Genomic DNA, 144,179 nt, shown 5'->3' with positions numbered 1-144,179 from the left:
TCTGTATAAACATGGAAATATCTGCACCGCTATCTGTATAAACATGGAAATACCTACACTGCTGTCTCTATAAACATGGAAATATGTACACCGCTATCTGTATAAACATGGAAATATCTCCACTGCTGTCTGTATAAACATTGAAGTATCTCCACCGTTATCTGTATAAACATGGAAATATCTACAGTGCCATCTCTATAAACATTGAAATATCTGCACTGCCATGTGTAAAAACATGGAAATATCTACACAGTCATCTGAATAAACATGTAAATATCTACACCACCATCTGTATAAACAAGGATATATCTACGCTGCCATCTGAATAAACATGGTAATAGCCACACCGCTATCTGTATAAACATGGAAATATCTACACCACCATCTGAATATACATACAAATATCTACACCGCTATCTTTATAAATATGGAAGTATCTTCACCACTATCTCTGTAAACATGGAAATATCTACACCGCTACCTGCATAAACTTCGAAATATCTACACCACCATCTCTAGAAACATGGAAATATCTCCACCGCTATCTGTATAAACATGGAAATATCTCCACCACTCTCTGTATAAACATGGAAATATCTACACCGCTATCTGTATAAACATGGAAATATCTACACCGCTATCTGTATAAACATGGAAATATCTACACCGCTATCTGTATAAACGTGCAAATATCTACAGCGCTATGTGTATAAACATGAAAATATCTCCACCGCTATCTGTATAAAGATGGAAATATCTACACCGCTATCTTTATAAACATGGAAATATCTAAACCGCAATCTCTATAAACATGGAAATACCTACAACACTATCTGTGTAAACATGGAAATATCTACACAGCTGTCTGTGTAAACATGGAAATATGTACACCGCAATCTGTGTGAGGATGGAAATATCCACACCGCAATCTGTGCAAATATGGAAATATCTACACCTCTATCTCTGTAAACATGGAAATATCTACACCACTATCTCTATAAACATGGAAATATCTACACCGCTATCTGTATAAACATGGAAAGATCTACACCACAATCTGTATAAACATGGAAATATCTACACCACTATCTGTATAAACATGGAAGTATCTACTTCGCTATCTGTATAAATATGGAAATATCTACAACGCTATCTCTATAAACATGGAAATGTCTACACCGCGTTCTGTATAAACATGAAAATATCAACACTGCCATCTGTATAAACTTGGAAATAGCTACACCGCTATCTCTATAAATATGGAAATATCTACACTGCCATCTGTATACACATGGAAATAGCTACACAGTCATCTGTATAAACATGGAAACATCTACACTACTCTCTGTATAAACGTTTAAATATCTACACTGCCATCTGTATAAACATGGAAATATCTACACAGCCATCTCTATAAACATGGAAATATCTACAACGCTACCTCTATAAACATGGAAATAGCCACACCGCTATCTGCATAAACATGGAAATAACTACAATGCCATCTGTATACACATGGAAATATCTACACAGTCATCTGTATAAAGATGGAAATATCTATACTGTTATCTGTATAAACATGGAAATGTCTACAATGGTTTCTGTATAAAGGTGGAAATATCTACACAGCAATTTGTGCAAATATGAAAATATCTACACATCTATCTCTGTAAATATGGAAATATCAACTCCGATATCTATATAAACATGGAAATATCTACACCGCTGTCTGCATAAACATGGAAATACCTACACCACGATCTGTATAAACATTGATATACCTACACCGCTATCTGTATAAACATGGAAACACCTACAACGCTATCTGTATAAACATGGAAATATCTACACCGCTATCTGTATAAATATGGAAATATCTACACGGCTATCTCTATAAACATGGAAATGTCTACACCGCTATCTGTATATACATGGAAATATCTACATGGCTATTTCTATAAATATGGAAATATCTAAACCGACTTCTGTATATATATGGAAATACGTACACAGTCATCTGTATAAACATAGAAATATCCACACCACTATCTGTATAAACACGGAAATATCTACACTGCCATCTGTATAAACATGGAAATATCTACACCGCCATCTGAATACACATGGAAATATCTCCACCGCTATCTGTATAAACATGGAAATAGCTACACCGCTATCTGTATAAACATGGAAATATCCACACCAAAATCTGTATAAACATGGAATTATCTACAAAATAATCTGTATAAACATGGAAATATCTACAACGCCATCTGTAAAAATATGGAAATATCTACACAGCCATCTGTAGAAACATGGAAATATCTACACCCCCATCTGTATACACATAGAAATATCTCCACCGCTATCTGTATAAACATGGAAATTTATACACCGCTATCTGTATAAACATGGAAATTTCTACACCGCAATTTGTATAGACATGGAAATATCTACACCGCAATCTGTATAAACATGGAAATATCTACACGGCTATCTGTATAAACATGGAAATATCTACACTGCTATCTGTATAAACGTGGAAATATCTACACTGCCATCTGTATAAACATGGAAATAGCCACACCGCTATCTGTATAAATATGGAAACATCTACACCGCCATCTGAATAAACATGGAAATATCTACACGGCTATCTGTATAAATATGGAAACATCTACACTGCTACCTCTATAAACATGGAAATATCTACACAGCTATCTGTATAAACATGGATATATCTACACCGCTATCTCTATAAACATGGAAATATCTCCACCGCCATCTGTATAATCATGGAAATATGTACAAAGTCATCTGTACAAACATGGAAATAAGTACACCGCTATCTGTATAAACATGGAAATATCTACACCGCTATCCATATAAACATGGAAATATTTACACCGCTATCTGTATAAATATGGAAATATCCACACCGATATCCCTATAAACATGGAAATGTCTTCACCACTATCTGTATAAACATGGAAATATCTACATGGCTATCTCTATAACCATGGAAATATCTTCACCGCTATCTGCATAAACACGGAAATATCTACACCGCTATCTGAATAGACATGGAAATATCTACATCGTTATCTGTACAAACATGGAAATATCTCCATCGCTATCTCTATGAACATGGAAATATCTCCACCGCTATCTCTATAAACTTGGAAATAGCTTCACCGCTATCTTTATAAACATGGAAATATCTACTCCACTATCTGTATAAACATGGATATATCTACACTGCCATCTGTATAAACATGGTAATAGCCACACCGCTATCTGTAAAAACATGAAAATATCTACACCATCATCTGAATAAACATAAAAATATCTAAACCGCTATCTGTATAAATACGGAAATATCTACACCGATATCTCTGTAAACATGGAAATATCTACACCGCTACCTGTATAAACATGGACATATCTACACCGCCATCTATATAAACATGGAAATATCTGCACCGCTACCTGCATAAACTTAGAAATATCTACACCACCATCTCTAGAAACATGGAAATATCTCCACCGCTATCTTTATAAACATGGAAATATCTCCTCCACTCTCTGTAAAAACATGGAAATATCTATACCGCTATCTGTATAAACATGGAAATATCTACACCGCTATCTGTATAAACATGGAAATATCTACAACGCAATCTCTATAAACATGGAAATATCTACAACACTATCTGTGTAAACATGGAAATATCTACACCGCTGTCTGTGTAAACATGGAAATATGTACACCGCAATCTCTGCGAAGATGGAAATATCTACACCGCAATTTGTGCAAATATGGAAATATCTACACCTCTATCTCTGTAAACATGGACATATCTACACCACTCTCTGTATGAGCATGGAAATATCGACACCGCTATCTGTATAAACATGGAAATATATCCTCCACTCTCTGTATAAACATGGAAGTATCTACACTGCTATTTGTATAGACATGGAAATATCTACACCGCAATCTGTAGAAACATGGAAATATCTACACTGCTATCCGTATACACATGGAAATATCTACACCGCTATCTGTATAAACATGGAAATATCTACACTGCCATCTGTATAAACATGGAAATAGCCACACCGCTATCTGTATAAATATGGAAATATCAACACGGCTATTTCTATAAATATGGAAATATCTACACTGCCATCTGTATAAACATGGAAATATCTACACAGCTATCTCTATAAACATGGAAATATCTACAACGCTATCTATATAAACAAGGAAATATCCACACCACAATCTGTATAAACATGGAAATATCGACACCGCTATCTGTATAAACATGGAAAAATATCCTCCACTCTCTGTATAAACATGGAAATATCTACACCGCTATCTGTATAAACATGGAAATATCTACACCACTATCTGTATAAACATGGAAATATCTCCTCCGTTATCTGTATATACATGGAAATATCTCCTCCGTTATCTGTATAAATATGGAAATATCTACACCGCTGTCTCTATAAACATGGAAATGTCTACACCGCTCTCTGTATAAACATGGAAATATCTACACCGCCATCTGAATAAACATACAATATCTACACTGCTATCTCTACAAATATGGAAGTATCTACACCGCTATCTCTGTAAACACGGAAATATCTACACCACTACCAGTATAAACATGGAAATATCTACACCACTATCTCTATAAACATGGAAATATCTACCCTGCAATCACTATAAACATGGAAATATCTTCAACACTATCTGTGTAAAATTGGAAATATCTACACAGCTGTCTTTGTAAACATGGAAATATGTACACCGCAATCTGTGTGAGGATGTAAATATCTACACCGCAATCTGTGCAAATATGGAAATATCTACACCTCTATCTCTGTAAACATGGAAATATCTACACCACTATCTGTATAAACTTGGAAATAGCTAAACCGCTATCTGTATAAACATGGAAATATCTACACTGCCCTCTGTAAAAATATGGAAATATCTACACAGTCATCTGTAGAAACATGGAAATATCTCCACCGCTATCTGTATAAACATGGAATTATCTAAACCGCTATCTGTATAAACATGGAAATATCTACACTGCTATTTGTATAGACATGGAAATATCTACACCGCTATCTGTATAAACATGGAAATATCTACACTGCCATCTGTATAAACATGGAAATACCCACACCGCTATCTGTATAAATCTGGAAATATCTACACGGCTATTTCTATAAATATGGAAATATCTACACTGCCATCTGTATAAACCTGGAAATATCCAAGAAGCCATCTCTATAAACACGGAAATATCTACATCGATATCTGTATAAACATGGAAATATCTGCACCGCTATCTGTATAAACATGGAAATATCTACACCGCAATCTCTGTAAACATGGAAATATCTACACCGCTATCTGCATAAACTTGGAAATAACTACACCGCCATCTCTATAAACATGGAAATATCTCCACCGCCATCTGTATAAACATGGAAATATCTACACGGCTATCTGTATAAATATGGAAATATCTACACCGCTACCTCTACAAACATGGATATATCTACAAAGCTATCTGTATAAACATGGATATATCTACACTGCTATCTCTATAAACATGGAAATATCTACACCGCCATCTGTGTAAACATGGAAATATGTACACAGTCATCTGTATAAACATGGAAATAACTACACCGCTATCTGTATAAACATGGAAATACCTACACCGCTATCCGTATAAACATGGAAATATCTACATCGCTATCTGTATAAATATGGAAATATCGACACCGCTATCCCTATAAACATGGAAATGTCTACACCGCTATCTGTTTAAAAATGGAAATATCTACATGGCTATTTCTATAAATATGGAAATATCTACACTGCCATCTGTATAAACATGGAAATATCTACACAGACATCAGTATAAACATGGAAATATCTACATCGCTATCTGTATAAACATGGAAATATCTCCACCGCTATCTGTATAAACATGGAAATATCTACACCGCAATCTATAAACATGGAAATATCTACACCGCTATCTGCATAAACTTGGAAATATCTACACCGCCATCTCTATAAACATGGAAATATCTCCACCGCCATCTGTATAAACATGGAAATATCTCCACCAATCTCTGTATAAACATGGAAATATCTACATCGCTATCTGTATAAACATGGAAATACCTACACCGCTATCTGTATATACATGGACATATCTACACCGCTATCTGTATAAACATGGAAATATCTACAGCGCTATCTGTATAAACATGGAAATATCTCCACCGCTATCTCTATATACATGGAAATATCTACACCGCTATCTTTATAAACATGGAAATATCTACACCGCTATCTGTATAAACATGGAAATATCTCCACTGCTATCTGTATAAACATCGAAATATCTACACCGCCATCTGTATAAACATGGAAATATTTACAAAGTAATCTGTAAAAACATGGAAATATCTACACCGCCATCTGTATAAACATGGAAATATCTACACAGCCATGTGTATATACATGGAAATATCTACACTGCTATCTATATAAACATGGAAATAAGTACACCGCCATCTGTACAAACATGGAAATATCTACACCGCTATCTGTATAAACATAGAAATACCTATACTGCAGTCTGTATAAACATGGAAATATCTACACCGGTATCTGTATAAACATGGAAATATCTACACCACGATCAGTATAAACATGGAAATATTTACACCGCTATCTGTATGAACCTGGAAATATCTACACTGCTATCTCTATAAATATGGAAATATCTACACCGCCATCTGTATAAACATGGAAATAACTACACAGTCATGTGTAGGAACATGGAAATATCTACACCACCGTTTGTATAAAGATGGAAATGTCTACAACGTTATCTGTATAAACATGGAAATATCTACACAGAGATTTGTATAAACATGGAAATATGTACAGAACTCTCTGAATAAAGATGGAAATATCTACAACGCTATCTGTAAAAACATGGAAATATCTACACCACTATCTGTATAAATATGGAAATATTTACACCGCTATCTCAATAAACATGGAAATATCTACACCGCTATCTCTATAAACATGGAAATATCTACACCGCCATCTGTATTAACTTGGAAATATCTACACAGTCATCTGTATAAACCTGGAAATATCTACACTGTCATCTATATAAACATGGAAATATGTACAGAGAACTCTGTATAAACATGGAAATATCGACACAGCCATCTGTATAAACATGGAAATATCTACACCGCTATCTGTATAAACATGGAAATATCTACACTGCGGTCTGTATAAACATGGAAATATCTACACCGGTATCTGTATAAACATGGAAATATCTACACCTCGATCTGTATAAACATGGAAATATATACACCGCTATCTGTATAAACATGGAAATATCTGCACCGCTATCTCTATAGACATGGAAATATCTACAAAGCCATCTGTATAAACATGGAAATACCTACACAGTCATGTGTAGGAACATGGAAATATCTACACTGCCATCTGTATAAACATAGAAATATCTACACAGCCCTCTGTATAAATATGGAGATATCTGCATGGGCATCTGTATAAACATGGAAATATCTGCACCGCTATCTGTATAAACATGGAAATACCAACACCGCTGTCTCTATAAACATGGAAATATGTACACCGCTATGTGTATAAACATGGAAATATCTCCACTGCTGTCTGGATAAACATGGAAATATCTCCACCGTTATCTGTATAAACATGGACATATCTACAGCGCCATCTCTATAAACATTGAAATATCTACACTGCCATCTGTAAAAACATGGAAATATCTACACAGTCATCTGAATAAACATGGAAATATCTACACCACCATCTGTATAAACATGGAAATACCTACAATACCATCTGTATACACATGGAAATATCTACACAGACATCTGTATAAATATGGAAATGTCTACACCGCCATCTCTATAAACGTTGAAATGTCTACACTGACATCTGTAAAAACATGGAAATATCTACACAGTCATCCGAATAAACATGGAAATATCTACACCACCATCTGTATAAACATGGAAATACCTACAATACCATCTGTATACACATGTAAATATCTACACAGCCATCTGTATAAATATGGAAATATCTACACCGCCATCTGTATAAACATGGAAATATCTACACCGTGATCAGTATAAACATGGAAATATCTACACCGCTATCTGTATAAACATGGAAATATCTCCACTGCTACCTGTATAAACATCGAAATATCTACACCGCCATCTGCATAAACATGGAAATATTTACAAAGTTATCTGCAAACACATGGAAATATCTACACCGCCATCTGTATAAACACGGAAATATCTACACAGCCATGTGTATATACATGGAAATATCTACACCGCTATCTATATAAACATGGAAATAACTACACCGCCATCTGTACAAACATGGAAATATCTACACCGCTATCTGTATAAACATAGAAATACCTATACTGCAGTCTGTATAAACATGGAAATATCTACACCGGTATCTGTATAAACATGGAAATATCTACACCACGATCTGTATAAACATGGAAATATTTACACCGCTATCTGTATAAACCTGGAAATATCTACACTGCTATCTCTATAAATATGGAAATATCTACACCGCCATCTGTATAAACATGGAAATACCTACACAGTCATGTGTAGGAACATGGAAATATCTACACTGCCATCTGTATAAACATAGAAATATCTACACAGCCCTCTGTATAAATATGGAGATATCTGCATGGGCATCTGTATAAACATGGAAATATCTGCACCGCTATCTGTATAAACATGGAAATACCTACACCGCTGTCTCTATAAACATGGAAATATGTACACCGCTATGTGTATAAACATGGAAATATCTCCACTGCTGTCTGCATAAACATGGAAATATCTCCACCGTTATCTGTATAAACATGGAAATATCTACAGCGCCATCTCTATAAACATTGAAATATCAACACTGCCATCTGTAAAAACATGGAAATATCTACACAGTCATCTGAATAAACATGGAAATATCTACACCACCATCTGTATAAACATGGAAATACCTACAATACCATCTGTATAAACATGGAAATATCTGCACTGCCATCTGTATAAACATTGAAATATCTACACCGCCATCTGTATAAACATGGAAATATTTACAAAGTTATCTGTAAAAACATGGAAATATCTACACCGCCATCTGTATAAACATGGAAATATCTACACAGCCATGTGTATATACATGGAAATATCTACACCGCTATCTATATAAACATGGAAATAACTACACCGCCATCTGTACAAACATGGAAATATCTACACCGCTATCTGTATAAACATAGAAATACCTATACTGCAGTCTGTATAAACATGGAAATATCTACACCGGTATCTGTATAAACATGGAAATATCTACACCACGATCTGTATAAACATGGAAATATTTACACCGCTATCTGTATAAACCTGGAAATATCTACACTGCTATCTCTATAAATATGGAAATATCTACACCGCCATCTGTATAAACATGGAAATAACTACACAGTCATGTGTAGGAACATGGAAATATCTACACCACCGTTTGTATAAAGATGGAAATGTCTACAACGTTATGTGTATAAACATGGAAATACCTACACAGTCATGTGTAGGAACATGGAAATATCTACACTGCCATCTGTATAAACATAGAAATATCTACACAGCCCTCTGTATAAATATGGAGATATCTGCATGGGCATCTGTATAAACATGGAAATATCTGCACCGCTATCTGTATAAACATGGAAATACCTACACCGCTGTCTCTATAAACATGGAAATATGTACACCGCTATGTGTATAAACATGGAAATATCTCCACTGCTGTCTGCATAAACATGGAAATATCTCCACCGTTATCTGTATAAACATGGAAATATCTACAGCGCCATCTCTATAAACATTGAAATATCTACACTGCCATCTGTAAAAACATGGAAATATCTACACAGTCATCTGAATAAACATGGAAATATCTACACCACCATCTGTATAAACATGGAAATACTTACAATACCATCTGTATACACATGGAAATATCTACACAGACATCTGTATATATATGGAAATATCTACACCGCCATCTGTATAAACATGGAAATATCTACACAGCGATCAGTATAAACATGGAAATATCTACACCGCTATCTGTATAAACATGGAAATATCTGCACTGCCATCTGTATAAACATTGAAATATCTACACCGCCATCTGTATAAACATGGAAATATTTACAAAGTTATCTGTAAAAACATGGAAATATCTACACCGCCATCTGTATAAACATGGAAATATCTACACAGCCATGTGTATATACATGGAAATATCTACAACGCTATCTATATAAACATGGAAATAACTACACCGCCATCTGTACAAACATGGAAATATCTACACCGCTATCTGTATAAACATAGAAATACCTATACTGCAGTCTGTATAAACATGGAAATATCTACACCGGTATCTGTATAAACATGGAAATATCTACACCACGATCTGTATAAACATGGAAATATTTACACCGCTATCTGTATAAACCTGGAAATATTTACACTGCTATCTCTATAAATATGGAAATATCTACACCGCCATCTGTATAAACATGGAAATAACTACACAGTCATGTGTAGGAACATGGAAATATCTACAACACCGTTTGTATAAAGATGGAAATGTCTACAACGTTATCTGTATAAACATGGAAATATCTACACAGTGATTTGTATAAACATGGAAATATGTACAGCACTCTCTGAATAAAGATGGAAATATCTACACCGCTATCTGTAAAAACATGGAAATATCTACACCACTATCTGTATAAATATGGAAATATTTACACCGCTATCTCAATAAACATGGAAATATCTACACCGCTCTCTCTGTAAACATGGAAATATCTACACCGCCATCTGTATTAACTTGGAAATATCCTCACAGTCATCTGTATAAACCTAGAAATGTCTACACTGTCATCTATATAAACATGGAAATATGTACAGAGAACTCTGTATAAACATGGAAATATCGACACAGCCATCTGTATAAACATGGAAATATCTACACCGCTATCTGTATAAACATGGAAATATCTACACCACGATCTGTATAAACATGGAAATATATACACCGCTATCTGTCTAAACATGGAAATATCTGCACCGCTATCTCTATAGACATGGAAATATCTACAAAGCCATCTGTATAAACATGGAAATACCTACACAGTCATGTGTAGGAACATGGAAATATCTACACTGCCATCTGTATAAACATAGAAATATCTACACAGCCCTCTGTATAAATATGGAGATATCTGCTTGGGCATCTGTATAAACATGGAAATATCTGCACCGCTATCTGTATAAACATGGAAATACCTACACCGCTGTCTCTATAAACATGGAAATATGTACACCGCTATGTGTATAAACATGGAAATATCTCCACTGCTGTCTGCATAAACATGGAAATATCTCCACCGTTATCTGTATAAACATGGACATATCTACAGCGCCATCTCTATAAACATTGAAATATCTACACTGCCATCTGTAAAAACATGGAAATATCTACACAGTCATCTGAATAAACATGAAAATATCTACACCACCATCTGTATAAACATGGAAATACCTACAATACCATCTGTATACACATGGAAATATCTACACAGACATCTGTATAAATATGGAAATATCTACACCGCCATCTCTATAAACATTGAAATGTCTACACTGCCATCTGTGAAAACATGGAAATATCTACACAGTCATCCGAATAAACATGGAAATATCTACACCACCATCTGTATAAACATGGAAATACCTACAATACCATCTGTATACACATGTAAATATCTACACAGCCATCTGTATAAATATGGAAATATCTACACCGCCATCTGTATAAACATGGAAATATCTACACCGCGATCAGTATAAACATGGAAATATCTACACCGCTATCTGTATAAACATGGAAATATCTCCACTGCTATCTGTATAAACATCGAAATATCTACACCGCCATCTGCATAAACATGGAAATATTTACAAAGTTATCTGCAAACACATGGAAATATCTACACCGCCATCTGTATAAACACGGAAATATCTACACAGCCATGTGTATATACATGGAAATATCTACACCGGTATCTATATAAACATGGAAATAACTACACCGCCATCTGTACAAACATGGAAATATCTACACCGCTATCTGTATAAACATAGAAATACCTATACTGCAGTCTGTATAAACATGGAAATATCTACACCGGTATCTGTATAAACATGGAAATATCTACACCACGATCTGTATAAACATGGAAATATTTACACCGCTATCTGTATAAACCTGGAAATATCTACCCTGCTATCTCTATAAATATGGAAATATCTACACCGCCATCTGTATAAACATGGAAATACCTACACAGTCATGTGTAGGAACATGGAAATATCTACACCACCGTTTGTATAAAGATGGAAATGTCTACAACGTTATCTGTATAAACATGGAAATACCTACACAGTCATGTGTAGGAACATGGAAATATCTACACTGCCATCTGTATAAACATAGAAATATCTACACAGCCCTCTGTATAAATATGGAGATATCTGCATGGGCATCTGTATAAACAGGGAAATATCTGCACCGCTATCTGTATAAACATGGAAATACCTACACCGCTGTCTCTATAAACATGGAAATATGTACACCGCTATGTGTATAAACATGGAAATATCTCCACTGCTGTCTGCATAAACATGGAAATATCTCCACCGTTATCTGTATAAACATGGACATATCTACAGCGCCATCTCTATAAACATTGAAATATCTACACTGCCATCTGTAAAAACATGGAAATATCTACACAGTCATCTGAATAAACATGGAAATATCTACACCACCATCTGTATAAACATGGAAATACCTACAATACCATCTGTATACACATGGAAATATCTACACAGACATCTGTATCAATATGGAAATATCTACACCGCCATCTGTATAAACATGGAAATATCTACACAGCGATCAGTATAAACATGGAAATATCTACACCGCTATCTGTATAAACATGGAAATATCTGCACTGCCATCTGTATAAACATTGAAATATCTACACCGCCATCTGTATAAACATGGAAATATTTACAAAGTTATCTGTAAAAACATGGAAATATCTACACCGCCATCTGTATAAACATGGAAATATCTACACAGCCATGTGTATATACATGGAAATATCTACACCGCTATCTATATAAACATGGAAATAACTACACCGCCATCTGTACAAACATGGAAATATCTACACCGCTATCTGTATAAACATAGAAATACCTATACTGCAGTCTGTATAAACATGGAAATATCTACACCGGTATCTGTATAAACATGGAAAAATCTACACCACGATCTGTATAAACATGGAAATATTTACACCGCTATCTGTATAAACCTGGAAATATCTACACTGCTATCTCTATAAATATGGAAATATCTACACCGCCATCTGTATAAACATGGAAATAACTACACAGTCATGTGTAGGAACATGGAAATATCTACACCACCGTTTGTATAAAGATGGAAATGTCTACAACGTTATCTGTATAAACATGGAAATATCTACACAGTGATTTGTATAAACATGGAAATATGTACAGCACTCTCTGAATAAAGATGGAAATATCTACACCGCTATCTGTAAAAACATGGAAATATCTACACCACTATCTGTATAAATATGGAAATATTTACACCGCTATCTCAATAAACATGGAAATATCTACACCGCTCTCTCTGTAAACATGGAAATATCTACACCGCCATCTGTATTAACTTGGAAATATCCTCACAGTCATCTGTATAAACCTGGAAATGTCTACACTGTCATCTATATAAACATGGAAATATGTACAGAGAACTCTGTATAAACATGGAAATATCGACACAGCCATCTGTATAAACATGGAAATATCTACACCGCTATCTGTATAAACATGGAAATATCTACACCACGATCTGTATAAACATGGAAATATATACACCGCTATCTGTCTAAACATGGAAATATCTGCACCGCTATCTCTATAGACATGGAAATATCTACAAAGCCATCTGTATAAACATGGAAATACCTACACAGTCATGTGTAGGAACATGGAAATATCTACACTGCCATCTGTATAAACATAGAAATATCTACACAGCCCTCTGTATAAATATGGAGATATCTGCTTGGGCATCTGTATAAACATGGAAATATCTGCACCGCTATCTGTATTAACATGGAAATACCTACACCGCTGTCTCTATAAACATGGAAATATGTACACCGCTATGTGTATAAACATGGAAATATCTCCACTGCTGTCTGCATAAACATGGAAATATCTCCACCGTTATCTGTATAAACATGGACATATCTACAGCGCCATCTCTATAAACATTGAAATATCTACACTGCCATCTGTAAAAACATGGAAATATCTACACAGTCATCTGAATAAACATGGAAATATCTACACCACCATCTGTATAAACATGGAAATAACTACAATACCATCTGTATACACATGGAAATATCTACACAGACATCTGTATAAATATGGAAATATCTACACCGCCATCTCTATAAACATTGAAATATCTACACTGCCATCTGTAAAAACATGGAAATATCTACACAGTCATCCGAATAAACATGGAAATATCTACACCACCGTCTGTATAAACATGGAAATACCTACAATACCATCTGTATACACATGTAAATATCTACACAGCCATCTGTATAAATATGGAAATATCTACACCGCCATCTGTATAAACATGGAAATATCTACACCGCGATCAGTATAAACATGGAAATATCTACACCGCTATCTGTATAAACATGGAAATATCTCCACTGCTATCTGTACAAACATCGAAATATCTACACCGCCATCTGTATAAACATGTAAATATATACACCTCCATCAGTATAAACATTAAAATATCTACACCGCTGTCTCTATAAACAAGGAAATACCTACACCGCTATCTGTGTAAACATGGAAATATCTCCACCGCTATCTGTATAAACATGGAAATATCTACACAGCTATCTGTTAAATATGGAAATATCTACACCGCCATCTGTATAAATATGGAAATATCTACAATGCTATCTGCATAAACATGGAAATATCTACACCGCCATCTGTATAAACATGGAAATATCTGCACCGCTATCACTATAAACATGGAAATATCCACACCGCCATCTGTAAAAACATGGAAATATCTACACAGTCATCTGTATAAACATGGACATATCTACACCACCATCTGTATAAACTTGGAACTATATACACTGCCATCTGAATACAGATGGAAATACCAACAATGCCATCTGTATATACATGGAAATATCTACACAGCCATCTGTATCAACATGGAAATAACTGCACCGCTATCTCTATAAACATGGAAATACCTACACCGTTATCTCTATAAACATGGAAGTATCTTCACCACTATCTCTATAAACATGGAAATATGTACAGCGCCATCTATATAAATATGAAAATATCTAAACTGCCATCTCCATAAACATGGAACTATCTACACCGCCATCTGCATAAACATGGAAATATCTACAACGCCATCTGTATAAAGATGTAAATAACTACACCGTGAGCTATATAAACATGGTAATATCTACACCCCTATCTTTATAAACATGGAAATATCTACACCGCTATCTCTAAAAACATGGAAATATATACACCGCCATCTCTATAAACATGGAAATACCTACACCGCCATATACATAAACAAGGAAATATCTACATCGTCATCTGTATAAACATAGAAATGCCTACACATCCATCTTTAGTAAGATGGAAATATCTTCACCGCGATCTCTGTAAACATGGAAATATCTACAACGCTATCTCTATAAACATGGAAATATCTTCACCGCTATCTATATAAACATGGAAGTATCTACACCGCGATCTGTATAAACATGGGAATATCTACACCGCTACCTGTATAAACATGGAAATAATTTCACCGCTATCTGTAGAATCATGGAATTATCTACACCGCTATCTGTATAAATATGGAAATATCTTTACCGCTATCTCTATTAACATGGAAATGCCTACACCGCTATCTGTATAAACATGGAAATATCTACATGGCTATCTCAAAAACATGGAAATATCTATACCGCCATCTGTATAAACATGGAAATAACTAGACAGTCATCACTATATAAATCGAAATACCTACACCACCATCTGTAGAAACATGGAAATATCTACTCTGCCATCTTTGTAAACATGGAAATATCTACACAGCCATCTCTATAAACATGGAAATAGCTACACCGCTATCTGTATATTCGTGGAAATATCTACACAATCATGGGTACAAACATGGAAACATCTACACCACCATCTATATAAACATGGACATATCTATACTGCCATGAGTATACACATGGAAATATCTACACAGCCATCTGTATAAACATGGAAATATCTACACCACTATCTCTATAAACATGGAAATACCTACACCGCTATCTGTATAAACATGGAAATATCTACACCGCTATCTATAAAACATGGAAATATCTCCACTGCCATCTGTATAAACATGGAAATATCTACACTGCTATCTGTATAAACATGGAAATATCTACAGCACCGTCTGTATAAACACGGAAATACCTAACACGCCATCTGTAAAAACAAGGAAATACCTACAATGCCATCTGAAGAAAGATGGAAATAACTACCACCCGATCTGTGTAAACATGGAAATATCTACAACGCTACCTGTATAAACATGGAAATATCTACACAGCTATCTCTAAAAATATGGAAATATATACACCGCCATCTCTATAAACATGGAAATACCTACACTGCCATATACATAAACAAGGAAATATCTACACCGCCATCTGTATAAACATAGAAATGCCTACACATCCATCTTTAGAAAGATGGAAATTTCTTCACCGTGATCTGTGTAAACATGGAAATATCTACAATGCTACCACTATAAACATGGAAATATCTACACTGCTATCTATATAAACATGGAAATATCTACACCGCGATCTGTATAAACATGGGAATATCTACACCGCTATCTGTATAAACATGGAAATAATTTCACCGCTATCTGTATAAACATGGAATTATCTACACCGCTATCTGTATATATATGGAAATAACTTTACCGCTATCTCTATTAACATGGAAATGCCTACACCGCTATCTGTATAAACACGGAAATATCTACATGGCTATCTCAAAAACATGGAAATATCTACACCGCCATCTGTATAAACATGGAAATAACTAGACAGTCATCAGTATATAAATCGAAATACCTACACCAGCATCTGTAGAAACATGGAAATATCTATTCTGCCATCTATGTAAACATGGAAATATCTACACAGCCATCTCTATAAACATGGAAATAGCTAAAACGCTATCTGTATAATCATGGAAATATCTACACAATCATGTGTACAAACATGGAAACGTCTACACCACCATCTATATAAACATGGACATATCTACACAGCCATCTGTATACACATGGAAATATCTACACAGCCATCTGTATAAACATGGAAATGTCTACACCGCAGTCTGTATAAACGTGGATATAACTACACCACTATCTCTATAAACATGGAAATATCTACACCGCCATCTGTATAAACATGGAAATACCTACACCGCTATCTGTATAAATATGGAAATATCCACACCGCTATCTGTATAAATATGGAAATATCCACACTGCTGTCTCTATAAACATGGAAATATCTACACCGCTTTCTCTATGAACATGGAAATATCTACACTGCAATCTCTTTATACATGGAAATATCTACACCGCCATCTCTATAAACATGAAAATATCTACACCGCCATCTTCAGATACATGGAAGTATCTACACCGCCATCTGTATAAACATGGAAATATCTACAGCAATATCTGTATAAACATGGAAATATATTCACTGCCATGTGTATAAACATGGAAATATCTACACCGCCATCTGTATAAAGATGGAAATATCTACCCCGCAATCTGTATAAATATGGAAATACCTACACCGCTACCTCTATAGACATGTAAATATCTACACCGCTATCTGTATAAACATGGAAATATCTACACTGCCATCTGTTTAAATATGGAAATATCTACACCGCGAGCTGTATAAACATAGAAATATCGACATCGCTATCTGTATAAACATGGAAATACCAACACCGTTATCTGTATAAACATGGAAATATCTACACCGCTATCTCTATAAACATGAAAATACTTACACCACCATCTCTATAAGCATGGAAATATTTACACTGCTATCTCTATAAACATAGAAATAACTACACCGCCATCCCTATAAACATGGAAATATCTACACGGCCATCTGCATAAACATGGAAATATCTACAAGGATATCCGTATAAACATGGAAATATCTACACTGCCATCTGTATAAACATGGAAATACCTACAACGCTTTCTCTATAAACATGAAAATATCTACACTACTATCTCTATATACATGGAAATATCTACACCTCCATCTCTATAAACATGAAACTATCTACACCGCCATCTTCAGAAACATGGGTGTAACTACACCGCCATCTGTATAAACATGGAAATATCTACACCACTATCTGTATATACATGGAAATATCTTCACTGCCATCTGTATAAACATCGAAATATCTACACCGCCATCTGTATAAAGATGGAAATATCTACACCGCAATCTGTATAAATATGGAAATATCTACACCGCTATCTCTGTAAACATGGAAATATCTACACCACTATCTGTATAAACATGGAAATACCTACATCGCTATCTGTATAAACATGGATATATCTACACCGTTATCTGTATAAACATGGAAATATCTACACCGCTATCTGTATAAATATGGAAATATATACACCGCCATTTGTGTAAACGTACAAATATATAAAGAGTCATCTGTATACACATGGAAATATCTACACAGCCATCTGTATAAACATGGATGTATCTACATTACTATCTCTATAAACAAGGAAATACCTACAGCGCTATCTCTATAAACATGGAAATATCAACACCACAATCTCTACAAACATGGAAATATCTACACCGCCATCTATATAAACATGAAAATATCTACACCACCGTCTCCATAAACATGGAACTATCTACACCGCCATCTGTATATACATGGAAATATCTACACCGCTATCTGTATAAAGATGGAAATATCTGCACCGCTATTTCTATAAACATGGAAATATCTACACAGCCATCTGTATAAACATGGAAATATCTACACTGTTATCTCTACAAACATGGAAATATCTACACCGCTATCTGTATAAACATGGAAATATCTCATCACTATCTGTATAAACAGGGAAATATCTCCACCGCTATCTGTATAAACATGGAAATATCTACACCGCTATCTGTATAAACATGGAAATATCTACAATGATATCTGTGTAAACATGGAAATATCTACACAGCTATCTGTGTAAACTTGGAAATATATACACAGGTATCTGTGTAAAAATGGAAATATCTACACGGCAATCTGTGCAAAGAGGGAAATATCTACACCGCAATCTCCGAAAACATGGAAATATCTACAACGCTATCTGTATAAACATGGAAATATCCACACCGCTATCCGTATAAACAAGGAAATATCTACACGGCTATTTGTGTAAACATGGAAATATCTGCACCGCTATCTGTATAAAGATGGAAATATCTACACCACTATCTGTAAAACGTGGAAATATCTACACCGCTCTGTGTATAAACCTGGAAATATCTACACCGATATCTGTATAAACAAGGAAATAACTACAACGCCATCTGTATAAACATGGAAATATCTTCACCGCTATCTGTATAAATATGGAAATATCCACACCGCTATCTCTATAAACATGGAGATACCTTCACCGATTTCTGTATACACATGGAAATATCTACACTGCAATCTCTATATACATGGAAATATCTACACCGTCATCTCTATAGAAATGAAAATATGTACAACGCCATCTTCAGAAACATGGATGTATCTACACCGCCATCTGTATAAACATGGAAATACCTGCACCACTATCTGTATAAACATGGAAATATCTTCACTGCCATCCGTATAAACATGGAAATATCTACACCGCTATCTGTATAAACATGGAAATACCAACACCGTTATCTGTATAAACATGGAAATATCTACACCGTTATTTCTATTAACATGAAAATACTTACACCACCATCTCTATAAGCATGGAAATATTTACACCGCTATCTCTATAAACTTAGAAATAACTAGACCGCCATCTCTGTAAACATGGAAATATCTGCACCGCTATCTGCATAAACCTGGAAATATCTACACCGCCATCTCTATAAACATGAAAATACCTACACCGCCATCTTCAGAAACATGGATGTATCTACACCGCCATCTGTACAAACATGGAAATATCTACACTGCCTTCTGTATAAACTTGGAAATATCTACACTGACATCTGTAGAAGGATGGAAATGTGTACAAAGCGATCTGTATAAACATGGGAATTTCTACACCGCTACCTGTATAAACATGGAAATCTCTACACCGCTATTTGTATCAACATGGAAATAACTACACCGCAATCTGTATAAACATGGAAATATCTACAATGCTATCTCTGTAAACTTGGAAATATCTACACAGCTATCTGTGTAAACTTGGAAATATCTACACCGCTATCTGTGTAAATTTGGCAATCCCTACAACGCAATCTGTGCAAAGATGGAAATAACTACGCCGCTATCTCTGTAAACATGGAAATATCTACACCGATATCTGTATAAACATGGAAATATCTACACTGCCATCTCTATAAACATGGAAATATCTAAAGCGCCATCTGTACAAACATGGAAATATCTACACCGCCATCTGTACACACATGGAAATATCTACACAGCCATCTGTATAAACATGGAAATATCTACACTGCTATCTCTATAAACATGGAAATATCTACACCGCTATGTGTATAAACATGGAAATATCTACATCGCTATCTGTATAAACAGAGAAATATCTCCACCGCAATCTGTATAAACATGGAAATATCTACACCGCTATCTGTATAAACATGGAAATATCTACAATGCTATCTCTGTAAACATGGAAATATCTACACAGCTATCTGTGTAAACTTGGAAATATCTACCCAGCTATCTGTGTAAAAGTGGAAATATCTACACAGCAATCTGTGCAAAGATGGAAATATCTACACCGCTATCTCTGTAAACATGGAAATATCTACACAGCTGTCTGTATAAACATGGAAATATCTATACCGCAGTCTCTATACACATGGAAATATCTCCACCGCTATCTGTATAAACATGAAAATATCTACACCGCTATCTGTATAAACATGGACATATCTACACCACAATCTGTATAAACTTGGAAATATCTGCAACGCTATGTGTGTAAACATGGAAATATCTACACAGCTATCTGTGTAAACTTGGAAATGTCTACACAGCTATCTGCGTAAACATGGAAATATCTACACGGCAATCTGTGCAAAGATGGAAATAACAACACCGCTATCTCTGTAAACATGGAAATATCTACACCGCTACCTGTAGAAACATGGAAATATCTACACCGCTGTCTGTATAATCAAGGAAATATCTACACCACCATCTGTAGAAACATGGAAATATCTACAACCGCAATCTGTAAAAACATGGAAGTACCTACACCGCTATCTGTATAAATATGGAAATATCTACACCGCTATCTCTATAAACATGGAAATACCTACAACGCTTTCTCTATAAACATGGAAATATCTACACTGCAATCTCTATATACATGGAAATATCTACACCGACATCTGTATAAAAATGAAAATAACTGCACCGCCATCTTCAGAAACATGAATGTATTTACACCGACATCTGTATAAACATGGAAATATCTACACCGCTATCTGTATAAAAATGGAAATATATTCACTGCTATCTGTATAAACATGGAAATATCTACACCGCCATCTGTATAAACATGGAAATATCTACACCGCCATCTGTAACACACGTGGAAATAACTACACAGCCATCTGTATACACATGGAAATATCTACACAGTCATCTTTATAAAGATGGAAATATCTACACCGTTATCTGTATAAACAGGGAAATATCTACACCGCTATCTGTATAAAGGTGGAAATATCTACACCGCAATCTGTGGAAATATGGAAATATCTACACATCTATCTCTGTAAATATGGAAATATCTACTCCGCTATCTATATAAACATGGAAATATCTACACCGCTGTCTGGATAAACATGGAAATATCTACACCAGGATCTGAATAAACATGGATATATCTACACCGCTATCTGTAAAAACATGGAAACATCTACACCGCTGTGTGTATAAACATGGAAATATCTACACCGCTATCTCTATAAATATGGAAATATCTACACCGCTATCTCTATGAACATGGAAATGTCTACACCGCTATCTGTATAAACATGGAAATATCTACATGGCTATTTCTATAAATATGGAAATATCTACACCGCTATCTATATAAACATGGATATACCTACACAATCATCTGAATAAACATAGAAATATCTACCCCACTATCTGTATAAACATGGAAATATCTACAATGCAATCTGTATAAACATGGAAATATCTACACAGCAATCTCTATAAACATGGATATATCTACATCGCTATCTGTATAAAAATGGAAATATCCACACCGCTATCTGTGTAACATGGAAATATTTACTGCACCATCTGTAAAAAACATGGAATTATCTACACATTCATCTGTGTAAACTTGGAAATATCTATACCCCCATCTGTATAAACATGGAAATGTCTACACTGCCTCCTTTATACACATGGAAATATCTACACAGCCATCTGTATAAACATGGAAATATCTACACCGCTATCTCTATAAACATGGAATTTCCTACACCGCTATCTGTATAAACACGGAGGTATCTAAACCGCTATCTGTATATACTTGGAAATATCTACACCGCCATCACTATAAACATGGAAATATGCAGACCCCTATCTGTATAAACATTCAAATATCTACATTGCTATCTGTATAAATATGGAAATATCTCCACCGCTATCTCTATAAACATGGAAATATCTACACCGCTATCTGTATAAACATGGAAATATCTACATCGCAATCTGCATAAACATGCAAATATCTACAGCGCTATCTGAATAAACATGGAAATATCTACACCGCTATATTTATAAACCTGGAAATATCTACACTGCAATCTCTATAAACATGGAAATATCTACAACACTAACAGTGTAAACATGGAAATACATACACAGCTGTCTCTGTAAACATGGAAATATGTACTCCGCAATCTGTGTGAAGATGGAAATATCTACACCTCTGTCTCTGTAAACATGGAAATATCTACACCACTATCTGTATAAGCATGGAAATATCTACACCGCTATCTGTATAAACATGGAAATATCTACACCGCAGTCTGTATAAACATGGATATATCTACACCGCTATCTATATAAACATGGAAATATCTACACTGCTATCTGTATAAACATGGAAATGTCTACTCCGCTATCTGTATATACATGGAAATATCTACATGGCTATCACTAAAAACATGGAAATATCTTCACCGTATACAGATCTACACCGCTATCTTTATAAACATGGAAATGTCTACACTGCCATCTGTATAAACATGGAAATACCTACACTGCCATCTGTATACACATGGAAATATCTACACAACCATCTGTATAATCATGGAAATATCTACACTGTTATCTCTATAAACATGGAGATACCTGCACCAGTCTCTCTATAAACATGGAAATATCTACACTGCCATCTGTATAAAGATGTAAATATGTACACCGCGAGCTGTGTAAACATGGAAATATCTACAACGCTATATATATAAACTTGGAAATACCAACACCGCTATCTATATAAACTTGGAAATGTCTAAAACGCTATCTGTATAAACATGGAAATATCTACTCCGCTATCTCTATAAACATGGAAATACCTACACCGCTATCTCTGTAAACAAGGAAATATCTACACCGATATCTCTATAAACATGGAAATGTATACACCGCCATCTCTATTACATGGAAAAATCTACACCGCCATCTACATAAAAAAGGAAGTATCTACACCGCCATCTCTATAAACGTGGAAATATCTACCCCGTTATCTGTATAAACATGGAAATATGTACAACACTATCTGTGTAAACATGGAAATATCTACTCAGCTGTCTGTGTAAACATGCAAATATGAACACCGTTATCTGTCTGAAGGTGGAAATACCTTCACGGCAATCTGTGCAAATATGGAAATATCTAAAACTCTATCTCTGTAAACATGGAAATAGCTACACCGCTATCTTTATAAACATGGAAACATCTACACCTCTATCTGTATAAACATGGAAATATCTACACCGTTATCTGTATAAATATGGAAATATCTACACCGCTATCTCTATAAACATGGAAATATCTACACCGCTATCTGTTTAAAAACGGAAATATCTACATGGCTATTTCTATAAATATGGAAATATCTACACTGCCATCTGTATAAACATGGAAATATCTACACCGCTCTCTTTATAATCATGGAAATATCTACACCGCAATCTCTATAAACATGGAAATAACTACAACACTATCTGTGTAAACATGGAAATATCTACTCAGCTGTCTGTGTAAACATGCAAATATGAACACCGTTATCTGTCTGAAGGTGGAAATACCTTCACGGCAATCTGTGCAAATATGGAAATATCTACAACTCTATCTCTGAAAACATGGAAATAGCTACACGGCTATCTTTATAAACATGGAAACATCTACACCGCTATCTGTATAAACATGGAAATATCTACACCGTTATCTGTATAAATATGGAAATATCTACACCGCTATCTCTATAAACATGAAATATCTACACCGCTATCTGTTTAAAAACGGAAATATCTACATGGCTATTTCTATAAATATGGAAATATCTACACTGCCATCTGTATAAACATGGAAATATCTACACCGCTATCTTTATAAACATGGAAATATCTACACCGCAATCTCTATAAACATGGAAATAACTACAACACTATCGGTGTAAACATGGAAATATCTACACAGCTGTCCGTGTAAACATGGAAATATGTACACCGCAATCTGTGTGAGGATGTAAATATCTACACCGCAATCTGTGCAAATATGGAAATATCTACACATCTATCTCTGTAAACATGGAAATATGTACACCACTATCTGTATAAACATGGAAATATCTACACTGCTATCTGTATAAACATGGAAATATCCACACCAAAATCTGTATAAACATGGAAATATCCACACCAAAATCTGTATAAACATGGAAATATCTACAGCACAATCTGTATAAACATGGAAATATCTACACCACTACCTGTATAAATATGGAAATATCTACACCGCTATCTCTATAAACATGGAAATGTCTACACCGCTTTCTGTATAAACATGAAAATATCTACACTGCCATGTGTATAAACATGGAAATAACTACACCACTATCTCTATAAACATGGAAATATCTACACTGCCATCTGTATATACATGGAAATAGCTACACAGTCATCTGTATAAACATGGAAACCTCTACACCACTATCTGTATAAACGTGGAAATATGTAAACTGCCATCTGTATAAGCATGGAAATATCTACAAAGCCATCTCTATAAACATGGAAATATCTACACAGCCATCTCTATAAACATGGAAATATCTACAATGCTACCTCTATAAACATGGAAATAGCCACACCGCTATCTGCATAAACATGGAAATATCTACACTGCCATCTGTATACACATGGAAATACCTACACAGTCATCTGTATAAACATGGAAATATCTACACCGTTACCTGTATAAACATGGAAATATCTACACCGCTATCTGTATAAAGTTGGAAATATCTACACAACAATCTGTGGAAATATGGAAATATATACACATCTATCTCTGTAAATATGGAAATATCTACTCCGCTATCTATATAAACATGGAAATATCTACACCGCTGTCTGTATAAACATGGAAATATCTACACGACGATCTGTATAAACATGGAAATATCTACACAGCCATCTCTATAAACATGGAAATATCTACATCACTAACTGAATAAACATGGAAATAGCTAAACCGCTATCTGTATAAACATGGAAATATCTACACCGCCATCTGTAAAAATATGGAAATATCTACACAGTCATCTGTAGAAACATGGAAATATCTACATCGCCATCTGTATACACATGGAAATATCTCCACCGCTATCTGTATAACATGGAAATATCTACACAGCTATCTGTATAAACATGGAAATATTTACACTGCCATCTGTATAAACATGGAAATAGCCACACGGCTATGTGTATAAATATGAAAATATCTACAACGCCATCTGAATAAACATGGAAATATCTTCAAGGCTATCTGTATAAATATGGAAATATCTACACCGCTACCTCTATAAACATGGAAATATCTACACAGCTATCTGTATAAACATGGATATATCTACACCGCTATCTCTGTAAACATGGAAATATCTACACCGCCATCTGTGTAAACATGGAAATATGTACAAAGTCACCTGTACAAACATGGAAATAACTACACCGCTATCTGTATAAACATGGAAATACCTACACCACTACCCGTATAAACATGGAAATATCTACACCGCTATATGTATAAATATGGAAATATCCACACTGCTCTCCCTATAAACACGGAAATGTCTACACCGCTATCTGTATAAACATGGAAATATCTACATGGCTATTTCTATAAATATGGAAATATCTACACCGCCATCTGTATAAACATGGAAATACCTTCACAGTCACCTGTATAAACATAGAAACATCCACACCACTATCTGTATAAACATGGAAATATCTACATGGCTATCTCTATAAACATGGAAATATCAACACCACTATCTGCATAAACACGGAAATATCTACACCGCTATCTGCATAGACATGGAAATATCTACATCGTTATCTGTACAAACATGGAAATATCTCCATCGCTATCTCTATGAACATGGAAATATCTCCACCGCTATCTCTATAAACTTGGAAGTATCTTCACCGCTATCTTTATAACCATGGAAATATATACTCCACTATCTGTATAAACATGGATATATCTACACTGCCATCTGTATAAACATGGTAATAGCCACACCGCTATCTGTATAAACATGGAAATATCTACAACTCTATCTGTGTAAACATGGTAATATCTACACCGCTGTCTCTGTAAACATGGAAATATCTACACCGCTACCTGCATAAACTTGGAAATATCTACACCACCATCTCTAGAAACATGGAAATATCTCCACCGCTTTCTGTATAAACATGGAAATATCTCCACCACTCTCTGTATAAACATGGAAATATCTACAATGTTGTCTGTATAAACATGGAAATATCTACACCGCTATCTGTATAAACATGGAAATATCTACACCGCTATCTTTATAAACATGTAAATATCTACTCCACAATCTGTATAAACATGGAAATATCTACAACTCTATCTGTGTAAACATGGAAATATGTACACAGCTGTCTGTTTAAACATGGAAATATGTACACGGCAATCTGTGTGAAGATGGAAATATCTACACCGCAATCTTTGCAAATATGGAAATATCTACACCTCTATCTCTGTAAACAAGGAAATATCTACACCACTCTCTGTATAAATATGGAAATATCTACACAGCTATCTGTATAAACATGGAAATATCTACACCACATTCTGTATAAACATGGATATATCTACACAGCCATCTGTATAAACATGGAAATATCTACACCACTATCTCTATACACATCAAAATGTCTACACCGCTATGTGTATAAACATGGAAATATCTACATGGCCATCTCCATAAACATGGAACTATCTACACTGACATCTGTATAGACATGGAAATACCTATACCACTATCTGAATAAACATAGAAATATCTACACCACTGTCATTATAAACATGGAAATACCTACACCACCATCTCTATACACATGGAAATATTTACACCGCTATCTCTATAAACATAGAAATATCAACACAGCCATCTCTGTAAACATGGAAATATCTACACCGCCTTCTGAATGAACATGGAAATATCTACACCGCCTTCTGTATAAACATGGAAATATCTAAACTGCCATCTGAGGAAAATGGAAATATTAACACCACGATCTGTATAAACATGGAAATATGAACACCGCTACCTGTATAAACATGGAAATATCTACACGGCTCTCTGTATAAACATAGAAACATCTACAACACGATCTCTATGAACAAGGAAATATCTCCACCGCTATCTGTATAAACATGGAAATATCTACACCGCCATCTCTATAAACATGGAAATACCTACACAGTCATCTCTGTAAAAATGGAAATATCTACACCGCTATTTGTGTAAACATGGAAATATCTACACCGCTATCTGTAAAAAGGTGGAAATACCTACACCGCAATCTGTGGAAATATGGAAATCTCTACACATCTATCTCTGTAAATATTGTAATATCTACTCCGCTATCTACATAAAAATGGAAATATCTACACCGCTGTCTGTATAAACATGGAAATATCTACACCACGATCTGTATAAACATGGATATATCCACACTGCTATCTGTATAAACATGGAAACATCTACACCGCTATCTGTATAAACATGGAAATATCTACACCGCTATCTGTATAAATATGGAAATATCTACACCGCTATCTCTATAAACATGGAAATGTCTACACCGCTATCTGTATAAACATGGAAATATCTACATGGCTATTTCTATAAATATGGAAATATCTACACCGCCATCTGTATAAACATGGAAATACCTACACAGTCATCTGTTTAAACATAGAAATATCCACAAAAACTATTTGTATAAACACGGAAATATCTACACTGCCATCTGTATAAACATGGAAATATCTACACAGCCACCTGTATAAACATGGAAATATCTACATCGCTATCTGAATAAGCATGGAAATAGCTAAACCGCTATCTGTATAAACCTGGAAATATCTACAAGGCCATCTGTGAAAATATGGAAATATCTACACAGTCATCTGTAGAAACATGGAAATATCTACACCGCCATCTGTATACACATTGAAATATCTCTACCGCTATCTGTATTAACATGGAAAATCTACACCGCTATCTGTTAAACATGGAAATATCTACACCGCTATTTGAATAGACATGGAAATATCTACACCGCAATCTGTATAAACATGGAAACATCTACATCGCTATCTGTATAAACATGGAAATATCTACACCACTATCTGTATAAACATGGAAATATCTACACTGCCATCTGTATAAACATGGAAATAGCCACACCGCTATCTGTATAAATATGGAAATATCTACACCGCCATCTGAATAAACATGGAAATATCTACACTGCTATCTGTATAAATATGGAAATATCTACACCGCTACCTCTATAAACATGGAAATATCTACACCGCAATCTGTGCAAATATGGAAATATCTACACCTCTATCTCTGTAAACATGGAAATATCTACACCACTATCTGTATAAACATGGAAATATCTACACTGCTATCTTTATAAACATGGAAATATCCACACCACAAACTTTATAAACATGGAAATATCTACACCGCAATCTGTATAAACATGGAAATATCTACACCTCTATCTGTATAAACATGGAAATATCTACATGGCTATCTCTAAAAACATGGAAATATCTACACCGCATTCTGCATAAACATGGAAATACCTACACTGCCTTCTGTATAAACATAGAAATAACTACACTGCTATCTCTATAAACATGGAAATATCTACACGGCCATCTGTATATACATGGAAATACCTACACAGTCATCTGTATAAACATGGAAATATCTACACCACTATCTGTATAAACGTGGAAATATCTACACTGCCATCAGTATAAACATGGAAATATCTACAGAGCCATCTCTATCAACTTGGAAATATCTTCAACGCTATCTCTATAAACATGGAAATAACCACACCGCTATCTGCATAAACATAGAAATATCTACAATGCCATCTGTATACACATGGAAATAACTACACAGTCATTGGTAAATAGATGGAAATAACTATACTGTTATCTGTATAAACATGGAAATATCTACAATGGTATCTGTATAAAGGTGGAAATATCTACACAGCAATCTGTGCAAATATGGAAATATCTACACATCTATCTCTGTAAATATGGAAATATCAACTCCGCTATCTATATAAACATGGAAATATCTACACCGCTGTCTGCATAAACATGGAAATATCTACACCACGATCTGTATAAACATTGATATATCTACACCGCTATCTGTATAAACATGGAAACATCTACAATGCTATCTGTATAAACATGGAAATATCTACACCGTTATCTGTATAGACATGTAAACATCTACACGGCTATCTCTAAAAACATGGAAATGTCTACACCGCTATCTGTATAAACATGGAAATATCTACATGGCTATTTCTATAAATATGGAAATATCTAAACCGCCTTCTGTATAAATATGGAAATATGTACACAGTCATCTGTATAAACATAGAAATATCCACACCACCATCTTTATAAACACGGAAATATCTACACTGCCATCTGTATAAACATGGAAATATCTACACAGCCATCTCTATAAACATGGAAATATCTACATCGCTATCTGTATAAACATGGAAATAGCTAAACCGCTATCTGTATAAACATGGAAATATCTACACCGCCTTCGGTAAAAATATGGAAATACCTACACAGTCATCTGTAGAAACATGGAAATATCTACACCGCCATCTATATAAACATGGAAATATCTCCACCGCTATCTGTATAAACATGGAAATATCTACACCGCTATCTGTATAAACATGGAAATATCTACACCGTTATTTGTATAGACATGGAAATATCTACACCGCAATCTGTACAAACATGGAAATATCTACACCGCAATCTCTATAAGCATGGAAATACCTACAACACTATCTGTGTAAACATGGAAATATCTACACAGCTGTCAGTGTAAACATGGAAATATGTACACCGCTATCTGTATAAACATGCAAATATCTACAGCGCTATCTGTATAAACATGGAAATATCTCCACCGCTATCTCTATATACATGGAAATATCTACACCGCTATCTTTTTAAACATGGAAATATCTACACTGCAATCACTATAAACATGGAAATATCTTCAACACTATCTGTGTAAACTTGGAAATATCTACACAGCTGTCTGTGTAAACATGGAAATATGTACACCGCAATCTGTGTAAGGATGTAAATATCTACACTGCAATCTGTGCAAATATGGAAATATCTACACGTCTATCTCTGTAAACATGGAAATATCTACACCACTATCTGTATAAACATGGAAATATCTACACCGATATCTGTATAAACATGGAAATATCTACACCGCTATCTGTATAAACATGGAAATACCTACACCGCTATCCGTATAAACATGGAAATATCTACATCGCTATCTGTATAAATATGGAAATATCGACACCGCTATCCCTATAAACATGGAAATGTCTACACCGCTATCTGTTTAAAAATGGAAATATCTACATGGCTATTTCTATAAATATGGAAATATCTACACTGCCATCTGTATAAACATGGAAATATCTACACAGACATCAGTATAAACATGGAAATATCTACATCGCTCTCTGTATAAACATGGAAATATCTCCACCGCTATCTGTATAAACATGGAAATATCTACACCGCAATCTATAAACATGGAAATATCTACACCGCTATCTGCATAAACTTGGAAATATCTACACCGCCATCTCTATAAACATGGAAATATCTCCACCGCCATCTGTATAAACATGGAAATATCTCCACCAATCTCTGTATAAACATGGAAATATCTACATCGCTATCTGTATAAACATGGAAATACCTACACCGCTATCTGTATATACATGGACATATCTACACCGCTATCTGTATAAACATGGAAATATCTACAGCGCTATCTGTATAAACATGGAAATATCTCCACCGCTATCTCTATATACATGGAAATATCTACACCGCTATCTTTATAAACATGGAAATATCTACACCGCAATAACTATAAACATGGAAATATCTTCAACATTATCTGTGTAAACTTGGAAATATCTACACAGCTGTCTGTGTAACCATGGAAATATGTACACCGCAATCTGTGTGAGGATGGAAATATCTACACCGCAATCTGTGCAAATTTGGAAATATCTACACCTCTATCTCTGTAAACATGGAAATATCTACACCACTATCTGTATAAACATGGAAATATCTACACCGCTATCTGTATAAACATGGAAATATCCACACCACAATCTGTATAAACATGGAAATATCTACACCGCAATCTGTATAAACATGGAAATATCTACACCACTATATGTATAAACATGGAAATATCTGCGCCGCTATCTGTATAAATATGGAAATATCTTCAACGCTATCTCTATAAACATGGAAATGACTTCACTGCTATCTGTATAAACATGGAAATATCTACATGGCTTTCTCTAAAAACATGGAAATATCTACACCGCCTTCTGCATAAACATGGAAATACCTACAATGCCATCTGTATAAACATAGAAATAACTACACTGCTATCTGTATAAACATGGAAATATCTACACTGCCATATGTATATACAGGGAAATACCTACACAGTCATCTGTATATACATGGAAATATCTACACCACTATCTGTATAAACGTGGAAATATCTCCATCGCTATCTGTATAAACATGGAAATACCTACACCGCTATCTGTATAGACATGGAAATATCTACACCGCCATCTGTATAAACATGGAAATATCTACACCACTATCTGTATAAACATGGAAATATCTACACTGCCATCTGTATAAACATGGAAATAGCCACACCGTTATGTTTTAGAAACATGGAAATATCTTCACCACCATCTGAATAAACATGAAAATATCTACAAGGCTATCTGTATAAATATGGAAATATCTACACTAGTACCTCTATAAACATGGATATATCTACACAGCTATTTGTATAAACATGGATATATCTACAGCGCTATCTCTATAAACATGGAAATATCTCCACCGCCATCTGTATAAACATGGAAACATGTACACAGTCATCTGTATAAACAGGGAAATAACTACACCGCTGTCTGTATAAACATGGAAATATATACACCGCTATCCGTATAAACATGGAAATATCTATACCGCTATCTGTATAAATATGGAAATATCCACACCGCTATCCCTATAAACATGGAAATGTCTACACCGCTATCTGTATAAACATGGAAATATCTACATGGCTATCTCTATAAACATGGAAATATCAACACCGCTATCTGCATAAACACAGAAATATCTACACCGCTATCTGCATAGACATGGAAATATTTACATTGTTATCTGAAGAAACATGGAAATATCTCCATCGCTATCTCTATGAACATGGAAATATCTCCACCGCTATCTCTATAAACTTGGAAATATCTTCACCGCTATCTTTATAACCATGGAAATATCTACTCCACTATCTGTATAAACATGGATATATCTACACTGCCATCTGTATAAACATGGTAATAGCCACACCACTATCTGTATAAACATGGAAATATCTACACCACCATCTGAATAAACATACAAATATCTAAACCGCTACCTGTATAAATATGGAAATATCTACAGCGCTATCTCTGTAAACATGGAAATATCTACACCGCTACCTGTATAAACATGGAAATATCTACACCACTATCTGTATAAACATGGAAATATCTACTCCGCTATCTGTATAAATATGGAAATATCTTCACCACTATCTCTATGCACATGGAAATGTCTACACCGCTATCTGTATAAACATGGAAATATCTACGTGGCCATCTCCATAAACATGGAACTATCTACACCGCTATCTCTAAAAACATAGAAATATCAACACCGACATCTCTGTAAACATGGAAATATCTACACCGCCTTCTGAATGAACATGGAGATATCTACACCGCTGTCTGTATAAACATGGAAATTTCTACACCGCCATCTGTATAAACATGGAAATATCAAAACTGCCATCTGAGGAAAATGGAAATATCTACACAACCATCTGTATAAACATGGATATTTGTACACTGCTACCTGTATAAACATGGAAATATCTACACGGCTCTCATTATAAACATAGAAATATCTACACCACGATGTGTATAAACAAGGAAATATCTCCACCTTTATCTGTATAAACATGGAAATATCTACTCCGCCATCTGTATATACATGGAAATATCTACACAGTCATCTGTATAAACATGGAAATATCTACACCACCATCTCTGTAAACATGAATATATTTACATCGCCATCTCCATAAACATGGAACAATCTACACCGCTATCTGTATAAACATGGAAATAACAACACAGCTATCTGTATAAACATGGAAATATCTAAACCGATATCTGTATAAACATGGAAATATCTATGCTGCCATCTGTATAAACATGGAAATATCTAAATCGCTATCTGTATAAACATGCAAATATCTACAGCGCTGTCTATATAAATATGGAACTATCTCCACCGCTATCTGTATAAACATGGAAGTTTCTGCACCGCTATCTTTATAAACATGGAAATATCTACACCGCAATCTCTATAAACATGGAAATATCTACAACACTATCTGTGTAAACATGGAAATATCTTCACAGCTGTCTGTGTAAACATGGAAATATGTACACAACAATTGGTGTGAATATGGAACTATCTACACTTCTGCCTCTGTAAACATGGAAAAATCTACATCACTATCTGTATAAACATGGAAATATCTACACCGCTATCTGTATAAAGATGTTAATATCTACACCGCAATCTGTATAAACATGGAAATATCTACACCACTATATGTATAAACATGGAAATATCTGCGCCGATATCTGTATAAATATGGAAATATCTTCAACGCTATCTCTATAAACATGGAAATGTGTTCACTGCTATCTGTATAAACATGGAAATATCTACATGGCTTTCTCTAAAAACATGGAAATATCTACACCGCCTTCTGCATAAACATGGAAATACCTACAATGCCATCTGTATAAACATGGAAATAACTACACTGCTATCTCTATAAACATGGAAATATCTACACCGCTATCTGTATAAACATGGAAATATCTACATTGCTGTCTGTATAAACATGGAAATATCTACACAGCTATCTGTATAAACAGGGAAATATCTACACTGCAATCTGTGTAAAGATGTAAATATCTACACCAGGAGCTGTGTAAACATGGAAATATCTATACCGCTATATATATAAACTTGGAAATACCAACACCGCTATCAGTATAAACTTGGAAATGTATACAACGCTATCTGTATAAACATGGAAATATCTACTCCGCTATCTCTATAAACATGGAAATACCTATACCGCTATCTCTGTAAACAAGGAACTAACTACACCGCTATCTGTATAAACATGGAAATGTATACACCGCCATCTCTATAAACATGGAAAAATCTACACCGCCATCTACATAAAAAAGGAAGTATCTACACCGCCATCTCTATAAACGTGGAAATATGTACACCGTTATCTGTATAAACATGGAAATATCTACACGGCTCTCTGTATAAACATAGAAACATCTGCAACACGATCTCTATAAACAAGGAAATATCTCCACCGCTATCTGTATAAACATGGAAATATCTACACCGCCATCTGTATAAACATGGAAATATCTACACAGTCATCTCTATAAAAATGGAAATATCTACACCACCATCTCTATAAACATGAAAATATCTACACCGCCATCTCCATAAACATGGAACAATCTACACCGCTTTCTGTATAAACATGGAAATAACAACACAGCTATCTGTATTAACATGGAAATACCTAAACAACTATCTCTATAAACATGGAAATATCTATAATGTTATCTGTGTAAACATGGAAATGTCTACAGAGCTATCTGTGTAAACATGGAAATACCTACAACGCTATCTGAATAAACATGGAAATATGCACACCTCAATCTGTTCAAAGATGGAAATATCTACACCGCTATCTGTGTAAACATGGTAATATCTACACCGCTATCTGTATAAACATGGAAATATCTACACCGATATCTGTATAAAAATGGAAATATCTACACCGCTATCTCTATAAACATGGAAACATCTACACCGCGATCTTTATAAACATAGAAATATCTACAAAGCTATCTGTATAAATATGGAAATATCTGCATCGCTATCTCTATAAACATGGAAATACCTACACCGCTATCTGTATAAACATGGAAATATCTACACCACTATCTCTATAAACATGGAAATACCTACACCACCATCTGTATAAACATGGAAATGTCTATACAGTCATCTCTATAAACATGGAAATATCGTCACCACCATCTGTTTAAACATGGAAATATCTACACTGCCATCTGTATGCACATGGATATATGTACACAGCCATCTGCATTGACATGGAAATATCCTCACCGCCATCTGTATAAACACGGAAATACCTACACCGCTATCTCTATAAACATGGAAATATCTACACCGCCATCTCTATATACGTGGAAATATCTACACCGCCATCTCTATAAACCTGAAAATATCTGCACCGTGATCTCCATAAACATGGAAATATTTACACCACCGTCTGTATAAACACGGAAGTATCTACACCGCTATCTGTAAAAACATGGAATTATCTACACTGCCATCTCTATAGAGATGGAAATAACAACACCGCGAGCTGTATAAACATGGAAATATCTACACGACTAGTTGTATAAACATGGAAATACCAACACCACTATCTGTATAAACATGGAAATATCTACACCGCTATCTGTATAAACATGGATATATCTACACCGTTATCTGTATAAACATGGAAATATCTACAACGCTATCTTTATAAATATGGAAATATCTCCACCGCTATCTGTATAAACATGGATATATCTACACTGCCATCTGTATAAGCATGGAAATATCTACACAGCCATCTGTATAAACATGGAAATATCTACACCGCTATCTCTATAAACATGGAAATAACTACACCGCCATCTCTATAAACGTGAAAATATCTACACGGCCATCTCCATAAACATGAAACTATCTACACCGCCATCTGTATAAACATGGAAATAACTTCTACGCTATCTGAATAAACATGGAAATATCTACACCACTATCTCTATAAACATGGAAATACCTACATCACTATCTCTATACACATGGAATAACTACACCGCTATCTCTATAAACATAGAAATATCTACACCGCCATCTCTGCAAACATGGAAATATCTACACCGCCGTCTGAATGAACATGGAAATATCTACAACGCTGTGTGTATAAACATGGAAATTTCTACACCGCCATCTGTATAAACATGGAAATATCTAAACTGCCATCTGAGGAAAATGGAAATATCTACACAACGATCTGTATAAACATGGATATATGTACACTGCTACCTGTATAAACATGGAAATATCTACACGGCTCTCTTTATAAACATAGAAATATCTACACCACGATCTGTATAAACAAGGAAATATCTCCACATTTATCTATATAAACATGGAAATATCTATTCCGCCATCTGTATATACATGGAAATATCTACACAGTCATCTGTATAAACATGGAAATATCTACACCACCATCTCTGTAAACATGAAAATATTAACATCGCCATCTCCATAAACATGAAACAATCTACACCGCTATCTGTGTAAACATGGAAATAACAACACAGCTATCTGTATAAACTTGGAAATATCTACACCGCCATCTGTATAAACATGGAAATATCTAAACCGCTATCTGTATAAACATGGAAATATCTACACTGCCATCTCTATAAAGATGGAAATATCTACACCGAGAGCTGTATAAACATGGAAATATCTACAACGCTAGTTGTATAAACATGGAAATACCAACACCGCTATCTGTATAAACATGGAAATATCTACACCACGATCTGTATAAACATGGAAATATCTACACCATGATCTGTATAAACATGGAAATATCTACACCGCGATCTGTATAAACATGGAAATATCTACACCGTGATCTGTATAAACATGGAAATATCTATACCGCCATCTCTATCAACATGGAAATATCTACACCACTATCTGTATAAACATGGAAATATCCACACCGCTATCTCTATAAACATGGAAAAATCAACACCGATATCTCTGTGAACTTGGAAATATCTACACCGCCATCTCTATAAACATGGAAATATCTACACCGTGATCAGTATAAACATGGAAATACCTACACCGCTATCTGTATAAACATGGAAATATCTCCCCTGCTATCGCTATAAACATCGAAATATCTACACCGCCATCTGTATAAACATGGAAAAACTTACAAAGTTATCTGTATAAACATGGAAATAGCTACAAAGCCATCTGTATAAGCATGGAAATAACTACACAGTCATGGGTAGGAACATGGAAATATCTACACTGCCATCTGTATAAACATGGAAATATCTACAGAGCCCTCTGTATAAATAAGGAAATATCTGCATAGGCATCTGTGTAAACATGGAAATATCTGCACCGCTATCTGTATAAACATAGAAATACCTACACCACTGTCTCTATAAACATGGAAATATGAACACCGCTATGTGTATAAACATGGAAATATCTCCACTGCTGTCTGTATAAACATGGAAATATCTACACCGCGATATGTATAAACATGGAAATATCTACACCGCTATCTGTATAAACATGGAAATATCTACACCACTATCTCTATAAACATGGAAATACCTACACCGCCATCTCTATAAACATGGAATTATCTACACCGCTATCTCTATAAACTTAGAAATATGTACACTGCCATCTCTATAAACATGAAAATATCTACACCGCCATCAGCATAAACATGGAAGTAACTACACCGCCGTCTGCTTAAATATGGAATTATCTACACAGCCATCTCTATAAACATAGAAATATCTACACCGCCATCTCTATAAACATGGAAATATCTACACAGTCATCTGAATTAACATGGAAATATCTACACCACCATCTGTATAAACATGGAAAAAGCTACAATACCATCTGAATACACATCGAAATATCTACACAGACATCTGCATAAATATGGAAATATCTACACCGCCATCTGTATAAACATGGAAATATCGACACTACCATCTGTAGAAAGATGGAAATATCTACACCGCTATCTCTATAAACATGGAAATATCTACACCGCCATCTCTATAAACATGAAAATATCTACACTGCCATCTCCATAAAGATGGAAGTATCTACTCCACCATGTGTATAAACATGGAAATATCTACACCACCATCTGTGTAAACATGGAAATATCTTCACCGCTATCTGCATAAACATGGAAATAACTACAACGCCATCTGCATGTCCATGGAAATATCTATGCCGCCATATGTATAAACATGGAAATATCTACACGGCCATCTGTGTATAGATGGAAATATCAACACCGCCATCTGTACAAACATAGAAATATCAACACCGCTATCTCTATAAACATGGAAATATCTGCACTTCCATATGTAAAAACATGGAAATACCTATACAGTCATCTGTATAAACATGGAAATATCTACAATGCCATCTGTATACACATGGAAATATCTACACAGCCATCTGAATAAACATGTAAATATCTACACTGCTATCTCTATAAACATGGAAATATCTACACCGCCATCTCTATAAACATGAAAATATCTACACTGCCATCTCCATAAATATGGAACTAACTACTCCGCCATCTGTATAAACCTGGAAACATCTACTCCGCCATCTGTGTGAATAAGGAAATATCTACAATGCCATCGGTATAAAGATTTAAATATCTGCACCGCGAGCTGTATAAACATGGAAATATCTACATCGCTATCTGTATAAACGTGGAAATACCAACACCGTTATTGGTATAAACATGGAAATATCTACAACGCCATCTATATAAACATGGAAATATCTGCACCGCTATCTGTATAAACATGTAAATAACTACACCGCTGTCTCTATAAACATGGAAATATGTACACCGCTATGTGTATAATCATGGAAATATCTCCACTGCGGTCTGTATAAACATGGAAATATCTACACCGGTATCTGTATAAACATGGAAATGTCTACAGCACGATCTGTATAAACATGGAAATATATACACCGCTATCTTATAAACATGGAAATATCTGTCCCGCTATCACTATAAACATGGAAATTTCTACAAAAACATCTGTATAAACATGGAAATGCCTACACAGTCATGTGTAGGAACATGGAAATATCTACACTGCCATCTGAATAAACACAGAAACATCTACACAGCCCTCTGTATAAATATGGAAATATCTGCATAGGCATCTGTATAAACATGGAAATATCTGCACCGCTATCTGTATAAACATGGAAATACCCACACCGCTGTCTCTATAAACATGGAAATATGTACACCGCTATGTGTATAAACATGGAAATATCTCCACTGCTGTCTGTTTAAACATGGAAATATCTCCACCGTTATCTGTATAAACATGGAAATATCTACAGCGCCATCTCTATAAACATTGAAATATCTCCACTGCCATCTGTAAAAACATGGAAATATCTACACAGTAATCTGAATAAACATGGAAATATCTACAATACCATCTGTATAAACATGGAAATAGCTACAATACCATCTGAATACACATGGAAATATCTACACAGACATCTGTATAAATATGGAAATATCTACACCGCCATCTGTATAAACATGGAAATATCTACAATGCCATCTGTAGAAAGATGGAAATATCTACACCGCCATCTCTATAAACATGAAAATATCTACAATGCCATCTCCGTAAAGATGGAAGTATCTACTCCGCCATGTGTATAAACACGGAAATATCTACACCACCATCTGTGTAAACCTGGAAATATCTACAACGCTATCTGTATAAACATGGAAATAACTACAAAGCCATCTGCATGTCCATGGAAATATCTATGCCACCATCTGTATAAACATGGAAATGTCTACACGGCCATCTGTGTATAGATGGAAATATCAACACCGCCATCTGTACAAACATGGAAATGTCTACACTGCTATCTCTATAAACATGCAAATATCTGCACTGCTATCTGTAAAAACATGAAAATACCTATACAGTCATCTGTATAAACATGGAAATATCTACAATGCTATCTGTATACACATGGAAATATCTACACAGCCATCTGAATAAACATGTAAATATCTACACTGCTATCTCTATAAACATGGAAATATCTACACCGCCATCTCTATAAACATGAAAATATCTACACTGCCATCTCCATAAACATGGAACTAACTACTCCGCCATCTGTATAAACATGGAAACATCTACACTATGATCTGTATAAACATGGAAATATATACACCGCTATCTGTATAAACATGGAAATATCTGCACCACTATCTCTATAAACATGGAAATATCTACAAAGCCATCTTTATAAACATGGAAATGCCTACACAGTCAAGTGTAGGAACATGGAAATATCTACAATGCCATCTGTATAAACATAGAAATATCTACACAGCCCTCCCTATAAATATGGAAATATCTGCATAGGCATCTGTATAAACATGGAAATATCTGCACCGCTATCTGTATAAACATGGAAATACCTACACTGCTGTCTCTATAAACATGGAAATATGTACACCGCTATCTGTATAAACATGGAAATATCTCCACTGCTGTCTGTATAAACATTGAAGTATCTCCACCGTTATCTGTATAAACATGGAAATATCTACAGTGCCATCTCTATAAACATTGAAATATCTGCACTGCCATGTGTAAAAACATGGAAATATCTACACAGTCATCTGAATAAACATGTAAATATCTACACCACCATCTGTATAAACAAGGATATATCTACGCTGCCATCTGAATAAACATGGTAATAGCCACACCGCTATCTGTATAAACATGGAAATATCTACACCACCATCTGAATATACATACAAATATCTACACCGCTATCTTTATAAATATGGAAGTATCTTCACCACTATCTCTGTAAACATGGAAATATCTACACCGCTACCTGCATAAACTTCGAAATATCTACACCACCATCTCTAGAAACATGGAAATATCTCCACCGCTATCTGTATAAACATGGAAATATCTCCACCACTCTCTGTATAAACATGGAAATATCTACACCGCTATCTGTATAAACATGGAAATATCTACACCGCTATCTGTATAAACATGGAAATATCTACACCGCTATCTGTATAAACGTGCAAATATCTACAGCGCTATGTGTATAAACATGAAAATATCTCCACCGTTATCTGTATAAAGATGGAAATATCTACACCGCTATCTTTATAAACATGGAAATATCTAAACCGCAATCTCTATAAACATGGAAATACCTACAACACTATCTGTGTAAACATGGAAATATCTACACAGCTGTCTGTGTAAACATGGAAATATGTACACCGCAATCTGTGTGAGGATGGAAATATCCACACCGCAATCTGTGCAAATATGGAAATATCTACACCTCTATCTCTGTAAACATGGAAATATCTACACCACTATCTCTATAAACATGGAAATATCTACACCGCTATCTGTATAAACATGGAAAGATCTACACCACAATCTGTATAAACATGGAAATATCTACACCACTATCTGTATAAACATGGAAGTATCTACTTCGCTATCTGTATAAATATGGAAATATCTACAACGCTATCTCTATAAACATGGAAATGTCTACACCGCGTTCTGTATAAACATGAAAATATCAACACTGCCATCTGTATAAACTTGGAAATAGCTACACCGCTATCTCTATAAATATGGAAATATCTACACTGCCATCTGTATACACATGGAAATAGCTACACAGTCATCTGTATAAACATGGAAACATCTACACTACTCTCTGTATAAACGTTTAAATATCTACACTGCCATCTGTATAAACATGGAAATATCTACACAGCCATCTCTATAAACATGGAAATATCTACAACGCTACCTCTATAAACATGGAAATAGCCACAACGCTATCTGAATAAACATGGAAATATCTAAACTGCCATCTGTATACACATGGAAATATCTACAAAGTCGTCTGTATAAAGATGGAAATATCTACACCGTTATTTCTGTAAACATGGAAATATCTACACCGCTATCTGTATAAAATTGGAAATATCTACACCGCAATCTGTGGAAATATGGAAATATCTACACCGCTATCTCTATAAACATGGAAATGTCTACACCACCATCTGTATAAACATGGAAATATCTACATGGCTATTTCTATAAATATGGAAATATCTACACCACCATCTGTATAAACATGGAAATAACTACACAGTCATCTGCTTAAACATAGAAATATCCACACCATTATCTGTATAAACACGGAAATATCTACACTGTCATCTGCATAAACATGGAAATATCTACACCGCGATCTGTATAAACATGGAAATATCTACACGGCTATCTGTATAAACATGGTAATATCTACACTGCTATCTGTATAAACATGGAAATACCTACACCGCGATCTGTATAAACATGGAAATATCTACACTGCGGTCTGTATAAACATGGAAATGCCTTCACCACGATCTGAATAAACATGGAAATATCTACACCGCTATCTGTATAAACATGGTAATATCTACACTGCCATGTGTATAAACATGGAAATATCTACAATGCCACCTGAAGAAAGATGGAAATATCTACACCGCAATCTGTGTAAACATGGAAATATCTACACCAATGTTTGTAAAAACATGGAAATATCTACACCGCTATCTGTATAAACATGGAAATATCTACACCGCGATCTGTATAAACATGGAAATATCTATACGGCGATCTGTATAAACATGGAAATATCTACATCGCTATCTGTATAAACATGGAAATATCTACAAAGCTATCTCTATAAACATGGAAATATCTACACCGCTATCTGTATAAACATGGAAATATCTACACTGTCATCTGTATAAACATGGAAATATCTAAACTGCCATCTGTGGAAAGATGGAAATATCTACACCACGATCTGTATAAATATGAAAATATCTACACCGCTATCTGTGTAAAGATGGAAATATCTACACCGCAATCTGTGCAAAGATGGAAATATCTACACCACTATCTCTGTAAACATGGAAATATCTACGCCACTATCTGTATAAACATGGAAATATCTACATCGCTATCTGTATAAACATGGATATATCTACTCTGTTATCTGTATAAACATGGAAATTTCTACACCGCTATCTGTATAAATATGGAAATATCTACACCGCCATTTGTGTAAACATACAAATATCTACAGAGTCTTCTGTATACACATGGAAATATCTACACAGCCATCTGTATAAACCTGGAAATATCTACACTGCTATATCTATAAACAGGGAAATGTGTACAATGCCATCTGTAAAAACATGGAAATACCTATGCAGTCATCTGTATAAACCTGGAAATATCTACACCACCATCTGTATAAACATGGAAATATCTACAATGCCATCCGTATACACATGTAAATATCTACACCACCATCTGTATAAACATGGAAATACCTACAATGCCATATGTATACACATGGAAATACCTACACGGCAATCTGTGTATAGATGGAAACGTCAACACCGCCATCTGTACAAACACGGAAATATCTACACTGCTATCTCTATAAACATGGAAATACCTGCACTGCGGTCTGTGTAAACATGTAAATATCTACACCGTTATCTGTATAAACATGGAAATATCTACACCACGATCTGTACAAAAATGGAAATATTTACACCGCTATCTGTATAAACATGGAAATATCTCCACCGCTATCTCTATAAACATGGAAATATCTACAAAGCCATCTGTATAAACATGGAAACACCTACACAGTCATGTGTAGGAACATGGAAAAATCTACACTGCAATCTGTATAAACATGGAAATATCTACTCAGCCCTCTGTATAAATTTGGAAATATCTCCATAGGCATCTGTATAAACATGGAAATATCTGCACTGCTATCTGTATAAACATGGAAATACCTTCACCGCTGTCTATATAAACATGGAAATATGTACACCGCTATGTGTATAAACATGGAAATATCTCCACTGCTGTCTGTATTAACATGGAAATATCTCCACCGTTATCTGTATGAACATGGAAATATCTACAGCGCCATCTCAATAAACATTGAAATATCTACACTGCCATCTGTAAAAACATGGAAATATCTACACAGTCATCTGAATAAACATGGAAATACCTACACCACCATCTGTATAAACATGGAAACACCTACAATACCAACTGTATACACATGGAAATATCTACTCAGACATCTGTATAAATATGGAAATATCTACACCACCATCTGTATAAACATGGAAATATCTACACTGCCATCTGTAGAAAGATTGGAATATCTACACCGCTACCTCTATAAATATGGAAATATCTACATCGCCATCTCTATAAACATGAAAATATCTACACTGCCATCTCCATAAAGATGGAAGTATCTACACCGCCATGAGTATAAACACGGAAATATCTACAACACCATCTGTGTAAACATGGAAATATCTACACCGCTATCTGTATAAACATGGAAATATCTACACCGCCATCTGCATATCCATGGAAATATCTACACCGCCATCTGTATAAACATGGAAATATCTTCACGGCCATCTGTGTATAGATGGAAATATCAACACCGCCATATGTACAAATATGGAAATATCTACACCGCTATCTCTATAAACATGGAAATATCTACACCGCCATCTCTATAAACATGAAAATATCTGCACTGCTATGTGTAAAAACATGGAAATAGCTATACAGTCATCTGTATAAACATGGAAATATCTACAATGCCGTCTGTATACACATGGAAATATCTACACAGCCATCTGTATAAACATGTAAATATCTACACTGCTATCTCTATAAACATGGAAATACCTACACGGCCATCTCTATAAACATGAAAATATCTACACTGCCATCTCCATAAACATGGAACTATCTACTCCTCCATCTGTATAAACATGGAAACATCTACACCGCCATCTGTGTGAATAAGGAAATATCTACAATGCCATCTGTATAAAGATATAAACATCTGAACTGCGAGCTGAATACACATGGAATTATCGACATCACTATCTGTATAAACGTGGAAATACAAACACCGCTATCGGTATAAACATGGAAATATCTACAACGCCATCAATATAAACATGGAAATATCTACAACGCTATGTGTATAAACATGGAAATAGCTACACCAATATCTCTATAAACATGGAAACATCCACACCGCCATCTGCATATCCATGGAAATATCTGCAACGCCATCTGTATAAAGATGGAAATATCTACACGGCAATTGGTGTACAGATGGAAATATCAACACCACCATCAGTACAAACATGGAAACATCTACACCGCTATCTGTATAAACATAGAAATATCTACACTGCAGTCTGTATAAACATGGAAATATCTACAACGGTATCTTTATAAACATGGAAATATCTACACCACGATCTGTATAAACATGGAAATATTTACACCGCTATCTGTATAAACCTGGAAATATCTACAATGCTATCTCTATAAATATGGAAATATCTACACCGCCATCTGTATAAACATGGAAATAACTACACAGTCATGTGTAGGAACATGGAAATATCTACACCAACGTTTGTATAAAGATGGAAATATCTACAACGTTATCTGTATAAACATGGAAATATCTACACAGTGATCTGTATAAACATGGAAATATGTACAGAACTCTCTGAATAAAGATGGAAATATCTAAACCGCTATCTGTATAAACATGGAAATATCTACACCACTATCTTTATAAATATGGAAATATTTACAACGCTATCTCTATAAACAATGAAATATCTACACCGCTATCTCTATAAACATGGAAATATCTACACCGTCATCTGTATTAACATGGAAATATCGACACAGTCATCTGTATAAACCTGGAAATATCTACACTGTCATCTATATAAACATGGAAATATCTACAGAGAACTCTGTATAAAAATGGAAATATCTGCACAGCCATCTGTATAAACATGGAAATAACTACACCGCTATCTGTATAAACATGGAAATATCTACACCGCTATGTGTATTAACTTGGAAATATCTCCATTGCTATCTTTATAAACATGGACATATCTCCACCACAATCTGTATAAACATGCAAATATCTACACCGCTATCTCTATAAACATGGAAATATCTACAATGCCATCTGTACAAACATGGAAATATCTACACAGTTATCTATAGAAACATGGAAATATATACACCGCTATCTGTATAAACATGGAAATAACTACACCGCTATCTCTATAATCATGGAAATATCTACACCGCTATCTCCATCAACATGGAAATATATACACCGCCATCTCTTTAAACATGGAGATATCTACAACGCCATCTACATAAACAAGAAAATATCTACACTGCCATCTATATAAACATGGAAATATCTACACCGCCATCTCTATAAACATAGAAATATCTACACTGCCATTTGTAGAAAGATGGAAATATCAACACCGCCATCAGTATAAACGTGAAAATATCTACACCGCTGTCTATATAAACATGGAAATATCTACACCGCAATCTGTATAAACATGGAAATATCTACACCGCTATCTCTATAAATATGAAATATCTAAACAGCTATTTCTATAAAAATGGAAATATCTACACTGCTATCTGTATAAACATGGAAATATCCTCACTGTTATCTCTATGAACATGGATATATCTACACCGCTATCTAAATAAACATGGAAATATCTACACTGCCATCTCTATCAACATGGAGTTATCTACATCGCCATCTGTATAAACATGGAAATATCTCCACCGCTATCTGTATAAACATGAAAATATCTACACCGCTATCTGTATAATCATGGACATAACTACACCGCAATCTGTATAAACATGGAAATATCTACCATGCTATGTGTGTAAACATGGAAATATCTACACAGCTATCTGTGTAAACTTGGAAATATCTACACAGCTATCTGCATAAACATGGAAATATCTACACAGCAATCTGTGCAAAGATGGAAATATCTACACCGCTATCTCTGTAAACATGGAAATATCTACACGGCTACCTGTATAAACATGGAAATATATACACTGCTGTCAGTATAAACAGGGAAATATCTGCACCGCCAGCTGTAGAAACATGGAAATATCTCCACCACAGTCTGTATAAACATGGAAATATCTACACTGCTGTCTGTATAAATATGGAAATATCTACACCGCTATCTCTATAAAAATGGAAATACATACACCGCTTTGTCTATAAACATGAAAATATCTACACTGCTATCTCTATATACATGGAAATATCTACACCTCCATCTCTATAAACATGAAAATATCTACACCGCCATCTTCAGAAACATGGATGTATCTACACCGCCATCTGTATAAACTTAGAAATATCTGCACCGCTATCTCTATAAACATGGAAATATCTACAAATCCATCTGTATAAACATGGAAATACCCATACGGTCATGTGTATAAACATGGAAATATGTACACCGCAATCTGTATAAACATGGAAATACATACACCGCTATTTGTATAAATATGAAATATCTAAACCGCTGTCTCTATAAAAATGGAAATATCTACACTGCTATCTGTATAAACATGGAAATATCCTCACTGCTATCTCTGTGAACATGGATATATCTACACCGCTATCTCTGTAAACATGGAAATATCTACACCGCCATCTCTATAAACATGGAAATATCTAAACCGCTATCTGTATAAACATGGAAATATATACACTGCGATCTGTATAAACATGGAAATATCTACACCGCGATCTGTATAAACATGGAAATACCTACACCGCGATCTGTATAAACATGGAAATATCTACACCGCGATCTGTATAAACATGGAAATATCTACACCGCCATCTACATATCCACGGAAATATCTGCGCCGCCATCTGTATAAACATGGAAATATCTACACGGTCATCTGTGTATAGATGGAAACATCAACACCGCCATCTGTACAAACATGGAAATATCTGCACCGGTATCTGTATAATCATGGAAATACCTACACCGCGGTCTGTATAAACATGGAAATATGAACACCGCTATCGGTATAAACATGGAAATATCTACACCGCTATCTCTATAAACATGGAAATATCTACACCGTGATCTGTATAAACATGGAAATATTTACACCGCTATCTGTATAAACATGGAAACTTCTACTCCGTTATCTGTATAAATATGGAAATATCTACACCGCTATCTCTATAAACTTGGAAATATCTACGCCGCCATCTGTATAAACATGGAAATATCTACACCGCGATCTCTATAAACATGGAAATACCTACACCGCCATCTGTATAAACATGGAAATACCTACAAAGTCATCTGTATAAACATGGAAATATCTACACAGTCATCTGTATAAACATGGACATGTCTACGCAGCCATCGGTATATACATGGAAATATCTACACCACTATCGGTATAAACATGGAAATATCTACACCGCTATTTGTATAAACAAGGAAATATCTACACCGTGATCTGTATAAACATGGAAATATCTACACCGCCATCTCTATAAACAGGGAAAAATCTACACCCCTATCTGTATAAACATGGAAATATCCACACCGCTATCTCTATAAACATGGAAAAATCAACACCGCTATTTCTATGAACATGGAAATATCTACACCGCCATCTCTATAAACATGGAAATGTCTACACCACGATCAGTATAAACATGGAAATATCTACACCGCTATCTGTATAAACATGGAAATATCTCCACTGCTATCTCTATAAACATCGAAATATCTACACCGCCATCTGTGCAAACATGGAAATACTTACAAAGTTATCTGTATAAACATGGAAATATCTACACCGCCATCTGTATAAACATGGAAATATCTACACAGCCATGTGTACATATATGGAAATATCTACACCGACATCTACATATCCATGGAAATATCTGCGCCGCCATCTGTATAAACATGGAAATATCTACACGGTCATCTGTGTATAGATGGAAATATCAAAACCGCCATCTGTACAAACATGGAAATATCTGCACCGCTATCTCTATAAACATGGAAATATCTACACTGCGGTCTGTATAAACATGGAAATATCTACACCGGTATCTCTATAAACATGGAAATATCTACACCATGATCTGTATAAACATGGAAATATATACACCGCTATCTGTATAAACATGGAAATATCTGCACCTCTATCACAATAAACATGGAAATAAATACAAAGACATCTGTATAAACATGGAAATACCTACACAGTCATGTGTAGGAACATTTAAATATCTACACTGCCATCTCTAAAAATATAGAAATATCTTCACAGCCCTCTGTATAAATATGGAAATATCTGCATAGGCATCTGTGTAAACATGGAAATATCTGCACCGCTATCTGTATAAACATGGAAATACCTACACCGCTGTCTCTATAAACATGGAAATATGTACACCGCTATCTGTATAAACTTGGAAATACCTACACCGCTGTCTCTATAAACATGGAAATATGTACACCGCTATGTGTATAAACATGGAAATATCTCCACCGTTATCTGTATAATCATGGAAATATCAACAGCGCCATCTATATAAACATTGAAATATCTACACTGCCATCTGTAAAAACATGGAAATATCTACACAGTCATCTGAATAAACATGGAAATATCTACACCACCATCTGTATAAACATGGAATTAGCTACAATACCATCAGTATACACATGGAAATATCTACACAGACATCTGTATAAATATGGAAATAACTACACGGCCATCTGTATAAACATGGAAATATCTACACTGCCATCTGTAGAAAGATGGAAATATCAACAACGCTATCTCTATAAATATGGAAATATCTACACCGCCATCTCTATGAACATGAAAATATCTACACTGCCATCTCCATAAATATGGAAGTATCTACTCCGCCATGTGTATAAACATGGAAATATCTACACCACCATCTGTGTAAACATGGAAATACCTATAGAGTCATGAGTATAAACATGGAAATATCTACAATGCCATCTGTAGAAAGATGGAAATATCTACAGCGCAATCAGTGTAAACATGGAAATATCTATACCGATATCTGTAAAAACTTGGAAATATCTACACCGCTATCTGTATAAACATGGAAATATCTACACCGCGATCTGTATAAACATGGAAATATCTACACCGCGATCTGTATAAACATGGAAATAATTACACAGTTATCTCTATAAACATGGAAATACCTACACCGCCATCTGTATAAACATGGAAATACCTACAACGTCATCTGTATAAACATGGAAATATCTACACAGCCATCTGTAAACATGGACATATCTAAACAGCCATCTGTATATACATGGAAATATCTACACCACGATCTGTATAAACATGGAAATAACTACACCGCTATTTGTATAAACAAGGAAATATCTACACCGTAATCTGTATAAACATGGAAATATCTACACCGCCATCTCTATAAACAGGGAAATATCTACACCCCTATCTGTATAAACATGGAAATATCCACACCGCTATCTCTATAAACATGGAAAAATCAACACCGCTATCTCTATGAACATGGAAATATCTACACCGCCATCTCTATAAACATGGAAATGTCTACACCACGATCAGTATAAACATGGAAATATCTACACCGCTATCTGTATAAACATGGAAATATCTCCACTGCTATCTCTATAAACATCGAAATATCTACACCGCCATCTGTATAAACATGGAAATACTTACAAAGTTATCTGTATAAACATGGAAATATCTACACCGCCATCTTTATAAACATGGAAATATCTACACAGCCATGTGTACATACATGGAAATATCTACACCGCTATCTATATAAACATGGTAATAACTACACCGCTATCTGTATAAACATGGAAATATCTACATCGCCATCTGCATGTCCTTGGAAATATCTACGCCACCATCTGAATAAACATGGAAATATCTACACGGCCATCTGTGTATAGATGGAAACATCAACACCGCCATCTGTACAAACATGGAAATATCTACACCGCTATCTCTATAAACATGGAAATATCTACAATGCCATCTGTAGAAAGATGGAAATATCTACACCGCAATCTGTGTAAACATGGAAATATCTACACCGATATCTGTAAAAACATGGGAATATCTACACCGCTATCTGTATAAACATGGAAATATCTACACCGCGATCTGTATAAACATGGAAATATCTACACCGCGATCTGTATAAACTTGGAAATATCTACACCGCTCTCTGTATAAACATGGAAATATCTACACAGTTATCTCTATAAACATGGAAATATCTACACCGCCATCTGTATAAACATGGAAATACCTACAAAGTCATCTGTATAAACATGGAAATATCTACACAGCCATCTGTATAAACATGGAAATATCTACACAGCCATCTGTATACACATGGAAATATCTACACCACTATCTGTATAAACATGGAAATAACTACACTGCTATTTGTATAAACAAGGAAATATCTACACCGTGATCTGTATAAACATGGAAATATCTACACCGCCATCTCTATAAACAGGGAAATATCTACACCCCTATCTGTATAAACATGGAAATATCCACACCGCTATCTCTATAAACATGGAAAAATCAACACCGCTATCTCTATGAACATGGAAATATCTACACCGCCATCTCTATAAACATGGAATTGTCTACACGACGATCAGTATAAACATGGAAATATCTACACCGCTATCTGTATAAACATGGAAATATCTCCACTGCCATCTCTATAAACATCGAAATATCTACACCGTCATCTGTATAAACATGGAAATACTTACAAAGTTATGTGTATAAACATGGAAATATCTACACCGCCATCTGTATAAACATGGAAATATCTACACAGCCATGTGTACATACATGGAAATATCTACACCGCTATCTATATAAACATGGAAATAACTACACCTCTATCTGTATAAACATGGAAATATCTACACCGCCATCTACATATCCATGGAAATATCGGCGCCGCCATCTGTATAAACATGGAAATATCTACATGGTCATCTGTGTATGGATGGAAATATCAACACCGCCATCTGTACAAACAGGGAAATATCTGCACCGCTATCGGTATAAACATGGAAATATCTACACCGCTATCTCTATACACATGGAAATATCTACACCGTGATCTGTATAAACATGGAAATATTTACCCCGCTATCTGTATAAACATGGAAACTTCTACACCGTTATCTGTATAAATATGGAAATATCTACACCGCTATCTCTATAAACTTGGAAATATCTACACCGCCATCTGTATAAATATGGAAATACCTATACAGTCATCTGTGTAAACATGGAAATATCTACACCACCATCTGTATAAACATGGAAATATCTACAATGCCATCTGTATACACATGGAAATACCTACATGGCAATCAGTGTATAGATGGAAACATCAACACCGCCATCTGTACAAACATGGAAATATCTGCACTGCTATCTCTATAAACATGGAAATATCTACACTGCGGTCTGTATAAACATGGAAATATCTACACCGGTATCTGTATAAACATGGAAATATCTACACCATGATCTGTATAAACATGGAAATATATACACCACTATCTGTATAAACATGGAAATATCTGCACCGCTCTCTCTATAAACATGGAAATAAATACAAAGTCATCTGTATAAACATGGAAATACCTACACAGTCATGTGTGGGAACATTTAAATATCTACACTGCCATCTGTATAAATATAGAAATATCTACACAGCCCTCTGTATAAATATGGAAATATCTGCATAGGCATCTGTGTAAACATGGAAATATCTGCACCGCTATCTGTATAAACATGGAAATACCTACACCGCTGTCTCTATAAACATTGAAATATGTACATCGCTATGTGTATGAACATGGAAATATATCCACTGCCCTCTGTATAAACATGGAAATATCTCCACCGTTATCTGTATAAACATGGAAATATCAACAGCGCCATCTATATAAACATTGAAATATCTACACTGCCATCTGTAAAAACATGGAAATATCTACACAGTCATCTGAATAAACATGGAAATATCTACACCACCATCTGTATAAACATGAAAATTCCTACAATACCATCTGTATACACATGGAAATATCTACACAGACATCTGTATAAATATGGAAATATCTATACGGCCATCTGTATAAACATGGAAATATCTACACTGCCATCTGTAGAAAGATGGAAATATCTATACCGCTATCTCTATAAATATGGAAATATCTACACCGCCATCTCTATGAACATGAAAATATCTACACCGCCATCTCCATAAAGATGGAAGTATCTACTCCGCCATGTGTATAAACACGGAAATATCTACACCACCAACTGTGTAAACATTGAAATACCTACACCGCTATCTGTATAAACATGGAAATAACTACACCGCCATCTGCATGTCCTTGGAAATATCTACGCCGCCATCTGAATAAACATGGAAATATCTACACGGCCATCTGTGTATAGATGGAAACATCAACACCGCCATCTGTACAAACATGGAAATATCTACACCGCTATCTCTATAAACATGGAAATATCTACAATGCCATCTGTAGAAAGATGGAAATATCTACACCGCAATCTGTGTAAACATGGAAATATCTACACCGATATCTGTAAAAACATGGGAATATCTACACCGCTATCTGTATAAACATGGAAATATCTACACCGCGATCTGTATAAACATGGAAATATCTACACCGCGATCTGTATAAACTTGGAAATATCTACACCGCTCTCTGTATAAACTTGGAAATATCTACACAGTTATCTCTATAAACATGGAAATATCTACACCGCCATCTGTATAAACATGGAAATACCTACAAAGTCATCTGTATAAACATGGAAATATCTACACAGCCATCTGTATAAACATGGAAATATCTACACAGCCATCTGTATACACATGGAAATATCTACACCACTATCTGTATAAACATGGAAATAACTACACAGCTATTTGTATAAACAAGGAAATATCTACACCGTGATCTGTATAAACATGGAAATATCTACACCGCCATCTCTATAAACAGGGAAATATCTACACCCCTATCTGTATAAACATGGAAATATCCACACCGCTATCTCTATAAACATGGAAAAATCAACACCGCTATCTCTATGAACATGGAAATATCTACACCGCCATCTCTATAAACATGGAATTGTCTACACGACGATCAGTATAAACATGGAAATATCTACACCGCTATCTGTATAAACATGGAAATATCTCCACTGCCATCTCTATAAACATCGAAATATCTACACCGTCATCTGTATAAACATGGAAATACTTACAAAGTTATGTGTATAAACATGGAAATATCTACACCGCCATCTGTATAAACATGGAAATATCTACACAGCCATGTGTACATACATGGAAATATCTACACCGCTATCTATATAAACATGGAAATAACTACACCTCTATCTGTATAAACATGGAAATATCTACACCGCCATCTACATATCCATGGAAATATCGGCGCCGCCATCTGTATGAACATGGAAATATCTACATGGTCATCTGTGTATGGATGGAAATATCAACACCGCCATCTGTACAAACAGGGAAATATCTGCACCGCTATCGGTATAAACATGGAAATATCTACACCGCTATCTCTATACACATGGAAATATCTACACCGTGATCTGTATAAACATGGAAATATTTACACCGCTATCTGTATAAACATGGAAACTTCTACACCGTTATCTGTATAAATATGGAAATATCTACACCGCTATCTCTATAAACTTGGAAATATCTACACCGCCATCTGTATAAATATGGAAATACCTATACAGTCATCTGTGTAAACATGGAAATATCTACACCACCATCTGTATAAACATGGAAATATCTACAATGCCATCTGTATACACATGGAAATACCTACATGGCAATCAGTGTATAGATGGAAACATCAACACCGCCATCTGTACAAACATGGAAATATCTGCACTGCTATCTCTATAAACATGGAAATATCTACACTGCGGTCTGTATAAACATGGAAATATCTACACCGGTATCTGTATAAACATGGAAATGTCTACACCACGATCAGTATAAACATGGAAATATCTACACCGCTATCTGTATAAACATGGAAATATCTCCACTGCTATCTCTATAAACATCGAAATATCTACACCGCCATCTGTATAAACATGGAAATACTTACAAAGTTATCTGTATAAACATGGAAATATCTACACCGCCATCTTTATAAACATGGAAATATCTACACAGCCATGTGTACATACATGGAAATATCTACACCGCTATCTATATAAACATGGTAATAACTACACCGCTATCTGTATAAACATGGAAATATCTACATCGCCATCTGCATGTCCTTGGAAATATCTACGCCACCATCTGAATAAACATGGAAATATCTACACGGCCATCTGTGTATAGATGGAAACATCAACACCGCCATCTGTACAAACATGGAAATATCTACACCGCTATCTCTATAAACATGGAAATATCTACAATGCCATCTGTAGAAAGATGGAAATATCTACACCGCAATCTGTGTAAACATGGAAATATCTACACCGATATCTGTAAAAACATGGGAATATCTACACCGCTATCTGTATAAACATGGAAATATCTACACCGCGATCTGTATAAACATGGAAATATCTACACCGCGATCTGTATAAACTTGGAAATATCTACACCGCTCTCTGTATAAACATGGAAATATCTACACAGTTATCTGTATAAACATGGAAATATCTACACCGCCATCTGTATAAACATGGAAATACCTACAAAGTCATCTGTATAAACATGGAAATATCTACACAGCCATCTGTATAAACATGGAAATATCTACACAGCCATCTGTATACACATGGAAATATCTACACCACTATCTGTATAAACATGGAAATAACTACACTGCTATTTGTATAAACAAGGAAATATCTACACCGTGATCTGTATAAACATGGAAATATCTACACCGCCATCTCTATAAACAGGGAAATATCTACACCCCTATCTGTATAAACATGGAAATATCCACACCGCTATCTCTATAAACATGGAAAAATCAACACCGCTATCTCTATGAACATGGAAATATCTACACCGCCATCTCTATAAACATGGAATTGTCTACACGACGATCAGTATAAACATGGAAATATCTACACCGCTATCTGTATAAACATGGAAATATCTCCACTGCCATCTCTATAAACATCGAAATATCTACACCGTCATCTGTATAAACATGGAAATACTTACAAAGTTATGTGTATAAACATGGAAATATCTACACCGCCATCTGTATAAACATGGAAATATCTACACAGCCATGTGTACATACATGGAAATATCTACACCGCTATCTATATAAACATGGAAATAACTACACCTCTATCTGTATAAACATGGAAATATCTACACCGCCATCTACATATCCATGGAAATATCGGCGCCGCCATCTGTATAAACATGGAAATATCTACATGGTCATCTGTGTATGGATGGAAATATCAACACCGCCATCTGTACAAACAGGGAAATATCTGCACCGCTATCGGTATAAACATGGAAATATCTACACCGCTATCTCTATACACATGGAAATATCTACACCGTGATCTGTATAAACATGGAAATATTTACCCCGCTATCTGTATAAACATGGAAACTTCTACACCGTTATCTGTATAAATATGGAAATATCTACACCGCTATCTCTATAAACTTGGAAATATCTACACCGCCATCTGTATAAATATGGAAATACCTATACAGTCATCTGTGTAAACATGGAAATATCTACACCACCATCTGTATAAACATGGAAATATCTACAATGCCATCTGTATACACATGGAAATACCTACATGGCAATCAGTGTATAGATGGAAACATCAACACCGCCATCTGTACAAACATGGAAATATCTGCACTGCTATCTCTATAAACATGGAAATATCTACACTGCGGTCTGTATAAACATGGAAATATCTACACCGGTATCTGTATAAACATGGAAATATCTACACCATGATCTGTATAAACATGGAAATATATACACCACTATCTGTATAAACATGGAAATATCTGCACCGCTCTCTCTATAAACATGGAAATAAATACAAAGTCATCTGTATAAACATGGAAATACCTACACAGTCATGTGTGGGAACATTTAAATATCTACACTGCCATCTGTATAAATATAGAAATATCTACACAGCCCTCTGTATAAATATGGAAATATCTGCATAGGCATCTGTGTAAACATGGAAATATCTGCACCGCTATCTGTATAAACATGGAAATACCTACACCGCTGTCTCTATAAACATTGAAATATGTACATCGCTATGTGTATGAACATGGAAATATCTCCACTGCCCTCTGTATAAACATGGAAATATCTCCACCGTTATCTGTATAAACATGGAAATATCAACAGCGCCATCTATATAAACATTGAAATATCTACACTGCCATCTGTAAAAACATGGAAATATCTACACAGTCATCTGAATAAACATGGAAATATCTACACCACCATCTGTATAAACATGAAAATTCCTACAATACCATCTGTATACACATGGAAATATCTACACAGACATCTGTATAAATATGGAAATATCTATACGGCCATCTGTATAAACATGGAAATATCTACACTGCCATCTGTAGAAAGATGGAAATATCTATACCGCTATCTCTATAAATATGGAAATATCTACACCGCCATCTCTATGAACATGAAAATATCTACACCGCCATCTCCATAAAGATGGAAGTATCTACTCCGCCATGTGTATAAACACGGAAATATCTACACCACCAACTGTGTAAACATTGAAATACCTACACCGCTATCTGTATAAACATGGAAATAACTACACCGCCATCTGCATGTCCTTGGAAATATCTACGCCGCCATCTGAATAAACATGGAAATATCTACACGGCCATCTGTGTATAGATGGAAACATCAACACCGCCATCTGTACAAACATGGAAATATCTACACCGCTATCTCTATAAACATGGAAATATCTACAATGCCATCTGTAGAAAGATGGAAATATCTACACCGCAATCTGTGTAAACATGGAAATATCTACACCGATATCTGTAAAAACATGGGAATATCTACACCGCTATCTGTATAAACATGGAAATATCTACACCGCGATCTGTATAAACATGGAAATATCTACACCGCGATCTGTATAAACTTGGAAATATCTACACCGCTCTCTGTATAAACATGGAAATATCTACACAGTTATCTCTATAAACATGGAAATATCTACACCGCCATCTGTATAAACATGGAAATACCTACAAAGTCATCTGTATAAACATGGAAATATCTACACAGCCATCTGTATAAACATGGAAATATCTACACAGCCATCTGTATACACATGGAAATATCTACACCACTATCTGTATAAACATGGAAATAACTACACTGCTATTTGTATAAACAAGGAAATATCTACACCGTGATCTGTATAAACATGGAAATATCTACACCGCCATCTCTATAAACAGGGAAATATCTACACCCCTATCTGTATAAACATGGAAATATCCACACCGCTATCTCTATAAACATGGAAAAATCAACACCGCTATCTCTATGAACATGGAAATATCTACACCGCCATCTCTATAAACATGGAATTGTCTACACGACGATCAGTATAAACATGGAAATATCTACACCGCTATCTGTATAAACATGGAAATATCTCCACTGCCATCTCTATAAACATCGAAATATCTACACCGTCATCTGTATAAACATGGAAATACTTACAAAGTTATGTGTATAAACATGGAAATATCTACACCGCCATCTGTATAAACATGGAAATATCTACACAGCCATGTGTACATACATGGAAATATCTACACCGCTATCTATATAAACATGGAAATAACTACACCTCTATCTGTATAAACATGGAAATATCTACACCGCCATCTACATATCCATGGAAATATCGGCGCCGCCATCTGTATGAACATGGAAATATCTACATGGTCATCTGTGTATGGATGGAAATATCAACACCGCCATCTGTACAAACAGGGAAATATCTGCACCGCTATCGGTATAAACATGGAAATATCTACACCGCTATCTCTATACACATGGAAATATCTACACCGTGATCTGTATAAACATGGAAATATTTACACCGCTATCTGTATAAACATGGAAACTTCTACACCGTTATCTGTATAAATATGGAAATATCTACACCGCTATCTCTATAAACTTGGAAATATCTACACCGCCATCTGTATAAATATGGAAATACCTATACAGTCATCTGTGTAAACATGGAAATATCTACACCACCATCTGTATAAACATGGAAATATCTACAATGCCATCTGTATACACATGGAAATACCTACATGGCAATCAGTGTATAGATGGAAACATCAACACCGCCATCTGTACAAACATGGAAATATCTGCACTGCTATCTCTATAAACATGGAAATATCTACACTGCGGTCTGTATAAACATGGAAATATCTACACCGGTATCTGTATAAACATGGAAATATCTACACCATGATCTGTATAAACATGGAAATATATACACCACTATCTGTATAAACATGGAAATATCTGCACCGCTATCTCTATAAACATGGAAATAAATACAAAGTCATCTGTATAAACATGGAAATACCTACACAGTCATGTGTAGGAACATTTAAATATCTACACTGCCATCTGTATAAATATAGAAATATCTACACAGCCCTCTGTATAAATATGGAAATATCTGCATAGGCATCTGTGTAAACATGGAAATATCTGCACCGCTATCTGTATAAACATGGAAATACCTACACCGCTGTCTCTATAAACATTGAAATATGTACATCGCTATGTGTATGAACATGGAAATATCTCCACTGCCCTCTGTATAAACATGGAAACATCTCCACCGTTATCTGTATAAACATGGAAATATCAACAGCGCCATCTATATAAACATTGAAATATCTACACTGCCATCTGTAAAAACATGGAAATATCTACACAGTCATCTGAATAAACATGGAAATATCTACACCACCATCTGTATAAACATGAAAATTCCTACAATACCATCTGTATACACATGGAAATATCTACACAGACATCTGTATAAATATGGAAATATCTACACGGCCATCTGTATAAACATGGAAATATCTACACTGCCATCTGTAGAAAGATGGAAATATCTATACCGCTATCTCTATAAATATGGAAATATCTACACCGCCATCTCTATGAACATGAAAATATCTACACCGCCATCTCCATAAAGATGGAAGTATCTACTCCGCCATGTGTATAAACACGGAAATATCTACACCACCAACTGTGTAAACATTGAAATACCTACACCGCTATCTGTATAAACATGGAAATAACTACACCGCCATCTGCATGTCCTTGGAAATATCTACGCCGCCATCTGAATAAACATGGAAATATCTACACGGCCATCTGTGTATAGATGGAAACATCAACACCGCCATCTGTACAAACATGGAAATATCTACACCGCTATCTCTATAAACATGGAAATATCTACAATGCCATCTGTAGAAAGATGGAAATATCTACACCGCAATCTGTGTAAACATGGAAATATCTACACCGATATCTGTAAAAACATGGGAATATCTACACCCCTATCTGTATAAACATGGAAATATCCACACCACTATCTCTATAAACATGGAGAAATCCACACCGCTATCTCTATGAACATGGAAATATCTACACCGCCATCTCTATAAACATGGAAATGTCTACACCACGATCAGTATAAACATGGAAATATCTACACCGCTATCTGTATAAACATGGAAATATCTCCACTGCTATCTCTATAAACATCGAAATATCTACACCGCCATCTGTATAAACATGGAAATACTTACAAAGTTATCTGTATAAACATGGAAATATCTACACCGCCATCTGTATAAACATGGAAATATCTACACAGCCATGTGTACATACATGGAAATATCTACACCGCTATCTATATAAACATGGAAATAACTACACCGCTATCTGTATAAACATGGAAATATCTACACCGCCATCTACATATCCATGGAAATATCTGCACCGCCATCTGTATAAATATGGAAATATCTACACGGTCATCTGTGTATGGATGGAAATATCAACACCGCCATCTGTACAAACAAGGAAATATCTGCACTGCTATCTGTATAAGCATGGAAATACCTACACCGCCGTCTGTACAAACATGGATATATCTGCACCGCTATCGGTATAAACATGGAAATATCTACACCGCTATCTCTATACACATGGAAATATCTACACCGTGATCTCTATAAACATGGAAATATTTACACCGCTATCTGTATAAACATGGAAACTTCTACACCGTTATCTGTATAAATATGGAAATATCTACACCGCTATCTCTATAAACTTGGAAATATCTACACCGCCATCTGTATAAACATAGAAATACCTATACAGTCATCTGTGTAAACATGGAAATATCTACACCACCATCTGTATAAACATGGAAATATCTACAATGCCATCTGTATACACATGGAAATACCTACACGGCAATCAGTGTATAGATGGAAACATCAACACCGCCATCTGTACAAACATGGAAATATCTACACTGCTATCTCTATAAACATGGAAATATCTACACTGCGGTCTGTATAAACATGGAAATATCTACACCGGTATCTGTATAAACATGGAAATATCTACACCATGATCTGTATAAACATGGAAATATATACACCGCTATCTGTATAAACATGGAAATATCTGCACCGCTATCTCTATAAATATGGAAATAACTACAAAGACATCTGTATAAACATGGAAATACCTACACAGTCATGTGTAGGAACATTGAAATATCTACACTGCCATCTGTATAAATATAGAAATATCTATACAGCCCTCTGTATAAATATGGAAATATCTGCATAGGCATCTGTGTAAACATGGAAAATCTGCACTGCTATCTGTATAAACATGGAAATACCTACACCGCTGTCTCTATAAACATGGAATTATGTACACCGCTATGTGTATAAACATGGAAATATCTCCACTGCCCTCTGTATAAACATGGAAATATCTCCACCGTTATCTGTATAAACATGGAAATATCAACAGCGCCATCTATATAAACATTGAAATATCTACACTGCCATCTGTAAAAACAAGGAAATATCTACACAGTCATCTGAATAAACATGGAAATATCTACACCACCATCTGTATAAACATGGAAATAGCTACAATACCATCTGTATACACATGGAAATATCTACACAGACATCTGTATAAATATGGAAATATCTACACGGCCATCTGTATAAACATGGAAATATCTACACTGCCATCAGTAGAAAGATGGAAATATCTATACCGCTATCTCTATAAATATGGAAATATCTACACCGCCATCTCTATGAACATGAAAATATCTACACCGCCATCTCCATAAAGATGGAAGTATCTACTCCGCCATGTGTATAAACACGGAAATATCTACACCACCAACTGTGTAAACATGGAACTACCTACACCGCTATCTGTATAAACATGGAAATAACTACACCGCCATCTGCATGTCCTTGGAAATATCTACGCCGCCATCAGAATAAACATGGAAATATCTACACGGCCATCTGTGTATAGATGGAAACATCAACACCGCCATTTGTACAAACATGGAAATATCTACACCGCTATCTCTATAAACATGGAAATATCTACAATGCCATCTGTAGAAAGATGGAAATATCTACACCGCAATCTGTGTAAACATGGAAATATCTACACCGATATCTGTAAAAACATGGAAATATCTACACTGCTATCTGTATAAACATGGAAATATCTACACCGCGATGTGTATAAACATGGAAATATCTACACCGCGATCTGTATAAACATGGAAATATCTACACCGCGATCTCTATAAACATGGAAATACCTACACCGCCATCTGTATAAACATGGAAATACCTACAAAGTCATCTGTATAAACATGGAAATATCTACACAGTCATCTGTATAAACATGGACATATCTACGCAGCCATCGGTATATACATAGAAATATCTACACCACTATCGGTATAAACATGGAAATAACTACACCGCTATTTGTATAAACAAGGAAATATCTACACCGTGATCTGTATAAACATGGAAATATCTACACCGCCATCCCTATAAACAGGGAAAAATCTACACCCCTATCTGTATAAACATGGAAATATCCACACCGCTATCTCTATAAACATGGAAAAATCAGCACCGCTATCTCTATGAACATGGAAATATCTACACCGCCATCTCTATAAACATGGAAATGTCTACACCACGATCAGTATAAACATGGAAATATCTACACCGCTATCTGTATAAACATGGAAATATCTCCACTGCTATCTCTATAAACATCGAAATATCTACACCGCCATCTGTGCAAACATGGAAATACTTACAAAGTTATCTGTATAAACATGGAAATATCTACACCGCCATCTGTATAAACATGGAAATATCTACACAGCCATGTGTACATATATGGAAATATCTACACCGCCATCTACATATCCATGGAAATATCTGCGCCGCCATCTGTATAAACATGGAAATATCTACACGGTCATCTGTGTATAGATGGAAATATCAACACCGCCATCTGTACAAACATGGAAATATCTGCACCGCTATCTCTATAAACATGGAAATATCTACACTGCGGTCTGTATAAACATGGAAATATCTACACCTGTATCTGTATAAACATGGAAATATCTACACCATGATCTGTATAAACATGGAAATATATACACCGCTATCTGTATAAACATGGAAATATCTGCACCTCTATCACCATAAACATGGAAATAAATACAAAGACATCTGTATAAACATGGAAATACCTACACAGTCATGTGTAGGAACATTTAAATATCTACACTGCCATCTCTAAAAATATAGAAATATCTTCACAGCCCTCTGTATAAATATGGAAATATCTGCATAGGCATCTGTTTAAACATGGAAATATCTGCACCGCTATCTGTATAAACATGGAAATACCTACACCGCTGTCTCTATAAACATGGAAATATGTACACCGCTATCTGTATAAACTTGGAAATACCTACACCGCTGTCTCTATAAACATGGAAATATGTACACCGCTATGTGTATAAACATGGAAATATCTCCACCGTTATCTGTATAATCATGGAAATATCAACAGCGCCATCTACATAAACATTGAAATATCTACACTGCCATCTGTAAAAACATGGAAATATCTACACAGTCATCTGAATAAACATGGAAATATCTACACCACCATCTGTATAAACATGGAATTAGCTACAATACCATCAGTATACACATGGAAATATCTACACAGACATCTGTATAAATATGGAAATATCTACACGGCCATCTGTATAAACATGGAAATATCTACACTGCCATCTGTAGAAAGATGGAAATATCTACACCGCTATCTCTATAAATATGGAAATATCTACACCGCCATCTCTATGAACATGAAAATATCTACACTGCCATCTCCATAAAGATGGAAGTATCTACTCCGCCATGTGTATAAACATGGAAATATCTACACCACCATCTGTGTAAACATGGAAATACCTATACAATCATCAGTATAAACATGGAAATATCTACACCGCTATCTCTATAGACATGGAAATATCTGCACCGCCATCTGTTAAAACATGGAAATACCTATACAGTCATCAGTATCAACATGGAAATATCTACAATGCCATCTGTATACACATGGAAATATCTACACCGCAATCTGTGTAAACATGGAAATATCTACACCGATATCTGTAAAAACATGGAAATATCTACACCGCTATCTGTATAAACATGGAAATATCTACACCGCGATCTGTATAAACATGGAAATATCTACACCGCGATCAGTTTAAACATGGAAATATCTACAACGCTATCTGTATAAACATGGAAATATCTACACAGTTATCTCTATAAACATGGAAATATCTACACCACCATCTGTATAAACATGGAAATACCTAAAAGTCATCTGTATAAACATGGAAATATCTACACAGCCATCTGTATAAACATGGAAATATCTACACAGCCATCTGTATATACATGGAAATAACTACACCACTATCTGTATAAACATGGAAATAACTACACCGCTATTTGTATAAACAAGGAAATATCTACACCGTGATCTGTATAAACATGGAAATATCTACACTGCCATCTATATAAACAGGGAAATATCTACACTCCTATCTGTATAAACATGGAAATATCCACACCGCTATCTCTATAAACATGGAAAAATCAACACCGCTATCTCTATGAACATGGAAATATCTACACCGCCATCTCTATAAACATGGAAATGTCTACACCACGATCAGTATAAACATGGAAATATCTACACCGCTATCTGTATAAACATGGAAATATCTCCACTGCTATCTCTATAAACATCGAAATATCTACACCGCCATCTGTACAAACATGGAAATACTTACAAAGTTTTCTGTATAAACAAGGAAATATCTACACCGCCATCTGTATAAACATGGAAATATCTACACAGCCACGTGTACATACATGGAAATATCTACACCGCTATCTATATAAACATGGAAATAACTACACCGCTATCTCTATAAACATGGAAATATCTACACCGCCATCTACATATCCATGGAAATATCTGCACCGCCATCTGTATAAACATGGAATTATCTACATGGTCATCTGTGTATAGATGGAAATATCAACACCGCCATCTGTACAAACATGGAAATATCTGCACCGCTATCTGTATAAACATGGAAATATCTACACCGCGGTCTGTATAAACATGGAAATATCAACACCGCTATCGGTATAAACATGGAAATATCTACACCGCTATCTCTATAAACATGGAAATATCTACACCGTGATCTGTATAAACATGGAAATATTTACACCGCTATCTTTATAAACATGGAATCTTCTACACCGTTATCTGTATAAATATGGAAATATCTACACCGCTATCTCTATAAACTTGGAAATATCTACACCGCCATCTGTATAAACATGGAAATACCTATACAGTCATCTGTGTAAACATGGAAATATCTACACCACCATCTGTATAAACATGGAAATATCTACAATGCCATCTGTATACACATGGAAATACCTACACGGCAATCAGTGTATTGATGGAAACTTCAACACCGCCATCTGTACAAACATGGAAATATCTACACTGCTATCTCTATAAAGATGGAAATATCTACACTGCGGTCTGTATAAACATGGAAATATCTACACCGGTATCTGTATAAACATGGAAATATCTACACCATGATCTCTATAGACATGGAAATATATACACCGCTATCTGTATAAACATGGAAATATCTGCACCGCTATCTCTATAAACATGGAAATAACTAAAAAGACATCTGTATAAACATGGAAATACCTACAGAGTCATGTGTAGGAACATTAAAATATGTACACTGCCATCTGTATAAATATAGAAATATCTACACAGCCCTCTGTATAAATATGGAAATATCTGCATAGGCATCTGTGTAAACATGGAAATATCTGCACCGCTATCTGTATAAACATGGAAATACCTACACCGCTGTCTCTATAAACATGCAAATATGTACACCGCTATGTGTATAAACATGGAAATATCTCCACTGCTCTCTGTATAAACATGGAAATATCTCCACCGTTATCTGTATAAACATGGAAATGTCAACAGCGCCATCTATATAAACATTGAAATATCTACACTGCCATCTGTAAAAACATGGAAATATCTACACCACCATCTGTATAAACATGGAAATAGCTTCAATACCATCTGTATAAACATGGAAATATCTACACAGACATCTGTATAAATATGGAAATATCTACACGGCCATCTGTATAAACATGGAAATATCTACACTGCCATCTGTAGAAAGATGGAAATATCTACACCGCTATCGGTATAAATAAATATGGAAATATCTACACCGCCATCTCTATGAACATGAAAATATCTACACTGCCATCTCCATAAAGATGGAAGTATCTACTCCGCCATGTGTATAAACACGGAAATATCTACACCACCATCTGTGTAGACATGGAAATAACTACACCACTATCTGTATAAACATGGAAATAACTACACCGCCATCTGCATGTCCTTGGAAATATCTACGCCGCCATCTGAATAAACATGGAAATATCTACACGGCCATCTGTGTATAGATGGAAATGTCAACACCGCCATCTGTACATACATGGAAATATCTACACCGCTATCTCTATAGACATGGAAATATCTGCACCGCCATCTGTAAAAACATGGAAATACCTATACAGTCATCTGTATCAACATGGAAATGTCTACAATGCCATCTGTATACACATGGAAATATCTACACCGCAATCTGTGTAAACATGGAAATATCTACACCGATATCTGTAAAAACATGGAAATATCTACACCGCTATCTGCATAAACATGGAAATATCTACACCGCGATCTGTATAAACATGGAAATATCTACAACGCGATCTGTGTAAACATGGAAATATCTGCACCGCTATCTGTATAAACATGGAAATATCTACACAGTTATCTCTATAAACATGGAAATATCTACACGGCGATCTTTATAAACATGGAAATATCTACACTGCGATATGTATAAACATGGAAATATCTACAAAGCTATCTGTATAAACATGGAAATATCTACACCGTTATCTCTATAAACGTGGAAATATCTACACCGTCATCTGTATAAACATGGAAATACTTACAAAGTTATCTGTATAAACATGGAAATATCTACACCACCATCTGTATAAACATGGAAATAGCTACAATACCATCTGTATACACATGGAAATATCTACACAGAAATCTGTATAAATATGGAAATATCCACACGGCCATCTGTATAAACATGGAAATATCTACACTGCCATCTGTAGAAAGATGGAAATATCTACACCGCTATCTCTATAAATATGGAAATATCTACACCGCCATCTCTATGAACATGAAAATACCTACACTGCCATCTCCATAAATATGGAAGTAGCTACTCCGCCATGTTTATAAACACGGAAATATGTACACCACCATCTGTGTAAACATGGAAATACCTACACCGCTATCTGTATAAACATGGAAATAACTACAACGCCATCTGCATGTCCTTCGAAATATCTACACCGCCATCTGAATAAACATGGAAATATCTACACGGCCATCGGTGTATAGATGGAAATATCAACACCGCAATCTGTACAAACATGGAAATATCTACACCGCTATCTGTATAAACATGGAAATATCTACACCGCGATCTGTAGAAACATGGAAATATCTACACTGCGATATGTATAAACATGGAAATATCTACACCGCTATCTGTATAAACATGGAAATATCTACACCGTTATCTCTATAAACATGGAAATATCTACACCGTCATCTGTATAAACATGGAAATACATACAAAGTCATCTGTATAAACATGGAAATATCTACACAGCCATCTGTATAAACATGGAACTATCTACACAGCCATCTGTATATACATGGAAATATCTACACCACTATCTGTATAAACATGGAAATAACTACACCGCTATTTGTATAAACAAGGAAATATCTACACCGTGATCTGTATAAACATGGAAATATCTACGCCGCCATCTCTATAAACAGGGAAATATCTACACCCTTATCTGTATAAACATGGAAATATCCACACCGCTATCTCTATGAACATGGAAATATCTACACCGCCATCTCTATAAACATGGAAATGTCTACACCACGATCAGCATAAACATGGAAATATCTACACCGCTATCTGTATAAACATAGAAATATCTCCACTGCTATCTCTATAAACATCGAAATATCTACACCGCCATCTGTATAAACATGGAAATACTTAAAAGTTATCTGTATGAACATGGAAATATCTACACCGCCATCTGTATAAACATGGAAATATCTACACAGCCATGTGTACATACATGGAAATATCTACACGGCTATCTATATAAATATGGAAATAACTACACCGCTATCTTTATAAACATGGAAATATCTACACTGCCATCTACATATCCATGGAAATAACTACGCCGCCATCTGTATAAACATGGAAATATTTACACGGTTATCTGTGTATAGATGGAAATATCAACACCGCCATCTGTACATATATGGAAATATCTGCACCGCTATCTGTATAAACATGGAAATATCTACACCGCGGTCTGTATAAACATGGAAATATCAACAATGCTATCGGTATAAACATGGAAATATCTACACCACTATCTCTATAAACATGGAAATATCTACACCGTGATCTGTATAAACATGGAAATATTTACACCGCTATCTGTATAAACATGGAAACTTCTACACCGTTATCTGTATAACTTTGGAAATATCTACAACGCTATCTCTATAAACTTGGAAATATCTACACCGCCATCTGTATAAACATGGAAATACCTATACAGTCATCTGTGTAAACATGGAAATATCTACACCATCATCTGTATAAACATGGAAATATCTACAATGCCATCTGTATACACATGGAAATACCTACACGGCAATCAGTGTATAGATGGAAACATCAACACCGCCATCTGTACAAACATGGAAATATCTACACTGCTATCTCTATAAACATGGAAATATCTACACTGCGGTCTGTATAAACATGGAAATATCTACACCGGTGTCTGTATAAACATGGAAATATCTACACAACGTTCTGTATAAACATGGAAATATATACACCGCTATCTGTATAAACATGGAAATATCTGCACCGCTATCTCAATAAACATGGAAATAACTACAAAGACATCTGTATAAACATGGAAATACCTACACAGTCATGTGTAGGAACATTGAAATATCTACACTGCCATCTGTATAAATATAGAAATATCTACACAGCCCTCTGTATAATTATGGAAATATCTGCATAGGCATCTGCGTAAACATGGAAATATCTGCACCGCTATCGGTATAAACATGGAAATACCTACACCACTGTCTCTATAAACATGGAAATATGTATACTGCTATGTGTATAAACATGTAAATATCTCCACTGCTCTCTGTATAAACATGGAAATATCTCCACCGTTATCTGTATAAACATGGAAATATCAACAGCACCATCTATATAAACATTGAAATATCTACACTGCCATCTGTAGAAACATGGAAATATCTACACATTCAGCTGAATAAACATGGAAATATCTACACCACCATCTGTATAAACATGGAAATAGCTACAATACCATCTGTATAAACATGGAAATATCTACAATGCTATCTGTAGAAAGATGGAAATATCTACACTGCTATCTCTATAAATATGGAAATATCTACACCGCCATCTCTATGAACATGAAAATATCTACACTGCCATCTCCATAAAGATGGAAGTATCTACTCCGCCATGTGTATAAACACGGAAATATCTACACCACCATCTGTGTAAACATGGAAATAATTACACCGCCATCTGTATAAACATGGAAATAACTACACCGCCATCTCCATGTCCTTGGAAATATCTACGCCGCCATCTGAATAAACATGGAAATATCTACACGGCCATCTGTGTATAGATGGAAATATCAACACCGCCATCTGTACAAACATGGAAATATCTACACCGCAATCTCTATAGACATGGAAATATCTGCACCGCCATCTGTAAAAACATGGAAATACCTATACAGTCATCTGTATAAACATGGAAATATCTACAATGCCATCTGTAGAAAGATGGAAATATCTACACCGCAATCTGTGTAAACATGGAAATATCTACACTGATATCTGTAAAAACATGGAAATATCTACACCGGTATCTGTATAAACATGGAAATATCTACAACGCGATCTGTATAAACATGGAAATATCTACACCGCGATATGTATGAACATGGAAATATCTTCACCGCAATCTGTATAAACATGGAAATATCTACACAGTTATCTCTATAAACATGGAAATATCTACACCGTCATCTGTATAAACATGGAAATACTTACAAGGTCATCTGTATAAACATGGAAATATCTACACAGCCATCAGTATAAACATGGAAATATCTACACACCCATCTGTATATACATGGAAATATCTACACCACTATCTGTAAAAACATGGAAATAACTACACCGCTATTTGTATAAACAAGGAAATATCTACACCGTGATCTGTATAAACATGGAAATATCTACGCTGCCATCTCTATAAACAGGGAAATATCTACACCCTTATCTGTATAAACATGGAAATATCCACACCGCTATCTCTATAAACATGGAAAAATCAACACCGCTATCTCTATGAACATGGAAAATCTACACCGCCATCTCTAGAAACATGGAAATGTCTACACCACGATCAGTATAAACATGATAATATCTACACCGCTATCTGTATAAAAATGGAAATATCTCCACTGCTATCTCTATAAACATCGAAATATCTACACCGCCATCTGTATAAACATGGAAATACTTACAAAGTTATCTGTATAAACATGGAAATATCTACACCACCATCTGTATAAACATGGAAATAGCTACAATACCATCTGTATACACATGGAAATATCTTCACAGACATCTGTATAAATATGGAAATATCTACACGGCCATCTGTATAAACATGGAAATATCTACACTGCCATCTGTAGAAAGATGGAAATGTCTACACCGCTATCTCTATAAATATGGAAATATCTAGACCGCCATCTCTATGAACATGAAAATATCTACACTGCCATCTCCATAAAGATGGAAGTATCTACTCCGCCATGTGTATAAACACGGAAATATCTACACCACCATCTGTGTAAACATGGAAATAACTACACCGCTATCTGTATAAACATGGAAATAACTACACCGCCATCTGCATGTCCTTGGAAATATCTACGCCGCCATCTGAATAAACATGGAAATATCTACACGGCCATCTGTGTATAGATGGAAATATCAACACCGCCATCTGTACAAACATGGAAATGTCTACACCGCTATCTCTATAGACATGGAAATATCTGCACCGCCATCTGTAAAAACATGGAAATACCTATACAGTCATCTGTATAAACATGGAAATATTTACAATGCCATCTGCAGAAAGATGGAAATATCTACACCGCAATCTGTGTAAACATGGAAATATCTACACCGATATCTGTAAAAACATGGAAATATTTACACCGCTATCTGTATAAACATGGAAATATCTACACCGCCATCTCTATAAACATGGAAATGTCTACACCACGACCAGTATAAACATGGAAATATCTACACCGCTATCTGAATAAACATGGAAATATCTCCACTACTATCTGTATAAACATCGAAATATCTACACCGCCATCTGTATAAACATGGAAATACTTACAAAGTTATCTGTATAAACATGGAAATATCTACACCACCATCTGTATAAACATGGAAATAGCTACAATACCATCTGTATACACATGGAAATATCTACACAGACATCTGTATAAATATGGAAATATCTACACGGCCATCTGTATAAACATGGAAATATCTACACTGCCATCTGTAGAAAGATGGAAATATCTACACCGCTATCTCTATAAATATGGAAATATCTACACCGCCATCTCTATGAACATGAAAATATCTACACTGCCATCTACATAAAGATGGAAGTAGCTACTCCGCCATGTGTACAAACACGGAAATATCTACACCACCATCTGTGTAAACATGGAACTACCTACACCGCTATCTGTATAAACATGGAAATAACTACACCGCCATCTGCATGTCCTTGGAAATATCTACACCGCCATCTGAATAAACATGGAAATATCTACACGGCCATCGGTGTATAGATGGAAATATCAACACCGCTATCTGTACAAACATGGAAATATCTGCACCGCTATCTGTATAAACATGGAAATATCTACACCGCGATCTGTATAAACATGGAAATATCTACACTGCGATATGTATAAACATGGAAATATCTACACCGCTATCTGTATAAACATGGAAATATCTAAACCGTTATCTCTATAAACATGGAAATATCTACACCGTCATCTGTATAAACCTGGAAATACTTACAAAGTTATCTGTATAAACATGGAAATATCTACACCACCATCTGTATAAACATGGAAATAGCTGCAATACCATCTGTATACACATGGAAATATCTACACAGACATCTGTATAAATATGGAAATATCCACACGGCCATCTGTATAAACATGGAAATATCTACACTGCCATCTGTAGAAAGATGGAAATATCTACACCGCTATCTCTAGAAATATGGAAATATCTACACCACCATCTCTATGAACATGAAAATATCTACACTGCCATCTCCATAAAGATGGAAGTAGCTTCTCCGCCATGTGTATAAACACGGAAATATCCACACCGTGATCTGTGTAAACTTGGAAATACCTACACCGCTATCTGTATAAACATGGAAATATCTACACAGCTATCTCTATAAACATGGATATATGTAAACCGCCATCTGTATGAACATGGAATTACCTACAAATTCTTCTGTATAAACATGGAAATATCTACAAAGCCACCTGCATAAACATGGAAATACCTCCACAGCCATCTGTATATACATGGAAATACCTTCAAAGTCATCCGTATAAACATGGAAATATCTACAAAGCCATCTGCATAAACATGGAAATATCTACACAGCCATCTGTATATACATGGAAATATCTACACCGCTATCTGTATAAACATGGAAATATCTACACTGCTACCTGAATAAGCATGGAAATACCTACACCGTGATCTGTATAAACATGGAAATATTTACACCGCTATCTGAATAAGCATGGAAATTTCTACACTGTTATCTGTATAAATACGGAAATATCTACATCGCTATCTCTATAAACATGGAAATATCTACACCGCCATCTGTATAAACATGGAAATATCTACACTGCCATCTGTAGAAAGATGGAAATATCTACACCGCTATCCCTATAAATATGGAAATACCTACACCGCCATCTCTAAAAACATGAAAATGTCTACAGTGCCATCTCCATAAAGATGGAAGTATCTACTCCGCCATGTGTATAAACACGGAAATATCTACACCACCATCTGTGAAAACATGGAAATATCTACACCACTATCTGTATAAACATGGAAATATCTACACAGCCATCTGCATGTCCTTGGAAATAACTACGCCGCCATCTGTATAAACATGGAAATATCTACACGGCCATCTGTGTATAGATGGATATATCAACACCTCCATCTGTACAAACATGGAGATATCTACACCGCTATCTCTATAAACATGGAAATAACTGCACTGCCATCTGTAAAAACATGGAAATAACTATACAGTCATCTGTATAAACATGGAAATATCTACAATGCCATCTGTATACACATGGAAATATCTACACAGCCATCTGTATAAACATGGAAATATCTACACTGCTATCTCTATAAACATGGAAATATCTACACGGCCATCTCTATAAACATGAAAATATCTACACTGCCATCTCCATAAACATGGAACTATCTACTCCGCCATCTGTATAAACATGGAAACATGTACACCGCCATCAGTGTGAATAAGGAAATATCTACAATGCCATCTGTATAAAGATATAAATACCTGCACCGCAGTCTGTATAAACATAGAAATATCTACAACGCTATCTGTATAAACGTGGAGATACCAACACCGCTATCGTTATAAACATGGAAAAACCTACAACGCCATCTATATAAACATGGAAATATCTACACCGCTATGTCTATAAACATGGAAATACCTACACCGCTATCTCTATAAACATGAAAATATCTACACCGCTATCTCTACAAACATGGAAATATCTACACCGCTATCTGTATAAACATGGAAATGTCTACACCGCTATCTGTATACACATGGAAATATCTACACCGCGATCTGTATACACATGGAAATATCTACACCGCGATCTGTATAAACATGGAAATATCTTCACCACGATCTGTATAAACATGGAAATATCTACACCGCTATCTGTATAAACATGGTTATATCTACAACACCATCTACATAAACATGGAAATATCTACACCGCCATCTGTTTAAACATGGAAATATCTACAATGCCATCTGTAGAAAGATGGAAATATCTACACCGCAATCTGTGTAAACATGGAAATATCTATACCGATATCTGTAAAAACATGGAAATATCTACACCATGATGTGTATAAACATGGAAATATATACACCGCTATCTCTATAAACATGGAAATATCTGCACCGCTATCTCTATAAACATGGAAATATCTAGAAAGCCTTCTGTATAAACATGGAAATAACTACAAAGTCATGTGTAGGAACATTTAAATATCTACAATGCCATCTGTATAAACATAGAAATATCTACACAGCCCTCTCTATAAATATGGAAATATCTGCATAGGCATCTGTGTAAACATGGAAATACCTGCACCGTTATCTGTATAAACATGGAAATACCTACACCGCTGTCTCTAGAAACATGGAAATAAGTACACCACTATGTGTATTAACATGGAAACATGTCCACTGCTCTCTGTATATACATGGAAATATCTCCACCGTTATCTGTATAAACATGGAAATATCTACAGCGCCATCTCTAGAAACATTGAAATATCTACACTGCCATCTGTAAAAACATGGAAATATCTACACAGTCATCTGAGTAAACATGGAAATATCTACACCACCATCTGTGTAAACATGGAAATAGCTACAATACCATCTGTATACACATGGAAATATCTACACAGACATCTGTATAAATATGGAAATATCTTCACCGCCATCTGTATAAACATGGAAATATCTACACTGCCATCTGTAGAAAGATGGAAATATCTTCACCGCTATCTCTATAATTAAGGAAATATCTACACCGCCATCTCTATAAACATGAAAATATCTACACTGCCATCTCCATAAAGATGGAAGTATCTACTCCAACATCTTTATAAACACGGAAATATCTACACCACCATCTGTGTAAACATGGAATTATCTCCACCGCTATCTGTATAAAAATGGAAATAACTACACTGCCATCTGCATGTCCATGGAAATATCTACGCCGCCATCTGAATAAACATGGAAACATCTACACGGCCGTCTGTGTATAGATGGAAATATCAACACCGCAATGTGTACAAACATGGAAATATCTACACCGCTATCTCTATAAACATGGAAATATCTGCACTGCCATCTATAAAAAAATGGAAATACCTACACAGTTATCTGTATAAACATGGAAATATCTACAATGCCATCTGTATACACATGGAAATATCTACACAGCCATCTATATAAACGTGTAGTATCTACACTGCTATCTCTATAAACATGGAAGTATCTACACCGCCATCTCTATAAACGTGAAAATATCTACACTGCCATCTCCAAAAACATGGAACTAACTACTCCGCCATCTGTATAAACATGGAAACATCTACACCGCCATCTGTGTGAATAAGGAAATATCTACAATGCCATCTATAAAAAGATATAAATATCTGCATCGTGAGCGGTATAAACATGGAAATATCTACATCGCTATCTGTATAAAGGTGGAAATACCAACACCGCTATCGGTATAAACATGGAAATATCTACAACGGCATCTATATAAACATGGAAATATCTACACCGCTATATCTATAAACATGGAAATACCTACACCGCTACCTCTATAAACATGGAAATACCACACCGCCATCTGCATACCCATGGAAATATCTACAACGCCATCTGTATAAAGATGGAAATATCTACACGGTAATCTGTGTACAGATGGAAATATCAACACCGCCATTTGTACAAACATGGAAATATGTACACCGCTATCTGTATAAACATAGAGATACCTACACTGCAGTCTGTATAAACATGGAAACATCTACAACACGGTCTGTATAAACATGGAAATATTTACACCGCTATCTGTATAAACCTGGAAATATCTACACTGCTATCTCTATAAATATGGAAATATCTACACCGCCATCTGTATAAACACGTAAATAACTACACAGTCATGTGTAGGAACATGGAACTATCTACACCACCGTTTGTATAAAGATGGAAATATCTACAACGTTATCTGTATAAACATGGAAATATCTACACAGTGATCAGTATAAACATGGAAATATGTACAGCACTCTCTGAATAAAGATGGAAATATCTACACCGCTATCTGTAAAAACATGGAAATATCTGCACCACTATCTGTATAAATATGGAAATATTTACACCGTTATCTCAATAAACATGGAAATATCTACACCGCTATCTCTATAAACATGGAAATATCTACACCGCCATCTGTATTAACATGGAAATATCTACACAATCATCTGTATAAAACTGGAAATATCTACACTGTCATCTATATAAACATGGAAATATCTACAGAGAACTCTGTATTAACATGGAAATATCGGCACAGCCATCTGTATAAACATGGAAACATCCACACCGCTATCTGTATAAACATGGAAATATCTACACCGCTATGTGTATTAACGTGGAAGTATCTCCATTGCTATCTGTATAAACATGGACATATCTCCACCGCAATCTGTATAAACATGAAAATATCTACACCGCTATCTCTATAAACATGGAAATATCTGCACTGCCATCTGTAAAAACATGGAAATACCTGTACAGTCATCTGTATAAAGACGGAAATATCTACAATGCCATCTGCATACACATGGAAATATCTACACAGCCATCTGTATAAACATGTAAATATCTACACTGCTATCTCTATAAACATGAAAATATCTAATCCGCCATCTGTATAAACATGAAAATATCTACACTGCCATCTCCATAAACATGGAACTAACTACTCCGCCATCTGTGTAAATATGGAAACATCTACACCGCCATCTGTGTGAATAAGGAAATATCTAGAATGCCATCTGTATAAAGATATAAATATCTGCATAGCGAGCTGTATAAACATGGAAATAACTACATCGCTATCTGTATAAACGTGGAAATACCAACACCGCCATCGGTATAAACATGGAAATATCTACAACGCCATCTATATAAACATGGAAATATCTACACCACTACGTCTATAAACATGGAAATACCTACACCGCTATCTCTATAAACATGGAAATATCTACACCGCTATCTGTATAAACATGGAAATATCTACACCGCTATCTGTATAAACATGGAAATATCTACACCGTGATATGTATAAACATGGAAATATCTACACCGCGATCTGTATAAACATGGAAATATCTTCACCACGATCTGTATAAACTTGGAAATATCTACACCGCTATATGTATAAACATGGTAATATCAACACCACCATCTATATAAACATGGAAATATCTACACCGCCATCAGTATAAACATGGAAATATCTACAATGCCATCTGTAGAAAGATGGAAATATCTACACCGCAATCTGTGTAAACATGGAAATATCTACACCGATATCTGTAAAAACATGGAAATATCTACACCGCTATCTGTATAAACATGGAAATATCTACAACGCGATCTGTATAAACTTGGAAATATCTACACCGCGATCTGTATAAACATGGAATATCTACACCGCTATCTCTATAAACATCGAAATATCTACACCGCCATCTGTATAAACATGGAAATACTTACAAAGTTAACTGTATAAACATGGAAATACCTACACCGCCATCTGTATAAACATGGAAATATCTACACACCCATGTGTATATAAATGGAAATATCTACACCGCTATCTATATAAACACGGAAATAACTACACCTCTCTCTGTATAAACATGGAAATATCTACACCGCCATCTACATATCCATGGAAATATCTGCACCGCCATCTGTATAAACATGGAAATATCTACACGGTCATCTATGTATAGATGGAAATATCAACACCGCCATCTGTACAAACATGGAAATATCTGCACCGCTATCTGTATAAACATGGAAATATCTACACCGCGGTCTGTATAAACATGGAAATATCTACACCGCTATCTGTATAAACATGGAAATATCTACACCGCTATCTCAATAAACATGGAAATACCTACACCGTGATCTGTATAAACATGGAAATATTTGCAAAGCTATCTGTATAAACATGGAAATTTCTACACCGTTATCTGTATAAATATGGAAATATCTACACCGCTATCTCTATAAACATGGAAATATCTACACCGCCATCTGTATAAACATGGAAATACCTATACAGTCATCTGTGTAAACATGGAAATATCTACAACACCATCTGTATAAACATGGAAATATCTGCAATGCCATCTGTATACACATGGAAATTCCTACACGGTCATCTGTGTATAGATGGAAACATCAACACCGCCATCTGTACAAACATGGAAATATCTACACTGCTATCTCTATAAACATGGAAATATCCACACTGCGGTCTGTATAAACATGGAAATATCTACACCGGTATCTGTATAAAGTTGGAAATATCTACACCAAGATTTGTATAAACATGGAAATATATACAGCGCTATCTGTATAAACATGGAAATATCTGCACCGCTATCTCTATAAACATGGAAATATCTACAAAGTCATCTGTATAAACATGGAAATACCTACACAGTCATGTGTAGGAACATTTAAATACCTACACTGCCATCTGTAGAAACATAGAAATATCTACACAGCCCTTTGTATAAATATGGAAATATCTCCATAGGCATCTGTGTAAACATGGAAATATCTGCACCGCTATCTGTATAAACATGGAAATACCTACACCGCTTTCTCTATAAACATGGAAATATGTACACCGCTATATGTATAAACATGGAAATATCTCCACGGCTCTCTGTATAAACATGGAAATATCTACACAGTCATCTGAATAAACATGGAAATATCTACACCACCATCTGTATAAACATGGAAATATCTACCATACCATTGGTATACACATGGAAATATCTACACAGACATCTGTATAAATATGGAAATATGTACACGGCCATGTGTATAAACATGGAAATATCTACAGTGCCATCTGTAGAAAGATGGAAATATCTACACCGCTATCTCTATAAATATGTAAATATCTACACCACCATCTCTACAAACATGAAAATATCTACAATGCCATCTCCATAAAGATGGAAGTATCTACTCGGCCACGTGTATAAACACGGAAATATCTACACCATCTGTGTAAACATGGAAATGTCTACACCGCTATCTGTATAAACATGGAAATATCTTCACGGCCATATGTGTATAGATGGAAATATCAACACCGCCATATGTACAAACATGGAAATATCCACACCGCTATCTCTATAAACATGGAAATACTTACACCGATTTCTCTATAAACATGGAAATATCTACACTGCAATCTCTATATACATGGAAATATCTACACCGCCATCTCTATAAACACGAAAATATCTGCACTGCCATCTGTAAAAACATGGAAATACCTATACCGCCATCTGTATAAACATGGAAATATCTACAATGCCGTCTGTATACACATGGAAATATCTACAAAGCCATCTGTATAAACATGTAAATAACTATACTGCTATCTCTATAAACATGGAAATATCTACACCGCAATCTCTATAAACATGAAAATATCTTCACTGCCATCTCCATAAACATGGAACTATCTACTCTGCCATCTGTATAAACATGGAAATATCTACACCGCTATCTGCAAAAACATGGAAATATCTACATCGTTATCTGTACAAACATGGAAATATCTCCACTGCTATCTCTATGAACATGGAAATATCTCCACCGCTATCTCAATAAACTTGGGAATATCTGCACTGCTATCTTTATAAACATGGAAATATCTACTCCACTATCTGTATAAACATGGATATATCTACACTGCCATCTGAATAAACATGGTAATAGCCACACCGCTATCTGTATAAACATGGAAATATCTACACCACCATCTGAATACACACACAAATATCTATACCGCTATCTTTATAAATATGGAAATATCTTCACTGCTATCTCTGTAAACATGGAAATATCTACATCGCTACCTGTATAAACATGGACATGTCTACACCGCTGTTTCTATAAACATGGAATTATCTACACCGCTACCTGCATAAACATCGAAATATCTACACCACCATCTCTAGAAACATGGAAATATCTCCACCGATATGTGTATAAACATGGAAATATCTCCACCACTCTCTGTATAAACATGGAAATATCTACACCGCTATCTGTATAAACATGGAAATATCTACACTGCTATCTGTATACACGTGCAAATATATACAGCGCTATCTGTATAAACATGAAAATATCTCCACTGCTATGTGTATAAACATGGAGATATCTACACCGCTATCTTTATAAACATGGAAATATCTACACCGCAATCTCTATAAACATGGAAATACCTACAACACTATCTGTGTAAACATGGAATTATCTACACAGCTGTCTGTGTAAACATGGAAATATGTACACCGCAATCTGTGTGAGGATGGAAAAATCTACACCGCAATCTGTGCAAATATGGAAATATCTACACCTCTATCTCTGTAAACATGGAAATATCTACACCACTATCTGCATAAACATGGAAATATCTAGACCGCTATCTGTATAAACATGAAACATCCACACCAAAATCTGTATAAATATGGAAATATCCACACCACAATCTGTATAAATATGGAAATATCTACACCACTATCTGTATAAACATGGAATTATCTACTCCGCTATCTGTATAAATCTGGAAATATCTACACTGCTATCTCTATAAACATGGAAATGTCTACACCGCATTCTGTATAAACATGAAAACATCCACACTGCCATCTGTATAAACATGGAAATATCTACACCACTATCTCTATAAACCTGGAAATATCTACACTGCCATCTGTATATACATGGAAATAGCTACACAGTCATCTGTATAAACATGGAATCTTCTACACCACTATCTGTATAAACGGGGAAATATCTACACTGCCATCTCTATAAACTTGGAAATATCTACAACGCTACCTCTATAAACATGGAAATAGCCACACCGCTATCTCTGTAAACATGGAAATATCTACGCCGCTATCTGTATAAACATGGAAATATCTACACCGCTATCTGTATAAACATGGAAATATCTACACCGTGATATGTATAAACATGGAAATATCTACACCGCGATCAGTATAAACATGGAAATATCTTCACCACGATCTGTATAAACATGGAAATATCTACACCGCTATATGTATAAACATGGTAATATCAACACCACCATCTATATAAACATGGAAATATCTACACCGCCATCAGTATAAACATGGAAATATCTACAATGCCATCTGTAGAAAGATGGAAATATCTACACCGCAATCTGTGTAAACATGGAAATATCTACACCGATATCTGTAAAAACATGGAAATATCTACACCGCTATCTGTATAAACATGGAAATATCTACAACGCGATCTGTATAAACTTGGAAATATCTACACCGCGATCTGTATAAACATGGAATATCTACACCGCTATCTCTATAAACATCGAAATATCTACACCGCCATCTGTATAAACATGGAAATACTTACAAAGTTAACTGTATAAACATGGAAATACCTACACCGCCATCTGTATAAATATGGAAATATCTACACACCCATGTGTATATAAATGGAAATATCTACACCGCTATCTATATAAACACGGAAATAAGTACACCGCTATCTGTATAAACATGGAAATATCTACACCGCCATCTACATATCCATGGAAATATCTGCACCGCCATCTGTATAAACATGGAAATATCTACACGGTCATCTATGTATAGATGGAAATATCAACACCGCCATCTGTACAAACATGGAAATATCTGCACCGCTATCTGTATAAACATGGAAATATCTACACCGCGGTCTGTATAAACATGGAAATATCTACACCGCTATCTGTATAAACATGGAAATATCTACACCGCTATCTCAATAAACCTGGAAATACCTACACCGTGATCTGTATAAACATGGAAATATTTGCACCGCTATCTGTATAAACATGGAAATTTCTACACCGATATCTGTATAAATATGGAAATATCTACACCGCTATCTCTATAAACATGGAAATATCTACACCGCCATCTGTATAAACATGGAAATACCTATACAGTCATCTGTGTAAACATGGAAATATCTACAACACCATCTGTATAAACATGGAAATATCTGCAATGCCATCTGTATACACATGGAAATTCCTACACGGTCATCTGTGTATAGATGGAAACATCAACACCGCCATCTGTACAAACATGGAAATATCTACACTGCTATCTCTATAAACATGGAAATATCCACACTGCGGTCTGTATAAACATGGAAATATCTACACCGGTATCTGTATAAAGTTGGAAATATCTACACCAAGATCTGTATAAACATGGAAATATATACAGCGCTATCTGTATAAAGATGGAAATATCTGCACCGCTATCTCTATAAACATGGAAATATCTACAAAGACATCTGTATAAACATGGAAATACCTACACAGTCATGTGTAGGAACATTTAAATACCTACACTGCCATCTGTAGAAACATAGAAATATCTACACAGCCCTCTGTATAAATATGGAAATATCTCCATAGGCATCTGTGTAAACATGGAAATATCTGCACCGCTATCTGTATAAACATGGAAATACCTACACCGCTTTCTCTATAAACATGGAAATATGTACACCGCTATATGTATAAACATGGAAATATCTCCACGGCTCTCTGTATAAACATGGAAATATCTACACAGTCATCTGAATAAACATGGAAATATCTACACCACCATCTGTATAAACATGGAAATATCTACCATACCATTGGTATACACATGGAAATATCTACACAGACATCTGTATAAATATGGAAATATGTACACGGCCATGTGTATAAACATGGAAATATCTACAGTGCCATCTGTAGAAAGATGGAAATATCTACACCGCTATCTCTATAAATATGTAAATATCTACACCACCATCTCTACAAACATGAAAATATCTACAATGCCATCTCCATAAAGATGGAAGTATCTACTCGGCCACGTGTATAAACACGGAAATATCTACACCATCTGTGTAAACATGGAAATGTCTACACCGCTATCTGTATAAACATGGAAATATCTTCACGGCCATATGTGTATAGATGGAAATATCAACACCGCCATATGTACAAACATGGAAATATCCACACCGCTATCTCTATAAACATGGAAATACTTACACCGATTTCTCTATAAACATGGAAATATCTACACTGCAATCTCTATATACATGGAAATATCTACACCGCCATCTCTATAAACACGAAAATATCTGCACTGCCATCTGTAAAAACATGGAAATACCTATACAGTCATCTGTATAAACATGGAAATATCTACAATGCCGTCTGTATACACATGGAAATATCTACAAAGCCATCTGTATAAACATGTAAATAACTATACTGCTATCTCTATAAACATGGAAATATCTACACCGCAATCTCTATAAACATGAAAATATCTTCACTGCCATCTCCATAAACATGGAACTGTCTACTCTGCCATCTGTATAAACACGGAAATATCTACACCGCTATCTGCAAAAACATGGAAATATCTACATCGTTATCTGTACAAACATGGAAATATCTCCACTGCTATCTCTATGAACATGGAAATATCTCCACTGCTATCTCAATAAACTTGGGAATATCTGCACTGCTATCTTTATAAACATGGAAATATCTACTCCACTATCTGTATAAACATGGATATATCTACACTGCCATCTGAATAAACATGGTAATAGCCACACCGCTATCTGTATAAACATGGAAATATCTACACCACCATCTGAATAAACACACAAATATCTATACCGCTATCTTTATAAATATGGAAATATCTTCACTGCTATCTCTGTAAACATGGAAATATCTACATCGCTACCTGTATAAACATGGACATGTCTACACCGCTGTTTCTATAAACATGGAATTATCTACACCGCTACCTGCATAAACATCGAAATATCTACACCACCATCTCTAGAAACATGGAAATATCTCCACCGATATGTATATAAACATGGAAATATCTCCACCACTCTCTGTATAAACATGGAAATATCTACACCGCTATCTCAATAAACTTGGAAATACCTACACCGTGATCTGTATAAACATGGAAATATTTGCACCGCTATCTGTATAAACATGGAAATTTCTACACCGTTATCTGTATAAATATGGAAATATCTACACCGCTATCTCTATAAACATGGAAATATCTACACCGCCATCTGTATAAACATGGAAATACCTATACAGTCATCTGTGTAAACATGGAAATATCTACAACACCATCTGTATAAACATGGAAATATCTGCAATGCCATCTGTATACACATGGAAATTCCTACACGGTCATCTGTGTATAGATGGAAACATCAACACCGCCATCTGTACAAACATGGAAATATCTACACTGCTATCTCTATAAACATGGAAATATCCACACTGCGGTCTGTATAAACATGGAAATATCTACACCGGTATCTGTATAAAGTTGGAAATATCTACACCAATATCTGTATAAACATGGAAATATATACAGCGCTATCTGTATAAACATGGAAATATCTGCACCGCTATCTCTATAAACATGGAAATATCTACAAAGACATCTGTATAAACATGGAAATACCTACACAGTCATGTGTAGGAACATTTAAATACCTACACTGCCATCTGTAGAAACATAGAAATATCTACACAGCCCTCTGTATAAATATGGAAATATCTCCATAGGCATCTGTGTAAACATGGAAATATCTGCACCGCTATCTGTATAAACATGGAAATACCTACACCGCTTTCTCTATAAACATGGAAATATGTACACCGCTATATGTATAAACATGGAAATATCTCCACGGCTCTCTGTATAAACATGGAAATATCTACACAGTCATCTGAATAAACATGGAAATATCTACACCACCATCTGTATAAACATGGAAATATCTACCATACCATTGGTATACACATGGAAATATCTACACAGACATCTGTATAAATATGGAAATATGTACACGGCCATGTGTATAAACATGGAAATATCTACAGTGCCATCTGTAGAAAGATGGAAATATCTACACCGCTATCTCTATAAATATGTAAATATCTACACCACCATCTCTACAAACATGAAAATATCTACAATGCCATCTCCATAAAGATGGAAGTATCTACTCGGCCACGTGTATAAACACGGAAATATCTACACCATCTGTGTAAACATGGAAATGTCTACACCGCTATCTGTATAAACATGGAAATATCTTCACGGCCATATGTGTATAGATGGAAATATCAACACCGCCATATGTACAAACATGGAAATATCCACACCGCTATCTCTATAAACATGGAAATACTTACACCGATTTCTCTATAAACATGGAAATATCTACACTGCAATCTCTATATACATGGAAATATCTACACCGCCATCTCTATAAACACGAAAATATCTGCACTGCCATCTGTAAAAACATGGAAATACCTATACAGTCATCTGTATAAACATGGAAATATCTACAATGCCGTCTGTATACACATGGAAATATCTACAAAGCCATCTGTATAAACATGTAAATAACTATACTGCTATCTCTATAAACATGGAAATATCTACACCGCAATCTCTATAAACATGAAAATATCTTCACTGCCATCTCCATAAACATGGAACTATCTACTCTGCCATCTGTATAAACACGGAAATATCTACACCGCTATCTGCAAAAACATGGAAATATCTACATCGTTATCTGTACAAACATGGAAATATCTCCACTGCTATCTCTATGAACATGGAAATATCTCCACTGCTATCTCAATAAACTTGGGAATATCTGCACTGCTATCTTTATAAACATGGAAATATCTACTCCACTATCTGTATAAACATGGATATATCTACACTGCCATCTGAATAAACATGGTAATAGCCACACCGCTATCTGTATAAACATGGAAATATCTACACCACCATCTGAATAAACACACAAATATCTATACCGCTATCTTTATAAATATGGAAATATCTTCACTGCTATCTCTGTAAACATGGAAATATCTACATCGCTACCTGTATAAACATGGACATGTCTACACCGCTGTTTCTATAAACATGGAATTATCTACACCGCTACCTGCATAAACATCGAAATATCTACACCACCATCTCTAGAAACATGGAAATATCTCCACCGATATGTATATAAACATGGAAATATCTCCACCACTCTCTGTATAAACATGGAAATATCTACACCGCTATCTGTATAAACATGGAAATATCTACACTGCTATCTGTATACACGTGCAAATATATACAGCGCTATCTGTATAAACATGAAAATACCTCCACTGCTATGTGTATAAACATGGAAATATCTACACCGCTATCTTTATAAACATGGAAATATCTACACCGCAATCTCTATAAACATGGAAATACCTACAACACTATCTGTGTAAACATGGAATTATCTACACAGCTGTCTGTGTAAACATGGAAATATGTACACCGCAATCTGTGTGAGGATGGAAAAATCTACACCGCAATCTGTGCAAATATGGAAATATCTACACCTCTATCTCTGTAAACATGGAAATATCTACACCACTATCTGCATAAACATGGAAATATCTAGACCGCTATCTGTATAAACATGAAACATCCACACCAAAATCTGTATAAATATGGAAATATCCACACCACAATCTGTATAAATATGGAAATATCTACACCACTATCTGTATAAACATGGAATTATCTACTCCGCTATCTGTATAAATCTGGAAATATCTACACTGCTATCTCTATAAACATGGAAATGTCTACACCGCGTTCTGTATAAACATGAAAACATCCACACTGCCATCTGTATAAACATGGAAATATCTACACCACTATCTCTATAAACCTGGAAATATCTACACTGCCATCTGTATATACATGGAAATAGCTACACAGTCATCTGTATAAACATGGAATCTTCTACACCACTATCTGTATAAACGGGGAAATATCTACACTGCCATCTCTATAAACTTGGAAATATCTACAACGCTACCTCTATAAACATGGAAATAGCCACACCGCTATCTGCATAAACATGGAAATATCTACACTGCCATCTGTATATACATGGAAATAGCTACACAGTCATCTGTATAAACATGGAAACTTCTACACCACTATCTGTATAAACGTGGAAATATCTACACTGCCATCTGTATAAAAAAGGAAATATCTACAAAGCCGTCTGTATAACGATGGAAATATCTACACCGTTATTTTTGTAAACATGGAAATATCTACACCGCTATCTGTATAAATGTGGAAATATCTACACCGCAATCTGTGGAAATATGGAAATATCTACACGTCTATCTCTGTAAATATGGAAATATCTACTCCGCTATCTATATAAACATGGAAATATCTACACCGCTGTCTGCATAAACATGGAAATATCTACACCACGATCTGTATAAACATGGATATATCTACACTGCTATCTGTATAAACATGAAAACATCTACACCGCTATCTGTATAAACATGGAAATATCTACACCGCTATCTGTATAAATATGGAAATATCTACACCGCTATCTCTATAAACATGGAAATGTATACACCGCTATCTGTATAAACATGGAAATATCTACATCGCTATTTCTATAAATATGGAAATATCTACACCGCCATCTGTATAAACATGGAATTACCTACACAGTCATCTGTTTAAACATAGAAATATCCACACCACTATCTGTATAAACACAGAAATATCTACACTGCCATATGTATAAACATGGAAATATCTACACAGCCATCTCTATAAACATGGAAATATCTACTTCGCTATCTGAATAAACATGGAAATAGCTAAACCGCTATCTATATAAACCTGGAAATAACTACAAAGCCATCTGTAAAAATATGGAAATACCTACACAGTCCACTGTAGAAACATGGAAATATCTATACCGCTATCTGTATAAACATGGAAATATCTACACCGATATCCGTATAAACATGGAAATATCTACACCGCAATCTCTATAAACATGGAAATATCTACAACACTATCTGTGTAAACATGGAAATATCTACACCGCTGTCTGTGTAAACATGGAAGTATGTACACCGCAATCTGTGTGAAGATGGAAATATCTACACCGCAATCTGTGCAAATATGGAAATATCTACACCTCTATCTCTGTAACATGGAAATATCGACACCGCTATCTGTATAAACACGGAAATATCTACACCACAATCTGTATAAACATGGATATATCTACACCGCTATCTGTATACACATGGAAATATCTACACCGCTATCTGTATAAACATGGAAATATCTATACTGCCTTCTGTATAAACATGGAAATAGCCACACCGCTATCTGTATAAACTTTGAAATATCTACACCGCTATCTGTATAAATATGGAAATATCTACACCGCTATCTCTATAAACATGGAAAAGCCTACACCGCTATCTGTTTAAACATGGAAATATCTACATGGCTATTTCTATAAATATGGAAATATCTACACTGCCATCTGTATAAACATGGAAATATCTACACAGCCATCTCTATAAACATGGAAATATCTACATCGCTATCCGTATAAACATGGAAATAGCTAAACCGCGATCTGTATAAACATGGAAATATCTACACAGCTATCTGTATAAACATGCAAATATCTACAGGGCTATCTGCATAAACATGGAAATATCTCCACCGCTATCTGTATAAACATGGAAATATCTAAACCGCTATCTTTATAAACATGGAAATATCTACACCGCAATCTCTATAAACATGGAAATATCTACAACACTATCTGTGTAAACATGGAAATATCTACACCGCTGTCTGTGTAAACATGGAAGTATGTACACCGCAATCTGTGTGAAGATGGAAATATCTACACCGCAATCTGTGCAAATATGGAAATATCTACACCTCTATCTCTGTAACATGGAAATATCGACACCGCTATCTGTATAAACACGGAAATATCTACACCACAATCTGTATAAACATGGATATATCTACACCGCTATCTGTATACACATGGAAATATCTACACCGCTATCTGTATAAACATGGAAATATCTATACTGCCTTCTGTATAAACATGGAAATAGCCACACCGCTATCTGTATAAACTTGGAAATATCTACACCGCTATCTGTATAAATATGGAAATATCTACACCGCTATCTCTATAAACATGGAAAAGCCTACACCGCTATCTGTTTAAACATGGAAATATCTACATGGCTATTTCTATAAATATGGAAATATCTACACTGCCATCTGTATAAACATGGAAATATCTACACAGCCATCTCTATAAACATGGAAATATCTACATCGCTATCTGTATAAACAGGGAAATATCTAAACCGCGATCTGTATAAACATGGAAATATCTACACAGCTATCTGTATAAACATGCAAATATCTACAGGGCTATCTGCATAAACATGGAAATATCTCCACCGCTATCTGTATAAACATGGAAATATCTAAACCGCTATCTTTATAAACATGGAAATATCTACACCGCAATCACTATAAACATGGAAATAACTTCAACATTATCTGTATAAACATGGAAATATCTACACAGCTGTCTGTGTAAACATGGAAATATGTACACCGCAATCTGTGTGAGGATGGAAATATCTACACAGCAATCTGTGCAAATATGGAAATATCTACACCTCTATCTCTGTAAACATGGAAATATCTTCACCACCATCTGTATAAACATGGAAATACCTACACCGCTATCTGTATAAACATGGAAATATCCACACAACAATCTGTAAAAACATGGAAATATCTACACCGCAATCTGTATAAACATGGAAATATCTACACCACTATCTGTATAAACATGGAAATATCTGCGCCGCTATCTGTATAAATATGGAAATATCTTCAACGCAATCTCTATAAACATGGAAATGACTTCACTGCTATCTGTATAAACATGGAAATATCTACATGGCTATCTCTGAAAACATGGAAATAACTACACCGCCTTCTGCATAAACATGGAAATACCTACACTGCCATCTGTATAAACATGGAAATAACTACACTACTATGTCTATAAACATGGAAATATCTACACTGCCATCTGTATATACATGGAAATACCCACACAGTCATCTGTATAAACATGGAAATACCTGCACCACTATCTGTATAAACGTGGAAATATATACACTGCCATCTGTATAAACATGGAAATATCTACACAGCCATCACCATAAACATGGAAATATCTTCAATGCTATCTCTATAAACATGGAAATAGCCACACCGCTATCTGCATAAACATGGAAATATCTACCCTGCCATCTGTATACACATGGAAATATCTACACTGTCATCTGTATAAAGATGGAAATATCTATACCGTTATCTGTGTAAACATGGAAATATCTACAACGATATCTGTATAAAGGTGGAAATATGTACACCGCAATCTGTGTGAGGATGGAAATATCTACACGGCTACCTGCATAAACTTCGAAATATCTACACCACCATCTCTAGAAACATGGAAATATCTCCACCGCTATCTTTATTAACATGGAAATATCTCTTAAACTCTCTGAATATACATGGAAATATCTATACCGCTATCTGTATAAACATGGAAATATCAACACCGCTATCTGTATAAAAATGGAAATATCTACACCGCAATCTCTATAAACATGGAAATATCTACAACACTATCTGTGTAAAGATGGAAATATCTACACCGCTGTCTGTGTAAACATGGAAATATATACACCGCAATCTGTGTGAAGATGGAAATATCTACACCGCAATCTGTGCAAATATGGAAATATCTACACAGCCATCTCTATAAGCATGGAAATATCGGCAACGCTAACTCTATAAAAATGGAAATAGCCACACCGCTATCTGCATAAATATGGAAATATCTACACTGCCATCTGTATACACATGGAAATATCTACACCACCATCTGAATAAACATACAAATATCTAAACCGCTATCTGTATAAATATGGAAATATCTACACCGCTATTTCTGTAAACATGGAAATATCTACACCGCTACCTGTATAAACATGGACATATGTTCACCGCTATCTCTATAAACATGGAAATATCAACACCGCTACATGCATTAACTTGGAAATATCTACAATACCATCTCCAGAAACATGGAAATATCTCCACCGCTATCTGTATAAACATGGAAATATCTCCACGACTCTCTGTATAAACATGGAAATATCTACAATGCTGCCTGTATAAACATGGAAATATCTACACCGCTATCTGTATAAACATGGAAATATCTACACCGCTATCTTTATAAACATGTAAATATCTACACCGCAATCTGTATAAACACGGAAATATCTACAACACTATCTGTGTAAACATGGAAATATGTACACAGCTGTCTGTTTAAACATGGAAATATGTACACCGCAATCTGTGTGAAGATGGATATATCTAAACCTCTATCTCTGTAAACATGGAAATATCTACACCACAATCTGTATAAACATGGTAATATCTACACCACTATCTGTATAAACATGGAAATATCTACTCCGCTATCTGTATAAATATCGAAATAACTACACCACTATCTCTATAAACATGGAAATGTCTACACCGCCTTCTGTATAAACATAAAAATATCTACACTGCCATCTGTATAAACACGGAAATAACTACACCGCTATCTCTATAAACATGGAAATATCTACACTGGATCTGTATATACATGGAAATAGCTACACAGTCACGTGTATAAACATGGAAACATCTACACCACTATCTGTATAAACGTGGAAATATCCACACTGCCATCTGTATAAACATGGAAATATCTACACCGCCATCTGTACACTCATGGAAATATCTAAATAGCCATCTGTATAAACATGGAAATATCTACACCGCTATCTCTATAAACATGGAAATGTCTACATCGCTATCTGTATAAACAGGGAAATATCTCCACCGCTATCTGTATAAACATGTAAATATCTACACCGCTATCTGTATAAACATGGAAATATCTACACCGCTATCTGTATAAACTTGGAAGTATCTACAACGCTATCTGTGTAAACATGGAAATATCTACACAGATATCTGTGTAAACTTGGAAATATCTACACAGCTATCTGTGTAAAAATGGAAATATCTACACAGCCATCTGTGCAAAGATTGAAATATCTACATTGAAATCTCTGTAAACATGGAAATATCTACACCGCTATCTGTATAAACATGGAAATATCTATACTGCTGTCTCTATAAACATGGAAATATCTCCACCGCTATCTGTATAAACATGAAAATATCTACACCGCTGTCTATATAAACATGTATATATCTACACCGCAGTCTGTATAAACATGGAAATATCTACAACGTTATGTGTGTAAACATGGAAATATCTACACAGCTATCTGTGTAAACTTGGAAATATCTACACAGATATTTGCGTAAAGATGGAAATATCTACACGGCAATCTGTGCAAAGATGGAAATAACTACACCGCTATCTCTGTAAAAATGGAAATATCTACACCGCTACCTGTATAAACATGGCAATATCTACACCGGTGTCTGTATAAACAAGGAAATATCTACACTGCCATCTGTAGAAACATGGAAATATCTACACTGCTATCTGTATAAATATGTAAATATCTACACCGCTATTTCTATAAACATGGAAATACCTACGCCACTTTCTCTATAAACCTGGAAATATCTACACTGCAATCTCTATATACATGGAAATATCTACACCGCCAGCTCTATAAACATGAAAATATCTACACCGCCATCTTCAGAAACATGGATGTATCTACACCACCATCTGTATAAACATGGAAATATCTACACGACTATCTGTATAAACATGGAAATATCTTCACTGCCATCTGTATAAACATGGAAATATCTACACCGCCATCTGTATAAAGATGGAAATATCTACAAAGTTATCTGTATAAACATGGAAATAACTACACAGTGATCTGTATAAACATGGAAATATGTACAGCGCTCTCTGAATAAAGATGGAAATATGTACACCGCTATCTGTAAAAACATGTAAATATCTACACCACTATCTGTATAAATATGGAAATATTTACACCGCTATCTCAATAAACATGGAAATACCAACACCGCTTTCTCTATAAACATGGAAATAACTTCACCGCAAAATGTATAAACATGGAAATAACTACAATACCATCTGTATACACATGGAAATATCTACACAGACATCTGTATTAATATGGAAATATCTACACCGCCATCTGTATAAACATGGAAATATCTACACTGCCATCTGTAGAAAGATGGAAATATCTACAACGCTATCTCTATAAATATGAAAATATCTACACCGCAATCTCTATAAACATGAAAATATCTACACTGCCATCTCCATAAAGATGGAAGTATCTACTCCGCCATGTGTATAAACAGGGAAATATCTACACCTCCGTCTGTGTAAACATGGATATATCTCCACCGTTATCTGTATAAACATGGAAATATCTACAGCGCCATCTCTATAAACATTGAAATATCTACACTGCCATCTGTAAAAACATGGAAATATCTACACAGTCATCTGAATAAACATGGAAATATCTACACCGCAATCTGTATAAACTTGGAAATATCTGCACCGCTATCTGTATAAATAGGAAATATCTAAACCGCTATTTCTATAAAAATGGAAATATCTACACTGCTATCTGTATAAACATGGAAATATCCTCACTGCTATCTCTAGGAACATGTATATATGTACATCGCTATCTCTATAAACATGGAAATATCTACACCGCTATCTCTATAAACATGGAAATATCTACACCGCCATCTGTATAACCATGGAAATACCTACAAAGTCATTTGTATAAAAATGGAAATATCTACACACCCATCTGTATAAACATGGAAATATCTACACAGCCATCTGTATGAACATGTAAATATATACACCGTGCTCTGTATAAACATGGAAATATCTACAACGCCATCTCTATAAACATGGAAATATCTACACCCCTATCTGTATAAACATGGAAATATCCACAGCGCTATCTCTATAAACATGGAAAAATTAACACCGCTATCTCTATGAACATGGAAATATCTACACCGCCATCTCTATAAACATGGAAATATCTGCACCGCGATCAGTATAAACATGGAATCATCTACACCGCTATCTGTATAAACATGGAAATATCACCACTGCTATCTCTATAAACATCGCCATATGTACACCGCCATCTGTATAAACATGGAAATACTTGCAAAGTTATCTGTATGAACATGGAAAAATCTACACCGCCATCTGCATAAACATGGAAATATCTACACAGCCATGTGTATATACATGGAAATATCTACACCACAATCTGTATAAGTATGGAAATACCTACACCGCTATCTCTATAGACATGGAAATATCTACACCGCTATCTGTATAAACATGGAAATATCTCCACTCCCATCTGTATAAAGATGGAAATATCTACACCGCGAGCTGTAAACATGGAAATATCTACACCGCTATCTGTATAAACATGGAAGTTGCAACACCGCTATCTGTATAAATATGGAAATATCTACACCGCTATCTCTATAAACATGAAAATACTTACACCACCATCTCTATAAACATGGAAATATTTACACTGCTATCTCTATAAACATAAAAATAACTACACCGCCATCTCTATAAACATGGAAATATCTACACCGCCATCTACATAAACATGGAAATATACACACAGACATCTGTATAAACTTGGAAATATCTACGCTGACATCTGTAGAAAGATGAAAATATCTACAAAGCGATCTGTATAAACATGGGAATCTCTACACCGCTACCTGTACAAACATGGAAATATCTACACCGCAATCTGGATCAACATGGAAATACCTACACCGCAATCTGTATAAACATGGAAATATCTACACCGCAATCTGTGCTAAGATGGAAATATCTACACCGCAGTCTCTATAAACATGGAAATATATACACCGCTATCTGTATAAACACGGAAATATCTCCACTGATATCTCTATAAACCTCGAAATATCTACACCGCCATCTGTATAAACATGGAAATATTTACAAAGTTATCTGTATAAACATGGAAATATCTACACCGCCATCTGTATAAACATGGAAATATCTACACAGCCATGTGTATATACATGGAAATATCTACACTGCTATCTATATAAACATGGAAATAACTACACCGCTATCTATACAAACATGGAAATATTTACACCGCCATCGACATATCCATAGAAATATCTGCGCCGCCATCTGTATAAACATAGAAATATCTACACGGTCATCTGTGTATAGATGGAAATATCAACACCGCCATCTGTACAAACATGGAAATATCTGCAATGCTATCTGTATAAACCTGGAAATATTTACACCGCGGTCTGTATAAACATGGAAATATCTACACCGCTATCTGTATAAACATGGAAATATCTACACCGCTATCTATATAAACATGGAAATAACAACACCGTGATCTGTATAAACATGGAAATATTTCACGGCTATCTGTATAAACATGGAAATATCTACATTGCTATCTCTATACACATGGAAATATCTACTATGCCGTCTGTAAAAACATGGAAATACCTATACAATCATCTGTATAAACATGGAAATATCTGCACCACCATCTGTATAAACATGGAAATATCTACACCCGTATCTGTATAAACATGGAAATATCTACACAGCTATCTCTATAAACATGGAAAAATCAACACCGCTATCTCTATGAACATGGAAATATCTACACCGCCATCTTTATAAACATGGAAATATCTACACCGCGATCAGTATAAACATGGAAATATCTACACTGCTATCTGTACAAACATGGAAATATCTCCACTGCTATCTCTATAAACATCGAAATATGTACACCGCCATCTGTATAAACATGGAAATACTTACAAAGTTATCTGTATAAACATGGAAATATCTACACCGTCATCTGTATAACATGGAAATATCTACACAGCCATGTGTATATACTTGGAAATATCTACACCGCTATCTATATAAACATGGAAATAACTACACCGCTATCTGTATAAACATGGAAATATCTACACGTTCATCTGTGTATAGCTGGAAATATCAACACCGCCATCTATACAAAGATGGAAATATCTGCACCGCTATCTGTATGAACATGGAAATATCTACACCGCGGTCTGTATAAACATGGAAATATCTACACCGCTATCTCTATGAACATGGAAATATCTAAACCGCCATCTCTATAACATGGAAATATCTACACCATGATCAGTATAAACATGGAAATATCTACACCGCCATCTGTTTAAACATGGAAATATATACACAGTCATCTGTTCATACATGGAAAAATCTACACCGCTATCTGTATAAACATGATAATAACTACGCCGCTATCTCTATAAATGTGGAAATATTTGCACCGCTATCCGTATAAACATGGTAATATCAACACCGCGATCTGTATAAACATGGAAATATCTACACCATGATCTGTGTAAACATGGAAATATATACACCGTGGTCTGTATAAACATGGAAATATCTACACCGCCATCTCTATAAACATGGAAATATCTACACCCCTATCTGTATAAACATGCAAATATCCACAGCGCTATCTCTATAAACATGGAAAAATCAACACCTCTGTCTATGAACATGGAAATACCTACACCGACATCTCTATAAACATGGAAATATCTACACCGCGATCAGTATAAACATGGAAATATCTACACCGCTATCTGTATAAACATGGAAATATCTCCACTGCTATCTCTATAAACATCGAAATATCTACACCGCCATCTTTATAAACATGGAAATACTTACAAAATTATCTGTTAAACATGGAAATATCTACACCGCCATCTGTATAAACATGGAAATATCTACACAGCCATGTGTATATACATGGAAATATCTACACCGCTATCTATATAAACATGGAAATAACTACACCGCTAACTGTATAAACACGGAAATATTTACACCGCCATCTACATATCCATAGAAATATCTGCGCCACCATCTGTATAAACATGGAAATATCTACACGGTCATCTGTGTATAGATGGAAATATCAACACCGCCATCTGTACAAACATGGAAATATCTACACCGCAGTCTGTACAAACATGGAAATATCTACACCGTGATCTGTATAAACATGGAAATATTTACACCGCTATCTTTATAATCATGGAAATTTCTACATCGTTATCTGTATAAATATGGAAATGTCTACACCGCTATCTCTATAAACATGGAAATATCTACACCGCCATCTGTATAAACATGGAAATACCTATACAGTCATCTGTGTAAACATGGAAATATCTACACCACCATCTGTATAAACATGGAAATATCTACAATGCCATCTGTATACACATGGAAAAACCTACATGGCAATCTGTGTATAGATGGAAACATCAACACCGACATCTGTACAAACTTGGATATATCTACACTGCTATCTCTATAAACATGGAAATATCTACACTGCGGTCTGTATAAACATGGAAATATCTACACTGGTATCTGTACAAACATGGAAATATCTACACCACGATCTGTGTAAACATGGAAATATCTACACCACCATCTGTATAAACATGGAAATATCTCCAAAGACATCTGTATAAACATGGAAATACCTACACAGTCATGTGTAGGAACATTTAAATATCTACACTGCCATCTGTATAAACATAGAAATATTTACACAGCCCTCTGTATAAATATGGAAATATCTGCATAGGCATCTGTATAAACATGGAAATATCTGCACCGCTATCTGTATAAACATGGAAATACCTACACCGCTGTCTCTATAAACATGGAAATATGTACACCGCTATGTGTATAAACATGGAAATATCTCCACTGCTCTCTGTATAAACATGGAAATATCTCCACCGTTATCTGTATAAACATGGAAATATCTACAGCGCCATCTCTATAAACATTGAAATATCTACACTGCCATCTGTAAAAACATGGAAATATCTACACAGTTATCTGAAAAAACATGGAAATATCTTCACCACCATCTTTATAAACATGGAAATACCTACAATACCATCTGTATACACATGGAAATATCTACACAGACATCTGTATTAATATGGAAATATCTACACGGCCATCTGTATAAACATGGAAATATCTACAGTGCCATCTGTAAAAAGATGGAAATATCTACACCGCTATCTCTATAAATATGGAAATATCTACACCGCCATCTCTATAAACATGAAAATATCTACACTGCCATCTCCATAAACATGGAAGTATCTACTCCGCCATGTGTATAAACACGGAAATATCTACACCACCATCTGTGTAAACATGGAAATATCTACACCGCTATCTGTATAAACATGGAAATATCTAAACCGCCATCTGCATGTCCATGGAAATATCTACACGGCCATCTGTGTATAGATGGAAATATCAACACCGCCATCTATACAATCATGGAAATATCTACACCGCTATCTCTATAAACATGGAAATATCCACACCGCTATGTCTATAAACATGGAAATACCTACACCGCTATCTCTGTAAACAAGGAAGTATCTACACTGCAATCTCTATGAACGGGGAAATGTATACACCGCCATCTCTATAAACATGGAAAAATCTACACCGCCATCTGTATAAACATGGAAATACCTATATAGTCATCTGTGTAAACATGGAAATATCTACACCACCATCTGTAAAAACAAGGAAATATCTACATTGCCATCTGTATACACATGGAAATACCTACACGGCCATCTGTGTATAGATGGAAACATCAACACCGCCATCTGTACAAACTTGGAAATATCTACACTGCTATCTCTATAAACATGGAAATATCTACACTGCGGTCTGTATAAACATGGAAATATCTACACCGGTATCTGTATAAACATGGAAATATCTACACCACGATCTGTATAAACATGGAAATATATACACCACTATCTGTATAAACATGTAAATATCTGCACCGCTATCTCTATAGACATGGAAATATCTACAAAGCCATCTGTATAAACATGGAAATACCTACACAGTCATGTGTAGGAACATGGAAATATCTACACTGCCATCTGTATAAACATAGAAATATCTTCACAGCCCTCTGTATAAATATGGAGATATCTGAATGGGCATCTGTAGAAACATGGAAATATCTACACCGCTATCTGTATAAACATGGAAATATCTACACAGCTATCTCTATAAACATGGAAATATCTACACTGGCATGTGTATAAACATGGAAATACCTACAAAGTAATCTGTATAAACATGGAAATATCTACACCACCATCTGTATAAACATGGAAATACCTACAAAGTAATCTGTATAAACATGGAAATATCTACAATGCCATCTGTAGAAAGATGGAAATATCTACACCGCAATATGTGTAAACATGGAAATATCTACACCGCAATCTGTGCAAACTTGGAAATATCTACACCGATATCTGTAAAAACATGGAAATATCTACACCACTATCTGTATAAACATAAAGATATCTACACCACGACCTGTATAAACATGGAAATATCTACACCGCGATATGTATAAACATGGAAATATCTACACCGCTATCTGTATAAACATGGAAATATCTACACCACCATCTGTATAAACAAGGAAATATCTACAATGCCATCTGTATACACATGGAAATACCTACACGGCCATCTGTTTATAGATGGAAACATCAACACCACCATCTGTACAAACTTGGAAATATCTACACTGCTATCTCTATAAACATGGAAATATCTACACTGTGGTCTGTATAAACATGGAAATATCTACACCGGTATCTGTATAAACATGGAAATATCTACACCACGATCTGTATAAACATGGAAATATATACACCGCTATCTGTATAAACATGTAAATATCTGCACTGCTATCTCCGTAGACATGGAAATATCTACAAAGCCATCTGTATAAACATGGAAATACCTACACAGTCATGTGTAGGAACATGGAAATATCTACACTGCCATCTGTATAAACATAGAAATATCTACACCGCCCTCTGTATAAATATGGAGATATCTGCATGGGCATCTGTATAAACATGGAAATTTCTGCACCGCTATCTGTATAAACATGGAAATACCTACACCGCTGTCTCTATAAACATGGAAATATGTACACCGCTATGTGTATAAACATGGAAATATCTACACTGCTGTCTGCATAAACATGGAAATATCTCCACCGTTATCTGTATAAACATGGACATATCGACAGCGCCATCTCTATAAACATTGAAATATCTACACTGCCATCTGTAAAAACATGGAAATATCTACACAGTCATCTGAATAAACATGGAAATATCTACACCACCATCTGTATAAACATGGAAATACCTACAATACCATCTGTATACACATGGAAATATCTACACAGACATCTGTATAAATATGGAAATATCTACAACGCCATCTCTATAAACATTGAAATATCTACACTGCCATCTGTAAAAACATGGAAATATCTACAGTCTTCCGAATAAACATGGAAATATCTACACCACCATCTGTATAAACATGGAAATACCTACAATACCATCTGTATACACATGTAAATATCTACACAGACATCTGTATGAAAATGGAAATATCTACACCGCCATCTGTATAAACATGGAAATATCTACACCGCGATCAGTATAAACATGGAAATATCTACACCGCTATCTGTATAAACATGGAAATATCTCCACTGCTATCTGTATAAACATCGAAATATGTTCACCGCCAACTGTATAAACATGGAAATATTTACAAAGATATCTGTAAAAACATGGAAATATCTACACCGCCATCTGTATAAACATGGAAATATCTACACAGCCATGTGTATGTACATGGAAATATCTACACCGCTATCTATATAAACATGGAAATAACTACACCGTCATCTGTACAAACTTGGAAATATCTACACCGCTATCTGTATAAACATAGAAATACCTATACTGAAGTCTGTACAAACATGGAAATATCAACACCGGTATCTGTATAAACATGGAAATATCTACACCACGATCTGTATAAACATGGAAATATTTACACCGCTATCTGTATAAACCTGGAAATATCTACACTGCTATCTCTATAAATATGGAAATATCTACACCGCCATCTGTATAAACATGGAAATAACTACACAGTCATGTGTAGGAACATGGAAATATCTACACCACCGTTTGTATAAAGATGGAAATGTCTACAACGTTATCTGTATAAACATGGAAATATCTACACAGTGATTTGTATAAACATGGAAATATGTACAGCACTCTCTGAATAAAGATGGAAATATCTACACCGCTATCTGTAAAAACATGGAAATATCTACACCACTATCTGTATAAATATGGAAATATTTACACCGCTATCTCAATAAACATGGAAATATCTACACCGCTATCTCTATAAACATGGAAATATCTACACCGCCATCTGTATTAACTTGGAAATATCTACACAGTCATCTGTATAAACCTGGAAATATCTACACTGTCATCTATGTAAACATGGAAATATCTACAGAGAACTCTGTATAAACATGGAAATATCAACACAGCCATCTGTATAAAGATGGAAATATCTACACCGCTATCTGTATAAACATGGAAATATCTACACTGCGGTCTGTAAAAACATGGAAATATCTACACAGTCATCTGAATAAACATGGAAATATCTACACCACCATCTGTATAAACATGGAAATACCTACAATACCATCTGTATACACATGGAAATATCTACACAGACATCTGTATAAATATGGAAATATCTACACCGCCATCTCTATAAACATGGAAATATCTACACTGCCATCTGTAAAAACATGGAAATATCTACACAGTCATCCGAATAAACATGGAAATATCTACACCACCATCTGTATAAACATGGAAATACCTACAATACCATCTGTATACACATGTAAATATCTACACAGACATCTGTATAAATATGGAAATATCTACACCGCCATCTGTATAAACATGGAAATATCTACACCGCGATCAGTATAAACATGGAAATATCTACAACGATATCTGTATAAACATGGAAATATCTCCACTGCCATCTGTATAAACATCGAAATATCTACACCGCCATCTGTATAAACATGGAAATATTTACAAAGTTATCTGTAAAAACATGGAAATATCTACACCGCCATCTGTATAAACATGGAAATATCTACACAGCCATGTGTATATACATGGAAATATCTACACCGCTATCTATATAAACATGGAAATAACTACACCGCCATCTGTACAAAAATGGAAATATCTACACCGCTATCTGTATAAACATAGAAATACCTGTACTGCAGTCTGTATAAACATGGAAATATCTACACCGGTATCTGTATAAATATCGAAATATCTACACCACGATCTGTATAAACATGGAAATATTTACACCGCTATCTGTATAAACCTGGAAATATCTACACTGCTATCTCTATAAATATGGAAATATCTACACCGCCATCTGTATAAACATGGAAATATCTACACAGCCATGTGTATATACATGGAAATATCTACACCGCTATCTATATAAACATGGAAATAACTACACCGCCATCTGTACAAACATGGAAATATCTACACTGCTATCTCTATAAACATGGAAATATCTACACTGCGGTCTGTATAAACATGGAAATATCTACACCGGTATCTGTATAAACATGGAAATATATACACCATGATCTGTATAAACATGGAAATATATACAACGCTATCTGTATAAACATGGAAATATCTGCACCGCTATCTCTATAAACATGGAAATAACTACAAAGACATCTGTATAAACATGGAAATACCTACACAGTCATGTGTAGGAACATTTAAATATCTACACTGCCATCTGTATAAATATAGAAATATCTACACAGCCCTCTGTATAAATATGGAAATATCTGCATAGGCATCTGTGTAAACATGGAAATATCTGCACCGCTATCTGTATAAACATGGAAATACCTACACCGCTGTCTCTATAAACATGGAAATATGTACACCGCTTTGAGTAGAAACAAGGAAATATCTCCACTGCTCTCTGTATAAACATGGAAATATCTCAACCGTTATCTGTATAAACATGGAAATATCAACAGCGCCATCCATATAAACATTGAAATATCTACACTGCCATCTGTAAAAACATGGAAATATCTACACAGTCATCTGAATAAACATGGAAATATCTACACCACGATCTGTATAAACATGAAAATAGCTACAATACCATCTGTATACACAAGGAAATATCTACACAAACATCTGTATAAATATGGAAATATCTACACGGCCATCTGTATAAACATGGAAATATCTACACTGCCATCTGTAGAAAGATGGAAATATCTACACCGCTATCTCTATAAATATGGAAATATCTACACCGCCATCTCTATGAACATGAAAATATCTACACTGCCATCTCCATAAAGATGGAAGTATCTACTCCGCCATGTGTATAAACACGGAAATATCTACACCACCATCTGTGTAAACATGGAAATACCTACACCGCTATGTGTATAAACATGGAAATAACTACACCGCCATCTGCATGTCCTTGGAAATATCTATGCCGCCATCTGAATAAACATGGAAATATCTACACGGCCATCTGTGTATAGATGGATATATCAACACCGCCATCTGTACAAACATGGAAATATCTACACCGCTATCTCTATAGACATGGAAATATCTCCACCGCCATCTGTAAAAACATGGAAATACCTATACAGTCATCGGTATAAACATGGAAATAACTACAATGCCATCTGTAGAAAGATGGAAATATCCACACCGCAATGTGTGTAAACATGGAAATATCTACACCGATATCTGTATAAACATGGAAATATCTACACCGTGATCTGTATAAACATCGAAATAACTACACCGTGTTTTGTATAAACATGGAAATATCTACACCGCTATCTGTATAAACATGGAAATATCTACACAGTTATCTCTGTAAACATGGAAATATCTACACCGCCATCTGCATAAACATGGAAATACCTAAAAGTCACCTGTATAAACATGGAAATATCTACACAGCCATCTGTATAAACATGGAAATATCTACACAGCCATCTGTATATACATGGAAATATCTACACCACTATCTGTATAAACATGGAAATAATTACACAGCTATTTGTATAAACAAGGAAATATCTACACCGTGATCTGTATAAACATGGAAATATCTACAATGCCATCTCTATAAACAGGGAAATATCTACACGCCTATCTGTATAAACATGGAGATATCCACACCGCTATCTCTTTAAACATGGAAAATCAACACCGCTCTCTCTATGAACATGGAAATATCTACACCGCCATCTCTATAAACATGGAAATGTCTACACCACGATCAGTATAAACATGGAAATATCTACACCGCTATCTGTATAAACATGGAAATATCTCCACTGCTATCTCTATAAACATCGAAATATCTACACTGCCATCTGTATAAACATGTAAATACTTACAAAGTTATCTGTATAAACATGGAAATATCTATACCGCCATCTGCATAAACATGGAAATATCTACACAGCCATGTGTACATACATGGAAATATCTACACCGCTATCTATATAAACATGGAAATAACTACACCGCTATCTGTATAAACATGGAAATATCTACACCACCTCTACATATCCATGGAAATATCTGCGCCACCATCTGTATATACATGGAAATACCTACACGGCTATCAGTGTATAGATGGAAACAACAACACCGCCATCTGTACAAACATGGAAATATCTACACTGCTATCTCTATAAACATGGAAACATCTACACTGCGGTCTGTATAAACATGGAAATATCTAAACCGGTATCTGTATAAACATGGAAATATGTACACCATGATCTCTATAAACATGGAAATATATACACCGCTTTCTGTATAAACATGGAAATATCTGCACCGCTATCTCTATAAACATGGAAATAACTACAAAGACATCTGTATAAACATGGAAATACCTACACAGTCATGTGTAGGAACATTTAAATATCTACACTGCCATCTGTATAAATATAGGAATATCTACACAGCCCTCTGTATAAGTATGGAAATATCTGCATAGGCATCTGTGTAAACATGGATATATCTGCACCGCTATCTGTATAAACATGGAAATACCTACACCGCTGTCTCTATACACATGGAAATAGGTACACCGCTATGTGTATAAACATGGAAATATCTCCACTGCTCTCTGTATAAACATGGAAATATCTCCACCGTTATCTGTATAAATATGGAAATATCAACAGCGCCATCTATATAAACATTGAAATATCTACACTGCCATCTGTGAAAACATGGAAATATCTACACATTCTTCTGAATAAACATGGAAATATCTACACCACCATCTGTATAAACATGGAAATAGCTACAATACCATCTGTATACAAATGGAAATATCTACACAGACATCTGTATAAATATGGAAATATCTACACGGCCATCTGTATAAAAATGGAAATATCTACACTGCCATCTGTAGAAAGATGGAAATATCTACACCGCTATCTCTATAAATATGGAAATATTTACACCGCCATCTCTATGAACATGAAAATATCTACACTGCCATCTCCATAAAGATGGAAGTATCTACTCCGCCATGTGTATAAACACGGAAATATCTACACCACCAACTGTGTAAACATGGAAATACCTACACCGCTATCTGTGTAAACATGGAAATAACTACACCGTCATCTGCATGTCCTTGGAAATATCTACGCCGCCATCTGAATAAATATGGAAATATCTACACGGCCATCTGTGTATAGATGGAAATATCACCACCGCCATCTGTACAAACATGGAAATATCTACACCGCTATCTCTATAGACATGGAAATATCTGCACCGCCATCTGTAAAAACATGGAAATACCTATACAGTCATCTGTATAAACATGGAAATATCTACAATGCCATCTGTAGAAAGATGGAAATATCTACACCGCAATCTGTGTAAACATGGAAATATCTACACCGATATCTGTAAAAACATGGAATATCTACACCGCTATCTGTATAAACATGGAAATATCTACACCGTGATCTGTATAAACATGGAAATATCTACACCGCGATCTGTATAAACATGGAAATATCTGCACCGCTATCAGTATAAACAGGGAAATATCTACACAGTTATCTCTATAAACATGGAAATATCTACACTGCCATCTGTATAAACATGGAAATACCTAAAAGTCATCTGTATAAACATGGAAATATCTACACAGCCATCTGTATAAACATGGAAATATCTACACAGCCATCTGTATATACATGGAAATATCTACACCACTATCTGTATAAACATGGAAATAACTACACCGCTATTTGTATAAACAAGGAAATATCTACACCGTGATCGGTATAAACATGGAAATATCTACACCGCCATCTCTATAAACAAGGAAATATCTACACCCGTATCGGTATAAACATGGAAATATCCACACCGCTATCTCTATAAACATGGAAAAATCAACACCGCTATCTCTATGAACATGGAAATACCTACACCGCCATCTCTATAAACATAGAAATGTCTACACCACGATCAGTATAAACATGGAAATATCTACACCGCTATCTGTATAAACATGGAAATATCTCCCCTGCTATCTCTATAAACATCGAAATATCTACACCGCCATCTGTGCAAACATGGAAATACTTACAAAGTTATCTGTATAAACATGGAAATATCTACACCGCCATCTGTATAAACATGGAAATATCTACACAGCCATGTGTATATATATGGAAATATCTACACCGCTATCTATATAAACATGGAAATAACTTCACCGCTATCTGTATAAACATGGAAATATATACACCGCCATCTACATATCCATGGAAATATCTGCGCCGCCATCTGTATAAACATGGAAATAACTACACGGTCATCTGTGTATAGATGGAAATATCAACACCGCCATCTGTACAAACATGGAAATATCTGCACCGCTATCTGTATAAACATGGTAATATCGACACCGCGGTCTGTATAAACATGGAAATATCTACACCGCTATCTCTATAAACATGGAAATATCTACACCGTGATCTGTATAAACATGGAAATATTTACACCGCTATCTGTATAAACATGGAAACTTCTACACCGTTATCTGTATAAATATGGAAATATCTACACCGCTATCTCTATAAACTTGGAAATATCTACACCGCCATCTGTATAAACATGGAAATATTTACACCGCTACCTGTATAAACATGGAAACTTCTACACCGTTATCTGTATAAATATGGAAATATCTACACCGCTATCTCTATAAACTTGGAAATATCCACACCGCCATCTGTATAAACATGGAAATACCTATACAGTCATCTGTGTAAACATGGAAATATCTACACCACCATCTGTATAAACATGGAAATATCTACAATGCCATCTGTATACACATGGAAATACCTACATGGCAATCAGTGTATAGATGGAAACATCAACACCGCCATCTGTACAAACATGGAAATATCTACACTGCTATCTCTATAAACATGGAAATATCTACACTGCGGTCTGTATAAACATGGAAATATCTACACCGGTATCTGTATAAACATGGAAATATCTACACCATGATCTCTATAAACATGGAAATATATACACCGCTATCTGTATAAACATGGAAAATATCTGCACCGCTATCTCTATAAACATGAAAATAACTACGAAGACATCTGTATAAACATGGTAATACCTACACAGTCAAGTGTAGGAACATTTATATATGTACACTGCCATCTCTATAAATATAGAAATATCTACACAGCCCTCTGTATAAGTATGGAAATATCTGCATAGGCATCTGTGTAAACATGGAAATATCTGCACCGCTATCTGTATAAACATGGAAATACCTACACCGCTGTCTCTATAAACATGGAAATATGTACACCGCTATGTGTATAAACATGGAAATATCTCCACTGCTCTCTGTATAAACACGGAAATATCTCCACCGTTATCTGTATAAACATGGAAATATCAACAGCACCATCTATATAAACATTGAAATATCTACACTGCCATCTGTAAAAACATGGAAATATCTACACATTCATCTGAATAAACATGGAAATATCTACACCACCATCTGTATAAACATGGAAATAGCTACAATACCATCTGTATACACATGGAAATATCTACACAGACATCTGTATAAATATGGAAATATCTACACGGCCATCTGTATAAACATGGAAATATCTACACTGCCATCTGTAGAAAGATGGAAATATCTACACCGCTATCTCTATAAATATGGAAATATCTACACCGCCATCTCTATGAACATGAAAATATCTACACTGCCATCTCCATAAAGATGGAAGTATCTACTCCGCCATGTGTATAAACACGGAAATATCTACACCACCATCTGTGTAAACATGGAAATACCTACACCGCTATCTGTATAAACATGGAAATACCTACACCGCCATCTGCATGTCCTTGAAAATATCTACGCCGCCATCTGAATAAACATGGAAATATCTACACGGCCATCTGTGTATAGATGGAAATATCAACACCGCCATCTGTACAAACATGGAAATATCTACACCGCTATCTCTATAGTCATGGAAATGTCTGCACCGCCATCTGTAAAAACATGGAAATACCTATACAGTCATCTGTATAAACATGGAAATATCTACAATGCCATCTGTTGAAAGATTTAAATATCTACACCGCAATCTGTGTAAACATGGAAATATCTACACAGATATCTGTGAAAACATGGAATATCTACACCGCTATCTGTATAAACATGGAAATATCTACACCGCGATCTGTATAAACATGGAAATATCTACACCGCGATTTGTATAAACATGGAAATATCTACACCGCTATCTGTATAAACATGGAAATATCTACACAGTTATCTCTATAAACATGGAAATATCTACACCGCCATCTGTATAAACATGGAAATACCTACAAAGTCATCTGTATAAACATGGAAATATCTACACAGCCATCTGTATAAACATGGAAATATCTACACAGCCATCTGTATATACATGGAAATATCTACACCACTATCTGTATAAACATGGAAATAACTACACCACTATTTGTATAAACAAGGAAATATCTACACCGCCATCTCTATAAACATGGAAATGTCTACACCACTATCAGTATAAACATGGAAATATCTACACCGCTATCTGTATAAACATGGAAATATCTCCACTGTTATCTCTATAAACATCGAAATATCTACACCGCCATCTGTATAAACATGGAAATACTTACAAAGTTATCTGTATAAACATGGAAATATCTACACCGCCATCTGTATAAACATGGAAATATCTACACAGCCATGTGTACATACATGGAAATATCAACACCGCTATCTATATAAACATGGAAATAACTACACCGCTATCTGTATAAACATGGAAATACCTACACCGCCATCTACATATCCATGGAAATATCAGCACCGCCATCTGTATAAACATGGAAATATCTACACGGTCATCTGTGTATAGATGGAAATATCAACACCGCCATCTGTACAAACATGGAAATATCTGCACCGCTATCTATATATACATGGAAATATCAACACTGCGGTCTGTATAAACATGGAAATATCGACACCGCTATCGGTATAAACATGGAAATATCTACAGTGCTATCTCTATAAACTTGGAAATATCTACACCGTGATCTGTATAAACATGGAAATATTTACACCGCTATCTGTATAAACATGGAAACTTCTACACCGTTATCTGTATAAATATGGAAATATCTACACCGCTATCTCTATAAACCTGGAAATATCTACACTGCCATCTGTATAAACATGGAAATACCTATACAGTCATCTGTGTAAACATGGAAATATCTACACCACCATCTGTATAAACATGGAAATATCTACAATGCCATCTGTATACACATGGAAATACCTACACGGCCATCACTGTATAGATGGAAACATCAACAGCGCCATCTGTACAAACATGGAAATATCTACACTGCTATCTCTATAAACATGGAAATATCTACACTGCGGTCTGTATAAACATGGAAATATCTACACCGGTATCTGTATAAACATGGAAATATCTACACCATGATCTGTATAAACATGGAAATATATACACCGCTATCTGTATAAAGATGGAAATATCTGCACCGCTATCTCTATAAACATGGAAATAACTACAAAGACATCTGTATACACATGGAAATACCTACACAGTCATGTGTAGCAACATTGAAATATCTACACTGCCATCTGTATAAATATAGAAATATTTACACAGCACTCTGTATAAATATGGAAATATCTGCATAGGCATCTGTGTAAACATGGAAATATCTGCACTGCTATCTGTATAAACATGGAAATACCTACACCGCTGTCTCTATAAACATGGAAATATGCACACCGCTATGTGTATAAAAATGGAAATATCTCCACTGCTCTCTGTATAAACATGGAAATATCTCCACGGTTATCTGTATAAACATGGAAATATCAACAGCGCCATCTACATAAACATTGAAATATCTACACTGCCATCTGTAAAAACATGGAAATATCTACACATTCATCTGAATAAACATGGAAATAGCTACACCACCATCTGTATAAACATGGAAATATCTACACTGCCATCTGTATACACATGGAAATATCTACAAAGACATCTGTATAAATATGGAAATATCTACATGGCCATCTGTATAAACATGGAAATATCTACACTGCCATCTGTAGAAAGATGGAAATATCTACACCGCTATCTCTATAAATATGGAAATATCTACACCGCCATCTCTATGAACATGAAAATATCTACACTGCCATCTCCATAAAGATGGAAGTATCTACTCCGCCATGTGTATAAACACGGAAATATCTACACCACCATCTGTGCAAACATGGAAATACCTACACGGCTATCTGTATAAACATGGAAATAACTACACCGCCATCTGCATGTCCTTGGAAATATCTACGTCGCCATCTGAATAAACATGGAAATATCTACACGGCCATCTGTGTATAGATGGAAATATCAACACCGCCATCTGTACAAACATGGAAATATCTGCACCGCCATCTGTAAAAACATGGAAATACCTATACAGTCATCTGTATAAACATGGAAATATCTACAATGCCATGTGTAGAAAGATGGAAATATCTACCCCGCAATCTGTGTAAACATGGAAATGTCTACACCGATATCTGTAAAAACATGGCAATATCTACACCGCTATCTGTATAAATATGGAAATATCTACACCGCGATCTGTATAAACATGGAAATATCTACACCGCAATCTGTATAAACATGGAAATACCTACAAAGTCATCTGTATAAACATGGAAATATCTACACAGCCATCTGTATATACATGGAAATATCTAAACCGCTATCTGTATAAACATGGAAATAACTACACCGCTATTTGTATAAACAAGGAAATATCTACACTGCCATCTCTATAAACATGGAAATGTCTACACCACGATCAGTATAAACATGGAAATATCTACACCGCTATCTGTATAAACATGGAAATATCTCCACTGTTATCTCTATAAACATCGAAATATCTACACCACCATCTGTATAAACATGGAAATACTTACAAAGTTATCTGTATAAACATGGATATATCTACACCACCATCTGTATAAACATGGAAATATCTACACAGCCATGTGTACATACATGGAAATATCTACACCGCTATCTATATAAACATGGAAATAACTACACCACTATCTGTATAGACATGGAAATATCTACACCGCCATCTACATATCCATGGAAATATCTGCGCCGCCATCTGTATAAACATGGAAATATCTATACGGTCATCTGTGTATAGATGGAAATATCAACACCGCCATCTGTACAAACATGGAAATATCTGCACGGCTATCTGTATAAACATGGAAATATCTACACCGCGGTCTGTATAAACATGGAAATATCAACACCGCTATCGGTATAAACATGGAAATATCTACACCGCTATCTCTATAAACATGGAAATATCTACACCGTGATCTGTATAAACATGATAATATTTACACCGCTATCTGTATAAACATGGAAACTTCTACACCGTTATCTGTATAAATATGGAAATATCTACACCGCTATCTCTATGAACTTGGAAATATCTACACCGCCATCTGTATAAACATGGAAATACCTATAGAGTCATCTGTGTAAACATGGAAATATCTACACCACCATTTGTATAAACATGGAAATATCTATAATGCCATCTGTATACACATGGAAATACCTACACGGCAATCAGTGTATAGATGGAAACATCAACACCGCCATCTGTACAAAAAATGGAAATATCTACACTGCTATCTCTATAAACATGGAAATATCTACACTGCGGTCTGTATAAACATGGAAATATCTACACCGGTATCTGTATAAACATGGAAATATCTACACCATGATCTGTATAAACATGGAAATATATACACCGCTATCTGTATAAACATGGAAATATCTGCACCGCTATCTCTATAAACATGGAAATAACTACAAAGACATCTGTATAAACATGGAAATACCTACACAGTCATGTGTAGGAACATTTAAATATCTACACTGCCATCTGTATAAATATAGAAATATCTACACAGCCCCCTGTATAAATATGGAAATATCTGCATAGGCATCTGTGTAAACATGGAAATATCTGCACCGCTATCTGTATAAACATGGAAATACCTACACCGCTGTCTCTATAAACATGGAAATATGTACACCGCTATGTGTATAAACATGGAAATATCTCCACTGCTCTCTGTATAAACATGGAAATATCTCCACCGTTATCTGTATAAACATGGAAATATCAACAGCGCCATCTATATAAACATTGAAATATCTACACTGCCATCTGTAAAAACATGGAAATATCTGCACATTCATCTGAATAAACATGGATATATCTACACCACCATTTGTATAAACTTGGAAATAGCTACAATACCATCTGTATACACATGGAAATATCTACACAGACATCTGTATAAATATGGAAACATCTACACGGCCATCTGTATATACATGGAAATATCTACACTGCCATCTGTAGAAAGATGGAAATATCTACACCGCTATCTCTATAAATATGGAAATATCTACACCGCCATCTCTATGAACATGAAAATATCTACACTGTCATCTCCATAAAGATGGAAGTATCTACTCCACCATGTGTATAAACACGGAAATATCTACACCACCATCTGTGTAAACATGGAAATAGCTACACCGCTATCTGTATAAACATGGAAATAACTACACCGCCATCTGCATGTCCTTGGAAATATCTACGCCGCCATCTGAATAAATATGGAATTATCTACACGGCCATCTCTGTATAGATGGAAATATCAACACCGCCATATGTACAAACATGGAAATATGAAACCGCTATCTCTATAAACATGGAAATATCTACACCGCCATCTCTATAAACATGAAAATCTCTGCACTGCCATCTGTAAAAACATGGAAATACCTATACAGTCATCTGTATAAACATGGAAATATCTACAATGCCATCTCTATACACATGGAAATATCTACACCGCTATGTGTATTAATGTGGAAATATCTCCATTGCAATCTGTATAAACATGGACATATCTCCACCGCAATCTGTATAAACATGAAAATATCTACACCGTTATCTCTATAAACATGGAGATACCTGCACCACTATCTCTATAAACATGGAAATATCTACACTGCCATTTCCATAAACATGGAACTATGTACACCGCCGTCTGTATAAACATGGAATTATCTACACTGCCATCTGTATAAAGATGTAAATATCTACACCGCGAGCTGTGTAAACATGGAAATATCTACACCGCTATATATATAAACTTGGAAATAACAACACCGCTATCTGTATAAACTTGGAAATGTCTACAACGCTATCTGTATAAACATGGAAATATCTACTCCGCTATCTCTATAAACATGGAAATACCTACACCGCTATCTCTGTAAACAAGGAAATATCTACACTGCTATCTCTATAAACATGGAAATGTATGCACCGCCATCTCTATAAACATGGAAAAATCTACACTGCCATCTACATAAAAAGGAAGTATCTACACCGCCATCTCTATAAACGTGGAAATATCTACACCGTTATATGTATAAACATGGAAATATCTACAACACAACTGTGTAAACATGGAAATATCTACTCAGCTGTCTGTGTAAACATGCAAATATGTACACCGTTTTCTGTGTGAAGGTGGAAATATCTACATGGGTACCTGTGCAAATATGGAAATATATACAACTCTATCTCTCTAAACATGGAAATAGCTACACCGCTATCTGTATAAACATGGAAACATCTACACCGCTATCTGAATAAACATGGAAATATCTGCACCGCTATCTGTATAAATATGGAAATATCTACACCGCTATCTCTATAAACAAGGAAAAGTCTACACCGCTATCTGTTTAAACATGGAAATATCTACATGGCTATTTCTATAAATATGGAAATATCTACACTGCCATCTGTATAAACATGGAAATATCTACACAGCCATCTCTATAAACATGGAAATATCTACATCGCTATCTGTATAAACATGGAAATATCTAAACCGCTATCTGTATAAACATGGAAATATCTACACCGCTATCTGCCTAAACATGCACATATCTACAGCCCTATCTGTATAAACTTGGAAATATCTACACCGCTATCTGTATAAACATGGAAATATCTCCACTGCTATCTCTATAAACATCGAAATATCTACACCGCCAACTGTATAAACATGGAAATACTTACAAATTTATCTGTATAAACATGGAAATATATACACCGCCATCTGTATAAACATGGAAATATCTACACAGCCATGTGTATATACATGGAAATATCTACACCGCTATCTATATAAACATGGAAATAACTACACCACTTATTGTATAAACATGGAAATATTTACACTGGGGTCTACATATCCATAGAAATATCTACGCCGCCATCTGTATAAACATGGAAATATCTACACGGTCATCTGAGTACAGATGGAAATATCAACACCGCCGTCTGTACAAACATGGAAATATCTGCAACGCTATCTGTATAAACATGGAAATGTTTACACCGCGGTCTGTATAAACATGGAGATATCTAAACCGCTATCTGTATAAACATGGAAATATCTACACTGCTATCTCTATAAACTTGGAAATATCTACACCGTGATCTGTATAAACATGGAAATATTTACACGGCTATCTGTATAAACATGGAAATATCTACACCGTTATCTGTATAAACATGGAAATATCTACACCGCCATCTGTATAAACATGGAGGTATCTACACTGCTATCTCTATAAACATGGAAATATATACAATGCCATCTGTAAAAACATGGAAATACCTATACAGTCATTTGTATAAACATGGAAATAGCTACACCACCATCTGTATAAACATGGAAATATCTACAATGCCATGTGTATACACATGGAAATACCTACACGGCAATCTGTGTATAGATGGAAACATCAACAGCGCCATCTGTACAAACATGGAAATATCTACACCGCTATCTCTATTAACATGGAAATGTCTACACTGCGGTCTGTATAAACATGGAAATCTGTACACAGGTATCTGTATAAACATGGAAATATCTACACCACGATCTGTATAAACAAGGAAAATTTTACACCGCTATCTAAATAAACATGGAAATATCTGCACCGCTATCTCTATAAACATGGAAATATCTACAAAGCCATATGAATAAACATGGAAATACCTACACAGTCATGTGTAGGAATAAGGAAATATCTAAATTGCCATCTGTATAAACATGGAAATATCTACAGAGCCCTCTGTATAAATATGGAAATATCTGCATAGGCATCTGTATAAACATGGAAATATCTGCACCGCTATCTGCATAAACATGGAAATACCTACACCGCTGTCTCTATAAACATGGAAATATGTACACCGCTATGTGTATAAACATGGAAATATCTCCAATGCTGTCTGTATAAACATGGAAATATCTACACCGCGATCTGTATAAACATGGAAATATCAACACCGCTATCAGTATAACCATGGAAATATCTACACAGTCATCCGAATAAACATGGAAATATCTACACCACCATATGTATAAACATGGAAATACCTACAATACCATCTGTATACACATGTAAATATCTACACAGACATCTGTATAAATATGGAAATATCTACACCGCCATCTGTATAAACATGGAAATATCTACACCGCGATCAGTATAAACATGGAAATATCTACACCGCTATCTGTATAAACATGGAAATATCTCCACTGCTATCTGTATAAACATCGAAATATCTACACCGCCATCTGTATAAACATGGAAATATTTACAAAGTTATCTGTAAAAACATGGAAATATCTACACCGCCATCTGTATAAACATGGAAATATCTACACCGCTATCTGTATAAACATAGAAATACCTATACTGCAGTCTGTATAAACATGGAAATATCTACACCGGTATCTGTATAAACATGGAAATATCTACACCACGATCTGTATAAACATGGAAATATTTACACCGCTATCTGTATAAACCTGGAAATATCTACACTGCTATCTCTATAAATATGGAAATATCTACACCGCCATCTGTATAAACATGGAAATAACTACACAGTCATGTGTAGGAACATGGAAATATCTACACCACAGTTTGTATAAAGATGTAAATGTCTCCAAAGTTATCTGTATAAACATGGAAATATCTACACAGTGATTTGTATAAACATGGAAATATGTACAGCACTCTCTGAATAAAGATGGAAATATCTACACCGCTATCTGTAAAAACATGGAAATATCTAAACCACTCTCTGTATAAATATGGAAATATTTACACCGCTATCTCAATAAACATGGAAATATCTACACCGCTATCTCTATAAACATGGAAATACCTACACCGCCATCTGTATTAACTTGGAAATATCTACAAAGTCATCTGTATAAACCTGGAAATATCTACACTGTCATCTATATAAACATGGAAATATCTACAGAGAACTCTGTATAAACATGGAAATATCCACACAGCCATCTGTATAAACATGGAAATACCTACACCGCTATCTGTATAAACATGGAAATATCTACACTGCGTTCTGTATAAACATGGAAATATCTACACCGGTATCTGTATAAACATGGAAATATCTACACCACGATCTATATAAACATGGAAATATATACACCGCTATCTGTATAAACACGTAAATATCTGCACAGCTATCTCTATAGACATGGAAATATCTACAAAGCCATCTGTATAAACATGGAAATACCTACACAGTCATGTGTAGGAACATGGAAATATCTACACTGCCATCTGTATACACATAGAAATATCTACACAGCCCTCTGTATAAATATGGAGATATCTGCACGGGCATCTGTATAAACATGGAAATATCTGCACCGCTATCTGTATAAACATGGAAAAACCTACACCGCTGTCTCTATAAACATGGAAATATGCACACCGCTATGTGTATAAACATGGAAATATCTCCACTGCTGTCTGCATAAACATGGAAATATCTCCACCGTTATCTGTATAAACATGGAAATATCTACAGCGCCGTCTCTATAAACATAGAAATATCTACACTGCCATCTGTAAAAACATGGAAATATCTACACAGTCATCCGAATAAACATGGAAATATCTTCACCACCATCTGTATAAACATGGAAATACCTACAATACCATCTGTATACACATGTAAATATCTACACAGACTTCTGTATAAATATGGAAATATCTACACCGTCATCTGTATAAACATGGAAATATCTACACCGCGATCAGTATAAACATGGAAATATCTACACCGCTATCTGTATAAACATGGAAATATCTCCACTGCTATCTGTATAAACATCCAAATATCTACACCGCCATCTGTATAAACATGGAAATATTTACAAAGTTATCTGTAAAAACATGGAAATATCTACACCGCCATCTGTATAAACATGGAAATATCTACACAGCCATGTGTATATACATGGAAATATCTACACCGCTATCTATATAAACATGGAAATAACTACACCACCATCTGTACAAACATGGAAATATCTACACCGCTGTTTGTATAAACATAGAAATACCTATACTGCAGTCTGTATAAACATGGAAATATCTACACCGGTATCTGTATAAACATGGAAATATCTACACCACGATCTGTATAAACATGGAAATATTTACACCGCTATCTGTATATACCTGGAAATATCTACACTGCTATCTCTATAAATATGGAAATATCTACACCGCCATCTGTATAAACATGGAAATAACTACACAGTCATGTGTAGGAACATGGAAATATCTACACCACCGTTTGTATAAAGATGGAAATGTCTACAACGTTACCTGTATAAACATGGAAATATCTACACAGTGATTTGTATAAACATGGAAATATGTACAGCACTCTCTGAATAAAGATGGAAATATCTACACCGCTATCTGTAAAAACATGGAAATATCTACACCGCTATCTGTATAAATATGGAAACATTTACACCGCTATCTCAATGAACATGGAAATATCTACACCGCTATCTCTATAAACATGGAAATATCTACACCGCCATCTGTATTAACTTGGAAATATCTACACAGTCATCTGTATAAACCTGGAAATATCTACCCTGTCATCTATACAAACATGGAAATATCTACAGAGAACTCTGTATAAACATGGAAATATCGACACAGCCATCTGTATAAACATGGAAATATCTACACCGCTATCTGTATAAACATGGAAATATCTACACTGCGGTCTGTATAAACATGGAAGTATCTACACCGGTATCTGTATAAACATGGAAATATCTACACCACGTTCTGTATAAACATGGAAATATATACACCGCTATCTGTATAAACATGTAAATATCTGCACCGCTATCTCTATAGACATGGAAATATCTACAAAGCCATCTGTATAAACATGGAAATACCTACACAGTCATGTGTAGGAACATGGAAATATCTACACTGCCATCTGTATAAACATAGAAATATCTACACAGCTCTCTGTATAAATATGGAGATATCTGCACGGGCATCTGTATAAACATGGAAATATCTGCACCGCTATCTGTATAAACATGGAAATACCTACACCGCTGTCTCTATAAACATGGAAATATGTACACCGCTATGTGTATAAACATGGAAATATCTCCACAGCTGTCTGCATAAACATGGAAATATCTCCACCGTTATCTGTATAAACATGGACATATCTACAGCGCCATCTCTACAAACATTGAAATATCATCACTGCCATCTGTAAAAACATGGAAATATCTACACAGTCATCTGAATAAACATGGAAATATCTACACCACCATCTCTATAAACATGGAAATAACTACAATACCATCCGTATACACATGGAAATATCTACACAGACATCTGTATAAATATGGAAATATCTACACCACCATCTCTATAAACATTGAAATATCTATACTGCCATCTGTAAAAACATGGAAATATCTACACAGTCATCAGAATAAACATGGAAATATCTACACCACCATCTGTATAAACATGGAAATACCTACAATACCATCTGTATACACATGTAAATATCTACACAGACATCTGTATAAATATGGAAATTTCTACACCGCCATCTGTATAAACATGGAAATATCTACACCGCAATCAGTATAAACATGGAAATATCTACACCGCTATCTGTATAAACATGGAAATATCTCCACTGCTATCTGTATAAACATCGAAATATCTACACCGCCATCTGTATAAACATGGAAATATTTACAAAGTTATCTGTAAAAACATGGAAATATCTACACCGCCATCTGTATAAAAATGGAAATATCTACACAGCCATGTGTATATACATGGAAATATCTACACCGCTATCTATATAAACATGGAAATAACTACACCGCCATCTGTACAAACATGGAAATATCTACACCGCTATCTGTATAAACATAGAAATACCTATACTGCAGTCTGTATAAACATGGAAATATCCACACCGGTATCTGTATAAACATGGAAATATCTACACCACGATCTGTATAAACATGGAAATATTTACACCACTATCTGTATAAACCTGGAAATATCTACACTGCTATCTCTATAAATATGGAAATATCTACACCGCCATCTGTATAAACATGGAAATAACTACACAGTCATGTGTAGGAACATGGAAATATCTACACCACCGTTTGTATAAAGATGGAAATGTCTACAACGTTATCTGTATAAACATGGAAATATCTACACAGTGATTTGTATAAACATGGAAATATGTACAGCACTCTCTGAATAAAGATGGAAATATCTACACCGCTATCTGTATAAATATGGAAATATTTACACCGCTATCTCAATAAACATGGAAATATCTACACCGCTATCTCTATAAACATGGAAATATCTACACCGCCATCTGTATTAACTTGGAAATATCTACACAGTCATCTGTATAAACCTGGAAATATCTACACTGTCATCTATATAAACATGGAAATGTGTACAGAGAACTCTGTATAAACATGGAAATATCGACACAGCCATCTGTATAAACATGGAAATATCTACACCGCTATCTGTATAAACATGGAAATATCTACACTGAGGTCTGTATAAACATGGAAATTTCTACACCGGTATCTGTATAAACATGGAAATATCTACACCACGATCTGTATAAACATGGAAATATATACACCGCTATCTGTATAAACATGTAAATATCTGCACCGCTATCTCTATAGACATGGAAATATCTACAAAGCCATCTGTATAAACATGGAAATACCTACACAGTCATGTGTAGGAACATGGAAATATCTACACTGCCATCTGTATAAACATAGAAATATCTACACAGCCCTCTGTATAAATATGGAGATATCTGCATGGGCATCTGTATAAACATGGAAATATCTGCACCGCTATCTGTATAAACATGGAAATACCTACACCGCTGTCTCTATAAACATGGAAATATGTACACCGCTATGTGTATAAACATGGAAATAACTCCACTGCTGTCTGCATAAACATGGAAATATCTCCACCGTTATCTGTATAAACATGGACATATCTACAGCGCCATCTCTATAAACATTGAAATATCTACACTGCCATCTGTAAAAACATGGAAATATCTACACAGTCATCTGAATAAACATGGAAATATCTACACCACCATCTGTATAAACATGGAAATACCTACAATACCATCTGTATACACATGGAAATATCTACACAGACATCTGTATAAATATGGAAATATCTACACCGCCATCTTTATAAACATTGAAATATCTACACTGCCATCTGTAAAAACATGGAAATATCTACACAGTCATCCGAATAAACATGGAAATATCTACACCACCATCTGTATAAACATGGAAATACCTACAATACCATCTGTATACACATGTAAATATCTACACAGACATCTGTATAAAAATGGAAATATCTACACCGCCATCTGTATAAACATGGAAATATCTACACCGCGATCAGTATAAACATGGAAATATCTACACCGCTATCTGTATAAACATGGAAATATCTCCACTGCTATCTGTATAAACATCAAAATATCTACACCGCCATCTGCATAAACATGGAAATATTTACAAAGTTATCTGTAAACACATGGAAATATCTACACCGCCATCTGTATAAACACGGAAATATCTACACAGCCATGTGTATATACATGGAAATATCTACACCGCTATCTATATAAACATGGAAATAACTACACCGCCATATGTACAAACATGGAAATATCTACACCGCTATCTGTATAAACATAGAAATACCTATACTGCAGTCTGTATAAACATGGAAATATCTACACCGGTATCTGTATAAACATGGAAATATCTACACCACGATCTGTATAAACATGGAAATATTTACACCGCTATCTGTATAAACCTGGAAATATCTACACTGCTATCTCTATAAATATGGAAATATCCACACCGCCATCTGTATTAACTTGGAAATATCTACACAGTCATCTGTATAAACCTGGAAATATCTACACTGTCATCTATATAAACATGGAAATGTGTACAGAGAACTCTGTATAAACATGGAAATATCGACACAGCCATCTGTATAAACATGGAAATATCTACACCGCTATCTGTATAAACATGGAAATATCTACACTGCGGTCGGTATAAACATGGAAATTTCTACACCGGTATCTGTATAAACATGGAAATATCTACACCACGATCTGTATAAACATGGAAATATATACACCGCTATCTGTATAAACATGTAAATATCTGCACCGCTATCTCTATAGACATGGAAATATCTACAAAGCCATCTGTATAAACATGGAAATACCTACACAGTCATGAGTAGGAACATGGAAATATCTACACTGGCATCTGTATAAACATAGAAATATCTACACAGCCCTCTGTATAAATATGGAGATATCTGCATGGGCATCTGTATAAACATGGAAATTTCTGCACCGCTATCTGTATAAACATGGAAATACCTACACCGCTGTCTCTATAAACATGGAAATATGTACACCGCTATGTGTATAAACATGGAAATAACTCCACTGCTGTCTGCATAAACATGGAAATATCTCCACCGTTATCTGTATAAACATGGACATATCTACAGCGCCATCTCTATAAACATTGAAATATCTACACTGCCATCTGTAAAAACGTGGAAATATCTACACAGTCATCTGAATAAACATGGAAATATCTACACCACCATCTGTATAAACATGGAAATACCTACTATACCATCTGTATACACATGGAAATATCTACACAGACATCTGTATAAATATGGAAATATCTACACCGCCATCTCTATAAACATTGAAATATCTACACTGCGATCTGTAAAAACATGGAAATATCTACACAGTCATCCGAATAAACATGGAAATATCTACACCACCATCTGTATAAACATGGAAATACCTACAATACCATCTGTATACACATGTAAATATCTACACAGACATCTGTATAAAAATGGAAATATCTACACCGCCATCTGTATAAACATGGAAATATCTACACCGCGATCAGTATAAACATGGAAATATCTACACCGCTATCTGTATAAACATGGAAATATCTCCACTGCTATCTGTATAAACATCGAAATATCTACACCGCCATCTGCATAAACATGGAAATATTTACAAAGTTATCTGTAAACACATGGAAATATCTACACCGCCATCTGTATAAACACGGAAATATCTACACAGCCATGTGTATATACATGGAAATATCTACACCGCTATCTATATAAACATGGAAATAACTACACCGCCATATGTACAAACATGGAAATATCTACACCGCTATCTGTATAAACATAGAAATACCTATACTGCAGTCTGTATAAACATGGAAATATCTACACCGGTATCTGTATAAACATGGAAATATCTACACCACGATCTGTATAAACATGGAAATATTTACACCGCTATCTGTATAAACCTGGAAATATCTACACTGCTATCTCTATAAATATGGAAATATCTACACCGCCATCTGTATAAACATGGAAATAACTACACAGTCATGTGTAGGAACATGGAAATATCTACACCACCGTTTGTATAAAGATGCAAATGTCTACACAGTTATCTGTATAAACATGGAAATATCTACACAGTGATTTGTATAAACATGGAAATATGTACAGCACTCTCTGAATAAAGATGGAAATATCTACACCGCTATCTGTAAAAACATGGAAATATCTACACCAGTATCTGTATAAATATGGAAATATTTACACCGCTATCTCAATAAACATGGAAATATCTACACCGCTATCTCTATAAACATGGAAATATCTACACCGCCATCTGTATTAACTTGGAAATATCTACACATTCATCTGTATAAACCTGGAAATATCTACACTGTCATCTATATAAACATGGAAATATGTACAGAGAACTCTGTATAAACATGGAAATATCGACACAGCCATCTGTATAAACATGGAAATATCTACACCGCTATCTGTATAAACATGGAAATATCTACACTGCGGTCTGTATAAACATGGAAATATCTACACCGGTATCTGTATAAACATGGAAATATCTACACCACGATCTATATAAACATTGAAATATATACACCGCTATCTGTATAAACACGGAAATATCTGCACAGCTATCTCTATAGACATGGAAATATCTACAAAGCCATCTGTATAAACATGGAAATAACTACACAGTCATGTGTAGGAACATGGAAATATCTACACTGCCATCTGTATACACATAGAAATATCTACACAGCCCTCTGTATAAATATGGAGATATCTGCACGGGCATCTGTATAAACATGGAAATATCTGCACCGCTATCTGTATAAACATGGAAATACCTACACCGCTGTCTCTATAAACATGGAAATATGCACACCGCTATGTGTATAAACATGGAAATATCTCCATTGCTGTCTGCATAAACATGGAAATATCTCCACCGTTATCTGTATAAACATGGAAATATCTACAGCGCCGTCTCTATAAACATAGAAATATCTACACTGCCATCTGTAAAAACATGGAAATATCTACACAGTCATCCGAATAAACATGGAAATATCTACACCACCATCTGTATAAACATGGAAATACCTACAATACCATCTGTATACACATGTAAATATCTACACAGACATCTGTATAAATATGGAAATATCTACACCGCCATCTGTATAAACATGGAAATATCTACACCGCGATCAGTATAAACATGGAAATATCTACACCGCTATCTGTATAAATATGGAAATATCTCCACTGCTATCTTTATAAACATCGAAATATGTACACCGCCATCTGTATAAACATGGAAATATTTACAAAGTTATCTGTAAAAACATGGAAATATCTACACCGCCATCTGTATAAACACGGAAATATCTACACAGCCATGTGTATATACATGGAAATATCTACACCGCTATCTATATAAAAATGGAAATAACTACACCTCCATCTGTACAAATATGGAAATATCTACACCGCTATCTGTAAAAACATGGAAATATCTACACCACTATCTGTATAAATATGGAAATATTTACAACGCTATCTCAATAAACATGGAAATATCTACACCGCTATCTCTATAAACATGGAAATATCTACACCGCCATCTGTATTAACTTGGAAATATCTACACAGTCATCTGTATAAACCTGGAAATATCTACACTGTCATCTATATAAACATTGGAATATCTACAGAGAACTCTGTATAAACATGGAAATATCGACACCGCCATCTGTATAAACATGGAAATATCTACACCGCTATCTGTATAAACCTGGAAATATCTACACTGCGGTCTGTATAAACATGGACATATCTACACCGGTATCTGTATAAACATGGAAATATCTACACCACGATCTGTATAAACATGGAAATATATACACCGCTATCTGTATAAACATGTAAATATCTGCACCGCTATCTCTATAGACATGGAAATATCTACAAAGCCATCTGTATAAACATGGAAATACCTACACAGTCATGAGTAGGAACATGGAAATATCTACACTGGCATCTGTATAAACATAGAAATATCTACACAGCCCTCTGTATAAATATGGAGATATCTGCATGGGCATCTGTATAAACATGGAAATTTCTGCACCGCTATCTGTATAAACATGGAAATAACTACACCGCTGTCTCTATAAACATGGAAATATGTACACCGCTATGTGTATAAACATGGAAATATCTCCACTGCTGTCTGCATAAACATGGAAATATCTCCACCGTTATCTGTATAAACATGGACATATCTACAGCGCCATCTCTATAAACATTGAAATATCTACACTGCCATCTGTAAAAACATGGAAATATCTACACAGTCATCTGAATAAACATGGAAATATCTACACCACCATCTGTATAAACATGGAAATACCTACAATACCATCTGTATACACATGGAAATATCTACACAGACATCTGTATAAATATGGAAATATCTACACCGCCATCTCTATAAACATTGAAATATCTACACTGCGATCTGTAAAAACATGGAAATATCTACACAGTCATCCGAATAAACATGGAAATATCTACACCACCATCTGTATAAACATGGAAATACCTACAATACCATCTGTATACACATGTAAATATCTACACAGACATCTGTATAAATATGGAAATATCTACACCGCCATCTGTATAAACATGGAAATATCTACACCGCGATCAGTATAAACATGGAAATATCTACACCGCTATCTGTATAAACATGGAAATATCTCCACTGCTATCTGTATAAACATCGAAATATCTACACCGCCATCTGTATAAACATGGATATATTTACAAAGTTATCTGTAAAAACATGGAAATATCTACACCGCCATCTGTATAAACATGGAAATATCTACACCGCTATCTGTATAAACATAGAAATACCTATACTGCAGTCTGTATAAACATGGAAATATCTACACCGGTATCTGTATAAACATGGAAATATCTACACCACGATCTGTATAAACATGGAAATATTTACACCGCTATCTGTATAAACCTGGAAATATCTACACTGCTATCTCTATAAATATGGAAATATCTACACCGCCATCTGTATAAACATGGAAATAACTACACAGTCATGTGTAAGAACATGGAAATATCTACACCACCGTTTGTATAAAGATGTAAATGTCTCCAAAGTTATCTGTATAAACATGGAAATATCTACACAGTGATTTGTATAAACATGGAAATATGTACAGCAATCTCTGAATAAAGATGGAAATATCTACACCGCTATCTTTAAAAACATGGAAATATCTACACCACTATCTGTATAAATATGGAAATATTTACACCGCTATCTCTATAAACATGGAAATATCTACACCGCTATCTCTATAAACATGGAAATATCTACACCGCCATCTGTATTAACTTGGAAATATCTACACAGTCATCTGTATAAACCTGGATATATCTACCCTGTCATCTATATAAACATGGAAATATCTACAGAGAACTCTGTATAAACATGGAAATATCGACACAGCCATCTGTATAAACATGGAAATATCTACACCGCTATCTGTATGAACATGGAAATATCTACACTGCGGTCTGTATAAACATGGAAATATCTACACCGGTATCTGTATAAACATGGAAATATCTACACCACGTTCTGTATAAACATGGAAATATATACACCGCTATCTGTATAAACATGTAAATATCTGCACCGCTATCTCTACAGACATGGAAATATCTACAAAGCCATCTGTATAAACATGGAAATACCTACACAGTCATGTGTAGGAACATGGAAATATCTACACTGCCATCTGTATAAACATAGAAATATCTACACAGCCCTCTGTAAAAATATGGAGATATCTGCACGGGCATCTGTATAAACATGGAAATATCTGCACCGCTATCTGTATAAACATGGAAATACCTACACCGCTGTCTCTATAAACATGGAAATATGTACACCGCTATGTGTATAAACATGGAAATATCTCCACTGCTGTCTGCATAAACATGGAAATATCTCCACCGTTATCTGTATAAACATGGACATATCTACAGCGCCATCTCTACAAACATTGAAATATCTACACTGCCATCTGTAAAAACATGGAAATATCTACACAGTCATCTGAATAAACATGGAAATATCTACACCACCATCTGTATAAACATGGAAATACCTACAATACCGTCTGTATACACATGGAAATATCTACACAGACATCTGTATAAATATGGAAATATCTACACCGCCATCTCTATAAACATTGAAATATCTACACTGCCATCTGTAAAAACATGGAAATATCTACACAGTCATCCGAATAAACATGGAAATATCTACACCACCATCTGTATAAACATGGAAATACCTACAATACCATCTGTATACACATGTAAATATCTACACAGACATCTGTATAAATATGGAAATATCTACACCGCCATCTGTATAAACATGGAAATATCTACACCGCGATCAGTATAAACATGGAAATATCTACACCGCTATCTGTATAAACATGGAAATATCTCCACTGCTATCTGTATAAACATCGAAATATCTACACCGCCATCTGCATAAACATGGAAATATTTACAAAGTTATCTTTAAAAACATGGAAATATCTACACTGCCATCTGTATAAACATGGAAATATCTACACAGCCATGTGTATATACATGGAAATATCTACACCGCTATCTATATAAACATGGAAATAACTACACCGCCATCTGTACAAACATGGAAATATCTACACCGCTATTTGTATAAACATAGAAAAACCTATACTGCAGTCTGTATAAACATGGAAATATCTACACCGGTATCTGTATAAACATGGAAATATCTACACCACGATCTGTATAAACACGGAAATATTTACACCGCTATCTGTATATACCTGGAAATATCTACACTGCTATCTCTATAAATATGGAAATATCTACACCGCCATCTGTATAAACATGGAAATAACTCCACAGTCATGTGTAGGAACATGGAAATATCTACACCACCGTTTGTGTAAAGATGGAAATGTCTACAACGTTATCTGTATAAACATGGAAATATCTAGACAGTGATTTGTATAAACATGGAAATATGTACAGCACTCTCTGAATAAAGATGGAAATATCTACACCGCTATCTGTAAAAACATGGAAATATCTACACCACTATCTGTATAAATATGGAAATATTTACAACGCTATCTCAATAAACATGGAAATATCTACACCGCTATCTCTATAAACATGGAAATATCTACACCGCCATCTGTATTAACTTGGAAATATCTACACAGTCATCTGTATAAACCTGGAAATATCTACACTGTCATCTATATAAACATTGGAATATCTACAGAGAACTCTGTATAAACATGGAAATATCGACACAGCCATCTGTATAAACATGGAAATATCTACACCGCTATCTGTATAAACCTGGAAATATCTACACTGCGGTCTGTATAAACATGGACATATCTACACCGGTATCTGTATAAACATGGAAATATCTACACCACGATCTGTATAAACATGGAAATATATACACCGCTATCTGTATAAACATGTAAATATCTGCACCGCTATCTCTATAGACATGGAAATATCTACAAAGCCATCTGTATAAACATGGAAATACCTACACAGTCATGAGTAGGAACATGGAAATATCTACACTGGCATCTGTATAAACATAGAAATATCTACACAGCCCTCTGTATAAATATGGAGATATCTGCATGGGCATCTGTATAAACATGGAAATTTCTGCACCGCTATCTGTATAAACATGGAAATACCTACACCGCTGTCTCTATAAACATGGAAATATGTACACCGCTATGTGTATAAACATGGAAATAACTCCACTGCTGTCTGCATAAACATGGAAATATCTCCACCGTTATCTGTATAAACATGGACATATCTACAGCGCCATCTCTATAAACATTGAAATATCTATACTGCCATCTGTAAAAACGTGGAAATATCTACACAGTCATCTGAATAAACATGGAAATATCTACACCACCATCTGTATAAACATGGAAATACCTACTATACCATCTGTATACACATGGAAATATCTACACAGACATCTGTATAAATATGGAAATATCTACACCGCCATCTCTATAAACATTGAAATATCTACACTGCGATCTGTAAAAACATGGAAATATCTACACAGTCATCCGAATAAACATGGAAATATCTACACCACCATCTGTATAAACATGGAAATACCTACAATACCATCTGTATACACATGTAAATATCTACACAGACATCTGTATAAAAATGGAAATATCTACACCGCCATCTGTATAAACATGGAAATATCTACACCGCGATCAGTATAAACATGGAAATATCTACACCGCTATCTGTATAAACATGGAAATATCTCCACTGCTATCTGTATAAACATCGAAATATCTACACCGCCATCTGCATAAACATGGAAATATTTACAAAGTTATCTGTAAACACATGGAAATATCTACACCGCCATCTGTATAAACACGGAAATATCTACACAGCCATGTGTATATACATGGAAATATCTACACCGCTATCTATATAAACATGGAAATAACTACACCGCCATATGTACAAACATGGAAATATCTACACCGCTATCTGTATAAACATAGAAATACCTATACTGCAGTCTGTATAAACATGGAAATATCTACACCGGTATCTGTATAAACATGGAAATATCTACACCACGATCTGTATAAACATGGAAATATTTACACCGCTATCTGTAGAAACCTGGAAATATCTACACTGCTATCTCTATAAATATGGAAATATCTACACCGCCATCTGTATAAACATGGAAATAACTACACAGTCATGTGTAGGAACATGGAAATATCTACACCACCGTTTGTATAAAGATGCAAATGTCTACACAGTTATCTGTATAAACATGGAAATATCTACACAGTGATTTGTATAAACATGGAAATATGTACAGCACTCTCTGAATAAAGATGGAAATATCTACACCGCTATCTGTAAAAACATGGAAATATCTACACCAGTATCTGTATAAATATGGAAATATTTACACCGCTATCTCAATAAACATGGAAATATCTACACCGCTATCTCTATAAACATGGAAATATCTACACCGCCATCTGTATTAACTTGGAAATATCTACACATTCATCTGTATAAACCTGGAAATATCTACACTGTCATCTATATAAACATGGAAATATGTACAGAGAACTCTGTATAAACATGGAAATATCGACACAGCCATCTGTATAAACATGAAAATATCTACACTGCTATCTGTATAAACATGGAAATATCTACACTGCGGTCTGTATAAACATGGAAATATCTACACCGGTATCTGTATAAACATGGAAATATCTACACCACGATCTGTATAAACATGGAAATATATACACCGCTATCTGTATAAACATGTAAATATCTGCACCGCTATCTCTATAGACATGGAAATATCTACAAAGCCATCTGTATAAACATGGAAATACCTACACAGTCATGTGTAGGAACATGGAAATATCTACACTGCCATCTGTATAAACATAGAAATATCTACACAGCCCTCTGTATAAATATGGAGATATCTGCACGGGCATCTGTATAAACATGGAAATATCTGCACCGCTATCTGTATAAACATGGAAATACCTACACCGCTGTCTCTATAAACATGGAAATATGTACACCGCTATGTGTATAAACATGGAAATACCTCCACTGCTGTCTGCATAAACATGGAAATGTCTACAAAGTTATCTGTATAAACATGGAAATATCTACACAGTTATTTCTATAAACATGGAATTATGTACAGCACTCTCTGAATAAAGATGGAAATATCTACACCGCTATCTGTAAAAGCATGGAAATATCTACACCACTATCTGTATAAATATGGAAATATTTACACCGCTATCTCAATAAACATGGAAATATCTACACCGCTATCTCTGTAAACATGGAAATATCTACACCGCCATCTGTATTAACTTGGAAATATCTACACAGTCATCTGTATAAACCTGGAAATATCTACACTGTCATCTATATAAACATGGAAATATCTACAGAGAACTCTGTATAAACATGGAAATATCGACACAGCCATCTGTATAAACATGGAAATATCTACACCGCTATCTGTATAAACAATGAAATATCTACACTGCGGTCTGTATAAACATGGAAATATCTACACCGGTATCTGTATAAACATGGAAATATCTACACCACGATCTGTATAAACATGGAAATATATACACCGCTATCTGTATAAACATGTAAATATCTGCACCGCTATCTCTATAGACATGGAAATATCTACAAAGCCATCTGTATAAACATGGAAATACCTACACAGTCATGTGTAGGAACATGGAAATATCTACACTGCCATCTGTATAAACATAGAAATATCTACACAGCCCTCTGTATAAATACGGAGATATCTGCATGGGCATCTGTATAAACATGGAAATTTCTGCACCGCTATCTGTATAAACATGGAAATACCTACACCGCTGTCTCTATAAACATGGAAATATGTACACCGCTATGTGTATAAACATGGAAATATCTCCACTGCTGTCTGCATAAACATGGAAATATCTCCACCGTTATCTGTATAAACATGGATATATGTACAGCTCCATCTCTATAAACATTGAAATATCTACACTGCCATCTGTAAAACCATGGAAATATCTACACAGTCATCTGAATAAACATGGAAATATCTACACCACCATCTGAATAAACATGGAAATACCTACAATACCATCTGTATACACATGGAAATATCTACACAGACATCTGTATAAATATGGAAATATCTACACCGCCATCTCTATAAACAATGACATATCTACACTGCCATCTGTAAAAACATGGAAATATCTACACAGTCATCCGAATAAACATGGAAATATCTACACCACCATCTGTATAAACATGGAAATACCTACAGTACCATCTGTATACACATGTAAATATCTACACAGACATCTGTATAAATATGGAAATAACTACACCGCCATCTGTATAAACATGGAAATATCTACACCGCGATCAGTATAAACATGGAAATATCTACACCGCTATCTGTATAAACATGGAAATATCTCCACTGCTATCTGTATAAACATCGATATATCTACACCGCCATCTGCATAAACATGGAAATATTTACAAAGTTATCTGTAAAAACATGGAAATATCTACACCGCCATCTGTATAAACATGGAAATACCTACACAGCCATGTATATATACATGGAAATATCTACACCGCAATCTATATAAACATGGAAATAACTACACCGCCATCTGTACAAACATGGAAATATCTACACCGCTATCTGTATAAACATAGAAATACCTATACTGCAGTCTGTATAAACATGGAAATATCTACACCGGTATCTGTATAAACATGGAAAAATCTACACCACGATCTGTATAAACATGGAAATATTTACACCGCTATCTGTATAAACCTGGAAATATCTACACTGCTATCTCTATAAATATGGAAATATCTACACCGCCATCTGTTTAAACATGGAAATAACTACACAGTCATGTGTAGGAACATGGAAATATCTACACCACCGTTTGTATAAAGATGGAAATGTCTACAACGTTATCTGTATAAACATGGAAATATCTACACAGTGATTTGTATAAACATGGAAATATGTACAGCACTCTCTGAATAAAGATGGAAATATCTACACCGCTATCTGTATAAATATGGAAATATTTACACCGCTATCTCAATAAACATGGAAATATCTACACCGCTATCTCTATAAACATGGAAATATCTTCACCGCCATCTGTATTAACTTGGAAATATCTACACAGTCATCTGTATAAACCTGGAAATATCTACACTGTCATCTATATAAACATGGAAATATGTACAGAGAACTCTGTATAAACATGGAAATATCGACACAGCCATCTGTATAAACATGGAAATATCTACACCGCTATCTGTATAAACATGGAAATATCTACACTGCGGTCTGTATAAACATGGAAATATCTACACCGGTATCTGTATAAACATGGAAATATCTACACCGCGATCAGTATAAACATGGAAATATCTACACCGCTATCTGTATAAACATGGAAATATCTCCACTGCTATCTGTATAAACATCGAAATATCTACACCGCCATCTGTATAAACATGGAAATATTTACAAAGTTATCTGTAAAAACATGGAAATATCTACACCTCCATCTGTATAAACATGGAAATATCTACACAGCCATGTGTATATACATGGAAATATCTACACCGCTATCTATATAAACATGGAAATAACTACACCGCCATCTGTACAAACATGTAAATATCTACACCGCTATTTGTATAAACATAGAAATACCTATACTGCAGTCTGTATAAACATGGAAATATCTACCCCGGTATCTGTATAAACATGGAAATATCTACACCACGATCTGTATAAACATGGAAATATTTACACCGCTATCTGTATATACCTGGAAATATCTACACTGCTATCTCTATAAATATGGAAATATCTACACCGCCATCTGTATAAACATGGAAATAACTACACAGTCATGTGTAGGAACATGGAAATATCTACACCACCGTTTGTATAAAGATGGAAATGTCTACAACGTTACCTGTATAAACATGGAAATATGTACACAGTGATTTGTATAAACATGGAAATATGTACAGCATTCTCTGAATAAAGATGGAAATATCTACACCGCTATCTGTAAAAACATGGAAATATCTACACCACTATCTGTATAAATATGGAAATATTTACACCGCTATCTCAATGAACATGGAAATATCTACACCGCTATCTCTATAAACATGGAAATATCTACACCGCCATCTGTATTAACTTGGAAATATCTACACAGTCATCTGTATAAACCTGGAAATATCTACCCTGTCATCTATATAAACATGGAAATATCTACGGAGAACTCTGTATAAACATGGAAATATCGACACAGCCATCTGTATAAACATGGAAATATCTACACCGCTATCTGTATAAACATGGAAATATCTACACTGCGGTCTGTATAAACATGGAAATATCTACACCGGTATCTGTATAAACATGGAAATATCTACACCACGTTCTGTATAAACATGGAAATATATACACCGCTATCTGTATAAACATGTAAATATCTGCACCGCTATCTCTATAGACATGGAAATATCTACAAAGCCATCTGTATAAACATGGAAATACCTACACAGTCATGTGTAGGAACATGGAAATATCTACACTGCCATCTGTATAAACATAGAAATATCTACACAGCCCTCTGTATAAATATGGAGATATCTGCACCGGCATCTGTATAAACATGGAAATATCTGCACCGCTATCTGTATAAACATGGAAATACCTACACCGCTGTCTCTATAAACATGGAAATATGTATACCGCTATGTGTATAAACATGGAAATATCTCCACTGCTGTCTGCATAAACATGGAAATATCTCCACCGTTATCTGTATAAACATGGACATATCTACAGCGCCATCTCTACAAACATTGAAATATCTACACTGCCATCTGTAAAAACATGGAAATATCTACACAGTCATCTGAATAAACATGGAAATATCTACACCACCATCTGTATAAACATGGAAATACCTACAATACCATCTGTATACACATGGAAATATCTACACAGACATCTGTATAAATATGGAAATATCTACACCGCCATCTCTATAAACATTGAAATATCTACACTGCCATCTGTAAAAACATGGAAATATCTACACAATCATCCGAATAAACATGGAAATAACTACACCACCATCTGTATAAACATGGAAATACCTACAATACCATCTGTATACACATGTAAATATCTACACAGACATCTGTATAAAAATGGAAATATCTACACCGCCATCTGTATAAACATGGAAATATCTACACCGCTATCTGTATAAACATGGAAATATCTCCACTGCTATCTGTATAAACATCGAAATATCTACACCGCCATCTGCATAAACATGGAAATATTTACAAAGTTATCTGTAAAAACATGGAAATATCTACACCGCCTTCTGTATAAACACGGAAATATCTACACAGCCATGTGTATATACATGGAAATATCTACACCGCTATCTATATAAACATGGAAATAACTACACCGCCATCTGTACAAACATGGAAATAACTACACTGCTATCTGTATAAACATAGAAATACCTATACTGCAGTCTGTATAAACATGGAAATATCTACACCGCCATCTGTACAAACATGGAAATAACTACACTGCTATCTGTATAAACATAGAAATACCTATACTGCAGTCTGTATAAACATGGAAATATCTACACCGGTATCTGTATAAACATGGAAATATCTACACCACGATCTGTATAAACATGGAAATATTTACACCGCTATCTGTATAAACCTGGAAATATCTACACTGCTATCTCTATAAATATGGAAATATCTACACCGCCGTCTGTATAAACATGGAAATAACTACACAGTCATGTGTAGGAAAATGGAAATATCTACACCACCGTTTGTATAAAGATGGAAATGTCTACAACGTTATCTGTATAAACATGGAAATATCTACACAGTGATTTGTATAAACATGGAAATATGTACAGCACTCTCTGAATAAAGATGGAAATATCTACACCGCTATCTGTAAAAACATGGAAATATCTACACCACTATCTGTATAAATATGGAAATATTTACACCGCTATCTCAATAAACATGGAAATATCTACACCGCTATCTCTATAAACATGGAAATATCTACACCGCCATCTGTATTAACTTGGAAATATCTACACAGTCATCTGTATAAACCTGGAAATATCTACACTGTCATCTATATAAACATGGAAATATCTACGGAGAACTCTGTATAAACATGGAAATATCGACACAGCCATCTGTATAAACATGGAAATATCTACACCGCTATCTGTATAAACATGGAAATATCTACACTGCGGTCTGTATAAACATGGACATATCTACACCGGTATCTGTATAAACATGGAAATATCTACAGCGCCATCTCTATAAAAATTGAAATATCTACACTGCCATCTGTAAAAACATGGAAATATCTACACAGTCATCTGAATAAACATGGAAATATCTACACCACCATCTGTATAAACATGGAAATAGCTACAATACCATCAGTATACACATGGAAATATCTACACAGACATCTGTATAAATATGGAAATATCTACAGCGCCATCTCTATAAACATTGAAATATCTACACTGCCATCTGTAAAAACATGGAAATATCTACACAGTCATCCGAATAAACATGGAAATATCTACACCACCATCTGTATAAACATGGAAATACCTACAATACCATCTGTATAAACATGGAAATACCTACAATACCATCTGTATACACATGTAAATATCTACACAGACATCTGTATAAATATGGAAATATCTACACCGCCATCTGTATAAACATGGAAATATCTACACCGCGATCAGTATAAACATGGAAATATCTACACCGCTATCTGTATAAACATGGAAATATCTCCACTGCTATCTGTATAAACATCGAAATATCTACACCGCCATCTGTATAAACATGGAAATATTTACAAAGTTATCTGTAAAACCATGGAAATATCTACACCGCCATCTGTATAAACATGGAAATATCTACACCGCTATCTGTATAAACATAGAAATACCTATACTGCAGTCTGTATAAACATGGAAATATCTACACCGGTATCTATATAAACATGGAAATATCTACACCACGATCTGTATAAACATGGAAATATTTACACCGCTATCTGTATAAACCTGGAAATATCTACACTGCTATCTCTATAAATATGGAAATATCTACACCGCCATCTGTATAAACATGGAAATAACTACACAGTCATGTGTAGGAACATGGAAATATCTACACCACCGTTTGTATAAAGATGTAAATGTCTCCAAAGTTATCTGTATAAACATGGAAATATCTACACAGTGATTTGTATAAACATGGAAATATGTACAGCAATCTCTGAATAAAGATGGAAATAACTACACCGCTATCTGTAAAAACATGGAAATATCTACACCACTATCTGTATAAATATGGAAATATTTACACCGCTATCTCTATAAACATGGAAATATCTACACCGCTATCTCTATAAACATGGAAATATCTACACCGCCATCTGTATTAACTTGGAAATATCTACACAGTCATCTGTATAAACCTGGATATATCTACACTGTCATCTATATAAACATTGAAATATGTACAGAGAACTCTGTATAAACATGGAAATATCGACACAGCCATCTGTATAAACATGGAAATATCTACACCGCTATCTGTATAAACATGGAAATATCTACACTGCGGTCTGTATAAACATGGAAATATCTACACCGGTATCTGTATAAACATGGAAATATCTACACCACGATCTATATAAACATTGAAATATATACACCGCTATCTGTATAAACACGAAAATATCTGCACAGCTATCTCTATAGACATGGAAATATCTACAAAGCCATCTGTATAAACATGGAAATAACTACACAGTCATGTGTAGGAACATGGAAATATCTACACTGCCATCTGTATACACATAGAAATATCTACACAGCCCTCTGTATAAATATGGAGATATCTGCACGGGCATCTGTATAAACATGGAAATATCTGCACCGCTATCTGTATAAACATGGAAATACCTACACCGCTGTCTCTATAAACATGGAAATATGCACACCGCTATGTGTATAAACATGGAAATATCTCCATTGCTGTCTGCATAAACATGGAAATATCTCCACCGTTATCTGTATAAACATGGAAATATCTACAGCGCCGTCTCTATAAACATAGAAATATCTACACTGCCATCTGTAAAAACATGGAAATATCTACACAGTCATCCGAATAAACATGGAAATATCTACACCACCATCTGTATAAACATGGAAATACCTACAATACCATCTGTATACACATGTAAATATCTACACAGACATCTGTATAAATATGGAAATATCTACACCGCCATCTGTATAAACATGGAAATATCTACACCGCGATCAGTATAAACATGGAAATATCTACACCGCTATCTGTATAAATATGGAAATATCTCCACTGCTATCTTTATAAACATCGAAATATGTACACCGCCATCTGTATAAACATGGAAATATTTACAAAGTTATCTGTAAAAACATGGAAATATCTACACCGCCATCTGTATAAACACGGAAATATCTACACAGCCATGTGTATATACATGGAAATATCTACACCGCTATCTATATAAAAATGGAAATAACTACACCTCCATCTGTACAAATATGGAAATATCTACACCGCTATCTGTAAAAACATGGAAATATCTACACCACTATCTGTATAAATATGGAAATATTTACAACGCTATCTCAATAAACATGGAAATATCTACACCGCTATCTCTATAAACATGGAAATATCTACACCGCCATCTGTATTAACTTGGAAATATCTACACAGTCATCTGTATAAACCTGGAAATATCTACACTGTCATCTATATAAACATTGGAATATCTACAGAGAACTCTGTATAAACATGGAAATATCGACACCGCCATCTGTATAAACATGGAAATATCTACACCGCTATCTGTATAAACCTGGAAATATCTACACTGCGGTCTGTATAAACATGGACATATATACACCGGTATCTGTATAAACATGGAAATATCTACACCACGATCTGTATAAACATTTAAATATATACACCGCTATCTGTATAAACATGTAAATATCTGCACCGCTATCTCTATAGACATGGAAATATCTACAAAGCCATCTGTATAAACATGGAAATACCTACACAGTCATGAGTAGGAACATGGAAATATCTACACTGGCATCTGTATAAACATAGAAATATCTACACAGCCCTCTGTATAAATATGGAGATATCTGCATGGGCATCTGTATAAACATGGAAATTTCTGCACCGCTATCTGTATAAACATGGAAATACCTACACCGCTGTCTCTATAAACATGGAAATATGTACACCGCTATGTGTATAAACATGGAAATATCTCCACTGCTGTCTGCATAAACATGGAAATATCTCCACCGTTATCTGTATAAACATGGACATATCTACAGCGCCATCTCTATAAACATTGAAATATCTACACTGCCATCTGTAAAAACATGGAAATATCTACACAGTCATCTGAATAAACATGGAAATATCTACACCACCATCTGTATAAACATGGAAATACCTACAATACCATCTGTATACACATTTAAATATCTACACAGACATCTGTATAAATATGGAAATATCTACACCGCCATCTCTATAAACATTGAAATATCTAAACTGCCATCTGTAAAAACATGGAAATATCTACACAGTCATCCGAATAAACATGGAAATATCTACAC

Source organism: Pan troglodytes, chromosome 22 (genome assembly GCF_028858775.2).
Source record: "Pan troglodytes isolate AG18354 chromosome 22, NHGRI_mPanTro3-v2.0_pri, whole genome shotgun sequence".
NCBI lineage: Eukaryota > Metazoa > Chordata > Mammalia > Primates > Hominidae > Pan > Pan troglodytes.
This window is presented reverse-complemented; position numbering follows the sequence as displayed.